Source organism: Cajanus cajan, chromosome 7 (genome assembly GCF_000230855.2).
Source record: "Cajanus cajan strain Asha chromosome 7, NIPB_CcT2T_4, whole genome shotgun sequence".
NCBI classification, from domain to species: Eukaryota; Viridiplantae; Streptophyta; class Magnoliopsida; order Fabales; family Fabaceae; genus Cajanus; species Cajanus cajan.
This window is the reverse complement of record NC_138523.1, coordinates 36,595,770-36,739,948: the sequence shown is the minus strand read 5'-3', so window position 1 is coordinate 36,739,948 and position 144,179 is coordinate 36,595,770. Positions and strand designations below refer to the sequence as shown.

General features: G+C 34.0%; 6 protein-coding genes across 9 annotated transcripts; 5 read left to right on the top strand and 1 right to left on the bottom strand.

Annotated features, from left to right (window-relative positions):
* Positions 1-49,359: 49,359 nt before the first annotated feature.
* LOC109817302 (putative LRR receptor-like serine/threonine-protein kinase At1g67720) lies at positions 49,360-56,965 on the top strand. Of its 2 annotated transcripts, none has more exons than XM_083059562.1 (15): positions 49,360-49,613; positions 50,483-51,017; positions 51,670-52,175; positions 52,460-52,592; positions 52,813-52,884; positions 52,969-53,037; positions 53,120-53,191; positions 53,396-53,464; positions 54,196-54,330; positions 54,420-54,654; positions 54,839-54,965; positions 55,037-55,105; positions 55,243-55,429; positions 55,521-55,656; positions 56,324-56,965. In XM_083059562.1, the coding sequence occupies exons 1-15, from the start codon at positions 49,514-49,516 to the stop codon at positions 56,645-56,647; spliced, it is 2,769 nt and encodes a 922-aa protein (XP_082915688.1). In that variant the 5' UTR covers positions 49,360-49,513; the 3' UTR covers positions 56,648-56,965. The 2 variants fall into 2 exon arrangements, with proteins under 2 accessions (XP_082915688.1, XP_082915689.1); XM_083059563.1 differs by having other exon boundaries at positions 49,361-49,613; positions 50,486-51,017.
* Positions 56,966-57,678: 713 nt separating this feature from the next.
* On the top strand, positions 57,679-61,365 carry LOC109817315 (nuclear transcription factor Y subunit B-1). Of its 2 annotated transcripts, none has more exons than XM_083059565.1 (7): positions 57,679-57,839; positions 57,975-58,208; positions 58,298-58,427; positions 58,835-58,840; positions 58,959-59,033; positions 59,141-59,191; positions 61,025-61,365. In XM_083059565.1, the coding sequence occupies exons 2-7, from the start codon at positions 57,988-57,990 to the stop codon at positions 61,067-61,069; spliced, it is 528 nt and encodes a 175-aa protein (XP_082915691.1). In that variant the 5' UTR covers positions 57,679-57,839; positions 57,975-57,987; the 3' UTR covers positions 61,070-61,365. The 2 variants fall into 2 exon arrangements, with proteins under 2 accessions (XP_082915691.1, XP_082915690.1); XM_083059564.1 differs by having other exon boundaries at positions 58,959-59,042.
* A 14,659-nt stretch (positions 61,366-76,024) lies between these two features.
* On the top strand, positions 76,025-85,584 carry UPL4 (ubiquitin-protein ligase 4). Its single transcript, XM_020382525.3, has 19 exons — positions 76,025-76,139; positions 76,224-76,377; positions 76,961-77,617; positions 77,704-77,814; positions 77,967-78,083; positions 78,196-78,354; positions 78,454-78,615; positions 79,253-79,405; positions 79,496-79,617; positions 79,716-80,865; positions 81,014-81,097; positions 81,438-82,664; positions 82,787-83,017; positions 83,109-83,213; positions 84,381-84,461; positions 84,560-84,628; positions 84,733-84,861; positions 84,958-85,041; positions 85,150-85,584. Exons 3-19 carry the CDS (start codon positions 76,994-76,996, stop codon positions 85,213-85,215), a joined length of 4,674 nt encoding a protein of 1,557 aa, XP_020238114.1. The 5' UTR covers positions 76,025-76,139; positions 76,224-76,377; positions 76,961-76,993; the 3' UTR covers positions 85,216-85,584.
* A 9,666-nt stretch (positions 85,585-95,250) lies between these two features.
* HCF152 (Tetratricopeptide repeat (TPR)-like superfamily protein) lies at positions 95,251-98,553 on the top strand. 2 transcript variants are annotated; one of them, XM_020382534.3, is made up of 2 exons: positions 95,251-97,587; positions 97,999-98,553. In XM_020382534.3, the coding sequence occupies exon 1, from the start codon at positions 95,364-95,366 to the stop codon at positions 97,458-97,460; it is 2,097 nt and encodes a 698-aa protein (XP_020238123.1). In that variant the 5' UTR covers positions 95,251-95,363; the 3' UTR covers positions 97,461-97,587; positions 97,999-98,553. The 2 variants fall into 2 exon arrangements, with proteins under 2 accessions (XP_020238123.1, XP_020238122.1); XM_020382533.3 differs by having other exon boundaries at positions 97,993-98,553.
* Positions 98,554-133,655: 35,102 nt separating this feature from the next.
* On the top strand, positions 133,656-137,622 carry LOC109817314 (Tudor/PWWP/MBT superfamily protein). The gene is made up of 2 exons (XM_020382537.3): positions 133,656-134,405; positions 134,509-137,622. Exon 2 carries the CDS (start codon positions 134,522-134,524, stop codon positions 137,093-137,095), a length of 2,574 nt encoding a protein of 857 aa, XP_020238126.1. The 5' UTR covers positions 133,656-134,405; positions 134,509-134,521; the 3' UTR covers positions 137,096-137,622.
* A 3,857-nt stretch (positions 137,623-141,479) lies between these two features.
* On the bottom strand, positions 141,480-143,072 carry LOC109817313 (Ribosomal protein S12/S23 family protein). Its single transcript, XM_020382536.3, has 4 exons — positions 142,927-143,072; positions 142,125-142,280; positions 141,900-142,026; positions 141,480-141,784 (listed from the first exon to the last, which is right to left on the bottom strand). The coding sequence occupies exons 1-4, from the start codon at positions 142,929-142,931 to the stop codon at positions 141,644-141,646; spliced, it is 429 nt and encodes a 142-aa protein (XP_020238125.1). The 5' UTR covers positions 142,932-143,072; the 3' UTR covers positions 141,480-141,643.
* Between the last annotated feature and the right edge of the window lie 1,107 nt (positions 143,073-144,179).

Below are 144,179 nucleotides of genomic sequence, written 5' to 3'. Positions count from 1 at the left end.
AACCTTTCCAACCTTCTATCAAATTTATGTTTTCTTATTGTGTACCCTATCAAGTAAAAAAGTTAATGTAATACTATTTATCAAAGTTAACTTAACATTACACACTATCAAAAAGAATAACATCCTTTAGTACCTATGTGGATGAGCTATTCTTTAAGTTTAGTATTCTTGAAATGGTGGTTAAAGTTGCTCGCGATGTGGCAAATGCAATATACATGGTATGCATGAGGTGGTTGCCACCCTTGGGTTGCATATGCCACTGCTGACTTTATGATTTGGTGTCGATCACTTATTAAACAAATACCTTGTATTCTCGTGACATAACGATGATTGTTATACAAAAATCATGACCAATTGCTTAATGTTTCTCCTTCTACTATTGCAAATGCAAGTGGTAAGACGCGAGCATTTCCATCTTGTGTCGTAGCGATTAGTAGTGTGTCTCAGTACTTCCCATGCAAAAATGTCTCATCTATTTGTATAATGGGTTTTGTGTAGTTGAAGGCATCATATGCTGGTTTAAATGTCCAAAAAACTCAACAAAATTGACGAAAATTTGGATCCACTATATTGTTTGACACGTACTCAGTGGTTTCAAATTTATACACAGACCTATGACAACATTCAACCATCCTGTCCAACCACTTTGGCAAAAGATCATAAGAGTCACTCTAGTCATCGCAAACCCTCTCAACTGCCTTTTGTTTGGCTTTCCATGTCTTCCGGTACGATACCTTATAGTTGAATTGTTCACTAATTCTTTCTTGAATGAGAGAAATCGATACGGAAGAATCTTCCCTAACCATACCTACAAATAAATGTTAAGCATCTTATAATAAGTGATATGATAACTTTAAAGTGCAAAGTTATATATTGACTAACCTAATATACAACAACATATGAACTCAAAGTCCAATTTTTTGTGATCTTGGGATAGCATCGGGTTAATGCATGTGTGTCTCCCGCCCCATTTCTTGATGACTCATTTATTGTTCATTTTACTTGACATAATTGCTCTTAGTTTCCAATGACAACTTTCATTACTGTTAGGGCATCTGACAGACAAAACTCTTGGGCCAGACTCAACAACAACAAAACTTTAATTTGCATTCATAGAATAATGTTTAACATCCATTTGCACATCATTTTTTGTGTGAAAACAAAGCCCAATATACAACTCGTCGCCAACTCTCCAAGAATTAGGGATATCTAAACCAGGATACCAAGTCTCTTGATCAGGATGACTCCAGTCAATATAACTGTAATGTGGAGTTTCTGTCCAAAATAGAGTATTTGAGGGGCCTACATGAAAATAAAAACAATGTTAACTAAGTACTTAAATAAATTGTCACAATACTGCAACTTGAAATTAACCTGTTTCAATTGGCTAGGGAGGTTCAACTTCATATGGTGAATGCACCATAACATTGTTGTTTGCATTGACATCTTCTTCATCATCTGTATTAGATGAACTCGAATCGTCAACTTCATCAGCTTGACACGGATTGATATCATCGACACTCAAGTTTGTCTCAAAATCAATGTTTGAGTCAGGATGATTTCTTGGTGGTGAGAATGGAACATTTGTGGGTTGTAAATTAGGGATGTTAGATGCTGGTGGAGATATTGTTTGTTCGAAGTCATACAACTAGTGATTGCCTGAGATTCAACCTTTGACCAACATTGTCGTAGGTTAATTCTGTTGCTTCTACTGTAGCATTTAAATAAGGACAATAAAAAGAAGATGGTGCAACCACATCTACATGAGCATACAATTCAATCATATTCATTTGATATTGTCTCTCAAAGCTATCAAACATACACTCAAGATCTTCATCATCACATATATCACCACTTTCATACGATACAAGATTCAAACAATGCAAATATCTACACTCTATCTTCGAGATAACTTGATTAGCATTAAGATTTAACTTTGCATGAATTTTATTCTTTAAATATTCAACATCAATACCACGATTAATACGTATTGTTTTTTTTTACCCGTGAATGAACAACCCTCAATAGTTTGGTTAACTGTACCATTGTAATGCACTAGACAAATGAAAGACATTATTTAAACGAAATTTAACAGAAACTAAATGACAAACACACCAGCTATGCAACAAATCACATAACAAAACATAAACACGTAGGATAATGAATTATTTTTAATGGCATTGGTATATTTATAGACTCATGAACAATGTAGCTTTCTATATCGAGAGAATCTACACCATTAATTTGATCGGTGCGATCTAGGCCGTTCATTTCCGTTGTTACTACCAGACAAAACTCCTGACCCATGAACAATATTCGTTACAATATCAAGATGATCTACACCATTGATTTCGTTGGTGCGATTAAGGTCGTTCTTTTCCCCTGTTACTAGGGGACAAAACTTCTGACCCATGAATAATATTCCTTACAAAATTGAGACGTTCTATACCATTGATTTCGTCAGTGCGATTAAGGCCGTTCTTTTCCCTTGTTACTAGGAGACATAACTCTTGACCCATGAATAATGTTCCTTACAAAATCGAGACGATCTACACTGTTGATTCGTCGGTGGGATCAAGGCCGTTCTTTTTCCCTGTTACTAGGAGACATAACTTCTTACCCATGAAAAATCTTCCTTACAAAATTGATACAATCTACACCGTTGATTTTGTCAGTGCGATCAAGGCTGTTCTTTTTCCCTATTACTAGGAGACATAACTCCTGACCCATGACCAATCCTCCTTAAAAAATCGAGACAATCTATACCATTGATTTCGTCAGTGTGATCAAGGCCATTCTTTTCCCCTTTTACTAGGAGACATAACTCCTGACCCGTGAGCACTCCTGCTTACAAAATCCACACGATCTACACTGTTGATTTTGTCGGTGCGATCAAAGCCGTTATTTTTACCTACTTGATGGTTTACATTTTCAATTGTTAATTTTCATTATAACGAAAAAATTATCACAGTTCTTAATCACACACTTCAATATTATTCATACTTTAACACTTTAGTACATGTAAATTAAGACAATAACTTTAAACTTTAACAATCACTTAAGTATTGTTAAACAATACTATATTACAAACTACCTTTTAACAACAACAACGAAAGCAAACAACACAATCCTCTTTTAACTAAACATTCTCACTTAACAAACTAAACACTGATAGTTAACATATAGGGTAAGCTATGTGACACCCTTACTACCCCAACACATATATTGTAATAATGAAAACTTAACAAAAACAATTTCTCTATTTCGGTAAAAGGGTTCACATGAGAATCTTCAAAATTATTCTTCAATAACCACAACGATAAAAATGAAACGTGAGAGTTTACAAATGATTTTCAAAAATAATATTTACAATTCTAATTCCATATAACAATCTATGTCCTAAAGAAAATCCTCTGCCCCGATGTCACAATATCAGAGCATAACCACAACTCAACCGTTAGCATTCTAGATGTCACTCGTAGTCGGATCTTCCTCACCTAAAATATCCACAAATTGCACGGTGAGAAAAGAAAACATCTATATATATAGCACATAAGAAAACACAACATATTATCTCATTATAACTTAATATTCATAAATATTTCAACATATCGTATTTCAATCAATCATACATCGTCATCACGTCATAATTCTCAATCACACCAATCATCACAAATCTTGCACTTCACACTATGCCAAGGTCACGCTACCCATTTAACAATCTCAGGCCGTGCTCACCCCTGATATAACACTGTGCCAAGGTCACGTTATCCCTATCCCAGGGCCGTGCTCACCCTTGACATGTTAACCAAGGTCACGATACCCACGAAACAATCCAGAGCCGTGCTCACCCCTGATATAACACTGTGCCAAGGTCACGTTATCCCTATTCCAGGGCCGTGCTCACCCCTGACATGTTAACCAAGGTCACGATACTCATGTAACAATCCAGAGCCGTGCTCACCCCTGATATAACATTGTGCCAAGGTCACGTTATCCCTAACCTAGGGCCGTGCTCACCCCTGACATGTTAACCAAGGTCACGATACTCATGTAACAATCTCGGGCCGTGCTCACCCCTGGTCATAGGTGTGAAGAACCACAATCACATCTCATTCACATCCACATTCACATTCACATCCACATCCACATCCACATCCACATCCACATCCACATCCACATCCACATCCACATCTCAATTCCATAATACATACACAATCCACACAAAATGGTGATTCACATACCCCTCAAGTAATTCATCATCTAGATCATCAAATAATATAACAATAACATTCATAAACTAATATAACAAACAACAAAACTATCAATTTAATATAATTTTAACGTAAACAGTAAAATCCCCAATTGTTCCAAAACCTAACTCACAGACACTTTTCTACAATTTCGTTCTCCCTCTCAGATCACCATTCTTACAAATTATTAGCATATCTATAATCCTCAACACGTACAGAATCTAATGGGATCCTCAATTTCTCAAACAAAAATCATCCAATTTTTCACAACCTAACTTACAGGCACTTTTCTATAATTTCGTTCTCTCTCCCAGAGCATCATTTTTACAAGTTAAACATATATTCGTAATCCTAAATATATATAGAATCACATAAGATAATTAATTCTCCAAACATAAATAATTATAAAATTATTCATAACCCTAAGGGCTCTTCCTCTACCCAATTTCCTCATGTAACTCTACATATAAATAATCTCCTTTCCCCCGTACCTGGATAAATAGGAACTCGGGCAGAACCTCCTCCTCTTTTTCCTTAAATAAGGATTAGAACTAAAACTGGAGCAGAACCTCATCCTCTGAGTTCCCCTTGGTCTTCAGAGAGAAGAAGAGGAACGAAAGAGAGAACAGAAGAGAAGAGAGAGTGAGAATGAGAGGTGTGTAGAAATGAGAGGATTTGAGGCCTATTTATAGGATTTTTCGCCCACCTACCACTACGGCCCGTTCCAAAATCGGAACGGCCTGTTCTGGGCCCTTCAAACCTACGTAAAATTTTCAACTGGAACGGCCCGTTCCCAAACCAGAACGGCCCGTTCTCAAACCCAGCAGAACGACCCGTTCTAATTCCAGAACGACACGTTCTCCAAACCAGAACGACCCGTTCTCCAAACCAGAACGACCCGTTCTCCAAACCAGAACGGCCCGTTCTGCTTCTACAATTTTGGCCATACTCACTATTCCAGAACGGCCCGTTTCAAAATTGAAATGGCCCGTTCTGGGCCACGAATTGGGCCTTTGGCCCACGAAAAATGGGCTGTTACAATACTCCCCTCCTTTAAGAAATTTCGTCCCCGAAATTTTTGTAATGTTAGACTTCTCTCTTCTTACTTTCTATTCCTTATGCAACCTCACTACGTTACTGATATACAACTCTATCAATTTTATCAAAGGATTTCTAAGGGTAAGACATATAAACTTGGCGAGTCTATCCACTGAAACACAAATAAAATTAATCTCTTAAGCGTCTTAGACAAACCTACCACTAAGGTCTATCCACTCACCATCTCACTTCCAAAATGGAGCGTCTAAGTGCTACAAAATTCTTAAAGATTTCTAGTATGCTAACCACAAGTATACAATTGCTTTACTCCTCTCTTCATCTTAGGTCACTACACTTCCGCTGCGCTACTCTGATACATCGTAGTAGCTCTTAAATGAATGCTAAGAGTACTCTTACGTTCTTTTTCTAAGATCATCCATTAATTCACTAGTCACTTTCAACATAATCAATTCAATGCTCCTAAGGATAATCTCACACACCAAGCATAAGTCTTTAAATTCTTCAATCAAATCTAATCCTTAAATCATCAAGAATAACATATTAGAGGTTATCATAATCAAGGCATCTGCCACAATATTAGTTTTACTTCTATGATCATTTCTAAAGATCAAGCACCTAAGCGTAAGTTCACTAGGTATACATATCAGATCTCTAATTTCACCACTCCATCTACACCCAAGTCAAATTCTTATCCATCACCTTATCCTATAGCGTCATATCTTGTCCACAAAGTTATGCCTCTCCAATTTCCTTCAACAATCCATTCATTACTCAAGTCATACTTAGTCTCACACTACTAAGGGTAACCTTATAAGCCAAACTTAAATCTCTAATTTGAGCCAAAAGGATTCATCTCTCTAATCATAAGGAAAGATAAATATAAAGGTTTCCTACACAAAACATCGGTCACCACAATGACTTTACTCAAATAACAACTAAGTTTGAAATATTAGTCCTCTAGAAAGTTAAACTATCTCTTTTGTCTAATAATTAACTCCTTCAGTCAACCAATAATTAAGGCTCTAATTATCAATAAATACCTCAAGCTTAGATTCATATAGGCAGTATCTCTAAATATTACAACTGCTAACTTAAAAAATCATAGGTAAGGTAATTCCGCTAATGAGTTTTCAATTGCCTAGAATCACAAGCTACTACCTTTCCTTCTTGCATCAACACTCCACCCAAACCTATCTTAGAAACATCAACCCATACCACAAAAGGCTTACTAAGATTGGCCAATGCTCACACTAGTGCACTAGTCAATCTTTCCTTAAGAATTTGGAAACTACTTTCACACTTACTATCTCACACAAAAATAACACTCTTCTTACTCAATCTGCTCAAAGGTAGTGCTATCTTAGAAAGTTACTCAATCAATATCCAACAACAATGAGCTAATCCAAGACACTCATAACCTCGCTAATAGACTCAAGTATCTCTCACTTAAGCACAACTTCTATCTTAGATAGATCTACGTTTTACCTCCACAAGAAATTACATGGCTTAGAAAACTCTTCTTATACAACCAAAATTCATACTTAGATAACTTAGCCTAAGCTATCTTGGATAAATCCTCACTCTTAATTCCAATTTGATGATAGCACACCTTAAGGTCAACCTTACTGAACACCCACTAATTGATCCATAAGGTCATCTATCCTCATATCAACATACATGCATATCAAATCATATTAGAATACCTATTTAAACCTTTATATATATCATTCCCAATCATATATATGAATCTATCACTATTTTACACCATATAACATGTGCATGAACTTAACTTTACCACATAGCATCATACAACCTTTAACAACCTTACAATCCACATGACAACACCTAAGAACATCATAACAAAATCATTTTTATCCTTGCATTGCCTAGTAACTCAAAAACATCATGATAACATATACCTCCCTAAGCATGTATGAATTGATCATCTTTTACACCATGAACCAATCATATCATTTTAATCAACCTTTCAATGACCAAACCTCAAAACATCACCAAATCCATTTTTAACCTTGTTATGCCTAAAATCTCAAAAACATTCATAACAGCATATATCTACCTGACACATAGAGTGTCGCCACCGGCCCGAAAACGGGCTTTTGGCATTCGCGAATGATGGTTGGACTCTTTGTTTTCAAAAATATGGATTGCTTAGAATGACTTATTCTCAAACTGAGACCTCGTCAAACGAGCAATTTTATTAAAAGGCTCACCAATCCATGTTAATCCCAAGCGGGACCCTCTATGGATTAGCGGTTTCATAAAAGGAAGGGTTCATGGAGTCGCCACCAATGTTTTACTCAAAACATTAGAAAAAGAAGTTTAAGGCAATCGATTCAAAAATCGACTTCGGTCATTACAACCAGAGTCGGGTAAGGGAGTCGGTTACGCGTGAGGAAGGTGTTAGCACCCCACAGCGCCCCTTTCGGGTTCCCTATGACAGATTATTTCTAAAATAATAGCGTAAAATTACTAAATTACCCCTATTTATTCTAAGCAATTATAAATTAACTATCTACATGATGACAGTTTAAATATGCACACAGAAAGCAGTAAAAGGAAGGATTTAAGAAGAAACCTTTGAAGCGTGCTTTTATATATTTCGTAAAACTGGGAAGCTTTTTGGCGTTCCCTCGCTCTACAAGCCCGCTCGCTCCCTCCTATAAAACTTTAACTATGGAAACCCGGAGGATTTCCCTTCGACTAGGTTCGATCCTCAAGCAAAATGGCTCGGGGCTCAAGAACTTCGTCGGATCAACTCTCCGAGTGATTTCTAGGCAGAGCACTGCTCAAAAAAACCAAGAATACTCAAGAAGAGGGTTACAACTGAGTGTAAAAAGTGTGAAATGACGTCCTATTTATAGGGAACAGGCGCAATACGGCCTCTGACACCAATACGGCCCGTACCGAAATTTTGAACTACGGTACGGCCGTATTAAATTTGGTACGGCCGTACTGAAGTTCAAAAACTTCAATACGGCCGTATTAAATTTGGTACGGCCGTACTGAAGTTCAAAAACTTCAATACGGCCGTATTGAGTTCGGTACGGCCGTATTGTAGTTCAAAATGTTCAGTACGGCCGTACTGAACCTTTAGGAGGCCGTATTGAGCTTCAATTCCCCCACATTCTTATTTTATGCTACTCTAAGACCTCTAAACCTACAGATTGTCATCCTAGGGTCTTCCAGGGTCTTCCAGGAGTCCTTCCGGGTGACTTTCCTTTGATCTTCGAGAGTCTTCGAGTCTTATTTCCGACCCGGACAATTTTAGGGGTCTACATAGAGTTATATTCATCCAAATGATTTCAAACCTATCTCAAAAGAAAGCTAAAAAAAATAAGCTACAACTTTTATGAAAACATAAGATTCCCAAAAGATCATTTTCTTAGCTAAAAGTTCAAAAAAAATCACCACAAATGTATTCCGCTCTTACAACTAAACTTTTGATCACCAAAGCAATTATAACTAAAGTTCTAGACCTCTGTTTTATGTTATTCCAGTTTCATTGGAAAGATAATATCCAAAGCCACAACTTTCATGAAGACCACAACATCTAATTCTATCAATACGATACCCATACTGGCACAACAAAACTATAGTGAAAATATCTTCTACACCAAACAACAATAGTGTATGCCACAAACTACCTCGACTCTTTCCAAACTCACACCTCAATTTCTCATTCAAGTCTCTCACTACTATCCTCAATGAAAACAACTCACATGCTACCTAAACCATAAATAGTTAACATGCCAGTACTAACACTCAAGGGAATTACCGTCATTTCAATCTCTCACCAAGGAGACAATCACCTTAGATTCAACCGCTACAACTATAGATGTCAGAAACTCCACCAATCGCAAATTCTTAGTACACTCGACAAATCAATGTATCACTTACATCTAAAGTTCTAGTTGGCTAGCACAAGGCTTCGTTCACTATTAATGGCACATGTGTTCGCAACACGAGCGATACTATTTAACCATTACTTCTTACATAAGTAAGAAGTATCAAAACCAATGAGTAATCATCAACTAAGCTATATCATGTCTTCCAAATAAATCCTAAGAACACAATGCACACAAATAAACAAACAAAATCAATCATCACATTAGCACATCAATAAGTTACAATCAAATCATCACATTACTCATCTACCAAACAAGCATAGTAGACTCATAACTCACGGCCGATTGGATCGACCTGCTCTGATACCACTAAATGTGACACCCATACTACCCCAAGACATATATTGTAATAATGAAAACTTAACAAAAATAATTTCTCTATTTCGGTAAAAGGGTTCACATGAGAATCTTCAAAATTATTCTTCAATAACCACAACGATAAAAATGAAACGTGAGAGTTTACAAATGATTTTCAAAAATAATATTTACAATTCTAATTCCATATAACAATCTATGTCCTAAAGAAAATCTTCTGCCCCGATGTCACAATATCAGAGCATAACCACAACTCAACCGTTAGCATTCTAGATGTCACTCGTAGTCGGATCTTCCTCACCTAAAATATCCACAAATCACACGGTGAGAAAAGAAAACATCTATATATATAGCACATAAGAAAACACAACATATTATCTCATTATAACTTAATATTCATAAATATTTCAACATATCGTATTTCAATCAATCATACATCGTCATCACGTCATAATTCTCAATCACACCAATCATCACAAATCTTGCACTTCACACTATGCCAAGGTCACGCTACCCATTTAACAATCTCAGGCCGTGCTCACCCCTGATATAACACTGTGCCAAGGTCACGTTATCCCTATCCCAAGGCCGTGCTCACCCTTGACATGTTAACCAAGGTCACGATACCCATGTAACAATCCAGAGCCGTGCTCACCCCTGATATAACACTGTGCCAAGGTCACGTTATCCCTATTCCAAGGCCGTGCTCACCCCTGACATGTTAACCAAGGTCACGATACTCATGTAACAATCCAGAGCCGTGCTCACCCCTGATATAACACTGTGCCAAGGTCACGTTATCCCTAACCTAGGGTCGTGCTCACCCCTGACATGTTAACCAAGGTCACGATACTCATGTAACAATCTCGGGCTGTGCTCACCCCTGGTCATAGGTGTGAAGAACCACAACCACATCTCATTCACATCCACATTCACATCCACATCCACATCCACATCCACATCCACATCCACATCCACATCCACATCCACATCCACATCCACATCCACATCCACATCCACATCCACATCTCAATTCCACAATACATACACAATCCACACAAAATGGTGATTCACATACCCCTCAAGTAATTCATCATCTAGATCATCAAATAATATAACAATAACATTCATAAACTAATATAACAAACAACAAAACTATCAATTTAATATAATTTTAACGTAAACAGTAAAATCCCCAATTGTTCCAAAACCTAACTCACAGACACTTTTCTACAATTTCGTTCTCCCTCTCAGATCACCATTCTTACAAATTATTAGCATATCTATAATCCTCAACACGTACAGAATCTAATGGGATCCTCAATTTCTCAAACAGAAATCATCCAATTTTTCACAACCTAACTTACAGGCACTTTTCTATAATTTCGTTCTCTCTCCCAGAGCATCATTTTTACAAGTTAAACATATATTCGTAATCCTAAATATATATAGAATCACATAAGATAATTAATTCTCCAAACATAAATAATTATAAAATTATTCATAACCCTAAGGGCTCTTCCTCTACCTAATTTCCTCATGTAACTCTACATATAAATAATCTCATTTCCCCCGTACCTGGATAAATAGGAACTCGGGCAGAACCTCCTCCTCTTTTTCCTTAAATAAGGATCGGAACTAAAACTGGAGCAGAACCTCATCCTCTGAGTTCCCCTTGGTCTTCAGAGAGAAGAAGAGGAACGAAAGAGAGAACAGAAGAGAAGAGAGAGTGAGAATGAGAGGTGTGTAGAAATGAGAGGATTTGAGGCCTATTTATAGGATTTTTCGCCCACCTACCACTACGGCCCGTTCCAAAATCGGAACGACCCGTTCTGGGCCTTTCAAACCTACGTAAAATTTTCAACTGGAACGGCCCGTTCCTAAACCAGAACGGCCCGTTCTCAAACCCAGCAGAACGACCCGTTCTAATTCCAGAACGGCCCGTTCTCCAAACCAGAACGGCCCGTTCTGCTTCTACAATTTTGGCCATACTCACTATTCCAGAACGGCCCGTTTCAAAATTGAAACAGCCCGTTCTGGGCCACAAATTGGGCCTTTGGCCCACGAAAAATGGGCTGTTACAAGCTACATGAAGTTTAGTTGTCTTTCAAATGAACTGGTCATGTTCCATATCTGGAATTGTTGAGGCTCCACATCTTCAAAAGTAACAAACAAATTCAGTAGTAATTCATTCAGGTCTTATACAAATATGTGAAACATGAATGCCACATATTCATCACAAGTTAAAGTACATGGACTATATTGCTTTCGTCCTTCCTCACATTTAATTGGACAACGATAATGAAGTTGACTGATGCATTTACTATCCCCTTTGATCAGCCTCCTATGTACCTCATTCAACAAATCAAAAAGTGTCATGTCTTCGTGTAGTTTAATAAGCCTTCCACTTGATGGCATTTGTATCACATAATCAAGATCGTACTGAGTTCCAAATATCTGAACATCTTGAAACACAAGAGCAAATACTGTTGATGAAGCCATACTTCAAATTCAATACTACAATATTTGTATCTTAAGTTGAAGATGAACTTGGAAGGTTATTATTTCTCAACTGTCTGAATATAAAACACACACATACTCTTATATTTATAGGCAGATGTGGAACACTAAAATAATAAAATAATAAAATAATATGAAGTTTATGGTTTAGACATTGACCTCTATCAATTGTTAAAAATTAACTACAAGGACCATATATTAATTAAATTTTTAACATTGATTTATTACAGTTTTTATTATTCATTACGCAATTAAAAAACAATAACAACAACAACAACAACAAATACATGTAATTAAATGAAGTGCAAAATTTTACCAATATTAATAATAATGTTCTCCAAATTTAAATTTTACAATCCAAATAAATCATTAAATTACAATCATCCAAATTAGAAAAAAACCTAAAACTGAAATACAAACATTATTTTCTCATTAAATCAAATTCCTGGAATAACCTAAAAAAAATGTAACATACAATTGTTACAGAATAATAATTTCTTAATAAATAATATTAATTACACAAGAAATTAAATTTGATTGCTTATACCCACCTGTTATACATTATTTTTGGTTTCAAGAAGTAAGGACCACATATATGGGTGGTGCCCAGAGAGGGATTCCCAGAGGGGTGGTGCCCAGAGAGGCGATGCTTAGAGGGGTGACAGACCTACTACAGCTGGAAGAGTATTCGCTTTGACTAGGGCTGAAGCTTCTACTTCTTCAAATCTTGTGAAGGGGAAGGGTAGAGCTGCTGGTAAGGATGTGATGATTCTTTTCGACTCTGGTGCTTCACATTCCTTTATATCTTATGCTTGTGTTGCTATGCTGGGTGTGCCTGTGTGTGATTTGGGGTTGAGACTGCTAGTATCGACGTCCGCTTCTGCTTCGGTAGTTGCTTCTGAGCTGTGTGTTGGTTGTCCGATTGTTGTGAATGAGAAGAGGTATAAGGTGAACTTGATCTGTTTACCTTTGGTGGACATTGACATAATCTTAGGGATGGATTGGTTGTCTGCCAATCGCATCCTTATAGATTGTGCCAATAGGAGGCTGATTTTTCCTCAAATGGAGGAGGAGCTGTTGATTTCACTTGGCCAAGCTGAATCATTGCTGAGAGATGGAGCAGAGTGCTGTCTTCTGCTTGCTGCCATGAGTGTGGAGACTAAGATAGTTATAGCTGATATTGATGTGGTGAGGGATTTTGCTGAGGTGTTCCCTGATGAGGTGCCTAGGTTTCCTCCTGTTAGGGAGATGGAGTTCAGCATTGACTTGGTTCCAGGTGCGGGGCCAGTGTCGGTGGCTCCCTATAGGATGACTCCTGCTGAATTGGTTGAGCTGAAGGGTCAGTTGGAGGACTTGTTAGAAAAGCAGTTAGTGCAGCCGAGTGTATCACCGTGGGGTGCTCCTGTGTTGTTGGTAAAGAAGAAGGATGGAGGTAGTCGACTTTGTGTTGATTACCGGCATTTAAACAAGTTGACCATTAAGAACAAATATCCACTTCCCCGAATAGATGACTTAATGGATCAACTGAGGGAAGCATATGTATTTTCCAAGATTGACTTGAGGTCAGGATATCACCAAATCAGGGTGAAGGAGGGTGACATATCGAAGACTGCTTTCAGGACTAGGTATGGTCACTATGAGTATGTTGTGATGCCGTTTGGTGTGACCAACGCCCCTGTAGTGTTCAAGGATTACATGAACAGGACCTTCCGACCCTTCTTGGATAAATTCGTGGTGGTGTTCATTGCTGACATCTTGATTTATCCAAGGACCCCGGAGGAGCATGGAGAACACTTGAAGTTGGTGCTGGAGATTTTGAAGGCGAAGCAGTTGTATGCTAAGCTTTCAAAATGTGAGTTCTGGTTAGATGAAGTGAAGTTCTTAGGACATGTGATCTCAGTTGAGGGGATTGCTATTGATCCGGCTAAGGTGGAGTCGGTATTGCAGTGGGAGCGTCCAAGAACTGTCACTGATATTCGAAGTTTTGTGGGTTTGGCGGGTTACTATCGAAGGTTCATTGAGGGATTCTCCAAGATAGTAGCGCCTCTAACCTAGTTGACAAGGAAGGAGCAGCCATTCATTTGGACAGATGCCTGTGAGTGGAGTTTTGATGAGCTGAAGAGGAGGTTGACTACTTCTCCTGTGCTGGTGTTACCGGATTCTGGTGAACCTTTTGATGTGTATTGTGATGCTTCTCACCAGGGTCTGGGGTGTGTGCTGATGCAGAACAGGAAAGTGGTGGCATATGCTTCAAGGCAACTGAAGAATCATGAGAGGAATTATCCCACTCATGACTTGGAGTTAGCAGCTGTGGTGTTTGCCTTGAAAATATGGAGACATTATCTGTATGGTGCTCGGTTCAGTGTCTTCAGTGATCACAAGAGTCTGAAGTACCTGTTTGATCAGAAGAAGCTGAACATGAGACAGAGGCGATGGATGGAGTTTCTGAAGGATTATGACTTCCAGTTGATGTATCATCCTGGAAAAGCCAATGTTGTGGCAGATGTGCTGAGTAGGAAATCCATCCACATGTCTAGTATGATGGTAAAAGAGCTGGAGCTGGTTGAGGAGTTCAGAGATCTGAATCTCTGTGTGGAGTTAGCTCAGGATCACATTAGTTGTGAGATGATTACCATAACTAGTGAGTTCTTGAGGCAGGTTGGATAGAAGCAGTTGCAAGATGTTGAGCTGGTGAAACTTCTTGGTTTGCTGGGAACCGAGAAGGCGGTTGGTTTTGAGTTGGGCGGAGATGGAATCTTGAGGTTCAAGGGCAGAATTTTCCTACCTTAGGATGCTAAGCTGAAGAAAACTGTGTTGGAGGAAGGCCACAAGAGCAGACTTAGCATACATCCTGGTATGACTGAGATGTACCAAGACCTCAAGAAGACTTTCTGGTGGTCTGGTATGAAGAGAGAGATAGCTGAATATGTGGTGGCCTGTCTGACCTGTCAGAAGGCGAAGGTGGAGCATCAGAAGCCGAGTGGGTTGATGCAGCAGATGGAGATTCCGGAATGGAAATGGGATAGTGTCACTATGGATTTTGTCGTGGGGTTGCTTAGGTCAGTTAAGAATAGTGATGTTATCTGAGTGATAGTTGATCGGTTGACCAAGTGTGCGCACTTCTTGCCTGTCAACATCAAGTGGCCTTTGGAGAAGCTGACATAGTTGTATGTGAGGGAAATAGTACGGTTGCACGGGGTGCCTTCCAGTATTATTTCAAACAGAGATCCGAGGTTCCCTTCCAGATTTTGGCAGAGTCTACACCAAGCCTTAGGCACGAAGCTGAAGCTGAATTCTTCCTATCATCCGTAAACAAATGGTCAGTCAAAAAGGACAATCTAGTCCTTGGAAGATTTGCTGAGGGCTTGTGTGTTAGACCACTTGGGAAGTTGGGAGGAGGTTCTACCGCTGGTGGAGTTCACTTACAATAATAGCTTTCATGCTAGTATTGGGATGGCACCATTTGAAGCCTTGTATGGCAAAAGATGTAGGACTCTGATGGAAGAGCATGGGCTAAAGGCCCAACCACTAGAGCTATGGCCAGGAGACTACTTGAGGATTTGACTGCTTCAGAGATTAGTGGGCCCAATGGGCTTGGTGGGCCTAGGGTGCTTTTCATATGGACCTTACTTGAATAACCACCATGATTTGTTGTATCTTATTAGTATAGGAATTTACTTTGATTTTGGTCTTGTATTTTGACCATAAACTAGGTTTAATGCTCTTGGGCTTATATTTGGGCTTCTTAGGCTTTGGGCTTTTGATACCCAATATTAGGCTCATTCTTCTTCTTGTATTATTTACTTTTCATTGTATTCCTTAGACCATTGTATTTTGGTCATTAGATTAGGGTTTAAGGAGGATTAGTAGTTCATTTGAATTAGGACAAATTAGGTTAAATTTAGGATGGATTTAAGTTGCATTTAGGTCACACTTTTGGCACCACCTTGGCTGCACAAGTGTGACACCGAAATGCAACCCTAAATACATACTAAATTCAATCTAATTTGCATTTAGCTCCACATGACCGGTTATGCACATGTGACACAAGGTTTGAATTCAAATTTGAATTTGAATTCAAATCTTGGCGCCAACATGTGACCTCTCATGTGGCGCCAAGTGTCTCCTCATTTTCGGTGACCTATATGTTTCCTCCTAACACATTTTGTACTCACTTTGAATCATTTATGAAATTTGTGAGCCATAGTGCCGAGTTTCTCTCTCAAAGTCTCTTAGAGTTCATCTTCAAAAACCTTAGGAATTCACCTAGATTCCTTCTCTTTGAAGTGTGCTCTCCATTGATGCTTGAGCTCGGATGCTTCCATCCTAGTTTTAGGTTGAGTTCATCCGTGAGTTCTCTAGTTTGCAAGTGTTCTTGAGTTGAAGAATCAAGTCTCCATTGAAGAAGATCCGGCCTAAGCAAAACCGTGGAGAAGAACCTCCATTCACTTCTCCTAGTTTTGCTATCAGACTCCTTTGTGCTGGTATCAAGATGGTGAGTTAGTGGTTGTGGGACCAGAGTTGATCCTATAGACTATTGAGAAAGTGAAGATGATTCAGGAGAGGATGAAGACTGCTCAGAGTAGGCAAAAGTCATATGCTGATAAAAGGCGTAAGCCTTTGGAGTTTGCTGAAGGGAAACATGTGTTTCTGAAGGTGACCCCGACTTCTGGTGTGGGTAGAGCGCTAAAGGTAAGGAAGTTGACACCGAGGTTTGTTGGTCCCTATCAGATCATATAGCGTGTGGGTCCGGTTGCTTATAGGTTGGCTTTGCCACCGTCCCTCTCAAACCTACACGATGTATTTCATGTATCCCAATTGAGGAAGTATGTTCATGACCCTGGTCATGTGGTGGAGCTGGATGATGTGCGGGTGAAGGAGAATCTGACATTTGAGAAATTGCCAGTAGTTGTAGTTGATCATAAGCTGAAGGAGCTGAGGGGCAAGTCTATTGCTCTGGTAAAGGTGTTGTGGGATGCAGCTACTGGTGAGGCTACTTGGGAGGTGGAGCAGCAGTGCAGGGAGCGGTATCCATTTCTTTTTCCAATTAAGTCTATTTTCGGGGACGAAAATTCCTGTTGCTGGGGAGGTTGTGAGACCCTCATCTCTCATATCTCCCTTCCAACTCTCTTTCACTCTCAACTCCCTCTCATTTCTCTAGCTGATTTCTTCTCCTTTGTGGTGGCTGAGGTGATTCTTAGGTGTTGAGTAGGTTTTGATAAAGCTTGCGGACGCACGAATTTCCTTCTTTATTTTCTGTTCACCATCCTTTCCAAGCTTCTTCTTCTTTGTCTCTTCCCGGAGCTCGGAGCCATTTAACCGAGGTAAGGGAAGCTAGGATTCATGCTGGTTGTACGAAAATGAGTTTAGAACTCATTGATGTTTTGATGGTTTGATGATTTCGGGCTAAGATTGAAGAAATTCGTTTTCGGGTTTTTCGGGGTTTGGGTGAAAATTTGGGGTTTTGCTTGTTTGATGGTTGCATGCTGAAAATGAGGTGTTTTTCGTGATGTTTGATGAAAATGTGGGCTTTTGGATGGATTGCATGTTGGTTTTCTGGTTGATTTTGCAGGATTTGGTGAAGTTTTTTGAAAGTTGTGGGTTGCTGCTGAGCGCCATTCTTCGCGCCGGGCGCGTGACCACCTGGAGGCTCCATTTAGGCAAGCCCGCCGGGCGCAAAGATGTGTGCGCCGGGCGAGTTTGGGAATGTGAGCCTCTAGATGGCCCATGCCGAGCGCGGCTTGGACTGCACCGGGCGCGATACTAGTAGGTGACAAGATTTTGGGTTTCTGGCATGGCACCGGGTGCGACCATTGTCGCGCTGGGCGTGGGGACTCTTTGGGAGTCTCTTCCATGGGGGCGTTGGGTGCAATTTGATTTGCGTTGGGCGCGAGACCTTGGGAGGTCTCTGCCTTCCCTGCGCTGGGCGGGGGTTTGGGCACGCCGGGCGTGTAAGACTTCTTAGAGTCTCTGCCTGGGTTTGCGCTGGGCGAAATTTGTATTGCACCAGGTGTGAGGGAGCCTTGGGCTCTCTAGATGGGTCACGCCGGGCGCGAGCACTCTTGCGCCGGGCGCGCTGGCCCCTGGTGCTCTTTGGTTTAGCCGCGCTGGGCGCGACCATGAGTGCGCCGGGCGCGGAGGTGATGTTTAGCCATATGCTGTTAGATGTTGTGAAATGCTGAGAAAGGTTATTTTATGCTGAGCTGAGCCGTGAATGATGAATGTTGATAGTGTTGAATTATAATATTGTTGTGCTGTTAGCTGTGTTAGCTGAGCTGTGAGTTATTTAGTTGTGTTGTGCTGGGCTGTGAGTTGTTTGGTTGTGCTGTTAAATGCTAAGTTGTATGTTGTTATAGCCACTAGTATGGTGCTGTTATTGTCGCTACGCGGTGCTGTTATAGCCACTAGTGTGGTGCTGTTATTGCCGCTACACGGTGCTGTTATAGCAAAACTAGTGATATCAAATGCTTTAAGTGTCTTGGGAGAGGACACATAGCCTCTCAATGCCCAACTAAAAAGGTGATGATTTTGAAGGGGCAAGACATTTATAGTAGTGTTGATGAATCTAGTTCCACTACTTCAAGTGATAGTGATTCAAGTGAGGAAGACCATTCCATTGAAAGTGCATATCCTTGTGATGGTCAACTTCTCATGATTAGAAGGCTTCTAGGAAGCCAACCTCATGAGTCCCATCTTTCACAAAGGGAGAACATTTTTCACACAAGGTGTAAAGTTTTAAACAATGCTTGTTCTCTCATTGTGGATAGTGGGTCTTGTTGCAACTGTTGTAGCACAAGGTTGGTGGAGAAGCTTGGTCTTACTATTATTCCTCATCCGAAACCATATCAACTTCATTGGATTAATGAAGATGGGGATATTAATGTTAATCAACAAGTGAAAGTCAAGTTCTCTATAGGTAACTATGAAGACCAAGTGGTTTGTGACATAGTTCCAATGGAAGCTTGCCATATTTTGTTGGGAAGGCCATGGCAATTTGACAAGAAAACCATGCACAATGGCCTTACCAATGAAATTACTTTCACTCATAAAGAAAAGAAATTTGTACTTCATCCTTTGTCTCCTTCACAAGTGATAGAGGATCAAGTACAAATGAAAAAGAAAAGAGAAGAAGAAAAAAAAAACTTGAATAAAAAAAAAGAAAAGAAGGAAAAGAAGCATAAGTTTTCAAAGAAGGATGAAGAGAAATCTTTTCCAAAAGAAGGAATTCAACAAGAACTTTTAAAAGAAACTTTGATTGTTGAAAAACCTTCTTACATTCTTCTTTGTAAAGGTATGCTTCAGTGTCATAATTTAAGCATTGAACTTAGTTCTTTATCTCCTCAAGTTTCTCATTTATTAAAAGAATTTGATGATATATTCCCTAGTGAAGGTCCACAAGGCCTTCCTCCTTTTAGGGGTATAGAACATCAAATTGATTTTGTGCCTGGGGCTAGTCTACCCAATAGACCAGCCTATAGGACAAATCCTCAAGAAACTAAGGAGATCGAGAATCAAGTCCATGAATTATTGAATAAGGGTTGGGTACAAAAGAGTTTGAGTCCCTGTGCTGTACCTGTATTGTTAGTGCCCAAGAAAGATGGAAAATGGAGAATGTGTTGTGATTGTAGGGCCATTAACAATATCACAATCAAGTACAGGCACCCAATCCCTAGACTTGATGATATGCTTGATGAGTTACATGGTGCTTCCATATTTTCTAAAATTGATCTTAAAAGTGGTTATCACCAAATAAGAATTAAAAAGGGTGATGAGTGGAAAACTACTTTTAAGACCAAATTTGGATTATATGAGTGGTTAGTTATGCCTTTTGGTTTAACTAATGCACCAAGTACATTCATGAGGCTTATGAATCATGTCTTGAGAGAATGTATAGGAAAATTTGTTGTTGTTTATTTTGATGACATATTAATCTATAGTAGGTCTCAAGATGATCATTTAGGACATCTTAGAGAAGTTATGATGATCCTTAGGGAAAACCAATTATTTGCAAATCTTGAAAAATGTACTTTTTGTGTGGATCATGTGGTTTTCCTAGGGTTCATTGTAAGCAAAAATGGGGTTCAAGTAGATCCCGAGAAAATTAAAGCCATTCAAGAGTGGCCAAAGCCTAAAAATGTTAGTGAAGTTAGGAGTTTTCATGGATTAGCAAGTTTTTATAGAAGATTTGTACCTAACTTCTCTAGCATTGCTTCACCCTTGAATGAGCTTGTCAAAAAAGATATTTTATTTGAATGGACTTCAAATCATGACCAAGCATTTCAATTACTTAAAGATCAACTTACTAATGCACCCATTTTAGCTCTTCCTAATTTTGAAAAGACTTTTGAGCTAGAATGTGATGCATCAGGAGTTGGTATAGGAGCTGTGTTATTGCAAGGAGGACACCCCATTGCATATTTTAGTGAAAAACTAAAAGGTGCCTCCCTCAATTACCCTACCTATGATAAAGAGTTGTATGCATTGGTTAGAGCTTTACAAACTTGGGAGCACTATCTTGTGTCCAAAGAGTTTGTCATCCATAGTGACCATGAGTCACTTAAATATTTAAGAGGTCAAGGTAAATTAAATAAGAGACATGCCAAATGGTTAGAGTTTCTTGAACAATTTCCATATATTATTAAATTCAAGAAAGGAAAATCCAATGTTGTAGCTGATGCTTTATCTAGGAGACATACCTTGCTTGTGTCCCTAGGAACTCAAATTCTTGGATTTGATAATATTAGGGAATTGTATGAAGAAGATCTTGAATTCGGTGCTAATTATAAAAAATGTCAACAAAAAGCTTTTGATGATTTCTATATGGCTGAGGGGTATTTATACAAAGAAGGAAGATTGTGTATACCCCAAGGATCCATTAGGAAACTATTAATTAAAGAGAGTCATGAAGGTGGGCTTATGGGGCACTTTGGTGTTGATAAAACCCTTAGTTTGCTAAAAGAAAAATTTTATTGGCCCCATATGCGAAAGGATGTCCAAAGGCATTGTTTTAGATGTTTAGCTTGTTTACAAGCTAAGTCTAAAGTAATGCCTCATGGCACATACACACCTTTGCCTGTTGCTTCTTCTCCTTGGGTGGATATTAGCATGGATTTTGTGCTAGGTTTACCTAGAACCCAAAGGGGAATGGATTCTATTTTTGTGGTAGTGGACCGTTTCAGTAAAATGGCTCATTTTATTCCATGCCACAAAGTAGATGATGCAAGCAATATTGCAAAACTTTTCTTTAGAGATGTGGTTAAACTTCATGGGCTTCCTAAAACTATAGTTTCAGATAAAGATACAAAGTTTCTAAGCCACTTTTGGCGTGTCTTATGGTCAAGACTAGGAACTAAACTCCTCTTTTCAACTACTTGTCATCCTCAAACAGATGGCCAAACTGAGGTAGTGAATAGTTCTCTGTCTACTATGCTTAGGGCAGTCCTAAAGGGTAATCACAAATCTTGGGATGAGTTTTTACCTCATATTGAATTTGCCTACAATAGGGTAGTTCATAAAACTACCAATATTTCTCCTTTTGAGGCTGTGTATGGGTTTAATCCTTTAACTCCTTTGGACTTGATACCTCTTCCTAATGTTGAACATTTCATTCATAAGGAAGGGGCTTCAAGGGCTGATTTTGTTAAGAAACTTCATGAAAGGATTAAAATTCATATTCAAAATCAAAATGAGAAATATGCAAAACAAGGAAGTAAAGGCAAGAAGTCTATGATCTTTGAGGAAGGTGATTGGGTTTGGCTTCATTTAAGAAAAGAACGTTTTCCAAATCAAAGGAAGTCTAAACTCAGTCCTAGAGGAGATGGTCCCTTTCAGGTCTTACAGCGTATCAATGATAACGCTTATAGACTTGATTTACCCTCTGACTATGGAGTCAGCACCACTTTTAATGTTAGTGATCTTAAACCTTTTGTAGGTGCTAGTGATGATGAGGAAGAGTCTTCAGATTCGAGGACGAATCCTTCTCAAGAGGGAGGGAATGATGGAAGAGCATGGGCTAAAGGCCCAACCACTAGAGCTATGGCCAGGAGGTTACTTGAAGATTTGACTGCTTCAGAGCTTAGTGGGCCCAATGGGCTTGGTGGGCCTAGGGTGCTTTTCACTTGGGCTTGATTGATTATACACCATGTCTAATTGTACTTTCTTAGTATAGGAATCTATTTTCATGTTGGTCTTGTATTTTGACCATAGATTAGGGTTTAGGTGTTTTGGGCTTAATTTTGGGCTTCTTGGGCTTTGGGCTTTTGATACCCAATATTGGGCTCATTCTTCTTCTTATATTTTTTTCTATTCATTGTATTCATTAGACCAATGTATTTCGGTCATTAGAATAGGATTATATGAAGAAAACATTAATAGGAAAATTAGGTTTCATTTAGACATCATTTAGAAGTAATTTGAATTGAATTTGAGTCACATGGTTTGCATGGGATGGGTCCGGCCATGTGAGCTCCAAATTCACCTCAAATCACTTCCAAATGACACCTAAATGGAGGTAGCATCCGTGTGATTAAGTGAGGTGGCCAAAGTTTGAATTTCAAATTCAAATTTGAAATTCAAACTTGGCGCCACTTTTGTTCACTCAAGGTGCCGCCAAGTAGCTCTAGTTTTCTCCTATATATGCAACTTCCTACAACTTGTAATACACTTTTGAATATATGAGAATTTTCTGAACTTGTCTTCAGCCAAATTCCCTCAAGAGTCACCGAAATCCTCCAAGAGAGAAAGCCTTAAGAGAGTGCCTTCAATTCCCTTAGGAAACCTAGCTTCCTACTCTTTGAAGTGTGCAATCCCTTGAGAATTGTGCTTGGATGCTTCCGTCAATGGATTAGAGCTTCTAATCCTCACGTATTCCTCTTCTAAAGGTGTTCAAGTTCTCGGTCCTAGCTCCTTGATTGAAGATCCGTGCATAAGGAGAGCTAAGGAGAAGCTACATCTTCCACTTCTCCTAATCTCTTCCATCATGTTGTCTTAGCTACCTAGTGTAGTAGTGATGGACGTATTTTTGTACACTCTGACTCTAGCCAGATTTGGGCCTTGTATATATATATATATATATTCTAGACACTATATGTATACACTTGTTCCTTTTTGAGTGGTGTTCTGGTGTGCTATGCTGTGTGTAGTGACTAGTCGGGTCGTTACAATTTATTCAAAAGAAAATTAAATCAATAAATTATATCAACAAATAAAAATAACCTTACTTACCAGAACAAGAATCAAAGATTCAGTGAGTAGGAGATGAATGAGATCTTTGGTGAGAAGGAAATGAATCAAATGTTTACCGAGTAGGAGAAGAGTGAAAAATTTAAACAAAGGTTCAAACTTTATACAAATTGAATGAGTGAGTGAATGAAGAAAAGAGGAGAAGAGAGACGTTGCCCTGCAAAATTCTTTGGTCAAAGGCTAAAAATGTTTTTAGTCAAAGGCTAAAAATGTTTTTAGTCAAAGGCTGACACATGGTAGTGATGAACAGATGGTGCCTCCATCCCATGTGCCAGCTGCACCAACTCATGCATTAAGGATGGCGCCTCCACCTCCATGCGCCATCCTCTTCCCTCCCTCAAACATGACCAAATGTGACCTCAGATGTGACTAGACAGACTTTATTCAGATGGAACATCCCCTATACACCATGTGACCTCAGATGTGACTAGACAGACTTTGTTCAGATGGAACATCTCTTATACACCATCCGAACAATTGTTTTGTCTTATTTTAAGACTCCTATCTCTTGCGCTTTGTGCATAAGTTACTAGGTGACCAAAATTACCTAAAGTAGTAATTTGATTTTTTTTTTAATTTATTACATGTATTTTTCTTTATTATATATTAATTTAATTACGTGAAAAAGCATGTCTTGCAAGGCCCACTACTGGTGTACGGAATGGAAGGCGCGAACTGTGGAGAAACTAAACCTTCTGAAGCTCGCTCTTGGGGAACACATGGGAAGGTTTATTATCTGGACCAAGTTTGCTTTTCAGAAACTGAACACTATTTCTGGGTCGTTTGGAAAGGGGAAGAAGCTTGACAAGAAGAGAAAGAGGAAGGTTTGTGTCGTAGGATCATCAACATTGTTACTTGTAATTCTCTCATTTAATTACTTGTCTAATTGAACTTTTTTTCCTTGTTCTTTTCAGCAAATAAAATAATATATCTCTGGTTTTGTGTGAAAATTTTGTTTGTCAGAATTTACTGCAAATTCTGGTCGGGTGTTTCACAGAAATTATGTGGTTTTGTTGCATGCTCAATGCATATTTGTTGAGTTTTCTATTACAGTTTTAGTTTTGTGGTTTTGTTGCAACTTTATTCTACTATTTTTTCAACAAAGTTTACTTTAATTTTGACATTACCCTTTTTTTCTTTTAAATCTAATTTACTATGTAAAACTTAATTTAGTTATATTTTAAAAAATTAATATCTTAAACCACTTTACCCAACCGATAATTCATTCTAATTTAAAAATAATATCATTTTTACGAACACTCTAAAAAGAAAAACCTCAATGCAAATGGCGCAAATTTTAAAAAAAATATGGATGTCTCTAAAAACAAATTGAAATTTAATACAAGTCTTTGAGAGAATAAATGTACATTTTATTTTTATTTTTTATTTTTTAAAATAATCATTACTATGGTATACTTGAACCTTCCATTTAATAATTGGAGGGATTTGAACTTAATCAAATGTGAATGGATGTCAAATTGGAAATAGAATCTTACAAGACCCTTTTATCACAGAAATTATCAATGTGAAGATGTTTCTCACTCTTTTTAGAGAGAAAAAAAGTTATTAGGTGATTCAGGCCGTTCCATATTTATATATCACATGCAACCTCTACAACTTATGGACTGACTAGACCAAAATGTTGAATTCAAACCTCTCAATAAGAAGATTATAATAATATAAAAATGAAAAATTCAAATCATGGTGTGTATCTAAAAAAATTGGAAATGTAAATCAACTTTTTAACTCATATAATGGCTCTATGCTTCTGGAACTCGAATTCCCTTATCTCCCATCTTTTCTGCATGCACTAGAAAAGCTAAATGAGAAGAAAAGAAAAAGTAAAGCTCTAAATGATATTTTTTAATACAATGTCTAAAATATTGGAGGAATTTGTAGAGAAAATATTTAAAAATATTTTAATATAATGTCTAATATTAAATTTAAGGATATAAAGAAAAATTAGTTTTTAAAACTTCTCTCATCACTAAATAATAAGAAACTATTTACTCTCCTCTTCTCTCAATCAAATAAAATTCCTGATTTCTTTTCTCTTAGTACTTATAAGTAATATTTGAATTCATTCTAACATTGACAAAAAAATATATGATTTGACTGAATACAAATATGAGTAATACCTAATTTATTAAATCGAGAACGAGGATAAATATACACTTAATCATTTCATACCTACTTTAAATTTTTAGAAACTTAATTTATTTTTTAAAATTTACTTGATATTTATATGATTCTTATTTTATTTTAAATTTAAGTCAAATAAAATTTAATTTGTATAATTTTGGAATTTCTACTATGATGAAATCCTTGTTTTTTTTAAATATTTTAAAAAAAATTAATTAATTTTTTAGTAAGTACCGAATAGGCATAGATATGTTCGATATTTGATAGTGACAAAAATGAGAACATAAATCTTATACCAAAATATAAAAAATGAGAATGGGACAAGATAGTGAAACCTATACCGTTTTCCTCCATATTTCCTCTCCTCCCCTCTTTTGAAGTAGATAGACCCTAAGGGGGGCTTAGGGTATGTTTGCTTTGCCGTTTAGGCACCCAAATGGACGTTTAGTTTGCATTGAATGTTGTACCCGTTTGTTTGGTAATTTTTTTACGTTACGTTAAATTTCATTATCTTCAAAACGTACGTTACATCCAAAGCAACATCTATGTTGCTTTTCCGTTGAACGAGAAGTTTCCGTTTCTTAATTCTCTTTTCACCCGTAGCATTTAAATTTCTTCAACTACTGGCAACAGTCACCATTACTCTCACCTACCAACTTGAAGAAGTAATAAATCTAGTATATTACTTGGATTCGAAACATTTTTTGCTTGGGCATATAGAATTCCTCCTCCTCCTCCTCTGCTTGTTCCAGATCCATCTACATGTGAGCTCTCTGATTTTGAATTTCTTAATTTTTTTTTTGGATTCATCTGCATGTTGGCTCTCTGATTTTAGATTTCTATCTTGGTAAGATTTTGTTATTTCCCCTTCTTGTGCATAAAAGATTTCTTAACTTTTTAAATTCATTATTGTTATTATCTCTTTTGAATCGTTGATTTTTTTTCCAGATTCATCTATTTTTGATTTTATCTTCAAATGTGCACACTATTGTGATGATTTTTTTATTTATAATTTATTATACTAAGTTGAATGAGGCTATAAATGAATTGTGATTTTTTTATATAATAGATTAATGAGTAACGACAAGAGAAAAGGTCTTGTAAATACTTCTCTTGTTGATAATGAAGGTGTTAAGGCAAAAGCTGCATGGGATGTGAAAGCCACCAAGATGTTTGTTAAATTATGCTTGGATCAAGTTTATAAAGGAGAACGAAATGGTACTAACCTTACAAAAAAAGGTGGAAAGTTGTTGAATCTGAATTCAACATGAAAAGTGGAAGAAAATATGGCAAGAGTCAATGTAGAAACAAATGGGATAATCTTAAGAAGGAATGGTCAATATGGTACACGTTGTTTGGCAAAGAGACAGGTTTAGGATAGGATAATGTAAGAAATACAGTAGATGCTTCAGACGAGTGGTGGGATAAAAAGCAAATGGTATGAAGTCTTTTAATGTGAAGTTAGAATTTTTAAATTCCTTTATGTAATACAATATGTTGATTAGTTGTAACATGCAGGAAAATCCACTTTATGGAAAATTCAGATATAAAGGACTTTCTTTTGCCAATGATTTAACTACATTAAAATAATAACAATAAAATTTTTTCATCAATTCAAATATACTAAATAACAAAATAAACAATATTAATATCATTATAAAATATATACTCATTTTAATAATCATACATGTGAAAGTACTTTTCATTAATATTATCCAAACAACTTTTATTTCAACAAAGTACTTCTAGAATAAAAGTACCCAAACATAAATCAAGTTATTCTAAACTTACTTTTAACTAAACTTAAGTTCACAAAATTAAGCTCAACTAAACTTAACTTTTTTAACTGAAATCCAAACACACACTTAGAAGTTGGTACGGACTCCTCTTTTCTCTTCACTAGGCCCATCTTATTTGGTGAGAGGGAGGAGGTCCATCTCTTAAAGCTTGGTACAAATGTGGTAGGAAGGAGAGTTTATTTGGTTAGAACTTTGCTTTGAATTAAAAACATGTTGTTTCAGATCTATATACTGTTTTTGTTGCTTCATTTCATGTTGTTGTCTTGCTAGTTTACAACATTTTGATCTCACTTTACATGAGTATTATGATGTGATTTTGGTCTCAGGTTATCATGTTACTCTACTTGTTGGAGGTGATGAAGGAGCAAGAATCCTTTGTTATCGGTGATAAGTGTACTAATTTTGCTGCATAAGTACAATTGTTGCTCTGTCTCATTTTACAGACCTTAAATATGATTTTAATGAGCTTTAGGTGATGATTCAATTTTCCTTAGGTTATTATATAACTATACAAGGTGTTCGTCATGAAACAAAACTAAAATTTCGTGTTGATGTGATGATGATTAATTCATTAATCTTGCTACATAATTGTAGTTGTAGTCCTGTCACATTTTTCAGCCATTAAATACATTCTAAAAAGAACTAAGATTATTTAGGCTTCCTCAAGTATATAAGTTATATGCCATTAATCAAAGTCAAAATCTCTTGATTTAAAGCATTATAGCTCATAGATTAAGGGAGCAAAGAGCCAAAATTTGTTGTCGTCTTTGTATTGTTTATGCAGTCTCTATACTAAAACAAAGATAAAATTGAAATATCAAAAAAAGAATATTTAAAATAAAACAATAAACATTTTTTTTTAAATTATGCAACTTTGATTCTATTTATCCCGCAATCAATTTGTTTTTTTTAAAGTATATAAAACAAACATTTATCTTATATATTATATATGTTAATGCGAAAGTTATTTTAATAAAAATACAAATTTATTTTAAGTAGACAAATTTGATATTGATATCAGAATTATCTATTAATTATGATCTAACTTATTTAAACTTTCTAATTTTAAACATATATATGCAAGTATGTTCATATAGTTTTAAGGTCAACTGTATCTTATTAGTCATTTAGATTCAACTTACTTAAATTTTTTAATTTAAGAAAATAAAAAAATAATAAAAACAGAATTGGCCTTAATTTCGGGAATTTTTTTCTCGATTAATTTAAAAAAAAAATACCAAAAAAATCTATTACACATTATTTACCCAAATAGACCTCTTTATTGTTCACACTCAGAATTCGATTCTCTGGAGAAACCGAATTCTGAGCACTCTTATTTATTTATTTTTTTGCATTTTAATTTCTGAGGAAGAGAAAAACTGAATTCAGAACGGGTCGTTCTACAATCAAAACGGCCCGTTCCACATAAAAAAATATACACATGACGAATGATCAGAACGGACCGTTCCAAGAAGAACGTGTCGTTCTCCAAGTAGAACGACACGTTCCAGTTACAAAATTAACACATTTCTGAGCCCAAAATGAAAAAAAAAATTTAAACACTACTCAGAATTCGGTTCCCCGGAAACCAAATTCTGAGTGTGAACAGTAAACAGGTCTATTTGGGTAAATAATGTGTAATAGATATTTTTTTGGTAACTTTTTTTAAAAAAATATTATTTGAGAAAAAAAAATCCAATTTCCGTTGTATCAACAAACAGGAATATGGAGTATAATTTTGGTTAAATAAAGGCAAAACGTGGATGGGCTTGAATGGATCGGCCCCGGAAGGTACTTTGGTTTATCACTCTTGGACCACACCATATAATAGAGTTATTAGTGAAGGTGGACAATTTTTGTTTCTTTTAATACCTAATGCGACCTTTTGTTTATTTATTTTTTAATGCATGTGACCCACCTTTTAAAAATATACGAGGAAACAATAACATAATTAATTTATTAATTTATTAATAGACTAAATACTAATTTGAAATAAATGTGTGCTTAATTGAGAGCAAAGGGATTGATTAGTGAAGAAACAATTGAAACTAATTGGTTATACACAGTGGTTGTGTATTAGGTACATAAAACAATTAATTGATTGATATACCTCCTCTCCTTCTTATATACTTAGACCTTAAGATAGTTCGTTAATTTTTAAAATAATGCTCAGTATTTGAAGGTAAAGGCAAGGCAGTGGTAGAAAAATTAAAAAGCTTACCAATGTTTCTGATTCCATCCAAAGTCCTAAAGCCAAAGCGAAAAAAAGGGGAAGGCAATAAAAAAACTGCCATAATTCTGTCATCTTTTTGAAAGTTAAAGGCCATGCTCAGCTCCTATCAAGTTGTTGTTCTTGTTTTTATTTTATTTTATTTTATTTATTATTATTAATATTTTGTCAATGAAAGAAAAGGTTATTGGTCATGCTTTTCAGAAAGGATTGTATTGATACTTTTGTTTCATTTTCCATACCAATCTTCTAAGATGCAGGCATCAACGAATAACACTGGTATTGAGTTTTCTTAACTAATCATTGTTAAATTTTGTTGGGATAAAATTATTATTGTTTCTTTGTGGCGAGTAAGTTCTATTTATTTTGAAATTGTCTAAAGACACAAAACAAAACAATCTTTACATAAAATAAAATAAAATAAAAAATATCGTAAGTTTTAATTATGTGTTATTCATTATTTTATTCATGGTATGTGGTTCATTTGGTGACAACCGTGACATGGACTCGTTTTTGGATCCGTAGTGACAGAGACCATACCAAGTTCGAATTGGGTCTCATGCTAGCTGTTATAAGTTTTACAATCCAAATATTATATCGAATTAAATTTTCATACAGGTAAGTTACCAGAGTTTACATCAAACCATCAATTAGTTAAAAGACTACAATTAATTGATAATACGACATTTATAAAATATGAAATAGTAGTTCATACGACATTTAGAGGAGAGAAAAATGGAGGAATTGTGTTTAGGAATTATTGTAGAGTGTTTTTAGACGCATTTATTCGATGAAGAGATTTTTAAAGATTTTTAAAGATTTTTATTTTTTTATTTAAATTTTAATATTTTAAAAATAAATCATTAACTCTAAAAATAATTTCATGTTACAATATATATTATTTATCATAAATAAAAAATATAATTTATATATTTAAAATATTTATTTATATAAATTTTAAATATAACTTATATATTCAAATATAACTTTTATTTAGATATATAATTATCATAAATTTTATATATGATAAACATTTAACTTGAACAATGTATAGACTAAAATATTAATTTATATTGTGACATAATATTATTTTAATTATTCATAATTTATTTCAAAATTATTAAATTTAATTTAGAAATACATGTGATAGAAAAAATCAAAGCACAAAAAAATTTAAAAAAAAAACTATTTTATTGAATAAAAGTATCTAAAAACGTTTTATTTAAAGAGAGATTTGTAAAAATACTTTAACGTAATATAACTATTTATATTTAATATATAAGAGTGAGTAATTCTTCTTATATATATATATATTAGAATAATTTTTTGCATCGCAATAAATAGGTAAATTTTACCAAGAAAGTCAAACAAACTAAATATCAGCCAATAGTCAATTCAGAGTTGAGATGAATGAAAAATCTAATTGCACAGTGATACGTTAAGAGAAGTTTTGCAAAATAATGATGGCAATTTCATAAAATAGATAATAACTGATCATATGATATGCACAACTAACCATTACAGGTTCCAAGAACCCAAAAATCTTCAATTATGCAGAACTCCTTATGATTACTGACGGTAAATCACATTTGGCATTTAATCACTGTTAATTAAGCTCAATATGCACTCTTGCAATAGTGTGTAACTTGAGTGAGAAAGCCATCATTTCCAATATCAATCGCGTCTTGAATGCTCAATGATTAATTACACACCCAATAGTCTTGAATCTTGATGACCATTAGGTCTTGGCTTATTCTAGAGATCGGCATTGGCAAGGCATAGTCTCCGTATGATATACGTTGCTTCACATTAACATATTCACCCGGTCAATGAATTAATAATAATGTCTTTTTGTAATATTGTATTGTAGACACCTAATTTCGTATGGGGCCACACAAACAAGGAAATGGACCTCTGTTATGAAGGGAAGAAGCTCCTGAAGCAGGCAAACAACAAGACATGATATCAGAAGCCTAAAGGCCAAATAAGGTGGTTTTAGTAGCCCGGAACGGGCTGTTCCATAATCGGAACGGGCCGTTCTGAACCCCGGAACGGGCCGTTCTGAACCCCGGAACGGGCCGTTCTGAACCCCGGAACGGGCTGTTCCAAAATCAGAACGGGCCGTTCCGAATCCCGGAACGGGCCGTTCCAACGTGACTAAAACACCTAAAGATCCTAGGCTGGAACGGGTCGTTCGAATACCAGAACGGACCGTTCCAAACAAGTCAAATTTGGAACGGGCCATTCTTTGCAAATTTGTGTTAATTTCCACTCTGGAACGGGCCATTTTGTTTTCAGAACGGGCCGTTCCAGGGTGCGTAATTTGCACATAACGACTGGCCCAGAACGGGCCGTTCCGAATCCGGAACGGGCAGTTCTGGCCCCTTCTGATTCCTATAAATAGAAGTCTCGGGCACAGTCCTCATAGGTGGCCAAAGAAATTTCGAATAAGACTCCTTTGAGCACGAAAATTCTCTATATCTCTTCCCTCTATTGTATTTCTTGAGATTTGTGTCGCATCTCTATCTTCTCTCTCCCTCCTATTGTATTTCTTGAGATTGCGAGGCATACTATAGTGTGAAAGGTCGCCACAAAGCACCTTCTCCATATTTGAAGATTCAATAAAGCTCGTTCAAGAGGTATTTCAATCAATCTTCTTCTATATCTTTTATTTCTCATCTTTATCTCTATCTTTTATTTATAACAAACGCAATCATGTAGATATTTTAGGGTTAGTCGTATAATTCAAATTTTAAATATGTAAATAAATATTAATAAAGGGATTCAATATTTAATTTATTAATTCTTATCATGTTAACTTCATCATAGGGTACCGATTGAGGGCGCTGTAGGGGTGCTTAATACCTTCCCTACACGTAACCGACCCCGAACCCAATTCTGGTTATCAAGGCCATTGTTGGATCTTTAAAAACCTTTTCTTTTTCCAATGTTTTTTAGTAAAATATTGGTAGCGACTCCATGAACCTATTTTCAAAACCATTAATTAAGAATTAGTCTGGTGTCCAGACATTCCTTAATTAATGAGACTTTTAAAAGGATGTCTAAACCATAGGTCGTGAGATCGAAAATTTTTGGGTTGCGACAGATGGCGACTCCACTAGGGACGTTTTAAGAGGGTCAGGCCCAAATAAATGATGAAGTTAATAAAATAAGAATAATAATTTAAATATTTTTTCCCTTTACTTTGTTTGTTTTATTTGCTTGGCTTTAATATTTGTTTGTCTGTTTAAATTTTGCACTTGTTGGAATACAAATTATACACAAAACCTTTGCACACAACAGTTCCCCCTACACCCGGGGGAATGAAGATATTAAACATAGGGAGTGGTTGACGTACGACCGGCCCAAGTTTGGCCTTGGAGCCTGCGAGGCTTGTTAGAAATAACACTCAAGGTGATAACCGGTTACTCTAGCTCGAAATACTGCGACAGACCTTAGAGTTTGTCAGGTGACGGCGATAGAGATACTGGGTCCCTATAATGGGGGCACCTCGGGAGCCATGAGAACCAGTGAGATTAAAACCTTCATATACAATGCACTTTTCTTACAGGGACCACAAACCAAGGATTTGAATACGATCGTTCGTGGGTGTATTCTGACTGAGCATGTGTGTGTACATTTGTTTGTATTATTTCTTCTAATAAGATGGATTGGAATTGTAAAATAAGCAAACAGAAAATTAAAAAAAATAATAAGAATAAAAATTTTATACCCCTTGGTACATTCTTAGGTCATCATTCCGTTAACATCATATAGGTAGTTTTCTTTTTGTAAAAAAAAATGAATAAAAGAAATCTCATCTTTACCATGCATCATTCCCCTTCAGATAATAGAAACATGATAAGGATTAGGCAAAAAAAAATGACATTGATTCTAGATTAGCTCATTAATTTCATTCATTAGCTAAGGAGGATTAGGTTGCGATATGTATAGAAAGTTAAGAAAAGTGAATGCTCTAATATACAACAGTATCTGCACTTTAAAGAAAAACCCAAATCATCTTTAAAATATTATGGTTTGACCTTGCTTTGATATGTTTGTTAAAGTAAGTCTTCTTAGACTCTAATATAGATTCTCGCTTAATACTGTCAAAATCTATTTGAGCATTCACAAATAAACAAATCAATGAGACTGGTATTTATTATTCTCAACTTTCTCTACATTTTGCATTACATTCATTTAGAACATATCCCTCCTTGTAAAAGAATAAATGAGAATAAAAAGGGAAATCAACCTATGTGCATTAGTCGAAAGTAATGGAAAGTAAGTCGCCAGTAGCCAAGCCCACACGATGGAACGCGACACGTTCAATGGTGAAACTAGTTATTATCCAAGGGGGCAAAGGGAAAAGAATGACAAAATTAACTATCAAGACATCGGGCCTTTCCCCATACAACAAGGATGAAGCCGTGTCGGGGGTCCACGAGAATCCAAGCATTATTATCAAAGGAACCATTCAACATTACTAAGGAGGAGACAAATCTCAAACGTGTAGGGCAAGTGGATAGAATTTTCTTATCAAGATAATTTCAATATGGAAAGGGAGTATCATGTTTGAAGACATTGTTTGTCGAAAGCCCGCTAGGACGAAAACCCGCAAAGGGCGTCCTAGGCAAAAATTAGGGGAAAAAAAAAAAAAAAATCAAAAGTCCCGATAGGATACGTCCTATGCAAAAGTTAGGGATACAAAAAAGGTAATGTCTTCCAGAGTTGAAAGTCGAAAGTTAGTATTCCTTTCAAGAAAAAAAGAGAAACAAGACTCCATGAAAATTCTATGCCAAAACTCTATTGTCGCTCCTACCTACAGTCACCTTCTATGAAAGGCCATAGATACATCAAGCAAGTGGAGGACTAGCTCTATAGTCAAATCACCTAGGCCTCTCTAAGGGGAAACCTCCTTCTTTTTCTTTGTGTACGAATCACGAACTTGGGGCATGCCCGGGCCCTCAAGCTACATTAAATGGGCACGTGTAAATTGAAAATTCTATTTTAATGCCATACACTTTTCTACTTCAATTCTTTTCCTCCTTCAACATTCTAAGCCTTGTCAACAAATCTTAAATGAACAAGCACATTTGAAATAGGGATGTCATTAAAAACAACGGCTTAATACCCGATAAAGAACACATAAAGATCAATCAATTTTGGCATAACTTGTGGATAGAGGTCCAAACGAAATCAGTGCAAGGGGCATCCCCCTTTAATGAAAGAATGAAAAATGATCACAAATGTTGCAAAAAAATAAAAAGCCTGGCAGGAAACCCACTAAGGGGGCTGCGCAAAAATTAAGGCAAAGTCCGCTAGGAAACTCACAAACAAAAAGGATAACCTAGGCAAAAGCGAGGATAAAAAAAATAAAAAATAAAAAATAAAAAATAAATAAAATAAAATAAATGTCTACTAGGAAACATATCTCAAGTTACCTAGGAAAAAGTTAGGACAAAGCAATATCCCGAACTGAAAACTGAGAGGCAATTCGGGAAGATCATTTCATCAATACGCAATCTCAAGTCATCCTTTAACTTTGAAAGAATACTAAGCTAACGCGGAAAATGGTTTCCTTACCTTAAATGTGCTTGTTCATCAGCCTAAACACTAGCCAACCTCAGCCAGCAGTTCTTCTAAAATCAACAACAAAAAAATCCTTTTAAAAACAAATCCTCTGAAAAATAAAAAATACCCCTTTCTTTCTCTTTTCTTGACCGACATGGCATTAAGATAGTATTGAGAGATACACAAAATATGCACAGTGAACACTCACAGGGAAAAGTTGGAGGTGTCCTAGAACAAAGTCTAGGTACACCTGATCTAAGAGCTAAAATATCATATCCAGCACAGGCTAGAGGGTCGAACTACACAAACCTCAAGAAGCAACACTTGAAATGAATTCGACAAGGCTAAAGGTGGACAATCCACACCATCGATTAATGCGCATAGATCAATTTCTTGAAAGTAAAAAAAAAATTTGCATTTTAAGCATTAGCATAGGGACATCATTGCATAGCATGCATATGGCACAAGGATGCACAAAAAGGGTATATATATAAAATCAGAAAATTCAATCCATTCCTGCCTTGCATTTTTATGTGCATCCATGCATCCATGCTTTATACTTGCGATGGGGCATCCACAACCATCCATCGACAATCAATCGATCATCAACAAACTGAAAATACTCTGCATCACACCTGGAGAGGCATCACAATACTTACACGATAGGGGCAGCACCAGAATTCCCATCACCCATCGACTTTACCCACCAACATAGGGGCACATCAAACATCTCCTGCCCATCCACCTAAGGGTAGTCTTTCATCCCACAACACCAACAAGAAAAGCCAAAAAGGAAACACAAATTCCAATTGATGACAACATTTGAACAAAATACAAAAGCAGCCCAAATTAGAGGCATCACGACACACCTCCTGCCCAACATCCTTAGGGAAATATCTACCACAAGTCAAGCAAACCAATGAGGGCACCGATAGTTTCCTCAAAATACAACAAAGGTCTGGAGAGACTATACTCACATCTCAATCCGATATACGACAAAGCCGTGAGGGAAAGGTCAGGAGAGACTGTACTCGCATCCCAATCTAGTATACAACAAAGCTGTGAGGGAAAAGTCTGGAGAGATTGTACTCGCATCCCAATCCGGTAAACGAAAAAGCCGTGAGGGAAAGGTCTGGAGAGACTGTACTCGCATCCCAATTCGGTATACGACAAAGCCCTGAGGGAAAGGTCTGGAGAGACTGTACTCACCTCCCAATCCGGTATACAACAAAGTCGTGAGGGAAGCTGAGCTACGAAAATACTCCCTCTTCAACAAGCTACAAATAAAAGAACGCATTATCACAAGAGAAACAATAGAGCATTTACTTGAAGATCGAAGATCAGGTGTACAGTTCGTCAGCCTTGTTACCCAATAGAGTATGCAACCAACACTTAACTGCTCTAAAGGGCGAGGACACGAGCAAATACACCTATCCAAGAGAAGGAACATAGAAGCGCCAACACCAAAGAGACAAGGAGGAGACCCGGACGAAATGTCTATGTCTTTACTTGCCTTTAGAAAAGCAACACATAGCTACTCCAAAGGCCTAGAGAGGGGCAGCTGTAGACACCCAATTTTGTCCGGGGGCACACAAACAAGGAAATGGACCTCCGTTATGAAGGGAAGGAGTTCTCAAAGCAGGCAAACAACAAGACAGGACATCAGAAGGCCTAAAGGCCAAATAAGGTGGTTTTAGTATCCCAGAATGGGCTGTTCCAAAATCAGAACGGGTCGTTTCGACCCCGGAACGGGCCGTTCCAATATCAGAACGGGTCGTTCCAACGTGACTAAAACACCTAAAGATCCTAGGCTGGAACGGGTCGTTCTAATACCAGAACGGGTCGTTCCAAACAAGTCAAATTTGAAATGGGTCGTTCTGGAAAGGGCAAATTTGTGTTAATTTCTACTCTGGAATGGGTCGTTCCATTTTCATAATGGGCTGTTCGAGGGTGCATAATTTGCACATAACGACTAGCCTAGAATTGGCCGTTCTGAATCCGGAACGGGCCGTTCTGACCCCTTTCTGATTCCTATAAATAGAAGTCTCGGGCACAGTCCTCATGGGCGGCCAAAGAAATTTCGAATAAGACTCCTTTGAGCACGAAGATTCTCTATATCTCTCCCCTCTATTGTATTTCTTGAGATTTGTGTCGCATCTCTATCTTCTCTTTCCCTCCTATTGTATTTCTTGAGATTGCGAGGCATACTGTAGTGTGAAAGGTCGCTACAAAGCACCTTCTCCATATTTGAAGATTCAATAAAGCTCGTTCAAGAGGTATTTCAATCAATCTTCTTCTATATCTTTTATTTCTCGTCTTTATCTCTATCTTTTATTTATAACAAACGCAATCATGTAGATATTTTAGGGTTAGTCGTATAATTCAAATTTTAAATATGTAAATAAATATTAATAAAGGGGATTCAATATTTAATTTATTAATTCTTATCATGTTAACTTCATCATAGGGTACCGATTGAGGGCGCTGTAGGGGTGCTTAATACCTTCCCTACACGTAACCGACCCCCGAACCCAATTCTGGTTATCAAGGCCATTGTTGGATCTTTAAAAACCTTTTCTTTTTCCAATGTTTTTGAGTAAAATATTGGTAGCGACTCCATGAACCTATTTTCAAAACCATTAATTAAGAATTAGTCTAGTGTCCAGGCATTCCTTAATTAATGAGACTTTTAAAAGAATGTCTAAACCATAGGTCGCAAGATCGTAAATTTTCGGGTTGCGACATGTATATTTGCTAATTATTGGTTAATTACTATTTTTAATAATAATTATTTATCATGTGTTTAAGATATGTAGAGTAATCTTAAGGGTTGATGAATTCTTAGGAGTTTAGTTAATTTTGAGAGCCTCTGACCAAAAGTTTAATTGATCATGAAGGGAAAAGATATATAAGATTTATGTTAAGAATTGAATCTCATAAGTTCAGTTCTCCAGATTTTAGAGAGATAAACTAAAGATTAAAAAGTACTATAAGTCCATGAGTTTTCTTTTCTCCTTAAACTTTCTCTTGGTCAGAGAATCCTTTCCTCGGGATTGTTAATGCATTCATGTGTTGTGATTCAGGTCTTGAGAATCTTGAATCGTAGCTGAGAATCAAAGTGGTGTGTGGAGCTTGAAAGCTTGGAGTTTTCTTCTTTCCCTTACTCTTTTCCTGATTGATTTTGAGGTAAAGGAAGCTAAAACTGGAATCTTGATTGATGGTTGAAAGTATTGTGAATGGGTTGAATGCATGATCACATGTATGATTTTGAGATGAAATTCATGACTTGATGAACCTTGGTGTCGTGAGTTCATAGAAGTGGATTTTTGGGTGAACGACCCATATTGTTGTTGCATGTTGTTCACGAGGTTGGAATTGAGTTACTTATGTTGTATTTACATGATATGTTGCATTGCATGGCTGGTTTGGGTTGATTTTCAAGTCTTGGAGTGCAAGTTTGTGATCTGCATTTGCAAAAATCTGATGTCATGTCAGGCATGCCTTCATGATGCTAGATGTGCCTTCAACAAAGGACTTTTGTTCTTCTCACATCGAGCGCGGGATGGGTGACGCCGAATGCAAGGAAAGAGAATTGCCTTAGGTTGAAGAAGCACTAAGCGTAGTTTGAATGGTGTCAAGCACAAGGTGAGAGAATTGTCTTTACCTGAATTGATGTCAAGCACCAAAAAGAGTGACCTCGAGCGTGAGAAAAGGTTTCCCACCTCAACCACATCGAGTGCGATTTGAGTGGCACCAGGTGAGAATGAGACATAGAGCTCTTTATCTCAATGGCATCGAGCGCAAGGTAAGTTGCATCAAGTACAAGTTGTGTTATGATTTGTATGTTTCTTGTTGTAACCGGGATCACGACGGGATGACGCAAACATTATTTTTCAATGGAGCTGCTACCAATATTTTATTTTAAGGGAAAAAACATTGGAAAACCCTTTAAAAATAATCTTTAAAATCAAAATTAGGTTCGAAAGTCAATTACGTGTAAGGAAGATATTAGCACCCTACGACGCTTGTAAAAATAATACCTTTAATTAATTGCGCAAAATTATATAAATTCATAAATATTTATTTTACCCTAAAAATATATGATTTACATGATATTAAAGGTAGAAACGCTACTCAATTAACATCATAAATCGTTGCATACGAGAAGGTAATTTATATGTGAAATAAACCTCTTTTATTCTTCTTTTTCTTTAAAAAAAAAGGGAAACTTGTATAAGAATTTAAGTTAACAAATGGTTAATCATTAAACCCTCAAAATCAAATAACGTCAAAGTTAAAAATGTTATTTAATTGACATTGTTATTTGTTGTATATTAAATAATTTCTAATTAACAATGATCTTGAAGACAACAAATCATATTCACTTTGTACATACAATTATTTTCAACAAAAAAAGGTTGAGAAAAGAATATGATACCAAAGGTGAGGCGGATGAATTGTTGAACTTGTTATCATGTTGAATCTTCAAATATGATGATCTATTAGGTATTTTTTGGCTACCTTTCACACTACACAGATGTCTCACAGAACTCAAGAATTACAAAGAGAGAGAAAGAGAGAGGATTTTCGAGCTATAAGGATGCTTAGACCAATTTTTTTCTCGCCGTTTTTTCCACACTTTTTTTCCATTCCGAGAACAGTGCCCGAGTCTGCTATTTATAGATGTCAGACCTTACCAGAACGACCCGTTCCAGATTAGGGTTTTAGGTCATTTTAGTAACTTGGAATGGACTATTCTCAATTAGGATTTTAGGTCTTTTTTAGTAACTTGGAACGACCCGTTTCGACTTGGGAACGATCCATTCTGGTTTTGGAACAGCCCGTTCTAGGCTACTAAAACCAATTTGTTTGGGTTTCAAGCTTCCTTGTTGTCATATGGTGTTGCCTTCATACTTTGGGAGCTCTTTCTCTTCATAGTAGACGTTCATTTCATTACTTTTGTGGGTCCGGATAAAATTGGTTATTCACATTTCTTTATGAATGATTTGGTGAACGTGAATAGAATATGCGAGTCTATGACATATTTTATGATGTATGATGATGATGAACATTGGTATGCTATAATTGTGTAATTGAAATTGGTGATGAATATTGATATGTTATGTATGATTGATATACTATAGTTTCATGGTTGGAGTGTTGAATATGCATTGAAATGCTATACTGATTGAGTGTTGAGCATTGGTATGCTATTCTTGAATAGGTTGATAGGCATTAGCGTGCTATACTAGAATGGTGTGATTTGATATCTATATGCATTGACTTGGGATAATGTATATAGATGATATATGTTGAGGTGATGATATTAAGAATATTGTGGACATTAAAGCGTGTTGATTGGCTTAGGACTAGAGGAGAAATGTTATTTTGAAAGTTGAAGATCCCATGTTGGGAATCTTGCTGTGGTGCTCTAGGAGCCCAGATGTTGAAAATCCACCTTGAGTAGATGTGAAACTCTTGGAGTGGATTTTGTTAGTCTATTCTAGGTCCTTAGTCAATGTGGAGTAAAGTATGAAGTTGATGGCTATCAACACTTAATTGATTACTGGAAAGGTTGTATGGTTCTTTGAGGATAATTAGTAGGCTAATTTCATGAGTAACTTGATAATGCATGTTAAGATCATGGTACACCTATATCCAACTATAGTAGTCCTAATAGTGGAACTAGACTTTCATAGTGTAAGTGGACTTTCATAGTCTAAGTGGTGACTCTCGAGAAATCATAAAATATCGATTGGTATCCCAACTTAGCTATCAATCTAATGGGCACATGAGACGTGAAAATGATCAGGTTGATTTAATAGGGTCGAGCCACTTATACTACTCAAGGGTGTTAATTAGGAGATCTTTGTAAGTTAATGCATAATGACACATTAGTTGTGGTGTATGCATATATGATGTGGTGTGAGTTCATGTTGTTCATATGCAGGTGCGAATACCTTGTTGTATGACATGGTTGTGGTGAATGTTTGAATTTCTTGTGTGTTTAGCTTTCAAACATGTTGGTGTGTTTGTTGATTGTTGTGTGATGTGAACCATGAGTTGTTGATTAGATGTTTTACATGTTGGTAAGCATATATGTTTCATTCCTATACTTATTTTCCTTTTGAAATCTAACTTATCATTGCTTGTTTTCATGTAGTTAGATTATGATGATCATATTTGTTACAATAGTAAAGTAGAGATAGGTATGCAAAGGATTGCAATAGAGACCATCAGGCTAATGCTAGTTTTTTGGTAGTATTTTGATGCTATGTTTGAGTAGCTTTGTATAGATAAATTTTGCTTGACCAACATTTAGATTGTATATTTGACATATATTAGTTTACTCTGTGTGTATATAATATATATATATATATATATATATATATATATATATATATATATTATTATGTGAATGCATAATTATGACTAGTAGTAGTTTTTACTACTAGTTGGTAATTCTACTAAATATAGTGACCAAGCTAGGTCATTACATCTTTTAATTAGTTTCTTTAATATTTGGAAATTAATTATATGATTTTGTAGAAGCTTCAACTATTTCTCAATGATACAACAAAAAAGAAAGAAAGACTTAGGTGAAACCCATTTCGCGTGAATCTTACTACTCATTACTTATATATATATATATATATATATATATATATATATATATATATATATATATATATATATATATATACTTATTTATTTTCTATTTCACTTTTGATTTGCAAAATTGTGATTGTTTTATTAAATTTTTTTAAAAAAATATTTGTATATAACTAATTATAAGTGAAAGAAATAACTTTTTTATTTTATTTTTTGTACAAATCTTAAGCACGTAAGCAGCGACGAACTAAAAAAATTTAGATAGTAAAAATAATATTTATACAAAAATTTATAGTATAAAAAAATATTACGTATAACTTCCAAAAAAATATAAATATATATCATAAATATATCTTTATTAAAAATATATAATTTAAGTCTAATTTATTTGCTTGTCATGCATTTTTATTAAGGGCTTAATCCAACTTTTATAAAAATATGATCTAACCTATATACCTATTTAAATGCCTACTTTGTGTAGTTAACATTAATACTAAAATTAAATGTTAAATTTTATAAAATTAAATCTAATTTGTGTCTATAATATCAATATATTTTTAATGTCTAATATAAAATTTATGATGATAACTTTTTTAATTTTGAAATGACTAAATAAAACATCAATTTAATAGTATCTTTACGCTAAGTCCTATTATTTAAGCAATTTTTAAGTTTATTTGTTTCAAAATTTAAATTTTCACCTTTAAAACATTATATTAGCTATAATATATGTATATTATGCAAAAGAATGTAAAATATTAGTGGACATAACTACTCTCAGAATCATACACATAGATCCATCGCTAGGTTAAATCTCAAGGTATATTTTTGTATTCTCAAGAATAAGATGTCCGAAAATATTAAAAGTAGGAATGTTATTTTTAATTATTTTTAAAAAATTTCATTTTAGTATTTCTAAAAATATTTTCTAAAATTTAAAGTAATTTAAATAAAAATATCACTTTCCTACCTCTTTATCATGCAAATAAAATTTTCCTAACCATGAGAATGAAACTTTTCTGATAATGAAAGATATTTAAAAAATTTATTGTATGACTTTCTAACAAAATAAAAATAAATATTTTTATCTTCATATTTGTAGAATTAAAAAAAATCACGTGAAACAAACGTCTCCTTAAAAGAAAAAATAAAGTAGTGATGTAAATGAAAAGTAAAAAAATAAAATAAAATAAAATATGCAAGCTCATATATATACTTTTCTCTTTTTCTATTGTATCATGTAGGAATTAGAGAACTCTCTCTGCATAAGATGTACTAATTGATAGAGGTGTCTGTGGAGTGAAAAGAGGGTAAAAAAATATCATTTAATTATATATAAATGGTTAGAATTATATGCATTTAACAACCATATATATGACCACTTTAAAAGGCCACATATAACTTTGTGATTAATCTTAACTTTCTACGAACCATGGTTAGAATTATACATGTGTGTGGGTTTTTTTTATTAGGGATATATATATAAAGAGAGTGTGTTATAATTATAATTACATCCGTGTAACTTTTACTAAGTATTACACCGTTTAATAATTTTATATTAATTATGAATTTTGTAAATTCAACCGTTAAATTGAAAGTTCATATCATTTTATACGTGTATATTAAATTTTGTTAAAATTGAACAACAACTTAAAGGTACAAAATATTTATATTTTAGTGTATTTTAAAATGAATATATTACGTCAATTTTGTTCTATAAGAATGAAGTATCAAATCATCTTGAATTAATATAAAATTTTATATATATGATCTAAAAGATATGAACTTTCAGTCTAACAGTTAGATTTACAAAATTTATATTTAATATAAAATTATTAAGCGGCGTAATACTTAGTAAAAGTTACACTGATATAATTATAACCCTTATATATATATATATATATATATATATATACAAGGACGGAGCCAAGGGGGGACCTACGGGTGCCACGGCCCCCCCAACAATTTTAATTTTTTTTTATATACATATATATTACTATATGGCACCCCCTATTTTTAATATAAACTCATATGTATAATTAAATGAATAACCCAAATTTATTTTTTTATTCAACTTTTGGACTTCTGGTACGGCCTGCTATGTGGTATCACTTTGGAATTTTTTTTTTTTTAAAAAAATGTAGCGCCTCATTTGATCATTCCAATTCTCGGCCCCCCAGTATTGAAATCCTGGCTCCGTCCCTGTAATATATATATATATATATATATATATATATTATTACGAGACGTGGTGTGATATTGTCTCCCTCGAACTATCCATTGTCGTGTACTTGAAGCTGAGTTAAAAAAAAATATTTTAATTCCATATGAACACAGCACATTTTAGATCACACATTGACACTTCCACTTTATCTCTTACTCAATATATGGTGCTCATCACTTCCTTAACGCTCTGGCATATTAGTGAAAACGGTATATATTTATCATGAACTAACGTTTTCTATTTGTCTTGTTGAGTCACCTTGTTCCTAGCCGATAATGTATTGTTCAATTGAGTCATAATTGAAAATGTGACCTTATTCGTGTTGTGATGGCAAAGTGAGAACTAATTGCAACTAACATGCTTAACATATAGCTGACTAGTAGTTATAAATGTGGTGGCTGCGTGATATAGATATATTTTTTTTCTTTCTGTAATGAGTATTTTCAATCCACTTGATCATATACTAATTATGCTTTATGGTTTGAAGGGTTTTCAGACATGATAAAAATTGAATATGAATTTTTTTTTTTTAAATAAATCGTTCCACAACTACAATTAAATGTTTTGAGAAATTAAACTTGTTTAAGAGACTCTATCATTTGGTAATCTGATTCTTTGAATGCTACTTGAATAGTCAAATGTGAAGGAAAAGTTGAATACACATGCATAGTGTGCTTTTACCTTTGATATTTTTTCAGTTCCAAATGGTGCAATGGTTATTGAAATTAATCCAGGGTTGTGCAAAGGCAATGCCAAGCTGGGAGCCTCTTGTTCAATTCTGGCTCTTTATGGATACACCTTTAGCATCCTTGTAAGTGGATGCAATCCAAAATGCTTTCTCATTCAAATAATATTTTTAATATGGCAGGCACAGTCACGAGTCACGACACTGATCTATGCGAATTTTGAAAGGCTGCGTTGATTGATAAATTTCACAACCAAATTGTAATAAAATACATGTATATATATATATATATATATATATATATATATATATATATATAATAATAATAAAGTTATATATTAAATTTTGTTTAATTAATTTTTAAGACCCACAATTATGCATTCTTTATCCTAGATGAGCTAAATTCTTTCTTCGTACGAAGGATTCGGGGAATTACTCATTTACACACTGTTTAATATCATTTTTTAATTATTAGATAAAATCTGTATGAATCTTATTAAATGATTTAATTAGTGTACTCTTTATTAATTAATGAGAATTATGTGAAATTTATCCGATAATAAAAAAATATATTACCTAAAAAGAATATATTAAAATGTGACAAAATTTATCACTACGGGTTGTCTTTACCTTAAACATATTGGAGACCAATCATTGATAAGATTTTGGACTATCTCATATTCCATTTAATTAGTTTGACATTAATTTTATCATTTTCTTTCCTTGCTCAAAACTTAGATACTATTCTTACTAAAGAAAAACAAAAGTTTAATATTATTTATTGAGCATCTCGCAATATTTTTTTTTTTGAAGTATGCAGAGAAAAAAAAATAGATTTCATGTTAAAATGATAGGACCTTCGATTCAAGCTTATGATTTATTAATTTTGTAATGAAACATGTATATGTATAAAAAAAAAAAATTGTCAGGTTAGTTGGCTGGCATATATTGTCAGATATGTCTGAACTTGTATTTTTTTTATGACATAGATTCAATATCTTCAAAATCATTAAAATCTTATTTGATGAACATATTTTTTCAAAGTTGGTGTTAAAGATAAAAACTAAGTCTTTTGATGAGCTTTGGATTTTTTTCAACTCTTAGTTAGACGTCGGTCAAACTAAATATTTATTGTAATAGCTACACACAAAAAAAAGAAGAATAATAGTATTTAGTTTGAGAATTCTAACATACTCACTAGTACAAACGAGATAATTTACGTCGGTTATTTTAAGTTTTTTATGTTTAAAAAAAGTGATATTAAAGCGGAAGACGTAAATTTACGTCGGTTGTGAAATCCGACGTAAATTTACGTCAGACATTACCAAGATCCGACGTAAAAAAGTTGTAAACCCAAAAAAAACATAACGAGTTCAAGCAGAACGAGTCGTTCTGATTAGAGAACGAGCTGTTCTGCTTGATAGAACAACTCAGAAGAAAAGGTCAACAACCCAAACAAATAGAACAACATGAAGACCAAATAGAACAAATAGCCACAATAGTAATGTGAAACAAAAAGGTGTTAACGATTCATACCTGAGCTGCAACAATGTGCAAACGAGTAACGAAGAGTTCACCCCACTCTGCAAAAGATAGAAAAAACGATTTAACAACAAAGGAGAGGGAGAGGGTTTATACAGAGAAGAATCTAGAAAAGTGATGAGATCCGAGTGAGTGTGTTCGTGCGTGTGCCTCCCATGCACTCTTTTTATTCACTTTCGCTACTTTTTTTTACGTCGAACCTGGTAGGATCTAACGTAAAATGTAAAATCTACGTCAGTTGTATGTTGTGTTCGACGTAGATTTTACATTTTACGTCGGACCCTACCTGATCCGACGTAAAAAAGTTTGCAAAAATTACAAAAATGTCACCGCATCTTTTTCACGTCGATTTTTGTTAAGTCTGATGGGAAAGAAGTGAGGTAAAAGCCTAATTTTCCACTAGTGACTTTATGTGAAATCCTGTAGGATCAAAATTTTAGTATTTCAAAACATGAATTCTTTGGACAATTTTTACAATAAAATAAAGAAATTAAAATGAAAAAATATGGATTGAAGTAAGAAATGAAAGAACAATGTCACAATTCCTAAAGATTAATAAGTTGAGGAAGATTCGTTGCTTTCAATTAAAAAATTCAAAGATAAGAATCAATAGTAATTTTTAAGAACCTAGAGAGAGAAATTCTCTCAATTGGAACAATATCCAAATTTTGATTAATTTATTCTCTACTAAAATCTTTACAAAAAATTCTTATTTATAAACTTAGATGAGCAACAAAACATAAATTCTCACTAAGACTCCACTTAGAAATAAATTTCCACTAATACTTAATTTATACTAGAATTGACTTCCCACTGTCTTACTAATTATCATTATGATATAGGAAGTCTAAAAGCATTAAAAAATGACCTAAATAATATAAAGAACATATGAATTATTTGAATAAAAAGAAATACAAAAATTACATTAATAATTAACTACATGAGTTTAAGCAGTACTATTTAGCCCAAAACTAATTAAACTTCAATGTATCAATGCTTCTTCTAGATCATGTGCAATTGGACTTGCCATGTTATCTTAAAATTAAACTCAAGTCTTCGTCAAGATGTAGAAAATAACATTAGATGATATATTTCCATGAGCCTTGTTAAGCAAATCAGTTTATCTTTATTTCTCAAATTCTTCCAAGGGCGAATGACAAACAACTAACCATCTACCTGAGCAAAAGATGCACAATTATCAAGAAGGGCCACCATTGACTCTTCACAATTTAGCCGGTTCTCATACCAATCCACCTCACTCTTAACCCATTCATAACCCTCCCTCTCTAGCGGACCTTTCCCTTTGTCATCATTTAAATCTCTTGACGCCAAATCCTAACAAAAATGGGCTTTGCTGCCACTAGTTGAGCCACACCACCACTAGTTGCCCTCGTCACACACACTCCTTCCTAAATATTGTTGGTTGTACTCGACTTAGGTAGCCTCATCACATTCTCAAACAAATCATTATCATCATACTCCAATCTCAAATGCCTCCACCCCATCCACGCACCCATGCAAAGACAAACAAACCAAAATGCTAAAAGATCAATGAAAAAAAGGAGATACTTGAAAACAACATAGCAAGAAACAATTATATATACGATTTCACTAACATAACCACACCCATATATTAAATATGAATAACTATCTTGTACGAGAATGTGTTTAGATGCTTCTCTTCAATAATAAGAATATTTTTAAATACATGAATTTTTAGGAACTTTTAACTTTTTATCTATTTTAATTTTGTAGTTATCATATATTTGTAAATTAAATTTTATAATTTTAAAACAAATTGTTAATTAATAAAAATAATCTTATGTGACAATATAAATTATTTTTATAATCATTAAGTGTAATTTATACGATCAAAAAGATTATTAAGAGTCTCCTGTCAGCAGAAAAAGGCTATCTAGGAGGTGATGAACTTTCGATTCACGAAGAGGATGGATAAATATATATGTTTTAGGTGTATGAAGGGTACGTCAGTAGGAGGGACTTCATTACTCTTTTTGAAAGAATCAGTAAGGTGAAAGGGTAGGCTTCTCAATAAGCCAGCCAAAGTCTCTTTAACAAATGATGTTATTATTACTTCTTTATCATCATATGATATGCAAGTTCAATGGTACCCGAGTTACGTTTGTGAGCATGTGGACAAGAGTGTTCATTCGTTTGTTTAGAAGAGGAGTAGCAATAAGGGTTTCCATATGGTAGGATGGAAGAGGATTGCAAGGCCTTGAAAGTATGGCAGGTTGGAATCAAAACTGCCCGAGAATAGAACATGGTTTTACTTGGAAAGCTTATTTAGGATCTACTTCATCTATTTGGTTAGCTATGGGTGACTTTGCTGTTAAACAAATATCTAACAATAGGCCATATCTTTAGACAGAGGGCCAGCAAGGGCTCCTTGGTTTTTGGACCTCCATTCTTAAGGCTTTCGATGGTTTCAAAATCAAATTTGGTAATGGTGCTACTAACTTTTGGGAGGAGCCTTGGCTGTTAAACATGCATTGGCTAATATTTTAATTTGTACAATTTACAGATATAATTATTATATATAATATAATTAAAATTTATAATAAATTATACATAAAAATATTATATTTTAAATATATAGATTATATTTAAAATAAATACACATAAATATTTTTAAATATATAAATTATATTTTAGATCTATGATAGATAATTTATATTATAAAATTTATTTATTAATAGTTTATTTTAAATATTAATATTTAATTAATAAATAATTATAATAAATAAAAATTAAATTAAATAAGAAGTTAAAATATCTTTATAAATTTTCTCATTCAAAAAAGTTTCTAAAAATATTCTCGGGTAAAATAAATATTGGTGTTTAATATGTTAAAATTGATCATTTTCATTTCTCTTGTAATTTTTATTTTTAATTATTAACTTTAATAAGTTAAATATATTTCATAATTTTAAGATATTAAATATATATTTTTTATGTTCAATACTTGTTCCATAAAATGTATTAAAAATTGGTACTAGTGCAAAGTGCACACTTTATGTGGGTCCTCACAAGACCTTATGTCGTCTAATTACGGGTCCCACACTCCGTAGGTCCTGTAACCTCTGTCTGTCATAGCATGCTATCTCATCGCACATGCAGAATCTGAACAGAACTTTTTTCACTTTACCACTACAATATATTTATTTACTTACACTTGAATTCAATGTTAACAGATTTTATCTAATCATTTTTTAAAAAAAGATTAGGCAGGTATATATTTGTAGTTTCAACTAACAAATACACTCTTCTATTTCAGTACCCTCTCAAGTCGCTTTCTCTGTTGAGTTCACTTAGCCATTTTTTTTTATGTTGTGGTATTCTCTGTAAAAGAAACCTTCTTGGAGAAGAAATGGAGAATAGGGTACCCTCCTCCTCCTCCTTCTTCTTCTTGTTCTCTTTCTCACTCATGCTGCAACTTCTCTTGCACCTTTCTTCTGCCCAGATGACAGGTACTCTCTTCTCAAGTTTCTTTTCCACCTTTGAATTGGTTTCCATAAAAGATAGGGTCTCTTTATGCTCTAGCACCGGTTTCTGCATTCAAAATAAAAAGGGTGTCTTGTTTTAGTGTTTGCCCTTGTGCTCTGTTGCCTCTGTTCTCTGGCATTGGTTCTTGGTTTGTTCATTTTGTTTATTTTTTCCCGGTTCTTTATCTTTGGCATTCTTGGATGTTCTTTTCTAGGGGTGGCAACCTCAATTTTCAAGAACTGTTTTGGCAATTCACTTGTCTTTTGGTTCTGAAGATTAAGTCGTTTTGTGTGGCCTTCAAAATCCTGAGATGAGTTGAGTGTAATGATTTAGTTTGTATGTCATGTTGCATAATCAAATGCATAAACTAAATCAAGGAATAGAATGATCCAGCTCTAATGGTTTTGATTCATGTGTTTTTTCAGTTTTACTTGGATAGCTCTTGCTGCCACTTATTTAAGAGTCATATAAGACACTTTAGATTTTCAATCTCGCATGTGTTGTTCTTTAATCCTTTGTTTTTGGTGCAAGAGTGCATATTGAGCTTCATAAATCATGTTTCTAGCGGAATTACAATAGTAGCTAGCAAGATACACGTAGCTTAAGTTACAGTGATCAAATGCCAAATGTGATTTACCACCAGTAATCATAAGCAATTCTGCATGATTGAATACTTTTGGGTTCTTGGAACCTGTAATGGTTGTGCAGATCATATGATCAGTTATTATCTATTTTTATAAAATGAATCTTTATATAATTGCCATCATTATTTTGCCTATTAGATCTAAAATTGATGTGCAATTAATTCACTTCATCTATGATGTTATATGGTGACAAGAGATGCTGTGTTTAGCAGGTTTTGTAAGTTTGGACTGTGGTGGTAAAGAAAATTTCACTGATGATATTGGTATTGAATGGACTCCTGATGATAAACATAGGTTTGGAGAAATAAGCAATATATCGGTTGCCAATGAGACACGGAAGCAATACACAACACTACGATACTTTCCTGCCGATTCCAGAAAATACTGCTACACAATTGATGTTGTCAGTAGGACGAGGTACCTACTACGAGTTTCATTCTTGTACGGGAACTTTGATGCAAACAATGTCTATCCAAAATTTGACATTTCTGTTGGTGCTACTCATTGGTCGTCTATTGTTATATCCGATGCTAACACTATAGAAGCGAGAGAGCTTATATTTTTGGCATCAAGTTCTACAGTTAGTTTATGTTTATCAAATGCAACAACTGGGAAGCCATTCATATCTACACTTGAACTCCGTCAATTCAATGGTTCAGTTTATTACACATATGTTGAGGAGCAGGCTTACCTCAGTGTCTCTGCAAGGATAAATTTTGGTGCCGAAAGTGATGCCCCAATCAGGTATTAGGTCAACTCTGTCTGTTCATCACCTACTTAGTCGCAAATTAATCTGTATTCTCAAGTATATCACATGTACTATCATGAAGTCAGTGATTGAAGGTTTTGTTTGGATGAACTTATCCAAAAGCATTTCTAGAGGAAAAATTAAGAAAGAAAATCTAAATAAACTAAAACTAATTATAAGTTAAAAATAAGATTTTGGAGAAGTTATAGAAGATAATTTTTATGAATTAGTTTATGCGGAAACTTATTTCATTTTTTTTCTTCATAAATTTCTCTCCTAGAAGTGCTTCCGAAGAAGTTTATTCAAACAGACCTGATATCAGATAATGTTACCAAGTCCTAAATCCTGATGCCAGGAGTTCATTTCATTTGGCAAATTAGGATACTTCGGTGTGTGTGCACGTGTTTGTGTTAGCATACAAACAAGCACATGCATTTAGATTTGAGACATCTTTTTACAATTTATGATGTTGTTGTTTCACTAGATAAGTGACAAATATCAGACTTTTGTAACCGCCTTTGTAGAAAAGAACTACTACACACTGATTTTATCTCTTATGATAAACACGTTTACTGCACAGTTAGTGTTAGCTCTTGTGGTTTTGAAGAAGTTTTGTTTCACTCATTAAGTGTATTTCTGCCATATCAGGTATCCTGACGACCCATTTGATAGAATTTGGGAGTCAGATTCTGTCAAGAAAGCGAATTATCTTGTTGATGTTGCTGCCGGAACTAGGAAAATTTCCACAAACCAATCAATTGAAGTTAATAGTGATGAAATGCCACCCATGAAAGTAATGCAGACAGCTGTGGTGGGCACAAATGGATCTCTAACTTATAGGTTGAACTTGGATGGTTTTCCTGGTATTGCATGGGCATTCACCTATTTTGCTGAGATTGAAGATTTGGCTGAAAATGAGTCCAGAAAATTCAGGCTAGTACTTCCAGGTCATCCAGATATTAGTAAGGCCGTGGTAAATATTGAAGAAAATGCCCCAGGAAAATATCGTCTCTATGAACCAGGATTTACTAATTTATCTCTGCCCTTTGTTTTGAACTTTAAATTTGGCAAAACATCTGATTCTACCAGGGGCCCTCTTATAAATGCCATGGAGATTAACAAGTATTTGGAGAAAAATGATGGCTCTCCTGATGGTAAGTCCTTACCTCATGATCATGATATGTTGTTTGGTTAACTTGCGACTGTACTTTATTTATATATTAGTATGTAGATTGCAATACTAAGCATTATCAGTTAAGAGCAAGTTTGAATAGAAGCCTAAAATGGTTTTTAACTTTTAAGAGCTTTTCTACTAAAAGGTACCTTTTATTTTTAGTAGAGAAGCTCTTGGAAACCTTTTTAAATTGTATCCAAACAGACTTTAAATATTTTTTGAAGCATTCTAGATTATTTATTACTTGGATTGGATGGTTTGCAGGAGAAGTTATATCTAGTGTACTTTCACACTACTCCTCAGCAGATTGGGCACAAGAAGGGGGTGACCCATGTCTACCTGTTCCATGGTCATGGGTCCGTTGTAGCTCAGATCAACAGCCAAAAATAGTTTCAATGTAATGGTCCATATTTTTTTATGGTTTTTATTCTGTCTATACATGCATCCATATTCCTCCCCAGATCCCTAGCTTAGTCTCATTGCACCCCCACCCCCAAAAAACAAGAAAATAAAAAAAGGAAATGAGAAACCATCTAGCTTCTAATAAAGAATGTTTAATTACTGTAACTAAAGAGAAGTTCAAGTTAACAGTTACTTTGTTTTGCTGGTGATGGCAGTTTGTTGTCAAATAAAAACTTGACGGGTAATATTCCTTTGGACATCACCAAATTGACTGGTTTGGTTGAACTGTAAGTCTTATATTGCTTTCTTATTTTGCTTCAAATCTATCAAACTTATGGCTGGTGGCATAATGATTTGGTTCATGGATGCAGATGGCTTAATGGAAATGAATTGACTGGCCAAATACCAGATTTCACTGGATGTATGGACTTAAAGATCATGTAATGGCTGATAAGTTTTTCCTTTATTTATTTATTTATTTATTGTTTAGTTTTCAGTAACTAGAACCTTTTCCTCTTTCAGTCATCTCGAGAACAATCAGTTGACAGGTGCACTCCCAACCTCTTTGGTGAACCTCCCAAATTTGAGGGAACTGTAAGCTATCTGGAACTTATATTCAGTTGTTTGATGAAATTGGATATTGGTATACTTTTGATAAATCTAAATATAACCTTATGAGCTTAGCAATTGTTACTGCAATAAATACCTTTCTGTTAATAACTTGAGCCATGTTTAAATAATGCTCAAGCTATTATGCTAAATGCTCTGTTTATTTTAACCACATTGTAATGGTTGTAGGCATGTCCAAAATAATATGCTATCTGGAACTGTACCGTCGGGTCTTCTGAGCAAAGATTTGGTTTTGAAGTGAGTACCTTTTTTACTTGGACTTAAATATAATGCAGCATTAGACATGCATAAGTGGAAGAAATTATTGGCGTGTTGCATCGTAGGATAACTAATGAATATATGCACAAGATATGGTGATGCTTTTGCAATGTTCTGCCCTGTTCAATTCAATTGTTCTTCTTTTCTAGATTTCAATCTCTGAAAATGGCTTGTGTATTGTATAAATATATGTTACACCATGAAATTAAATGGTTTGCTTTATAACAAGAGAAATCAACAATCCTGGTTTAATCAGTTAAGTGGAAAGCTAATTTTGTTCTGTGCAGAATTGTCAGATACTCTGATATTCATACACTGGTGCTTCTTTTTGTTTGAATTTTGTATATATTAATTGTACCTTCTAGTATGGCATCGACCAACATCCCTGTTTCATTGTTCCCCTTCTCTGTCTTTGTTTTTTTGTTTTTTTTCATGTTTATCCTCACCTCTCTCAGGTGTTTTTGCTTAATCTTTTGGTTTCTGAATTCTGGTCATGTTGCTTTGATTGCTTAAATAAATGTAGCATATGTCAGATAATTTGATAGTCCTTCTGTATAATTTGTCATTCTGGATTTTTTCCTTGAAATGGTAATGCTAAGGGATCAATATGTTTATTCTAGGTTCATTCTTATCCCATTTTTCCAAAATTTCTAATACCCTCATCATCATGTTCACACGATGACCACTGCTTTTATTTTGCTCCTCAACAGCTACTCTGGAAACATTAATCTTCATAAAGGAAGCAGCAAAAAGAATCACTTGTATGTGATTATTGGGTCAGCAGTTGGGGCTTTCGTTCTACTTTTGGCCACTATTATATCTTGCTTGTTTATGCATAAAGGCAAGTAGGATTCTGAATCAAAGTTATATATTATTTCTTTCTCAGATTTGAGATGGCAGAATCTGATAATTTGTTTACACTCTTTATAGGCAGCCTTGCTTCTCACCCTTCTCGAAGTATGGATTCTTCTAAGAACATTGGTCCTGCAGAAGTTGCTCACTGCTTCAGCCTTTCTGAAATCGAAAATTCTACAAACAATTTTCAGAAACAAATTGGTTCTGGAGGTTTTGGAGTTGTTTACTATGGGAAGCTGAAAGATGGAAATGAGATAGCAGTTAAAGTTTTAACCAGTAATTCCTATCAGGGCAAACGAGAGTTCTCCAATGAGGTAATCCAACATTGTAGCTATCCCAGCTTAATTTGCTTAGTGCATTTTCATATCGTGAACTATGATATATTTCTTTTTATCAAGTTGTTTGCTTTTTTCTCCATTCAGTTTCGAAATACAGCAAACAAGAGAGGACACTAGTTTCAAGATATTCATGTCATAGTTATATTTTTGTTTGATTCAGGTGACTCTTCTCTCAAGAATACATCACAGAAACTTGGTAAAGCTTCTTGGGTATTGTAGAGAAGAAGGAAAAAGCATGCTTATATATGAGTTCATGCGTAATGGAACTCTCAAGGAACATCTTTATGGTATGTAAGCCAACATGATTTAAAGCAAGGATCTGAAATCCAAATGCTCAACTATGCCTAACTTCTTGCAGGCCCATTAACACATGGACGGAGTATTGATTGGATGAAGCGTCTTGAGATTGCAGAAGATGCTGCAAAAGGTTTTCTATAATATTACTTACTCATGTCATGTATTTTTTAAGATGATAGCATTAGTACTTTTTTCCTCCAGTTTTTCTGATGGAATGACCCTTCCCCTAACTACAGTGTTAATAGTGTTATTCTCATGCTTGTTCAGGGATTGAATATCTTCACGCAGGTTGTGTTCCTGCAGTCATCCATCGAGACTTAAAAAGCAGCAACATTCTTCTTGACAAAGACATGAGAGCCAAGGTTTCAGATTTTGGCCTCTCAAAACTTGCTGTGGATGGTGCTTCCCATGTTTCTAGCATAGTTCGAGGGACAGTAGGATATTTGGATCCTGAGTAAGGCCTTCACTTTTGCATGTTATACTCTGATTTCTTGGGTGCGTATACTCTGATTAACCACAAAGCATATCATTGAAACTTTTAACAGGTACTATATGTCCCAGCAGCTTACTGACAAGAGTGATATTTATAGTTTTGGCGTAATTCTTCTTGAACTCATGTCTGGTCAAGAAGCAATATCTAATGACAAATTTGGTGCTAATTGCCGAAACATAGTCCAATGGGTGAGTTTTAAATTTTTAATTTCCCTGCAAACATAGAAGTTTGAAGCATAAATGTAGCATATAACTCCAAAATCCTTTGTAAGTTTTAAGCATAAATGTAGCCCATATAATTCCAAAAACATTTGCAAGTTTTAAGGGTTTTTTTTTTGTGTACATTATTCAATTTTACAATGTAGGGGGAAAATAGTTATAATTACATGCACTATAATGCATGTGTAAAATTTATGAAATTTCAAAAGATGATATACGTTTTTTTTTTTTACAATGGTCACACTGAGGCTAAAACTTAAAACCTGATGCAATTGAATACTACCCCAACTCCCCACAACTAGGGGTATAGTGTTCTTTTGATATATCTATTATATTCCAATTATGCTTATTAAAGAAAATAAAATTCCTGCATAGTATATAGATTTGAAGAAAACAATGTGGACATCATATATAATGGGTAGATAATCTTATTCTTTAAGCATGTGGTCATGGATTTGATCCCTAGTTCATGTATATGGAAAAACATTTGTTGAGAAAGAATAATTTCTTGAATAAATTTCAGTACATTAGGAAATTAGTCCTTAGCTTTTGGTTAGAGGATACCTTGATTTCCATAAGAAAAAAAAAATTCCACATTGTACTGAATGACATTTATCTAAACTACATTGTTTGACAGGCAAAATTACACATTGAGAATGGAGATATACAAGGTATTATTGATCCCGTGCTACAAAACAACTACGACCTTCAATCAATGTGGAAAATAGCAGAAAAAGCATTAATGTGTGTTCAACCACATGGACATATGCGACCACCAATTTCAGAAGTTCTGAAGGAGATACAAGATGCAATTGCAATTGAGAGAGAGGCCAAAGGCAATTCAGATGAGCCAAGAGATTCATTTCATTCTTCAATCAACATGGGTTCTATGGATTTGGCTGTAAATGATCACTACCACCTCTCAATTGATGAATCCATTGAACAGCCTACTGCACGGTAGTGCAAATATACATGCACATATTTTTCCCATTTTGATTTTTTGTTAAAATATTGGCAAGCCCTATGGTGTCTAAAGTTTGATGCCCCTCCCAATTTTCACTTGTTATCGGATGCTGTGATATATGTAGGTTTTGCTTTGCATATAACTCGTAGTTGTAGGTTTCAAATTTTGGTTTTTGCCCAGATGAATGTGGCAACATTAATATGGCAAATCTATAGTGTGCTTGGACCTGCACAGTCGGCGAATGTGTGTATTAATGTGTTCATGAATTTGATTTTTTTAATGGTGATTTAGCTTGCATAAAATTAAATATATTAATTATCAAGTGAGTTTTGAATTTGTTAAGGAGTTATCTTTAAAAAAATTGTTGAAGGAGTTCAATGTAAAAATTGAGAGAAAAAATTAGTATCTCTGTTCTTATTTATAATACTTAATCGAAAATAATTGGTTATTCTTCTATATAAAATTTAATTCAATTATATAATACAATTAAAAAATGAGAAGAAAATAAACTTTAATGCAAATCTGAATAGTGAATATCATGTTGGTAGTAATTGCAAAGCAGGGTTGTCGTGATTCAATTACATCTAGGACGTGTTTGATTAATTTAATAAATAGTTTAAGTAATGAGTTATGAGCTTATGAGAATTTATATCATACATTTGATCATAAAATATATCACAATAAATTGAAATGAACCTTTCTATAATAAATTTTGTCTGAGAAACTTGTTAAAATAAGCTGAAACTTAAAATGAACTTAGAAAATTCACAAGTCATTTCTATGAGTTCAAGTGAACTCCTGGTAGGCAAGGAAGGAAAGATATTGCATCTTCAATTTGTAGAAATCCATATGGTTCAATCCAGCAAGCTCTCGGTGTGGCAGGGCGTCTTGTTATAATTTATTTGAAAATTAATCTAGTATATTTTAATTTTCTAATTAATACATTAAATATATTATTTAATATGAGATATAAATAAATAATAATAATAATAATAATAATTTTGTGGGTATAAAAAAAGGTAAGTAACCAATGGGAGAAGAGGAAGGGAAGGGAAAGGTTAAGGAACGTGAAAGAAAAACGGACGGTGGCGATAGAACCGACACTCTGATCTCCATCGTCTCCTCACTCGTCTCTTCTCCAGCGTTCATTTCTCCCGCCAATTACAAATCACATCACATCAAACATCAGGTACTCTACCAACATAACAACACATAACCACCAATTTTCCCTTTTCTTTTTCTTTTTTTTATTTTCCCCTCTTTCTCTCTCTAGGGTTTCCCCCTCCCCCCAATTTCACCATGTTTTTCCACCTCCTCCGCCTAGGGTTCCGCCCACCATGTCCGATGCTCCGGCTAGTCCATGCGGCGGCGGCGGCAGCCACGAGAGCGGCGACCACAGTCCGCGCTCCAATTTCCGCGAGCAGGACCGCTTCCTCCCCATCGCCAACATCAGCCGCATCATGAAGAAAGCGCTTCCTCCCAATGGTAAAATCGCCAAGGACGCCAAGGAAACCGTGCAGGAATGCGTCTCCGAGTTCATTAGCTTCATCACCAGCGAGTGCGCTTCTTCGTGTTTCTCCTTCGCGCTTTCGGTTTTTGTTATTCTGTAAATTGAATGAATGAATGAATCGTGTTAATGTTTTGCAGAGCCAGCGATAAGTGCCAGAGAGAGAAGAGAAAGACCATTAACGGCGACGATTTGCTTTGGGCAATGGCCACTTTAGGTTTCGAGGACTATATTGATCCGCTCAAGATTTACCTCAAAACTTATAGAGATGTAATTTTAATTTACATTTTTTTTTATGAATTATGTGTAGTTTGTTCTTGCATAGTAAGTATACGATTGATGTTTAATTAAAACATGTTCAGATAAAGATTTCTAGGAGCAATTCGGGGAGAAAAATAAAATGAGTTTCTTCATGAACTAAAACTAGTGTTTTAGTTCATTTGGAGAAGTTGTATGAATGAGCTTTTACAGATTAGCTTACCAAGAAGCTTATTTCATTCCTTTTTATTTTTCTCCTAGATGTGCTTTCTAAAAAAGTTTATCCAAACATGTCCTTAGTTGTAATACGGTATGTTGTTTTGGTTTCCTGGAGTTAAACTCTGCTTTTCACTGATTTCTTTTTTTTGTTGTTGTATTTTTTTTATGAATTTCTCGTGGGCCGATTGGGAATATTGCAGATTGAGGTAATTTTAGTTTTAGATAAATGGCTATTAGCTTTGTGGTTTTTGGTGTTTGGTTACACTTATTCTATTGTATTTGTACCCGTTATGGTTATGGGGTTATCAAATTTTGATGTGCCAGGGTGATTCCAAGGGTTCGGCCAAGGGTGGAGATGTTTCTGGTAGGAAGGAGGTTTATCCGAGTACTAATGCTCAGGTGGATAATGTACATACATGCATCATTGCTTGTTGTGTTGCTGGAATTAGTTTAGAATACAATGATATTGGCATCTGATCTGGATTATTTTGTTGTGGAACTGGCAGCTTGCTCATCAAGGTTCTTTCTCACAAGGTGTTAATTATACGAATTCTCAGGTAATTGGGCCCTCTAATGCAATATAATAATGTCTCTTTCCTCCCGTGGTTTTGGTGTAGGGCGTAGCATTGGTAAATGAAGATGCTGAGATTTCTGTTTAATCTGACATCACTGCCATGTAGTATGAGACTTTGATGCTTCATTCGCATGAGTTCCTAGTTTTTATCCCTTTTCCTCTGAATCCTTTATTATTATTATTTGGAGCTCAAATAATTAAAAAAGTTTATCATTATGTTGGCTCTAATGCCATTTTTATTTGTTATTTTAAGTTTTGAAGACATATAGATTAAAAGGGGTGCCTCTTAGAATGAATGCTGATAACTTGATTATGAATTTGTTACACTTGGTTGGTAGCGCATATCTACACTCATTGAAGTCCCTGATGAAATATTGTATGACTGACGGGTTGGTTTTAGGTTCAATGAATTTATCTATCTCTCCTTTCTAGAATCTGCAAGCTTTTTGATTTATTAAGGGTTATTAAATATATGGCCTATCTATCTTAGAATGACATTTCTTTTCTTGTTGGGCACGTGAAAATGTTAAATTAGGCCATTGGAAACTACTAAGTGTGTATTTGGATTATAGTTAGAAAGTTAAGTTGAACTTAACTTTTCAAACCAACTTCCAAATAAAAGCAACACCCCTCTAACTTTTGTTTGAACTGAGGTTTGCTTGTAATCTACATGCAACGGAAAGGAAAAAAAAAATTTTTGCCAAACATATAGGCATTGTGTTTGAAGCCAGCTAACTAAGGTTATATATTTCAAACGTGTAACCAAACATAGTCTTATATAGTCTATTAGTCTTATTAGGATTTTCCAATCTTTAATAAATTGTCCAACTGCAAACTATAGAATTGAAGTTGCTACGGAACTTGCACTCTTTGAATATTCTTTTTAGATTATTCATGTAATGGTGGTAGGTTTCTTTAGTAATATCAGACCCCCAGTGTGATAACTGATAGATTTCAGACCCCAAGGTTGGTAGTCTCACATGGCTTTCTTTGAGAAAACATGTAAAATTCTTTTCCGAGGTTGTGCTGAAACATTATGCAGTTTACTTATAAGATAGAAAGTTTATTTGTAATACATACTAAAATTATGCCTTAATTTCAAAACATATCTTGTGGAGAATCATGGGTTTAGATAAACTGTCTCAACTAAGCTACAATGTTACCTAATCCCCAAGACGGCATACATACCTGATTGGCTACTTTGTAGTAATGACTTAAAATTTAAAGTATATTTGATTTGGTAAAGTAAATGACCCTTGTCTTTAGAGATTCATAAGGAAGTATCATTGTTATGCTGGCAATTACAATTTGCACTGGCCTTTTTCTTTTCCATCATTCTTTCCTAAAGTACTCTAACCTCTAGGAACATTTTGTCATTTGGCTTTTTTAAGGGGTTTAATAATTAATCTTTAATGTCAAAGCCGGAATTTTCAGTTCTTAAAATAAAAGACAGATGAAAGCAAGTTTTACCCAATTAATAAAGTGGCAACCGAGACATTATTTCAGAAGAAACTTGTATTAGGAATTGGTTTTCCTTGAAGAGAAATGTTAGTCACTCTCTCTAAGACTCTGGTTAATCCTTTCTCTACTGTTAGTTGAAAATCACAAATTTTGGTAGGTTTTATCACTATGGAGAGTCTGATTAACAGAGAATTTATAATTTTCAATAAATTTTAGTCATTAATAAAGAAAGTGTTAAGAGCATATCTTCTCTCTGGTTTGTAAGTTATTTCTTAGTTTGTGGAATGTTAGATGAAGCAACAAAATGTTTATAAATGATGAATTTATGATATTAACTTTCTCTTTAAATTTTCAGCCACAGGCTCAACATATGATAGTTCCCATGCAAGGCCAAGAGTAGATATTGATCCTCCTTCTGTGTTTGACATGTGTAATCTTAATGCCGGTGGAGCATATTATTCAATGAATTTTATGTTATGTGAATACTGACATTAGGGGATGTTGGTTCTTGTGACCAGATATTATTTTTATTAAGACTTGCATTTATCTTTGTTAAAGAATCATTATTCATAAGTTATGTTGTAAATTCTGGAACAATTATTGTCCGATTCCATCAAGCGTCCTGGCTAAGACTAAAGATTTTATGTAACTGATTGGAAGCATAAATTGGTATATTCTTTCCCTTCTTTTCTGTTATACATTGGATGAAGATGGTACTAAATTTAAAAGCCTTTCGTTGTGTCGTGATGGGATCGTGCTTTGGCTGAGATATAGTTTCTTCTATCTATTTAAACCTGATACGTATGTTTTTACTGTTTTTTGCCAATGACTACGATTTTTTTTTTTATTTTTCACGAGTCAAAGTTACATTAATAAAAAGTAAGTAAATGTGTTTTGATAAAATCCCAAGTTTTCCTGAGGCGATTAGGTCAAGGTGTTGGGTTGTTCGAGTTTAACTTGATTTTTTTTCTATATTCCTATTTATTTTGATATCTTCCATATTATTAACTCTTTAGCGAGGCTCCCATTTGCGTTATCCCTCGCATAACATTGGAGAGATTTAGTTTTCTTTCTCTCTCACTTTTGGGGGGGGTGGGGGATGCAGAGTTTAATGCGTCTAACCAACTTTATTTATTGTTTTTATATGCCCAACTGTATTTCCAATAAAACGTTAATTCAGGATTTTCTATTTTCTTGTATACCGTTTCATCAATCACATGGTGTGCAATAGGAGGGTTCGCTTATTAATTAATTAAGGCATGCGCCATGAGAGTTGATTACTTGTGCTTGTGAAACAATGAGATGGAGCCTAGCTGAATAATTGTATTGGATGTGTAATATTTTTGCCTTTCAAGAGAATGGAATTTTTTTTATGGACCGAAAAAATATAGAATTTTCTTCATCACGTGGTTAGCGTAGGTTTTAGACTTTTAGTCATGCTATAAACAAACACTCCTCACAATCACGTACCATAAAGCTAAGAGCTACTTTGTGCAGTTTTAGTTTGTGGTCGGCATTACAATTGGCATTTCATTTGATTCTAAAGCCGCTGTGCATAATTTTTAACACGTTATTCCGTAGTTTGTGATGGGTCGGTAGTAGTGGTAGTCTTAAGTACTGTGGTACAACCATTAAGCACTTTGTTATCGGATGGACATAAAAAAATGTTGTTTAATTTATATAATATAAAAAATTACATAATTAAATTATATAAAAAGTTATTAGAAAAAATAAATTAATTGTGAGAAATTTACCCAAACAAAAAAAACTACTTGCCAATAATTAATTGGTAGTTATTTTTTCACTTATCAACAAAAATCTATTCATAATTTTAGGAAAATAAGTCATAAGATTAATGCAAAGAGAAAAATTTCATGTATTATTGACTTTTTTTTTCTCTCAATGAGAACTTTCATAAATGTTAATATAAAATCACAAATAATGGTTGTCTTTAACTTTGTCTCTTCCCCTTTATCTTTAATTTCTTTAAATTATTTTTCTATTTTTCGAATCATGGCCTATTTATTTTACTAAAATCTCGAAATCAAATCATAAATCTCCATCCCTCCACCGTAAATTTCTTTGTGATGTGTCACAATTATTTATTTATTTTTAATTTGTAGTGATTCTAAGAATAACTCATAGTATGTTATAAATATATTATATATTTAGTTTTTTTTTTAACAATTGTGTATTTAGTTGTTGTATGTTTTACAATTTTAAATTTGAGAATTGGGATCATAAGTAATATTCAAATAATTATAAGGATATATATTTTCATTTTGCTTAAGAGATAAAAAATTCAAAGTAGACCTTGATAAGTAGAAATAACACTTTTGTTGGCCTGCAAACTCATTTTAGATAGGTGTGCAAAAAATTCTCGAGACCTTAATGTTGTAAAGTAGTTGAATTTATTTTAATTTACTTTCCTTTTGAATTTGATGTAACATGCCATTTGGATATTCATCTTTTCAATCGTGGCTTAGTAAGTCAAATACTGAAATGAATATTTGTTAGTGTGGGAATGGTGTTAACTTGAATGTTGGTAATGCTAATCTGCAAAGTCCACGTCAAGTTTGTATTAATGTGCACTAGTGAGGCTCTTTTTCTTCTCCTAGACGTTGGTGGATGACTAGGCTACTGTTATTGTATCTTCTTTACATGACCACCCTTAAATCTTTGCCAATATATAATGTCACTGGTGTTGCCATATTGGTTGCTTAATTGTTTTCTTTTGCACTGGAAGGTAAGCTCACTGAGCCATTTATCCCATAGTTCCTCATGCTACTAAATACGTCTTCTATTTTCCTATTAAAAGAAACAAAAACCATTTAATAAAAAAAAGCATGACAATCATGTTCTTAAGGATTTTTTACTCGGTATCAGAGTTTACAATAACTCATTTAATAAAAACAAATGTTTTTAAGAGTTTATTGTTTGTGCACATGATTCAAGTTTGACCATAAGAGACAAGGTATATAGCATGTTTGGTCTCGTGTCGCATAAGAAAATACTCGATCTAGTACCCACATCTAAAAATAAATTATATAAAATTTATAATTTCCATGTTATAAGATATTGGCACATAACTAAACACAATAATATTCTCTTTTTCCTAAGGAAGTATATATGGGGCTAAAGTAAAATAACTAAACACATTCTAATTATTAAATGATGAAATCATTAATAGTACTGCATTGATTTGGGTGTGAAGCATAAATTACGGGGCTTAAACCTTTTAAAATATTTATTCAAAGACATTATAGTTAATTATTTTAATTTCATAATGTTGATATTGCAATATAAATGCATTTAAGCAATTGTATCAGAACCGTATCGGTCAGTGAAGAAAATGGTTTTTAAGAGATACTAACAACTAGAACATACATATGAACATTCTATTAAAGAAAATCAATGACCAAAATGTAAATAGAAAGTTATGAAACATTTATTTGTTTAATACGTATCATTTTAGGTTGTGTTTTAATGACTCACAAAACAAAACTTTTAATTTCATCTTAAATGCTTTCACTTCAAATGCCCCTTAACAACATGCCTAGGTTTATCTGAATTTCTTAGGGTAGATTCCTTAGTCAGAAAGAGTAGTTGTCCAGTCAACTATTGGTGGAAAGAAGTAAATATCGATTGATTGAGATAATGGCTAAGTCTACAAAATAAGTTATAAGGCCTATTACCATTATAATTTTTCTATTATGGAAAGAAGTTGAGATAGAAGCACAACGTCCAAATCTGATAATTTTTTTTATAAGAAAAATAGGGGGCAAAATTCACTTACTATTGATCAAGTATTAATGTGTATTTGGAAATTATTTTTCTATGCAATCACGTCAAATAACTAAAAGGATGCTGAAGCTAAAAATTACATAACATGAAAAATTATATCGGTTGTAAAAGATGAATTGACTTTAGGATTTACATTCTTACAATTCTACCAATTAAAAGCAAAATATTCCTTAATATTATTGTTTAAAAAAAAAAAGTATGAGATTCATTCATGATAATGATAACATGTGTTTACCACCGTGGAGAGAGAGACCATTCATTTTAGTGGCATGATTATGATCTTTATTACTTCACAAGTTGATTTCTAATGTTGTTTGGTATACAAGGTGTTCTTTTTCTACGAAAGGTTTCACAAGACAATGGGAAGAAATTTCTGCCAAAATTTTCAACCATCATTTCTTATGGAGAATTTAATCTTAGATTTGTTCCTATTTTCTCCTCTTCTAAGAAAACAAAAGATGAATAGAATTACGCTGCTTTCCCTTTCCTTAAGGAAAAATAAGAGAAAAGATACTCCTTTCTCTCTCTTTTTTCTTCTTTTGTTGGCTTAATGAAAGAGAATAAAGTACGTAAGTGTTAAGTATTCGGTTCGGTATATTATTATTGTTATTGGTAACCCAATTGAGAAGGGAATAATTAAAGATCAACGCAAAAAAATAATATATAAATAACAACCAAATCAATCTTTTTCTTCCCTTTTTCCTCTCTCTCTATTTGCTAATTACTCTCTCTCTCTCTCAATTTTTATTACCAAAGTAATCTTTTTAGTTTTATCTGTAAAATAAGTATAAACTCTATTTTTTACTCTTCATCCTAGGTCTGTCAACCTTTGCACAATTTTTCTCTCTTTTCTATATTAGAGATAAAAAAAAAATCAATTTTATTCCATTACAATTTTATATTTAATTCAGTTATATAAATTTTTTTTTGTCGAATTCTTTATTATTGAGGTCAGATCGATTTCTGCTGTTGTTGCTCCAACACAGTTAAGAAAATTACTTTTGGAAATGTTATGAAAATTACTTTTTTCAAATATTTCTAAAAAGTAATATTTAGAGTTGTCTTGACAGTACTTTTCGAAATTCTTCTAAAATGTATTTCATAATTTTTGTATGGTCTATTTTGTCTGGATTTGATTAAAAAGTTTCAACAATAAAAAATAAAAAAAAAAGATTACACCAAACTCTTTAATAAGAGTAACTGAGTGGTTGAATTAATACAATTTTTTTTTTTTAAGTTGGCATATATGTATTTGTTACTAGAGATGGGTTATGTAATTGCCTAAAAATATACCGTAATCTTTTTATTTTTCCAGGAAGTGTGACATTTTTCTCTCTTAGAGGTCAACCGCCATTATATAAGTCAAGTCACTAACTTATCATTTATGCAGCAAAATTGTCACTTTGTACATGAATGATATGATAAATTTCAATTTAAATTAGATATTTGATTTATTTTTTAATTATGATACGTCTTTAATGATATAAATATATTTTTAATCTCTTAAATATGTGATAATTTTTTTGTTTTTAAATTTAAAATTTGATTATTTTAGTCTTAAATTGAAAAAAAAATTTCTCTTTTAATCTTTTCTACTCAAATGTCATTGTACATTTATCAAATAAAACATACTTGTTATTAAATTTATTGTACAAAATTTACTTAATGATGTCTTTGTTAATATATTACATTAAACAATTAATATTATATATAATTATCTCAATTTGTCACAATCAATTATGTTATTGGTGATCCTAAGACCAAGAGACTAAATAGATTCAACAAGTATACAACAACCAAAAAGAGAATAATATATATATATATATATATATATATATATATAGGGTTGGAATTCTACCTCTAATTTCAGTCTTAAAACCTTTTAGAAATATCAAAGTCAACCAACTTAACTCACATGAATTGGTTACTGGTTAATACTTTAATTAGACTAGTTTAACTCAACTTACTGAGTCAAAAAAATACCTGACTCAATCCACCATTGAGACTTTAGAAATTAGGTAAGGTAGCTCACAAGATTTAAAAAAAAAATATAAAAAACAAAAAATTAATTACAAGTTATTGTTTTTAATAAATAAAATAAGTTATTTTTTAATTAAAAAATTAAGTTTATCATTAATCAAAAACAAATACAAAAGAAAATATCAAATAAAATTTAAATAACACCTGCATAAAACATAAATATATTTTTTTAATTATAGTGAATTTAAAGAATTAACTCGACTCTCTTACATTTAAGTCTATTTGACTTACAAGTTAAGTAATTCAGATTAAAATTTAGTTAAAATCAATACATTTTATTATTATTATTTAAACTCGATCTACATCCATGGTGAACCGATTGACACACCTGACAAGGTGATCATCAAGGAACAAGATGCTTATCCTTGGGGGGTGGAAATACTACAACGCGTCAATTTTTAGCCCTATCTAGCAAGTTTAGAATAATGTTAATCACAAAAAGAAAAGGGTTTAGAATCATGATACCAACAACGAATTGGGTTTATCTATCACAAAATGCTTGTAATCACGTTCTCAATTTCTGTTAAGAGAGCCAATTACATTTAATACCTAATAAGTATATTTCCATAAAATTACTTTTAATAAAAGATACTTAAAAAAAAAAAAAAAAAAAAAAGGTAGAATCATGCTTGATCTTATTAATCCATTTTTTTTTAAAAGAGTAAGATCAATCAAGGGAAACTTATTCTCGAGTCAATAGAGCATAGATTACTTTTTCATAAAAGATGCCTATAAAAAAAAATAATACTAGAATCATATTTGCTCTCATTTATCGACTTTTAAAGAAGGGCAACATCAACGAGGACTTAATTTTGTTACTGATTTCACCATGGGCAGCATTGATTTCATACGAATGAATTTGCGATAAAGTTTCCTCGAAATTGTATTAAGAAATTATTTCACGATCTAAATCAAGGCTTTATATCAGTACATCTTAATAATATTCATAAACATTTATTTATATAAGAGGTTATTTGTTATTTATCTGAGAAATGCGTGGTTGGTGAACCTTATAAAAAATGAATTTAAGTATTTTTAATAAAATATATATCAATAACAGTTATTGAAATTTAATATTATTAATATAAAATATTTATCTATTTTATTGATGATTGATATCTATTAAGAAAATGTAATGAATCTCACTAAGAACTTGTTGATTCAAATATACCTATTTTAAAGATGAGAGTTTGTTAGTTGGAATTAAAAAGAAAAAAAAAAGATAGATAATGTTATTTGCTTTCCTCTATAATTTGATAAGATGTATACAACAAAAGAATCATTAAGATTGAGTTAATAATTAGACGTTGAAATAAAATACACCAGATTTTAAGTTTAAATTTTGAGATTGTTATTATAATTTTGATAATTTTTAAAAATATATATATAACAACAAAAGCTATTATTTGATAAGTTATTTATTAACTTATTTTATTTTTTTAAAATAATAAATTTTATAAAATAAATTATTATTCTTCCTATTTTTTTTATTATTATCCAATATTTCACATTTAATATCTTTTTTCACAATTAACTCTTCTTATTGACCTATTAGTTTTTTAGCATGTGAATTTTACATGCTAAATGTTTATCGGTCAAATTTCACTTTTGTTTTTATTTTTGTTGATTTACAATTTTGATGATCTATTTTAAAATAAAGATATTTAGTCTCTCTATTTTATAAAATAAAGAATTTTGGTCTTCCCATCAAATTTGTTCCAGTATGCCTAAAAGTCCTATATCGCTTAGGAGTCGAGGCTAAGGGTAGTTTATAAACACTCTTCCTCCTTAATCAACCGAGACTCCTTTTCAAGGACAAAACTGTGACGGCTCAACGAGCGTCAAAGCGGACAATATCTCGGATGCGATGACCCTAACGATGATAGCGGACTTATGGTAGGAACATTGGCGCTAGAAGGAGGGCCCAGGCCACTCTTGCCCCTTAGCATCGACTGGGGGGCTTGTTCCGGTATGCCTAAAAGTTCCACATCGCTTAGGAGTCGAGGCTAAGGGTAATTTATAAACACTCTTCCTCCTTAACCCACCGAGGCGCCTTTTCAAGGACAAAACCGTGAGGCTCAACCAGTGCCAAAGCGGACAATACCTCGGATGCGGGTAGGAAAAATTTGATGTTCGTTGATCATTAAATTTTGATACTATTTGATAATTTGTCACTATTTATTAACTTGATGTACAGGGATAAAAATTAAAAATAACATATAAAAATCTTTATTTATATTTATTTTTATGAATGATTGATATTTATTTTATTAATGAAAATCTTATTTGTATATTTTTTCTTCTTCATTTTTTTATATCTAAATGTCATGTTATTAAATATCATATCACTTAAGTATAAATAAATATTAAAACATGATTAGTATATGTTAATTTGATGAAAGAACCAAAATTCTGTATTTTTAAAATTAAAGGGATTAAATATCTTTACTTTAAAATAACGAGGCTAAAATGGTGGATTGATAAAATTGAAGAGGGCAAAAGTGCAATTTGATCATATTTATTATATATAACTAAATTTTATAAAAAAAAACTATACACATAAATAAATATTATATTTAAATATATAAATTATTATCTAAAATTTGTATGAAAATTTGTATGAATAGATATTGTTAAACATAAATTATACTTTTGATTTAAGATAAATAATCTATATTGTAGTAAAAGATTATTTTTAATTATTGATAATTTATTTTAAAAATATTAAATTTTAATTCATAAATAAATGATTGAATTATATAAGAAGTTAAAAAAATTCTAAAAATACTTTCATTGAATAATAATTCCTAAAAATGCTATTTCACAAGATAATTATTTATGTTTAATATATAAAAATTAAATGTTACCATCATTTATATAGTAAAAATACCACAATATTTCACAATGGTATTTTTTTATATATTAAGTTCATAATGTCCTGTTGTAATTGGTTAAGTTAAAACAAAATTGTCTTCAAATAAAAACACATATAAAAAAATATCACTTAAGATACATTATAAAACTTATTTACAACTTATTTGATTTATCTTAAGATGCAAACACTTCTTAAGTGTTTAGTTAAACAAATAAATTAAATAGCTTATGATTTGTTTATATCCTACTTTTAACCTATTTCAATTAACCCTTATGTATAAACATAAATTATTATTTTGTGAGAGAATATTTTTAGGGACTATTTTTTGGTGGAAACATTTTTAGTAGGGCTTGCCACGAATTTATATCGATTTGAAAATTCGATAAATCCAAATTGAAAACTTCATAATGGTTTAGATCAGATTGAAGAAAAAAAAATGCAAATCCAATAAGTTTGGATCAGATTATGAATTTTGATGTTGAAAATTTAATTCAATCTAATTCAACTAATCAACTATTATATATTATTGTCTTTTTTAATATTTTAATAAAATTTTAGAGTTTATGCTTAAATATATTTTTAGTCCTTATAAAATGAGAAAGTTTTGATTTTGGTTACTCTAATTTTTTTTTGTTTTTCGTCCCTCTAAAAATTGAAATTATGTTTTTAGTCATTTGTTAAGTAAAAAGTGTTGAATCCTTTCTCAATGCATGTTTTAATAATGATAAACTCCTAGTTTCAAGTTTTAGTTATGAATACTAAAAATATGTTTAAGTATTTTAGATTTATTTTTTTTAGTACTTAGAAGCTTTGGTAGAAAGCATCCAAGCTACTTGAGTTGTCATGTAGCACAATTGCTCTTAACTAGCTGATGAGCACACAATGACTCTTGATCAAGGATTTCATGTTGAACATTTTCCCTTAGGGAAAATGCCTCGAAGACTCACTTTGGGAGTTCACTTCTTTGAATCACTCATCAGAAAGTTTCAGTTAAAACTCAACTCCTCAAAGGACTAATATTGAAGACTATGCTTAGAAGATTTGAAGAGAATGTTGCTTAGAAGGTAACTCAAAAGATAACAATTTCTAAAGAAATTGTTGTAACACCCCGTTTTTCATAAAATATAATATAAATATTTTATTAATAATTTTAGTATTTTTATTTTTATTAATGAGAGCTGATTAATATTTATTTATTATTTTTTTATAAGCAAAATATAATTAACAAAAGTACAAAGAGTACACTAACCTTTATACACAAAGTATTTAAAAAAAACAAAGAAAGTTAATACAATCTACGTCAACCCCAAAAACCCCAAAATAGGCGACTTAATCAGCCTATATGCAACAAGGTTTTCATACCCTAGAAAGTTAACAACCAATGTGCAATATTAAGAAAGACAGACATCGGGAGAATTGGACCAAGAAAAGAAATTATAATTGAAAGAAGGAAATTTGGCCCTTAACCATCTCCATGAGCTTAACTGCACCAGATTTAGCATTTCAGAAATAAATTATTTTAGAGTTGAATATGAGATCATTTCTAGCCAGCCAGATTGTCCAGATAACAGATAACCAAATAAGAATCCAATAGTTATGATATTTTGTAGAACAATAATGAAGTCCATAAAACTGTTCCAAGTTTTATACACAACAATTGTGCATAACAAAATTTAATCCTAACCAATTAAACTATGCCATCCATAGCTGAAAAGAAACCTCACACTCAAAGAACAAGTGAGAAGTAGTTTCTCAATTTTTTGAACACTTAGAAGGTTCACCTTATGAAGGACAAATTTTCATAAAGAAATTATTTTTAAGGAATGCAACAATTTAACCCCCTTCTTGTTATCTAACATCCACTTCATTTGGCATCAAAGCTTAACTCCTAGAGTTGAGCACATTTAACAATGTAGGAGAAAAAATCTCGAGGAAGTGATGGTTGTTCAACATCCAACAATGTTTATTCCAAAAGGTGCTTCAACAAATAAAACTCTAGGATTTGATGGAAAGGACTATTATTATTGGAAAGATAGAATGATGTTGTTCTCGGATTCACAAGATATAAATCTATTAGAAATAGTAGAATAAGGGCCATATACACCAAAGAAAACTCTAGATACGAGGGTTATGGTAGCAAAGCCAAAACAATAATGGAATACTGATGAGAAGTCCAAATACTTGCTTAATGTAAAAGAAAAGTTCTACCTCATGTGTGCCCTTAGCAAATTTGAGTTTGAAAAAGTGAGAGAACACACCATAATAAAGGAAATCTTGGAGAAGCTCAAAGTTGTACATGAAGGAACAAATAAAGTAAAAGATTCCAAAGTAAATATTTTGACTCACCAATTTGAAATATTTAAATGTAGAAACATAAATCTATAGACAACATGTATAACAAATTTACTATTATAATGAATGAGTTGAGTGATTTGGGAGAAAAATACACAACACATCAAAAGATAAAATTTTTTCTGAGAAGCCTACCAAAGATATGGAGATCAAAGATCATAACAATCCGGGAAGCAAAAGATTTGAAGATGTTCCATATGGATGAGTTGATTAGATTACTCAAAGTGAATGAGCAAGAGTTGCAAGAAGAACTCTAGCCTAGAGGCAAAACTGTAGCTTTATAAGCTAGTCAAAAATTTAAAGGCATTAAAGCCTGTAGAAGAATCATAATCAGATGAGTCTAAGGAAAATAACTTAGAAGATGACGAGTTAGCCTTGCTTACTAGAAGAGTGCGAAGGTTTCTTAGAAGGAGAAAAATAATGAAAAGATTTCCTTCAGAAAGGATTCACTAGTTGGAGAGACATTCAAAAGTCAAGTTAAGTGTTATGTATGCAACAATATGGGACACTATAAATCAAAATGTCCACAACTTAAGAAATATGACAAAAAAAAAGGGAAAGAAGAAAGTCATGATGGTCAGCTAGGATGACTCATAAGGTTCTTTTTCTAATGAAGAAGAAGAAGAAGAATAAACAACAAACTTATCTGTAATGGTAGATTCAAACAAAGAATAGGTATGTAAATTTGAACTTGGGTTATTTGAAAATGATAGGGATTTAGTATTTGCCTTTGATAATCTTCTAAATGATTAAAATCTACTAGCTCAAAAGTGTCTTTTTAAAAGAGTAACTTTTAATTGCTCATAAGAAAAATGAGAAGCTCTTTTTAGACAATGAAATTTTGAACAAAAGAAATCTCTATCTAAGACATATTGACTTTAATATGTATGAAAAATTAAAAAAGATCACCAAAGAAATGAAATATTTAGAAAATGAAAATAGATTTCCTCAAAAACAAAGTTGAAACCCTAACTAATGATCTATCAAATTTTGTAAATGGAAAAAAAAAATCTTAACAAATTAATTGGCAATCAAAGAAATTTCTAAGAAAGAACAAACTTTGGTTTTAGAGAAAGTCAAAGAAAAGTTACAAACAACTAGCATGAGATTAGAAAAGCCAAAAAAATAAGTCAAATGGAATATAATATAAGGGTATAATTGACTTTTAAGAAATAAACATTAAATGAGTGTATTCCTTTAATATATTGCTATATAAGGATGACAAAACGAGTCAGTTCATCTTGTTGCCAAAAAAAAAATTGAACTAGGTTGGCTTGCCAAGTAAAAATAGGTTACACGCCTTGACCCATTTCACCTAAGGGTGAGTTAGTGGGCCGATAGGTCAACCCACCAAGAAAATTTATAAAAAAGAGGAAAAAATTAATATTTATTTTGCTACCTCTTTCAATACATTTATTTCTCAATATTCAAATGACTCACATAAATTAGTGTACCCAAATAATACAATAAATATTAAATTATAATAGATTTTATTTAATTCATTATACAATAAATATCAAATTTGCTACATAATAAAATAGATAGGTAATTCCTCTAAAAAAATAGATATGTAATTATAATAATAATAATTCTTCAACAAATTTGTTGCACAAAAAATCTTAAATTACATATAATAAAATAAATTAAGTGCATAACATATTTGTTTTGCAAAAAATCACAAATACTCACATAATAATCTAATGTGACTTATTTAAACTTAACATAAAAAATATATATAAAAAAATAGGCGAGCTAACAAGTCAATTTGCCTTGGTCAATCCTTTGACCTAGTGGGTTATGCAGGACAGGTCAGGCAAGCTAAAATACCTAACCCAACTTGCCAATTTTTGATGGGCTAGTGAACTAGATTCCGTTTTACTATCCCTATTATTATATATGATAAAAATATATATAGAGTCTTTTTACAAATATATGGAATAATTTTTTTGCAAACATATGTGGATTTTCCCACAATATATGTGACATCTTTATTTTATATAAACTAATAACAAGCATTTTCCTTTGTTAATTAACCTAAAGTTTAACCTTTAACAACTTTACCCTTGAGTATGTTACAATTATCCAAGTTTTTCAGTTTTTTAATTTTTCAAATATTATTTTTAAATGATAAATTTAATGATGTGATACAAACTAATCCAATTATAGTCAAAATTGGTTCAATTTGGATTGTATAAAAAAATAAATAAACCTAATTCCATTAAATTCAATTGGAACAAATAAAAATATAGTACAAATCAAATTGAGTTGTGTTTGGCTTTAATTTTTACGGATTCTTTTAACTCCTTATTTAATTCAAATTTTTATTTATTATATTTATTAATGAATTAAAATGTAATATTTTTAAATAAATTATGAATAATTAAAAATAATCTTGTACTGTAATATAAAACCTCTCGATCCTTATATATTAAATGTAAATGAATATCTTGCAAGAATATTTTTAGGACTATTCTTTGACAAATATTTTTAGAGATTATTTTAATTTTTTATCTAACTCATTTTTATTTATTTATCATATTTATTTATGAATTAAAATTTTATATTTTAACATAAATTATTAATAATTAAAAATAAACTTGTAATACAATATAAATTATTTATACAATATTTTAGCAAAATAATTAAAAATAGTATTATAATGCAATAAATCTTGTAATGCAAAATATTTTTGTTTTCAAATTTTAATTTTTGATTGAGTTGATGATTTAAAATATTCTTGTTTAGATTTTATTCTCTGTAGTCTATACTCTATAGCTATAACAATATATAAAAATTATATTATGATTTGATGTGCACAATATTTTATATTATTTTATTTTTAAAATTACTTCCAAATCATTCTATCTCATTCTCCTTTTTTTTTTTTACTATCTTTTTAATTAATTAATTTTTTATATTTCCTTAAATCTTCAACTAATATTTTTTTTTTAAATAATAGACTCTCTCTCACTAGTCACTGACCTATTTATAAAGACATTTTTATTTTTATTTTCATGTACACAATATTTTTTTTTAAATTTCAACCGTGAAGCAAAGAAAATCAGTGAAATAAATAAATAATAACTACTTATCAATAAGATGGACGAGCTTCTAATTTAGAAAATATTTTACATAAGCTATATTATATTTATCTTGATGAACTTGACAGTCTAAAGATAACATATTACACAATAATAATTAATAAAAGTTTTAAAAAATTATTCTTAAAAAATTGTGACCAAATGAAAATATTTATATATTATTTCACTAATATATATGAATTCAAATATTGACACGATATTTATTTATTTATATTTATTATTCATTATTATCCTATTTTAAATTTAATGTAGGATTTATTACACGATAATATTTTTTTTAATTTCTCAAGAAGTTAGTAAATATTATTTAGTGTGAAATTTTTTCATATAAATTTCTCATAAAACTATTTTCATGGTAGATGAAGACATTTAACTTATCTAAATCAATTAATATCTTATCATATATAATACACATGTTAAAAGTTTATATAACTAAAAATTATAATAAATTATACATAAATAATATTATATTCAAATATATAAATTATATTTAAATTTTTTTATAAATAAATATTTTTAAATATATAAATTATATTTTAAAGTTATAAAATAATTTATATTATAATACAAAATTATTTTTATTTATTAATAATTTAATTTAAAATATTAAAAATTATTTAATAAATAATTATGATAAATAAAATATAAATTAAATAAGAGTTAAAAGAATCTAAAAAATCTCTAAAAGTGTTCTTGCAATTAGATTGTAGTTTATATTTAATATATAAGGGTAAGTTTTTACTTAATAAACATATCACATTAACTTTATTTACTAATTTAATATAATAAAAGTATTTAATTTTAAATAACACATACAAACATCTATAACAATATTCATTCAAATGAATTTTATTTATTTTTAAAAATCATGATTTTCTTAAATTATTTCCAAAATTATAATTTCTTAACATTAAAAAACTTTACTTTTGATGAGGGATAATATGTGGGAAATCCTAAATTGAAACTCCATGGAGGTGTGAATGAATAAAAAAGAAATTAAAAACCTAGTTTTATCCTCGGTTAAAAGCCCAAACCCAAGAAGGTGTGTATATATACATTATACATACATGAGGCAGAGGCAATGGTAAACGATTGAGGCGTGCATCAAGTTTCATGCACCTCATCAGCAGAGTATTGATTCTCAGATCATGAGAAAGTGTGAAGAAACTAATAGGTAAAGTATTATTATTTTTAATATTAATTAACAGCGATAATCACCCACATAAATATTTACACTATCATCACCCTATGTTTTCTTCCAACTTGCAAGCGTTCGTGTGCAATCACCCCTTCTCCTGGTTTTCTTCAATTTTATTTTTCTCTTTTCTATTTTTCAATCAATTTTCGAAATCGATTATCAATTCATCATTTTATTCTTTCAGAAAAAACAATTCGGCGAAGAAGTAAGAGGAATAGAGACAGAAGAAGAAGAATAGCGTTGTTGCCTTAAAATTCACCATAACATCGTCCTTTATTTTGTTGATACAAAAACTGGGTCTTCGACTTTATCGAAGACCGATTAACAACTACGACTAGGTAGATAACCATTGAAACTGTTGTTGTTTTGAGTCTTCAACTTGCCGTGATTGTTTCGTCACTGATCGTGTTCTTTTTGCTGTCATTGTGTGTTTGTTTCTTCATTATGATTGCTTTGTCTTTTTCTTTCCTTTTATTTTTTTAAAATTTTAAATTTTTAATCTTTTATTCGTGATGCAACCAGGACGTGTGTGTGTGTTTGCATATTATTTATTGTGGGAATTGGGGTGTTTGATGTTTCTGTTGTTGGTTTTTCAATTGATGTTATAAGAATGTATCGTGGACACCACAGCAGCGCTGCCACTTTGTTTCTTTTTTGGGAATAAGGTTCTGATGAGTAATTAACTGGGATGAGGTTGAAAATTAAGAATAATGACTGCTTGTGCTGTTTATATTTGAGAAAAAGTTTTGAATAAGGGAAGAGCTTGTTGTTTGTTTTGGATTGGAGTTATGAACTTACCTTTTAATATTCAGAACAACTAGCAAAATGTCAGTTTTTTGGCTAAGAATCCAGAGTTGTTTGGCTTATATTTGGTTCATGGATGGTAATGAATGAAAATTGATGAGGTTTTGAACTGCGCAGGGTTCTGTTTCCATTGGGGTTTAGAGACAGTTAATGGAAAGTCGAGGCCAAAAGCGTCCAGAGATGGTGGATGAACTGCCTGCTGATAAGCGGGCATGCAGTTCATTGGATTTTAGACCAAGTTCTTCAAACTCATCAGTTCAAACCCACATGAATTCAGCAGTGGAGGTGCATGATCATGACATGGATACTTCCTCATCTGCTTCAGCTTCAAGCCAATCAGAGGGAGAGCCTGAGAAGGATTCAGCTTATGGGTCATGTGATTCGGATGACATGGAGCATCATCATAGCTCTCTCCATGAATATCATGGGCGGAGACTGTCCAGTGATCATGGGAAATTTAAAAATATTATATCTAGCTTGAGTGGACAGACTGAACCCTCTTATCAATTAGCTGCACTTACTAAACTTTGTGAAGTTCTGTCTTTTTGTACAGAGGGTTCACTCTCCAGCATGACTTCAGACTTGTTATCACCACTACTTGTAAAGCTGGCAAAGCATGAAAGTGACCCGGCTATAATGTTGTTTTCTATAAGGGCCATCACCTATATATGTGATCTATATCCTAGGTCAGCTGGTTTTCTTGTTCGTCACGATGCTGTGCCTACTTTATGTCAAAGATTATTAGCTATTGAGTATCAAGATGTAGCTGAACAGGTAATTGTTGCTTGTTTGTTTTTTATCCATAATATTTGCTTTGTTGAAAGAAAGGGATATGACTTATTGGTGTTGAAATTATGAAGTGTCTCCAAGCTTTGGAAAAGATTTCGCGGGAGCAACCACTTGCTTGCTTACAGGCTGGGGCAATTATGGCTGTTCTAAAATATATTGATTTCTTCTCAACAAGCATACAGGTAAGGCTCTAACATAGTAGGCCATCATCTTCATGTGAAATTATCATTTTTTCTTGTCATTCTTTAAAACCAATATTTTGTCACTCTGTTTTAGAGGAGTGAAGTATTGTTTTAACGGTTTACGTATTCTCCCCTTCTCCCCCCTTCACCAGAGAGTGGCTCTTTCTACCGTGGTGAACATATGTAAGAAGCTTCCTTCTGAAAGCCCTTCACCTTTCATGGAGGCTGTGCCTATATTATGCAATCTTCTTCAGTATGAAGATCGGCAGGTACCAATGAATGGATTTAAGTTGATTGTAATGCATATTTGTATCTTTAATTCTCTTGTGGTTTCATCTTCCCTTTTGTAATATTTATTGAGCTGCAAATGTGCTTCTGCAGCTTGTTGAAAATGTTGCTACCTGCTTAATCAAAATTGTGGAGCGAGTTGCACAGTCCTCTGAAATGCTGGATGAGCTTTGTAAGCATGAATTGATTCAACAGGTTACACATCTTTTAAGTTTAAATGGTCGAACAGCCCTATCTCAATTAATTTACAATGTAAGTAATTTTTTATATACCATATCCATATCCTTAAATTTTATCTTTTTTTCCTTATGAACTTTAAAGTTGAAATAAATATATTATTTTGCTCGGCAGGGGTTGATAGGATTACTTGTCAAACTTTCATCTGGATCACTTGTAGCCTTCAGGACTTTATATGAACTCAATATAAGCAGCATATTGAGAGATATATTATCTACATTTGATCTCTCACATGGGGTATCAACATCACAGCTTGTTGGTGGACATTGTAATCGGGTATGTTGCTTATGTTTGACTATTTTTGTGTTTGACTGACATGCAGCAGCATAGTTTGATTAATTTCCAATATTCGAAGTGGAAAATATAGTTATCTTCATTAAGTTGATATGAATTTGTTGATTGGTAATGTTTTCATATTAATAATTGGCCCATTTAATTTAAGCTTAGTGGTCATGTGATGCAACTTTTTTAGAATCTATTTTGTTTCTTTAAAGAAAAAAAAACCATTTTTTTCTTCCAAAAACTTAAATAATTATTATAATTTTTAAAATATATCTTTGATAGGAGGCTCCAAATCTTTCAATTAAAAAAAAGGTGAAGCAATCATTTCCTTTCTGAGAAGTATATATGATTATCTAAGATAATATTGCTATTTAGTCCCTAAATGTATCCTTTCTCTACACTCAATTTAATTGAATGCTATGAGCTATAATGTCCCTATGCATTAAAAGTATTCTTAGTTAAATTTGCTGCTCTTGTTATGCTTGTTTAAATTCAATATTCATTTTTATTTAGTAATGTCCTTCAGAAGTACATGGAAAGATTTTCCCTTCATTTAGGAATGTGTGATTTGAGATATTTCTTATAAAAAAGCTGTGTGAAAGATGTTTAATATATTTTGCTGACTTGCTAGGTATATGAAGTACTCAAATTACTAAATGAGCTTCTCCCTGGCCGAGCTAAAGATTCAAATGATCAACTGGTGGTAGACAAAGAATCCTTTTTAGATAATCACTCAGATCACTTGCAAAGGCTTGGAATGAATGTGTTTCCCATGTTAATCCAGGTTGGTTAATATTCTTGTAGTTAGCTAAATGCTCTTCCTTTAGTTTTTTTTTCCCCATTACATTGCAATAACTACTTCATCCTTGTACAGGTGTTTAATTCTGGTGCGAGTTTACATGTTTGCCATGGATGTCTATCGGTTATGTACAAGTTAGTTAGTTTGAGCAAACCTGATATGCTTGTTGAATTGCTTAAGAACACCAATATTTCAAGGTGAAGCAAGCATCCTAATCCTTAGTGTTGCATTATTAAATTCATTTTGTTAAATATATTTATATATTGATTTTGATTTTATCTGGTTAACATGGCAGTTTTTTGGCTGGAGTATTCACTAGAAAGGACCACCACATGCTAATGTTAGCATTACAAATTGCTGAGATAATCCTTCAAAACTTTTCAGATAATTTCCTAAAGTTGTTTGTAAAAGAAGGTGTTTTTTTTGCCATTGATGCACTATTAACACCAGAAAGATCCTCAAAATTGATGTACCCGGTATTTAGTGGCATTCAGCTATCGTTGGACTCTAGTCAAAAGTCTGCTTCAAGAGAGGCCCTCAAGTGCTTGTGTTATGCATTTTCAACTGTCCAATCTCCAATGTCATCAGAAGCCAGAAGTTGCAAACTTGACAAAGACTCTGTTTATAATCTTGCAGAGCACATAAAAGCAAAATACTTGGCACCAGAATTATTTGATTCTGAGAAAGGATTGACTGATGTTTTGCAGAACCTCAGAGCACTTTCTAATGATTTGTTGAGTATGTCCACTGACAATGGTGCTCTTGCTGTGCATGAAGAGAAGATCAATAATATATTGTATCAAATTATTGACAAGCTTACTGGCAAGGAACAAGTTTCTACTTTTGAATTTATTGAAAGTGGAGTCGTGAAGTCACTTGTTAATTATTTATCTCATGGTCAGTATATGATGGAAAACAAGGGAGTCCAGGGTGTTTGTAATTATAATGCTGCTATAGAAAAACGATTTGAGGCTTTGGCTAGTGTATGCATATGTGCTTCTCAGCCAATCTCCGGTGAAACACCCCTTTCTATATTAATCAAGAACTTGCAGACTGCACTGACTTCATTGGAAGCTTTCCCTATTATTCTGAGCAATGGGCCAAAACTGAGAAATTCATTTGCTACTGTTCCTAATGGATGTTCCATCCCTTACCCTTCCCTGAAAGTCCGTTTTGTCGATGGGGAGGGAGAGGCTTTACTGAATGAATCCCCTGATGATTTTCATACTGTTGACCCTTTTTCTTCTATGCATTCCATTGAAGGATATCTATGGCCAAAGCTCAGTGCAAAAAGCACAGAGCATGCTAGATCGTCATCCATCCAAGTAGTTTTGCAACCTGAAAGTTCTCCCCTTCAGTCACCATCAAATGCAAGTTCAGGCCCAGTTGATATTCCCGTAATTTTGGGGACTTCTGACATGTTGACAGATCTCCATGAAACACAGGTGATGTTTGTAAGCCAGGCTATTGATGTACTGAAGTATATGTCTATTTCTGTGTGACTTTTTTATTCCTTGTTAATTTACCTAATTTTTGGTGAATAGGGATATTTTTCCTGATTTAGATTTTTTTCTCAACTATATTGTTTTGCAGAAGGGAGAGCCAAAATTGTCACAGCCTAGACTTGATCAGGCAGTCAATGTGAATGTTGGGGAATCTTCCTCATCTGGAACTCAGGTTGTAAAGATAATGCATAACATTCTTGCTTGTTATTTGTGTCAACCTAAGTTTTTAATTCTACATAATAATTCTAAATTGTGTCATTTCACAGTTTTGAACTTTTTAATAAACCAAGATTATATATTTTCTGATTACTCCAGTGTAATTTTCCATTGGTTTATTGAGATATTACTTTTCCGTTTGTGGTATTCTCTCACTTGCTACTTGTGTTCTCATTCTTGTTTCTTTTTTACAAAAAAAAACTTTTACTAATTTTATAATTTCTATGTTACCATGATAACAAATATTTGGTTTCCCTTCCGAGTGTATTTTAACCTTTTGTGCCCTTTTCTATCAGTGTTATGCTGACCAAGAACAGCAGATGAATGCCCAACCAAACTCAAAACCAGAAAAACAGCATCCTGCATCTTGTAGCAATGAAGCTGCTCAAAAGCTTGTTTTTTATCATGAAGGACAACGTCTGGATCATAAATTGACACTATATCATGCAATTCTTCGCCATATAATAAAGCAAAATGATTCTTTTTCTAGTGCAAAACTGTGGAATCAAATGCATACAATAACCTATAGAAGGGCTGTAGAATCTGAGGACATAATACCTCCAGAATGTCATTCTTCACCTCGGGATTTCTCTGATGATAAAGTTTTAGCTTATTATCAGCATACTCCTTTTTTCTCAGACATGTTCTCCTGTGAACTTGTTTCTGATTTAGAGGATTCAAGTCCAACATATGATATTTTGTTTCTTCTTAAAAGCTTGGAAAGCATGAATAGAATTATATTTCACCTTATGTCTCGTGAAAGAATTTGTGCTTTTGCCAAAGGGGATGTTGATAACCTGGATAGTCTAAAATTAGCAGTTCCTTCTGTCCCTCAAAATGAGTTTGTAAACAGTAAGTTGACAGAGAAGCTAGAGCAACAGATGAGGGACTCTTTGGCTGTCTCCATTGGTGGTATGCCATTGTGGTGTAATCAATTGATGGCTTCATGTCCCTTCTTATTTAGTTTTGAGGCAAGATGCAAGTACTTCAAATTGAAAGCATTTGGTCAGCCACAAGTCCAACCTCACATGTCTCACAGTGGCTCAGGAACAGTAAGTGACAGGCGGCAGGGTCCTGTTGGAATGCCTCGAAAGAAATTTTTAGTTTATCGCAACCGGATTTTGGAATCTGCTGCTCAAATGATGGACCTGCATGCCAGTCATAAAGTGGTTCTTGAAGTGGAATATGATGAAGAGGTGGGCACTGGTCTTGGACCAACTTTGGAGTTTTATACTTTGGTATGCCAGGAGTTCCAGAAATCTGGCTTGGGCATGTGGAGAAAAGATGCTTCTTCCTTTACTCCAAAGACAAACTTGCAGGCTGATGAAATTGGAACCCATTCTTTTTATGGACTTTTTCCTCGTCCATGGTCATCAATGCAAGATACATCTGCTGGCATACAGTTCTCTGAAGTAACAAAGAAATTTAACCTTCTAGGCCAAGTTGTTGCGAAAGCACTTCAAGATGGAAGGATCTTAGATCTCCACTTCTCAAAAGCTTTCTATAAACTTATTCTTGGAAAGGTAATAAATTTGGTGCTATTAGTGAACTTAAAGAGCTTGCGACCTAGCAAAATACTGTAAGATTTACTATGGTGGTCATTATAACTGACTGAATCTCTCTGCTTACTACCATGTGTCTTTAGGAACTTTCTCTCTACGACATACAATCCCTTGATCCTGGGCTTGGTAGGGTGCTGCAAGAGTTTCAAGCACTAGTTATCAGAAAAAAAATTATGGAATCTGACAGTGGAGGGAATCCTGAGTTGCTAAATGGACTAACCTTTCGAGGTACAAGAATTGAAGATCTTTGTCTTGATTTTACTCTTCCTGGGTATCCTGATATTGTTCTTGCTTCTGGGACCGATCATTCCATGGTAAGGCATTGCTTGGTATTTTTGCAATTCAATCTTCACTTTAATTCTTTCAATGGAAGAATATAAAATTTACATATTCATGTTTTTTTAGGTAAATATGGGAAACCTGGAGGATTATGTTTCACTTATTGTCGATGCAACTGTGAGGTCTGGAATTTCAAGACAAGTGGATGCTTTTAAATCTGGCTTTAACCAGGTCTCTCACTTTGTCTTAATAATAGTTAAAATAGATTTTAGCTGCTTTTATTATTTTTTTTAAAGTGACTTTAAAAAGAAGGAATTTTTGCCCTTGTGGTTGTACTAAAGTCAATGTCACTATAAAAGTTGGCAGAGAATTACATATCAAGGATAAAGGAAGGCCCAAAAAGAACTGGTGTTTGAATAACATGATGAATAAAATGAATTGTGCTTTAGGATAACCTCTATAAACAAGAAGAGTATGGATGTCATTGCCTTTCGTTTGGTTTGAAGGTCGTCTTACCTCTAGATGAGACTGGGTTCAATTTATGAACTAATTTTAGGAGTCTCGATAATTTTCAGAGCTGAAAGGACAGGACAGAGAGAAAATAGATGTGTTAGAGAAAATTTAAGCCATGCAATATAATAATTAAGCCATACTAAACGATGCAAACATATCATTTTCTTTTGTGTCTTATATTTTAGTTTGATCATAAGATTGACCATTTTCAGTAGCCTATTTTTGACATTTTACTCCATTTTCAGAAAGCTTCTGCTGAAAACTCTAGTTAAGGCTTATCATATACATTTTCTCTTATTTTCTGTTAAGTACCTCCGGTTGTCCGGTGCTTCTAATTATTAAATTTTTCTAAATCAATTTATATGATCAGGTATCTAAGCTTTCCAATATTCTTAAATGAATCTTAATTTGACCCTATACAGGTTTAGCATTTGTTGCACTTCGTTTAGTGCCCTCATTTTCATTAGGTTTTCAATGATAAAATGTCTGTCAAATTGGAACCGGGATTCACCTCGGTACATCAAAAATCTCAATGTTGTTACATTCTTGGTAATTTTAGCTGCATTGGAACTTAAGGGAAAATGGGGGGAGAAATGGGGTTTGGGTCTGGTGCTCAAGACTCCCGAATCTAGCTAATGAGCTAATGAAAATATGTGAACTATTTCACTGCTAATGAGCTAATCAGAAGTAGGTTTTGTGTCTGAACCATCTTCTAAGTCATTTCTTATTTGTGTCTTCATGGTAGGCCATCAAGATCAGTAACTATATAGTGAATATAAAGTTATCTTTCAGATTTTCCATTTACAATACTGTTCATGAATTTCTACTACATCTTCATTGTAGTGATCAATTCTTTTAATTTCCATAATTGTTTTCTACTTTCAGGTTTTCCCCATCGAACATCTTCGGATTTTCAATGAAGAAGAACTTGAGCGAATGCTTTGCGGAGAGTACGACTCTTGGGCTGTACGTGCAAATTTCATTCTTTTAATCAATTATATATAAGTCCTTTACTTTTCAGGTGGTGAGGAAAAACAATTAAAAATTATAATGCCTTTTAACAGATTAACGAGCTTGGAGACCACATTAAGTTTGATCATGGATACACTGCTAGCAGCCCTCCCATTGTTAATGTAAGCATTCATGTACTATTAGATGTTTTTGATCTTACTGAAACATTTTTTTTCCTTAACCTGAACCTCGTAATTTTATGGACCATCTACTGCTGTCGACTCAGTTGTTGGAGATTGTCCAAGAGTTTGATCATGAACAGCGACGAGCATTTCTGCAGTTTGTGACTGGTGCACCTCGGCTTCCTCCTGGAGGATTGGCATCTCTCAATCCGAAGTTAACTATTGTCCGAAAGGTATGCATTATATAATTTATATTTTGTGTGGTTTTTTATACTTAAGAATACCATATTTTTTCTGTGTTATCTACTTATACTAGTGTGTTTTAACAGCATTGTAGCAACCGAGCAGACACAGACCTACCTAGCGTGATGACTTGTGCAAATTATCTTAAGCTACCTCCGTACTCATCAAAAGTACCTTACCAATTTATACTATTTAAACTTGGATTAGTAAAAACAAAAAAGTTTTAGGAAGTGATTATTTTTACTTTTGAGCCTAAATATTCGTTTATTCAATTTCAGGAAAGGATGAAAGAGAAGCTGTTGTATGCCATAACAGAGGGTCAAGGATCTTTCCACCTTTCGTAGTTTCACTCTCTTGACTGGATTCGTATTTGAATTATGAAGATGAAGATGTAATTATTAGGGTAATTGTTAGTAATGTAGATAAAGGTGCTAGTGAGTTGCTGGCAGTGGTCTCAATGAGTTTCTTGCAGTGGTGGTCACGAGTTACTTGGGGATGAAGCTACTTTCTTCACTGACAACAATTGTTGGGGGTGTGTACATAGCACGCTGATAGTTTAGTTGATTGACTGGTATCAGCTGTACAGAAACGGAGGGCACTTTCAAGGGTCACGCTTTGATTTTCATGTACAGTATTGTGTACAGGAACCTGATCATTAATATTTTAGTCGTTTACATGAAAAATGATATTAGTTCCTATCTCTGCTTCTGTTACCTCTTCAATGGTTCTAAATTATATTTGATTTTCCTTAAAGTATCGTACCACTTTCTTCTTTTAATTTTTTAACTTCCATTTACAAGTTAAAAGCTTCTTTAATCTTTGCTATGTTAAATCTATACCGTTTGGTGGCCGACTTGTCCGAATACTCGAGACCGTTGCTTATGTCGAGTACCTGAACCCGCCGATCACCCCCAGATGGGGCGAAACGTGTCGGCGGAGTCGGCCGAGTATGTCGGCATCATCAAGATGGTTACGGAGAGATTAATTAACATAATGCATAGGATTAGACCCCTAATTTTCCGGGGCCCAGTCCCTAATTGCGGTCCAATAAGAACTACTATAAATAGGACCCCAACGAGGTATGTAATTAATTCTGAACTACCGCATTTATTACGCCGAGCACTAACTTGAGCGTCGGAGTGTCTTTGCAGGCACACCCACCCCCGACTTTGGACTACCCGGATAGGAATGAGAAGACCGAGACCCAGGATCAGACCCGCTACAACAAGGATAATTGAGTGTGTATCCTAACACAGGAACATTTGGCGCCCACCGTGGGGCCAAAGAGGCGCTTCAGCCCTGTTGAATTTTACGACTGAGACCGAGATATGGTAGTAACGCGAAAAGGACAATCAACAACAACTCAACCGATACCTAACCCCGAAAGTAACCCCGTTATGACCAATCAAGAGCGTTACCCGTATGGAATGCCTCAAACCGAGCCAGAACCGGTGATACAAGAGGTCCGGCCAAACACTAACCGAGACCAACCTGATCTCCATGATGACTTGCGTGCATTGCGCGAGGAAATGGCCGCTATCCGAAGGCAAAGAGAGGCCGATGCAAGGGAGTTGGCCGAACTGCGCCGACAAAACGCCGAACTCCAAAGCCTTAACCAAACATATGTGTCGTCAACCCCTACTCTTCAAGAGGAGTCGACATATCATGCCCCGACCGACTATGTGACCCGAACCCTGGTCACCTCATTGATAGCTAACAAGGCCGATACCACCACTCACTCTCTAAGACATCCTTTTTCCCGAAGAATAATGGAGGCAACCCTGCTAGACCATTGGAAAAGCATGCCGATTGAGAAGTACGACGGGTCATCCGACCCCGAGGAACATTTGAATGTTTTCTTGACGCAAGCGACCCTCTCCACTCAGGACGACTCGGCTTTGTGCCGAATATTTCCCACGTCACTGAAGGGAAGAGCTTTGAGTTGGTTCACGAGGTTGCCGAGCGCCTCCATTGACTCGTTTAGCAAGTTGTCGTCCCAGTTTACCCTACAGTTCGCAACGAGCAAGCCGTACAAGACGACCTCTTTAGCCTTGGCGGGGTCCGTCAGGAGAAGAAGGAAAGCTTGAGAAGCTTCATGGACAGATTCAATAAGATTGCAATGGAGATTGGAGATCTCAATCCCGCCGTGGCATTGGACCGGCTAAGTACAGCCCTCCGGCCGGGACCATTTGTAAACAACTTGTGTAAGAAGCCCCCAGTTGATATGAACAACCTCCGGCGCCGAGCCGAGAAGTACATGCAAATGGAAGAGCTTGCGGAGACTCGGAACCAGGCCAGGGTCGAAGAAAACTATAGCCGGAAAGAATCTGGCCGAGAGCAGGTGAAAAGGGTGAATGCCGAGCCCTCGAATACTCGCCCCCCAAGAGGACCTCGCTACGCAGCCTACACTCCTCTTAATGCGAGTAGAGCCAAAGTGATGGAGCAGGCCCTCGCATCAGAGATACTTGCGATGCCGAAAAGGGCGAACACACCCCCCAGGGCCGACAAAGCCAAGGCGTGCCGATTCCACCGAAACAGGGGGCACTCCATTGAAGAATGCTCCGCGCTGAAGGACAAGCTCGAGGACCTTATCAAACAGGGTCACCTTAGAAGCTTTATCACCACTCAGGACCATCATCCAAGGGAAAGAGACCACCATTCACGTGAAACTCGTCCGTCGAGAGACCGACGTCGCCGATCACGTTCGACCGAAAGACAAGATCGATCACAACGCCCCAAGGGAGACAATGACCAACCACGGAAGGTGATCAACACGATAGCCGGAGGTTTCGCCGGAGGCGGGTCCACCTCGTCGGCGCAAAAGCGACACCTCCGTTCCGTCCGATTAGTAAACAGTGTGAACCAACTGAAGATGCCCAGAATGCCACCTATAACCTTTTCCGACCGAGACTTCCGTGGCATTGACCCCATATAGGACGACCCCATGGTGATTTCGGTCGAAATGCACAACTGCATTGTAAAGAAAACGTTGGTCGACCAGGGGAGCTCGGCCGACATCTTATACTGGAATACTTTTGTACAACTCGAAATCCCGGAGGAAAGCTTAGAGCCATACCACGAACCACTGGTCGGCTTCTCAGGTGAAAGAGTGATGACAAGGGGATGCATCGACCTATATACCCGCTTTGGGTTCGACCAAAAATCTTTCCGGGAGGTCAAAATCCGTTACATTGTGGTGCACGCAAATACATCGTACAACATTCTTCTAGGCCGACCATCAATTAATGCTTTAGGGGCGATTGTCTCGACCCCTCACCTATGCATGAAGTTTCCGTCGAGAGATGGACAAGTGATAACCGTGCATGCCGATCAAAAAATAGCAAGAGAATGCTATCTCTCCAGCCTAAAAGTACAGTCACTGGGCGATCCCCCGAAGATGAAGGGTGTGAACGTAGTAAGGCAACAGACAACGGAGGACATCGACCTTGATCCCCGGCTGGGTGAAAAAGAACGAATCGAGCCAACCGAGGGCCTCATGCCTTTTCAACTGGGCAAAACACCCGAACAAATAACAAACAAGGGATCTCAGTTGAGCGAGACCGACTCAAACCGAGTCGAGCGTGTAGTTAGGGACAACCGAGACCTATTCGCGTGGACGGCATCAAACATGCCAGGATTAGACCCCAAGTTTCTCTGCCGAGACGCACGACCAGTCGCGCAAAAGAAAAGAAAGATGGGAGATGAGAAGCAAAGTGCCGCGAATGCCGAGGTGAAAAAATTGTTACAGGCTAATTTCATAAGGGAAGTCACCTACACGACGTGGCTAGCAAACGTAGTTCTGGTCAAAAAGTCGAACGGAAAGTGGAGAATGTGTACCGACTACACCGACCTCAACAAAGCCTGCCCCAAGGACGCCTATCCACTCCCTTGCTTCGACCGACTTGTCGACGGAGCGTCCGGACATTCTATATTCAGCTTTCTTGACGCCTATTCCGGCTACAATCAAATAAGGATGCACCCGTCCGACGAGGAGAAGACGGCGTTCATCACCGAGAACGCCAACTTTTGTTACCGAGTCATGCCATTTGGACTGAAGAACGCCGGGGCGACCTATCAGAGGTTAATGGATAAAGTGTTCCAGAAGCAAATCGGCCGAAACATCGAGATTTATGTAGACGATATGGTGGTCAAGTCCAATTCTATCGCCGAGCACATATCAGACCTAGCCGAAATCTTCGGCGCACTTCGCAAGCACAACATGAGGCTCAACCCCGAGAAGTGCACCTTAGGGGTAAAAGGAGGCAAATTCCTAGGTTTCATGCTATCAGTAAGAGGCATAGAAGCAAACCGAGACAAATGCCAGGCCGTGATAGACATGCGAAGCCCGAGCAATCTCAAGGAATTGCAACGTCTTTCGGGAAGATTAGTCGCCTTATCCCGATTCGTCCCGCGCCTAGGTGACAAGATTATCCCAATGACGAAACTCTTGCGGAAGGCCTCGGCCTTCTCGTGGAACGAACCATGCGAAGAGGCCTTCGAGGCGCTGAAAGCAACCTTGGCTACGCTGCCGATCCTAACAAGACCTGATCCCTCGAGCCCACTCTTAGTGTATTTGGCCGTATCTGTCGAGGCGATCAGCTCGGTCCTAGTGCAAGAAAAGGAAGGCACCCAAACTCCCATATATTTTGTCAGCCGACTTCTACAAGATCCTGAGACCCGATACCAGCTGATAGAAAAGGTTGCGCTCGGATTTGTGCACACATCACGATGCTTGCGGCACTATTTCCAAAGCCACCGGGTAGTGGTACACACCGACTGCCCGATCTCGAAGGTCCTGGGCAAGCCCGAGCTCGCCAGGCGAATGATGGCTTGGTCGGTGGAGCTCTCGCAATTCGACATAACCTTCAAACCGAGAGGACCGATCAAAGCTCAGTGCCTGGTCGATTTTGTGAACGAGCTCCACCCCCACGGTTATTTCGAGGAGCAATGGTGGACCCTCCATGTGGATGGTTCGTCAAATTGCCGAGGAAGCGGAGCGGGTGTAATTCTGGAAGGACCCAAGGGGATAGTTTTGGAACAATCCCTCCGCTTTCAGTTCAAGGCTTCCAACAATCAAGCCGAGTATGAAGCATTACTGGCCGACTGAGACTAGCCGAAGACATGGGAGCCTCGAGAGTAAAATGTTTGACCGACTCCAAAGTTGTGGCCGAGCAGGTCGGCGACAATTTCCAAGTGAAAGACTACAACATGATGAAGTACTATCATGCCTATCAAAAGTTGAAGACGAACTTTAAGGAGGTGTCGGTCGAGCACATCCCACGCGAAGACAACACTCGAGCTGATCAGCTGGCTAGGTTGGCCGCGACTAAAAAGCCAGGCCATCTGAGAACGATAATTCAGCAAGAGATCGACCACCCTAGTGTCGATGGAGAAATGGTCGCAAATGTCAATGCCGGCCGTGCCGAGCCGGACGACTCCCAAGATTGGCGAGCCAAAATCAGAGCGTTTCTCATAAATGGAACCGCACCGACCGATCCGATCGAGGCCAAACAGCTAAGAACCCAAGCCAGTAGATACGTTGTTATCGCCGGCCAGTTGTACAAACGCAGTTTTTCTACCCCGTTACTCAAATGCCTAAACTCTGCCGAGGCTGACTACGTGACGAGAGAATTACACGAGGGTATATGCAGAATGCATTCGGGAGCGAGAACGACCATCTCCAAACTCTTACGAGCCGGGTACTATTGGCCGACCATGGTCACCGACTGCGTAACGTTCGTAAAAAGATGCCAACCATGTCAGAAACATGGCAACTTGATTCATCAACCGGTCGAGCAGCTACATTGCATCCCTCCGGCATGGCCATTCGCCACTTGGGGGGCCGACATACTCGGACCCTTCCCAGTTGCTAAGGGACAGTGCAAGTTCCTCATCGTCGCCGTGGATCTATTCACCAAATGGATCGAAGCCGAGCCCCTGGCATGTATCTCGGCTCATCAAGTCCAGAAATTTCTATGGAGGAATATCATCACCCAATTTGGTGTCCCACACACCTTGGTGACCGACAACGGCCTTCAATTCACCGACCGGAAACTCAACGAGTTCCTAAACGGCCTGGGAGTACAACACAAGGTCACATCGGTCGAACACCCACAGACGAATGGTCAGGCCGAGTCGGCCAATAAAGTCATCTTAGCTGAGTTGAAGAAACGCCTCGGAGAAGCAAAGGGGGCTTGGGCCGAGCAGTTACTCGAGGTACTATGGGCATACCGATGCATGCCCCAGTCGACTACACAAGAAACTCCTTTTCGCCTAGTCTACGGGACTGACGCCATGATCCCAGTGGAAATCGGGGAACCCTCGTTCCGCCGAACCCACTACGACGAGTCAAACATGGGATCACCAACACTCGAGCAAATCTCGACTAATTGCTCAAAACACGTAATTTCAACCGAACACTCACCAAAACCGTACACTTGGTTAAACAAACGAAACACGCACCAATCATCAACATAAATCGTGAAATGCGTCCACTCGGTCATCCATACAGGTCGGATCGTGTCTACATTACTAAGCGCTATAAACATGCGAAAAATTAGTAGTATCATTTATAAAAAAGTATGGCCGACCAAAACGGCTACTTACAAAAAATTTAAAGTCTACCGGCACCAATGGCCAAAAATGACAAAAGGCACTTACGGCCCGGTTACAAAAAATAGTTAAACCTAAACCATCAACGGGCCGATCCCTTAAGTAGCTGCCGAGCTTCCAGGATTACCTCCCACCCTCGCCAACCACGTCAATGATCGGATCTTCATCCTCGGCTGGTTGCACAGGAGCTTGGGTGGAAATATAGTGAAGAGGGGCCTCGGCATCGGGCTGAGCCCCTTGGGGGAACTCAGAATAGCTCATAAACTTGCCGCCTAAAAAGTCTCGGCTAACATCGAACTGAAAGTCAGCCGGAACCTCACAAAAATGATAAGCCTGCCTGACCGCATGCCGGAAGCTGACATCATGTTGATCAAGTTTCTGCTTGGTAGCTTCGGCTTCAAACTTTGTGGCCGCTTCTTTCAACCGAGCAATCTCGTTCGTTGACGCGACAACATCGACCTTCATTCTTTGTACGACCAACTTCAAGTCGTCGGCCTCCCTTCGGTGGGCGTCGGCAAGCCTCTTCAATTCTTCAGCCGATTCAGTTAACTTGGCGTTCGCAGCCAACGCCTCTTTCACTGTGGCCTCGGCCTCCTTGAGTCGGCCATGGATCCTTGGACACGGCATGCCTGTTCATGACATGTTTTGCAACAAGGGAGGTGCGAGTATCGAGTTCGCAAAACAACTTATATGCGGCCTCGGCAGACATGCCCTCCAAGTATTGCAGACCACCCCCAGTAGCAAGATCCAAACCGACCAAATTTTCGGTCTGCACGTTCGGGGCAAGGAAATTGGAGCCGGCGACAACAGCTGGGAATAACGAAGTTGCCGCAACCCGATTGCTCCAAAGACAGCTGCTTGGCCCGCTTGGTCGAAGAACTCGGCCGCTCCGGCTCTATATTTTGCTCTGCCGCCCTCACTCGGGAGGTGCTTCCTTTCTTCTTGGGGTCGGCGGCGGGAATCAACACATGGGACGGCTTATCCCGAGCCATCTTCAGAGTCGACCGTGCCGGGGGAACCTGCCCACTAGCCCTTGCATCCTTCGCCCTTTTCGCGAGCATAGCGGTCACGTCTAGCTTACCTTCGGCCATTAAACCTGCAACGAAATAAATCTTAACATCAATTTAAAAACTGATTAAGTAACCGAATCCTAGAACGCATACCTAGCAAGGCCATCTCAAAATGAGACGTTTCAAAAATTTCCAAAAGGCCTCGGACAGGCAAGCCTTTCGGTAGCTGATCTAACAGGTCCACAATCTCCTTGTCCTCGGCAGGGAGTTTAGACGCGGCCATCGCTTCGTAACGCGTCGGGCGCTTCGTCCAATAAAAGGGAAATAGCGGGTCGCCTTCTCGGTCATAGAAGCAATTCTTCATCTCTGACCCCCAGCGAGCCTTGAAGAACCCATTCTTAAACCCTTTGTAGGAAGAGGTGAAGGCTTGGAGAAATCCTCGCTTCGGTACCCGAGACAATGACACCCACTTCACCGGTTTGCTCGGACGACTGGTATAGTAATAAAGGAAAGCCAAGGGTCGGGGAGTCAGACCCAAACACAGGCATAGATTCCGAAATGCCTGCATCGCGACCCAGGCATTCGGGTGCAACTGAGTCGGCGCCACGTTGAGCACTCGGAGGACCCCCATTTGAAAATCGTCGAAGGGTAGTTGAACACCGAGGTCTACGAACCAGCACATGTAGGCGTAGAAGTAATCGTCCTCATCTTCCCCCGACTCCAAAAACACGAAGTCAGTCTCCGGCCCGTCATCCATGCATGCCTCGGCAAGTAGGGGAAACTGATCCTCCCCACTCCCGAAACAGTTCTCCAAAGAGACAAATGTGTCTAACAACCCTTGGTCAGACAACTTCGAAAGATAAATGCCGACCTCCCCGTCGACCCACTCGTAGCCAGGCATCTCCACAGTTCCATAGTCGATCCGTGCCCTTACCCGAGTACTCGGTCCGACAGCTCTCTTGCCTCGTGCATCGCCAACCACCTCCAGTTCGTCCCCGCTTATATCAACTTGCAACGGTTGCGGGTCCGGCTGACTGACTCGACCTAGACCTCGGTCATCCACCTCAGTTTCCCGCGCCAAGGCCACAGCCAATGTCGTCGGAGGCGATACCTCGACCACCTCATCCCCGCTGTCCTCTTGTTCGGGGTGATCGGAAGGGAAGACAACTTCGCACTGCAGCGGTGGCAGCCTTGATATTTCACTTGAAGCCGATCCCTCTTTATCTGATGAAGCGCCCGATGCTTCCGAAGACGTCCAACTCCTCGCCGAAACGTAGCCTTTATCCATTTATTGCTAAAATTAAAGAATACAAAATTTTACCTTGCTCGGGTTGTTCGGAAGAATATAATCTCGGGAGAGCTCGAAAAATTTACAGCGCGTAAATTTTCACGTCCAACACCCCTATTTGTAGGCAAGGTAAATGGGGGAGGTGAAAAGACGCCCCCGGGCCACAACCGTTCGATCTACATCATCCAACGGCCCAGATTTAGTAACCGTTGGGCCTGTAACCACTAGGGCCAACGTGGCAAGCCACACCTGCCGAGGCCTCGGTCTAAGTCACCAGTATTCGAAGCCCTAGTGCAGGATCTCACGTCCAAAGCCCTCAGCTTGACCTCACATGGTTAAGATCTCGGGCTAGACCGCCTGCAAAAGGCCTCGGCTCGACCTCACATGGTTAAGGTCTCGGCCTAGACCGCCTGCAAAAGGCCTCGGCTTGACCTCACATGGCTAAGGTCTCGGCCTAGACCACCTGCAAAAGGCCTCGGCTTGACCTCACATGACTAAGGTCTCGGCCCAGACCGCCTGCAAAAGGCCTCGGCTTGACCTCACATGGCTAAGGTCTCGGCCTAGACCACCTGCAAAAGGCCTCGGCTTGACCTCACATGACTAAGGTCTCGGCCTAGACCGCCTGCAAAAGGCCTCGGCTTGACCTCACATGGCTACGGTCTCGGCCTAGACATCGCCTACAAAAGGCCTCGGCTTGAGCTCATGGTTAAGGCTGACCCAAGCATCATCAAGACGAGGCATCAAAACACATCTATACCGACCCTTATTCTTCAATACCGAATACCACGTCAACATCTTTTTTGTACCGTCTTCGTCTTTTCTCATCCTTGACGCTGCGGGGGTTGTATACCGTATGGTGGCCGACTTGCCCGAATACCCGAGACCGTTGCTTATGCCGAGTACCCGAACCCGCCGATCACCCCAAGATGGGGCGAAACGTGTTGGCGGAGTCGGCCGAGTATGTCGGCATCATCAAGATGGTTACAGAGAGATTAATTAACATAATGCATAGGATTAGACCCCTAATTTTCCGGGGCCCAGTCCCTAATTGCGGCCCAATAAGAACTACTATAAATAGGATCCCAACGAGGTATGTGATTAATTCTGAACTACCGCATTTAATACGCCGAGCACTAACTTGAGCGTCAGAGTGTCTTTGCAAGCACACCCACCCCCGACTTCGGACTACCCGGATATGAACGAGAAGACCGAGACCCAGGATCAGACCCGCTACAACAAGAATAATTAGAGTGTGTATCCTAACACAGGAACAAAATCTATTTGAAACCAGAGTGTGAATGAAAGTAGGATTCTCGTTCAATGCACATATGGAAGTGGGAAGTTCATAAACTAAAGATAATTTTAAATAAATGAGAAAATGAGATATCTCCTTTAAAAGATAATTTTATTCTTAAAATATTTAGTATATATAGGATAGCGTGGCGGGGCCGGGGAATCGAAATGTATATGATATATGTTTGTTATGTCTCCACGTCTGTGAAGGGAAGACGAAAGTAGGGTGTTAATAGAAAGTGTGTAACCTTATCCAGATTCCAGAGGGTGAGATGGAGGAGGAGCAGCCATGAACGCCACTCTCTTACAAACCCCACTCTCTCCCTTCCAACGTGCCACCACCTCCGCTGACCACAAGCTTCTCTCTCTCCTACGCGACCGGAAAACCGAAGAAGCCTGGAACACCTACACCAACTCCACGCACCTCCCCAACCCCACCTGCCTCAGCCGCTTGGTCTCCCAGCTCTCATACCAGAACACCCTCTCCTCCCTCACGCGCGCCCAGTCCATCGTCACGCGCCTCCGCAATGAGCGCCAGCTCCACCGCCTCGACGCCAACTGCCTCGGCCTCCTCGCCGTCGCCGCCTCCAAGGCCGGCCACACCCTCTACGCCGCCTCCCTCCTCCGCTCCATGCTCCGCTCCGGCTACCTCCCCCATGTCAAGGCCTGGACCGCTGTCGTCGCCCGCCTCGCCTCCTCTCCCGACGGTGACGGCCCCGCCGAGGCTCTCAGGCTCTTCCGCTCCGTCACCCGCCGCCTCCGGAGGCTCCCCGATCCCGGCATGGCTGCCGCCTCGCAACCCGACACCGCCGCCGTCAACGCCGCGCTTAACGCCTGCGCGAATCTCGGCGACGCCGCGGCCTTCTTGCAGGTGCTCGATGAAATGCCGCAGTTCAATGTTGAGCCTGATGCGTTGAGTTATAACACTATGATGAAATTGTGTGTTAGAGTTGGTAGAAAGGACTTGCTTGTGTTTGTTTTGGAGAGGGTTCTTCAGTTGGGGATTCCTCTGTGTGTCACCACTTTGCAGTCCCTTGTTTCTGCTTATGTTGAGTTTGGTGATTTGGAAACCGCTGAGAAATTGGTTCAGGCAATGAGGGAACAGAGGAGGGATATTTGTAGGGTGCTTAGGGATTGTAATTTAGATGAGGAAGATAATGATAATGATAATGATGATGAAGATTGTGTTTTTGAGAAGTTGCTTCCGAATTTGGTGGGTCAGAGTGTCAATGAGACTGAGCCACCCTTGTTGCCAAAAGTATATGCTCCAAACACTAGGACTTACACCACTCTAATGAAGGGTTATATGAATGCAGGGCGTGTGAGTGATACAGTGAGGATGCTTGAGGCGATGCGGCGTCAGGATGATAAGGCTAGTCACCCTGATCATGTTTCCTACACCACTGTGGTTTCGGCTCTTGTGAAGATTGGTTCTATGGAACGTGCTCGTCAGGTTCTTGCTGAGATGACAAGGATTGGTGTGCCTGCGAATTTGATAACTTACAATGTTCTCCTCAAGGGCTATTGCCAACAGCTGCAGATTGATAAGGCTAGGGAATTGCTTAAGGAGATGGTTGATGATGCAGGGATTCAGCCTGATGTGGTGTCCTATAATATACTCATTGATGGGTGTATATTGGTGGATGACAGTGCTGGGGCTCTTTCCTTCTTCAATGAGATGAGGGCAAGAGGAATAGCTCCCACCAAGATTAGTTACACTACTTTGATGAAGGCTTTTGCGTACTCGGGTCAGCCCAAGCTGGCTCACAGGGTGTTTAGTGAGATGGACAATGACCCTCGGGTGAAGGTGGATTTGATCGCTTGGAACATGTTGGTGGAAGGATATTGTAGGTTGGGGTTTGTGGAAGAGGCAAAGAAAGTGATTCAGAAGATGAAGGAGAGTGGATTACACCCTGATGTGGGCACTTATGGCAGTTTAGCCAATGGAATTGCATTAGCAAGGAAACCCGGAGAGGCTCTTTTGCTATGGAATGAAGTGAAGGAGAGGTGTGAGGTGGGAAAGCAAGAGGGGAAATGTGATTCCTCTGTTCCCCCATTGAAACCTGATGAAGGGCTTTTGGATACTCTTGCTGATATCTGTGTGAGGGCTGCTTTCTTTAGAAAGGCATTGGAGATCGTGGCTTGCATGGAGGAGAATGGGATACCTCCCAACAAGACCAAGTTTACTAGAATCTATGTGGAGATGCATTCAAGAATGTTCACTAGTAAGCATGCTTCGAGGGCTAGACAAGACAGAAGAGTAGAGAGGAAAAGGGCTGCTGAGGCGTTTAAGTTTTGGCTGGGTTTGCCTAATTCCTATTATGATGGAAGTGAGTGGCGGTTAGAACCTTTGGAAGGGTATGGCACTGCCTCTGATTCCGTTTAGTTGCTCCCCTCCTACTTCATTGCGTGCCATAACTTACTGAAGTACGAGAGAGAACACGTCTACACTACAATGTAGAAATCAATGTAACTTGACAATGGCATGTGTCATTAAAACACGGTTCTCCCAGGTATGAAATCAATGAAGAATTTCATAGATCTTTTTAAGTTTTACCACATTAGTCTCCATTCATTTTTGAATTTAAATATAGTATATTGGTTTAAATATACTTTTGATCTGTTAAACTTTGCTTTTTAGTACTAGTAGTTAAAAATTTTAATATCTATACATTTTATTTTTGTTTTTTTAGTTGTCTTGAAAAAAAACATAATGCATGAGTTAAAATAAAATATTTTTAATTATAGAAATTAAAAGATAAAGTTTATATATCTGTGAGGACCAAATCGGTATTTAAACATAGTATATTTCAGTAAAAATATCTCTATCAATATTACTAATGTTTTCATTCAATATTGTACGGATTATCTTCAAATGTAAAGTTACATTATCTTATATGATTAAATATTTGTTCTAGCAACAGTGAAGCCACGGTGAAGGGTCCTGCAGGCAGCAATGTATTCTGAATATCATAAGTGGAGACTAACCGGCGATCATGGAAAATTTAAAAATATTATCTAGCTTGAGAAGACAGACAGAACCTTGTTGTCAATTAGTTGTACTTTGTGAAGTTTTGTCATTTTGGACTCCGAGGGTTCACTCTCTGATGTGAATCCAGCAGGGTAAAATTGAAAACTAACAAGTTTAAAGTCATATGATAAAGAAGAAGGATTAATGGGCTGAAATTTAAGTAGTTTGGGGCTGAATAATTAAATAAGTCCATTATCTTATTTTTAATGTAATTTTCGTTTTATTTTATTTTATTAAATAAATATGATGGGTTTCCTTGTCTTAGGTTGCTAAGGGGAAATAAATGCTAGTGAGAATTTATTGCTTAGTTAGTGGGCTAGTGAAGAGTCAATATTAAGTGTTAGTGGGAATTTATGTCATCTTGCCCATCTAAGTTTATAAATATGAACCATTTGTAAAAGTTTGGGGAAGAGAGAATGAATTATTCAGAATTTGGATATTTTTCAAATTGAGAGGATTTTCTCTCTTTAGGTTCTTAGGAACTACTTTTGATTCTTATCCTTGAATTTCTTAATTCAAAGTGGCGAATCTTCCTCAACTTATCAATATTTAGGGATTGTGGCGTTGTTCTTCCATTTCTTACCTTAATCCATATTTTTTTATTTTAATTTCTTAATTACGAGTTTTCCAACCTAGATAGATCCGTAAAATGAATCCATCCCTCTAGGTTTCACAGGCTAAACGACCATTATAATGCAGTTTTACAAACAAAATACCAAAATGGGGCTGTTTTGAAACATATTACACCTTTGGGGCTCTTTTATTGGGTGTTGCTATGGGCCATAGTGACACTCATGACACGTGACTTTTTTTTTTTGGCTTGGTTGGGCTGGATCAGTGTCGTTATAGGCTGACCCATCACAGCTGATGGACTTAAAAAAATTATGTAGCTCATAGCGACACTGACTAAAGAAAAAAAAAAGGATAATAATAATAATGTAAAATAAATATAATAAAGTGAAACTATTTATTATATAATTATAAAAATAAAATTGAGTTTTATAAAAACGTAATTTTAAAATAAATAAAATTATTTTTTTGAAAGGCACTGTGGCTCAGAACGCCCCAGTGTAGCTATGAGCCACAGCGCCCCAATTTTTTTTTTTTTTTTCGTTTTGTAAATTCTTTTTTTACATTATATTACTTATTTTATAAAATTTACATTTTTTCATATTTCAATCCTTTTTTTTCCTTTTATCAGTTATTTTTTTATAAATTTCTAAACAATTTTTATATTTAAAAAATAATACATATATTTTTTTAAGAGGCGCTGTGACTCAGAACGCCCTAGTGGAACTATGAGCAAACAGTGCTCCAATTTTTATTTTATTTTTTCGTTTTGTAAATTCTTTTTTTACATTATATTACTTATTTTATAAAATTTACATTTTTTCTTATTTCAATCCTTTTTTTCCCTTTTATCCGTTATTATTTTTATAAATTTCTAAATAATTTTTATATTTAAAAAATAATACATATATTTTTTTAAGAGGCGCTGTGGCCCAGAACGCCCTAGTGGAGCTTTGAGCCACAGCGCCCCAATTTTATTTTATTTTTTTTCGTTTTGTAAATTCTTTTTTTACATTATATTACTTATTTTATAAAATTTACATTTTTTCTTATTTCAATCCTTTTTTTCCTTTTATCCGTTATTTTTTTTTTATAAATTTTTAAACAATTTTTATATTTAAAAAATAATACATATATTTTTTAAGAGGCGTTGTGGCCCAGAACGCCCCAATGGAGCTATGAGCCACAGCGCCCCAATTATTTTATTTTTCGTTTTGTAAATTCTTTTTTTACATTATATTACTTATTTTATAAAATTTACATTTTTTCTTATTTCAATCCTTTTTTTTCCCTTTTATCCGTGATTTTTTTTTATAAATTTCTAAAAAAAATTTATATTTAAAAAATAATACATATAACTTTTTAAGAGGCGCTGTGGCCCAGAATGCCCTAGTGGAGCTTTGAGCCACATCGCCCTAATTTTATTTTATTTTTTTTCGTTTTGTAAATTCTTTTTGTACATTATATTACTTATTTTATAAAATTTACATTTTTTCTTATTTCAATCCTTTTTTTCCCCTTTTATCCGTTATTTTTTTTATAAATTTTTAAACAATTTTTATATTTAAAAAATAATACATATATTTTTTTAAGAGGCGTTGTGGCCCAGAACGCCCCAGTGGAGCTATGAGCCACAGCGCCCCAATTTTTTTTTTTTTTCGTTTTGTAAATTCTTTTTTTACATTATATTACTTATTTTATAAAATTTACATTTTTTCTTATTTCAATCCTTTTTTTCCCTTTTATCCGTTATTTTTTTATAAATTTATAAACAATTTTTATATTTAAAAAATAATACATATATTTTTTTAAGAGGCGCTGTGGCCCAGAACGCCCCAGTGGAGCTTTGAGCCACAGCGCCCCAATTTTTTTTTTTTTTTTGTAAATTCTTTTTTTACATTATATTACTTATTTTATAAAATTTACATTTTTTCTTATTTCAATCCTTTTTTTCCCTTTTATCCGTTATTTTTTTATAAATTTCTAAACAATTTTTATATTTAAAAAATAATACATATATTTTTTTAAGAGGCGCTGTGGCCCAGAACGCCCTAGTGGAGCTATGAGCCACAGCGCCCCAATTTTTTTTTTTTTCGTTTTATAAATTATTTTTTACTTTATATTACTTATTTTATAAAATTTACATTTTTTCTTATTTCAATCATTTTTTTCCCTTTTATCCGTTATTTTTTTATAAATTTCTAAACAAATTTTATATTTAAAAAATAATACATATATTTTTTTAAGAGGAGCTGTGGTCCAGAACGCCCTAGTGGAGCTATGAGCCACAGCGCCCCAATTTTTTTTTTTTAGTTTTGTAAATTATTTTTTACTTTATATTACTTATTTTATAAAATTTACATTTTTTCTTATTTCAATCCTTTTTTTCCCTTTTATCCGTTATTTTTTTATAAATTTCTAAACAATTTTTATATTTAAAAAATAATACATATATTTTTTTAAGAGGTGCTGTGGCCCAGAACGCCCCAGTGGAGCTTTGAGCTACAACGCCCCAATTTTTTTTTTTTCGTTTTGTAAATTCTTTTTTTACATTATATTACTTATTTTATAAAATTTACATTTTTTCTTATTTCAATCCTTTTTTTCCTTTTTATCCGTTATTTTTTTATAAATTTCTAAACAATTTTTATATTTAAAAAATAATACATATATTTTTTTAAGAGGCGTTGTGGCCCAGAACGCCCCAGTGGAGCTATGAGCCACAACGCCCCAATTTTTTTTTTTTTTCGTTTTGTAAATTATTTTTTACTTTATATTACTTATTTTATAAAATTTACATTTTTTCTTATTTCAATCCTTTTTTTTTTCCTTTTATCCGTTATTTTTTTATAAATTTCTAAGCAATTTTTATATTTAAAAAATAATACATATATATTTAAAACTGGAGCTATGGTCCATAGCGACTTGAATTTTTTTTAATTTTTATTAAATAATTTATGTAGTCGCTATAGGTGATGTAAACTCTACCAGTATATATACCCCCCCATTCTGGTAAATCACGTCGATATCTCTACTTCATATATTTTTTTTGTTACTGTATTTGTTATTTATTCACTAAATCAGTCAGGTTGGTTCTTTACTCCTGTTAAGTTGAGTTTTAAATTGTTATTTATGATTGAAATTTTTTGTAGTTTAAATTGTATGTCTTTGTACTAATAATTGAATTTTTTTGCAGATATTATGGATCAAATTATAGCTTATATTTACACTAGAAGGATGTATGAAAGTCCAGAAGGTGTAACATTTGAGGGACCAAAAAAAGGGATGTATATTAAACGAGGTTTAACTTTGGATATATTAAAGAGAAGGATTCACAACAAATTTAATCTTAAGTCAAATCAAGTTATATTATCTGTAACTTACAGATTTGTTGTTTCACAGCATGATGAGAACATATATTCTTCATTGGAATTGAGTGACGATGATGATGTACAATGCATGATAGAAGCTTTTATGAGTCAGAATGTAATGGCAATAATGGAATTACATGCTGAAATAGGTAACTTAGAATCTTCAACAATTTCGTTAGAAAATTTGTCAATTGAACGATCACCGGTGATGACAAGAGACGAAGATGAAGATGACGAAGATGACGAAGATGATGAAGACTATCATATTTCATTGTCATATGAAAGCAATGATGAATCAAATAAAGATGAAATCGATAATTGTGAAGTATCTGATAGTGACGTGGAGTCAAATGCTATTGTTGAAAGTCTAATGGTTGAACCAATTTCAATGTATCCATCTATTGAGGTGCATAAATTCCGATACAAATATCCAAGCACAGCTGCACCCCATGCATAAGTCCTAATAATATCAAAATCGCGCAAAAACAGCAACCATCGTAAGGACACATACGCTGAAGATCTATCGGGAACAAGCACTCCTCCTAAATAACACAGAATCCAAATAAATAATTTATATATTAAATAAGGTATATTTAAATATTTAGGGAATGAATTAAAATAAAACTTCAAATATATTGTTAAATTAAAAAATGACATTCAAATATTTGTTGATATTAAATAAGGTATATTTGAATATTTGTTAATTATCTAGTTTTAGTTTAAAAAACGTATCTTCATAAATGTTCTCAAACCAATTTAAAATATAAATATAAATAAATATATTTTTTAAATAAAAAAATAATACAGAATTAAATTAAAAAATAAAAAATTTAAATAAACTTATTTTGTAATTAAATGAAAATAACACAGAATTAAATTAAATAAATTTAATTATTAAATAAATATAAATCACACAGAAATAAATTAAATCATTTTAAAATTTAAAATTAACTTTCTTTTTAATAAATATAAATTACACAGAAATAAATTATACCAATTTATATTTTAAATAAAATTATTTACGAAAAAAATTTAAATTAAACAGAAATAAATTAAAGCAAATTCAAATATAAATAAAATATTTTTTTAATTAACGTAAATAACACAGAATTAAATTAAATCAATTTAAAAATTAAATATATTTAATTATTTAATAAATATAAATTACATAGAAACGAATTAAATCAATTTAAGATTTAAATATAATTATGTTTTAAATAAATATAAATTACACACAAATAAATTAAATCAATTTAAAAGTTAAATATACTTATTTTTAAATAAATATAAATTACACAGAAATTAATTATATCATTTTATAATTTAATTATAATTATGTTTTAAATAAATAAAAATTACACAGAAATCATTTTATCAATTTAAAATTTAAATATATTTTTTATTTTAATTATTATCAATTATACTGCAATAAATTAAATAAATTAACAATTTAAATATAATTAATTTTCATATATATATAATTGACACAGAATTAAATTTACAATTACAGTAAAAAATTGACTTACAACTAAAATTCTAAAAAACACATATTTAAAACCAAATAAATTGCAGAAAATTAAAAAATTTAAAACATAATAAATCATAAATACCTCGTATGATATAATATCCCCAAAAAAACACCAACAACCTGAAATAACAAAAATGTATTATTACATAAAAATTTTAAATTAAATATAAATCAAAATAAATAATTTTAAATAACAGTTATAACACTTATAAATATCCTATAGCGACTTTTAAATCAATTATAATCAGAAAAAATTAATTAAATATTTAGGGTTTAATAAGAAAAATAAATATAAAATATTTAATAAAATAAAATTATGAAAACGAAAAAATTAAGAGGAGAGAAACTTACCCGAAGAAGAAGGAAGGTGAAAGTGAAAGTGGGGGAGGGGACCATCTGTTTCATTTTATAAGTGTAAAATTAAATTTTTTTACCCAAACTGACACACGTGTCACCTTCCTATTGGCCACGCCTGCGGTTAATTTGAAAAGGATGGGCCATGTGTCACGTTGTCATTGGTGGCGCCTGCGGTTACTTTAAAGGAGGCGCTATCAGCCACTGCGCCTATAAGGCGCTACAAGCCCCAGCGCCCCGTTTTTATATTTTTTTTTGTTTTTATTATTTTTTTCCACATTACATTATTTTTTTTTAAATGTTATTTTTTCTTATTTTAGTTCTTTTTTCCGCTTTTTTATCCGAAATTTTTTTTAATTAATTTATCAATTCTTATTTTTATAAAATATTTTAAATAATTTCAAACAGGCGCTGGGGTCTACAGCGCTTCATTTTCTCTATGGGCCATAGCGCCCCAGTTTGTATATTTTTTTTTCGTTTTTAAAATCTTTTTTAACATTATATTACTTATTTTTAAAAATTTACATTTTTCTTATTTCAGCTCTTTTTTCCGTTTTTTTTGTAAAATTTTTTATAATTCATTTATCAATTTTTATATTTAACAATTATTATAAATAATTTAAAACAGGCGCTCTGACTCATAGCGCCTTTGTTCCGCTAGGAGCCACAGCGCCTCAAGTTTTGGTTTTTTATTTCGTTTTTTAATTTTTTTTTAAGCCAAGTTAATTCGCTGTAGCCTATAGCGACTTTTTAAGGGTCTCTACGAGCTACAGCGCCTCCTTTAATATGGCGTTCATGGCTTAGAAGCAGACCCAAAATTGCCACGTGTCATGGGTGTCGCTATGGCCCATAGCGACACCCAGTAAAATAGCCCCAAAGGTGTAATATGTTTCAAAACAGCCCCATTTTGGTATTTTGTTTGTAAAACTACATTATAATGTTCGTTTAGCCAGGTTTCACATCATTTGGTATCAGAGCTTCGGCTCTGGGTTTGGAATGGAAATGGAAATTTACTATACAAGATGTTTGGTTGACGAATCTCTGTTCTTGGTTGCAGTAGATGAATTCAATTTCAAAAATGTCGTGAGCAGCAGGGCAGTTGAGAAATTATGTCTGCCCACTACAAATGGACAAACAATGATTAAATTCTCTATTGGAAAATATGAAGATGAAGTTCTTTGTGATATTGCCCCCATGGAGACATGCCATATGTTATTAGGGAGGCCATGGATGTACAATAAAATTATAAATCCTGAACGACCTTCTATTTCTTTTGTGCATGGTGGACGAAGGATTAAGTTGATATGTCTATCATCCGACGTTGTACATGAGGATCAACTGAAATTGAAAATAAAGATAGAAAAAGAAAGAGAAGAGAAGATGAGAGCAAAAGGTGAGAAACATAAAGAGGAAGATGACAACTCTAACATTACATTTTCTTCTTTTGATGTGTCAAATTTACAGGAACAGGAGGACAAGTTTTCTTGTTTCAAGAAGCATGTCAACACCATTCCTAATGCACCTTTATACATCTAGCCCATGTTTCATAATAAAATTCAAGAGACCCTCTACTTGGAAATTGGAGTTGATTTGTTGTTTTAAGTTACTGTTTTCCAAAGTTACCACTTGAATGGGATTCAATTCTTATTCATTGAGTACGTTTGTAGTTATGAGTTTGAAGAGATTTTATTTGTTTCGTTGATGATTAATAACTTACCAACAGGTGAAGCTAGAGATGGATACAAGCGAGATGTCTTCGACCCAGGAGGAAGCATTTGCGTTTCGGCAGTAGTTAGTGAATTAAATAAATTAAGAAATAAATAAAGCCTTAAGATTCGGGACGAATCTTCTCAAAGAAGGAGGGTATGATGTGAATCTAGCAGGGTAAAATTGAAGACTAACAAGCTCAAAGTCATATGATAAAGAAGAAGGATTAATGGGCTGAAATTTAAGTAGTTTGGGGCTGAATAATTAAATAAGTCCATTATCTTATTTTTAATGTAATTTTCGTTTTATTTTATTTTATTAAATAAATATGATGGGTTTCCTTGCCTTTTAGGTTGCTAAGGAAAATTAAATGCTAGTGGGAATTTATTGCTTAGTTAGTGGGCTAGTGAAGAGTCAATATTAAGTGTTAGTGGGAATTTATGTCATCTTGCTCATCTAAGTTTATAAATAGGAACCATTTGTAAAAGTTTGGGGAAGAGAGAATGAATTATTCAGAATTTGGATATTTTTCAAATTGAGAGGATTTTCTCTCTCTAGGTTCTTAGGAACTACTTTTGATTTTTATCCTTGAATTTCCTAATTCAAAGTGGCGAATCTTCCTCAACTTATCAATCTTTAGGGATTGTGGCATTGTTCTTCCATTTCTTACCTTAATTCATATTTTTTTATTTTAATTTCTTAATTACGAGCTTTCCAACCTAGATAGATCTGTAAAATGAATCCATCCCTCTAGGTTTCTTAATTACCTCTGTTTCCCTTCAGCCTCAAATGTTAAAGGCAAATAGGTTTGCTGATAGTGGGTCTTGAGTTGAGATCCATTCCAAGCAAAAGAGACTGAAGTTATAGGCTTAATATTACGTAATTTTCTTTATCCCTAATTTTGGATGCACTCACGTCGACGGTCTAAGTTTTTTGACCGCTCGCATCACAGTTTATTTAAGTATTCTCATCGAAAGAAGAGGAGGTTCTAAATTTTATATCATTAGTCGTATCGCTATAATTTTACTGTTTTAAAAATATTATTGAATATATAAGTCAACTAATTTGAAATTGTTCAAGTGTAATTAATAATCTCAAATTTGAATTTTTGTGTATACAGTTATATTAAGTATTCAGAGAATTTATTTATTCTTTTTGCTATTCTTAATGACTACCATAATCGAACAAAGTTGTAACTAATGAAAGATACATGAAGTCTCTTTAAAAAAACATCTTGTTTACAAAACACTCGAAGTTACGTCTGAAAGAGTATTTTTAAAATTTTAAATAATTTAAAATTAAAAAACGTGGAGTATTAATTAAAGGATAATTCTTTTCCCTACAATACTCAATTTGTATAGTTAAAAACCGAACCCTAACTGAGTCCCACTTTTTCTATACAACACCGATAGGGCATAGCCTCCGGCTCATTCATGCGTGTTTATTTATCTTGAGAAAAACTTAATTCGCATTAACATATGTCACATGACACAACTCACAACAAATATTTTTTTCTTTAGTATTTGATTGCTATGCTTAGTTTTGCGGCTATGAAATCATTAGGTTGGGTAGGGGATTGTGCTACTGCCGGTGTGTGTGACTTATCCTAGATCATACTCGAGACAATTATGATAGTTATCTGCATAATATGGTAAAAACAAACCATAGCTCAGAGTAATAACCAATAACTACTCAAACACATAAGCTATAATTGTATTTTATGTGAAAAACTATTCTTAGCAACTTTCAAATACCTTATTTTTTTTAAGTATACTTTTAGTTTTTATTTTATTTTATTTAGGCTAGATTATGCTTTAGGTGCTTTATTTTATATTTTAGATTTATTTTAATTTTTTATCTATTAAAATGTTTATTTTGATATTTTATTTTTTATATTTCGATCAATTTGTTTCTTTTAAAACAATCATAATTTTTAATTTTACAACATAATTTTAATCAATTTTTAACTTATTGAAAACGTAAAACTTATATATTAGATTCAATTATATAAAAACTGTGGAATTCAATTGATGTTCAAATTCAAAAGAGTTATAAACATAGTGACAATTATATTAAAAATATCTCTTATAAGTAACTAAAAAATAGTATGAAATTATATTTTTAAAATTTTTCAATTGTTTTTTGAATTTATTTTTATGCAATTTTCACTTTGTTTATAATACTTAATTGCACTAGTTTTTATATGTGTTTGTAATACTTAGTTGCATTAGTTTTTGTTCCTACCGTAAGTCCGCTGTCATCATTAGGGTCACCGCATTCGAGGTATTGTCCGCTCTAGCGCTCGTTGGGCCGTCACGGTTTTATCCTTGAAAAGGTGCCTCGGTGGGTTAAGGAGGAATGATGTTTATAAACTACCCTTAGCATCGACTCCTAAGCGATGGGGGACTTTTAGGCATACCGGAACAAGCCCCATAGTCGATGCTAAGGGGCAAGAGTGGCCTGGGCCCTCCTTCTAGCACCAATGTTCCTACCGTAAGTCCACTGTCATCGTTAGGGTCACCGCATCCAAGATATTGTCCGCTTTGGCGCTCGTTGGGCCGTTACGATTTTGTCATTGAAAAGGCGCCTCGGTGGGTTAAGGAGTGATGAGATTCCACTTGGAATTCTCAAGAACACTTCAAGCTCCTCGGAAATCCTTGGAAGAACTTCAAGGACAAGACTCCAAAGAAGCTTCAATGTGACCTAGGCTTGCAGATAGCCAAGTCCGGAGAAGAATTAAGATGTCCTAGCTCTACAAGGAGAAGCTCTCAAGTATGTTGGAATCTAGAAGAATGGTGACTTCGGAGAAGGAGAATTCTATATAAGAAATGCTCATTCAATAATCCAAAGTGTTACAATACTCGGCCATAGGAAGATTTATAGGAGAAATTAGGTTAAGGGTTTAAGTTGGGTTTACCTAGAGTTAAGTAGATCCATGGTATGGTTTACTTAACTCTAGGCGCCAAAATTTGAATTCTAAAATTCAAATTTTGGTGCCAACCGGCCACCCCCTCCATGTGCACTCATTTGGATGTAATTTAGGATCCATTTGAGTGGAATTTCGGTCACACCATGTGCATGTGTGCACATGGCCGAAATGCACCTTCAAATGAAAGACTAATGACATTCAAATGAAAGTGTACATGTTAACCTAAATTAACCCTAAATCTAAATGACCTCCAAATGAAAAACCTAAGCTAAATGGCTGTGAATACAAGGCCCAAAGAAATACAAGGCACTAAGGCCCAATCCTACACTAACCCTAATCTACTTGGGCTTGAGTCAAAGCCCAACACAACAAAGAGATGGGCTTTCCTTGGGCTTGGGCCCACTCCTCATGTATCCTTCTTGCCATAGCCCTAGTAGTTGGGCCCTTGGCCCATGGGCTTCCTCCATCATCCCCTCCCTCTTGAAGAGGATTTGTCCTCAAATCCAAAGAATCCTCCTCATGGGTAGCTAGTCCTGTAAAGAGAGATAAATCAGAAACATTAAAACTAGGACTAACACCATATTCAGAAGGGAGATCTAGGACATAGACATTATTATTTATTTTCCTAAGGACTTGAAAGGGTCCATCTCCTCTAGGACTAAGCTTTGACTTTCTTTTGGAAGGAAACCTTTCCTTCCTAAGGTGGAGCCAAACCCAGTCACCTTCCTTGAAGACAACTTCCTTTCTACCCTTATTATTATATTTTTGGTATTTTTCTATTTGGGATTGAATATGATCTCTAACCTTCTCATGTAATTTCTTGACAAACTCAGCCCTAGATGTGCCTTCTTTATGAATAAAGGAAGCAACATCGGGTAAAGGTAATAAATCCAAAGGGGTAAGAGGATTGAAACCATAGACAATCTCAAAAGGAGACATGTTAGTGGTCTTGTGAACCACTATTATAGGCAAACTCCACATGAGGGAGATAGTCATCCCATGACTTTTTATTGCCTTTGAGGATTGCCCTCAACATAGTCCCTAGAGACCTATTCACTACCTCAGTTTTCCCATCAGTTTGAGGATGATATGTGGTAGAAAATAGAAGTTTAGTTCCTAGCCTTGCCCAAAGTGTTTTCCAAAAATGGCTAAGGAACTTAACATCTCTGTCAGAGACTATAGTTTTGGGTAACCCATGTAGTCTCACAATCTCCTGAAAGAATAATTTAGCAATTTTACTTGCATCATCCACTTTGTGGCATGGAATAAAGTGTGCCATTTTGCTAAAACGGTCCACAACCACAAAAATGGAATCCTTTCCTCTTTGGGTTCTAGGCAATCCAAGGATAAAATCCATGGAAATGTCTACCCAAGGAGAATTGGATATTGGCAATGAGGTGTATAATCCATGAGGTTTAGTGGTAGACTTTGCTTGTAAACAAGCAATGCAACTACTACAAAACCTTTGGACATCTCTTTTCATATGAGGCCAAAAGAGTTTCTCTCTCAAAAGTGAAAGAGTTTTCTCAACTCCAAAATGCCCCATGAGCCCACCCTCATGGCTCTCCTTGACCAAGAGTTTCCTAATAGATCCTTGGGGTATACAAAGTTTATTTTCTTTAAAAAGATACCCCTCAGAAATATAGTACCCTTGATAAGGTTTTTGAATACATAAAGAATAAAAATTAGCAAAATCAAGGTCTTTCTCATACAAGTCCTTGATGTCATCAAACCCTAGTATTTGAGAACCTAGGATGTTTAGCAAAACATGTCGCCTTGACAAAGCATCAGCTACTACATTTGTAGAGCCCTTTTTATATTTGATGACATAAGGAAATTGCTCAAGATATTCAACCCATTTTGCATGCCTTTTATTTAATTTATGTTGACCCTTCAAGTATTTAAGTGATTCATGATCACTATGGATAACAAATTCCTTGGTAACAAGGTAATGTTCCCAAGTTTGAAGGGCACGAACCAAAGCATATAACTCCTTGTCATAGGTAGGGTAGTTCAAGGCAGCTCCATGAAGTTTTTCACTGAACTATGCTATGGGGTGGCCACCTTGTAACAACACAGCTCCTATGCTAAGACCAGAAGCATCACATTCTAACTCAAAAGTTTTGCTAAAATCAGGTAGAGCTAGAATAGGTGCTTGAGTAAGTTTATGCTTAAGTTCTTGAAAAACTAAGTTATGTTTTTCTTGCCACTCAAAGACCACATCCTTTTTCACCAACTCATTGAGGGGTGAAGCTAATGTGGAGAAGTTAGGAACAAATCTTCTATAAAAGCTTGCCAAACCATGGAAGCTCCTAACTTCACTAACATTAGTAGGAATAGGCTATTCTTGGATGGCTTTGATTTTCTCGGGGTCCACATGAACCCCCTTTTTGCTTACCACAAACCCTAGAAAAATAACATTATCCACACAAAAAGTGCACTTGTCTACATTGGCAAACAAATGATTGTCTCTAAGAACAAGTAGAACTTGTCTTAGGTGATCCACATGATCACTTAGACTTTGGCTATAGATTAAGATATCATCAAAATAAACAACTACAAACCTACCAATACAATCCCTAAGGGCATGATTCATCAATCTCATGAATGTGCTAGGTGCATTAGTAAGCCCAAAAGGCATTACTAACCATTCATATAGTTCAAATTTAATCTTAAAAGCGGTTTTCCACTCATCACCTTCCTTGATTCTAATTTGGTGATATCCACTTTTAAAATCAATTTTGGAAAATATGGATGACCCATGCAATTCATCAAGCATGTCATCAAGCCTAGGAATTGGGTGCCTATATTTTATGGTGATGTTGTTGATGGCTCTACAGTCACAACACATCCTCCATTTTCCATCTTTTTTTGGCACCAAGATGACAGGCACAACACAAGGACTTAGACTCTTTTGAATCCAACCCTTATCCAACAAATCTTGTACTTGCTTCTTTATCTCTTTAGTTTCTTGGGGGTTGGTCCTATAAGCTGGTCTATTGGGAAGACTAGCCCCAGGCACAAGATCTATTAGATGCTCTATTCCCCTAAAAGGTGGAAGTCCCACTGGGCCTTCACTAGGGAGTACATCACCAAATTCTTTCAAAAGATTTTTCACCTCAAGAGGTAGAGAAGTTTCCAAAAGAACTTGTGGCAGTGCATGTGAGTGTTCCTCTACACATGAGGATACGAGAAGATGGTTCAAGGAAGAGAGATGTTTTGTGTAAAGGTTTTGAATCAACAATCTCTTCTTGAACTATCTCTAGAGAGGGAACACTATTCTTTCTAGAATCCTCTTTTTCACTACATTTTAGAACCTTTTTTTTTCAATTTTTTTTTGTTTTCCTTTTTCTTGCTCACGTTTGGTCTTCATTTGTACTTGATCTTCCATCACTTGTGAAGGTGATAGAGGATGAAGTACAAACTTCTTACCCTTATGAGTGAAAGTTATTTTATTAGTTAGGCCATCATGATGAGTTTGTTTGTCAAATTGCCATGGCCTACCTAATAGAATATGACAAGCTTCCATGGGAACTACATCACATTTAACTTTATCTTGATAGTTCCCAATAAAAAACTCTACTTCCACTTGTTGGTTGACCACCATATCCCCATCATCATTAAGCCAATGAAGTTGATAAGGTTTGGGATGGGGTGTGGTAGTTAAGCCCAACTTTTCAACCATCCTAGTGCTACAACAATTGCACCAAGATCCACTATCCACTATGAGAGAACAAGCCTTGTTTGAAATATTACATCTTGTATGAAAGATGTTCTCTATTTGGGATTGTGTATCACTAGGTTGGTTGTTGAGGACCCTTCTCATCATAAGAAGTTCCCCATTGTAAGGATAAGTGACCTCACATGATTCCTCCTCACTTGCTTCTTCTTCATCCTCATTTGAAGATGGAGAAGTAGTAGCTTCATCTTGGCTACTATAAATGTATTGGCCCCTTAGAATCATCACCTTTTTGTTAGGGCATTGAGAAGCAATATGGCCTCTCCCAAGACACTTAAAGCATTTGATATCACTAGACTTGGTGCTAGTGTGTGAGGTGTTTGTTTTTTTGTCTTTTTCTTTTTCTTTATCCTTGTCTAGATTTTTGGAAGGAAAAATATTTTTCTTTTCAAAATCATTTTTCTTGCCCTCCCTCTTGTAGTCAACCTTAGAGTAAGAAGATGAGTATGAGCTTGTTTTGAAACCTTTTCTCAAATTTTGTTGTTCAACCTTGATACAAAGTTGAACCAAATCATTCAAATCCCTATAAGGAAGAAGCTCAACCTTATCTCTTATCTCAAAAGTTAAACCACTCAAAAATCTAGCAATGGTAATGTTTTCTTCCTCCCTAATACCAGCCCTCATCAAGTATAACTCCATCGTTTGTCTATACTCTTCCACAATCATATTTTTTTGATGGAGTCTTTGGAGCTTGTTGATAAGCTCCCTAGTGTAATAAGAGGGAATATGCCTCCTTCTTAAGGCACTCCTTAACTCATTCCAATATTGAATTGGAGGGTCATTATGGAGACGCCTATCCCTAACAAGGGAAGTCCACCAATACATGGCATGACCTTGGAAGCTCAAAGTAGCTAGGGGTACTTTTCTTTCTTCACTCACTTGATGGCAAGTGAAGATTTGTTCAACCTTCATCTCCCAATCAAGGTACCCCTCTACATCATCTTTTCCATGAAAATAAGGGAGATCTACCCTAGATTCCCTTGGCTTGGGGTTCCTATGAACTCTTCTAGGAGGTTGTTGATAATGATCTCCTAAGGCTAGGCTATCATCATGCATTGACTCTCCTAGGGTTGAACTATGAGTTTGGGAGCTATGTCTACTACGGTGCTTGTGGTGAAATTTTTCTTCTTTCTCTTTTAATAAACGAATTTCCTCCTCCTAAAGAGCAATTTGAGCTTCTCTTTCAAGTTTTTCCTTAAGTCTTTGTTTAGACTCTTTCTCTTTCCACATTTTGAGTGATCTTAATTCATGTGAGACTTTTGAAATATCATTGTAGTCACTTGAATTAGTATCACTATGAGGAGTAGAAAATTCTTCCATTATTGGAGAAAGATTTCTTTTGATGAAAGAAATTTGAAAATCAATTTTTATGCAAGGTTAAGACTAACTACTAGGAGGATTAAGTATACAAATTGAACTTTGGAGGGAGGTGAGCTACTAAGAGCCACTTAAAAACCAACCCTCTTCAAGTAAAAATTACTAATCCCCTTTATAGTTAATCTCTACCAAATTCTTTTCAATGAAAATTATTTTTGATGATTGGTGATCTATAATATGCTAGACGTATGAAAGCAAATAAAACAAGTATTAAGCAAGAATTAAACTACCTAAACGTGTCCTAGGGTGAGAGCTTGAGAGATACCAAAGATCAATCAAGGACCACTCTCACCAAGTACTAATGAAAATGAACACCTAAGGAGAGATGGATGTGTACCAAAGACACTCCCAAGACACTCCTTTAAATGGCCAATTACAAGGTATTTACAAAGCTAAACAACAAAGGAAACAAGTGGCTTAAGAAGAAATTAAAACAGCCACCAAGAATTAGTGAGAGATTAGTGACCAATTTGCAACAAAATTTCAAGTTAGTAAGGAAAATTTGGTTTCTAAATCCGTCACTAATACTTCTAATTTTTTTTTAAAATTTCAATTACAAAAATCAATTTGAATCTCCAAAGGTCTTCACGGCTGAGCAAGTCCAGCAACCAACAATTTTCCAGCCACAAGTGTTTAGGTGTTTGTTTTTGAGTATCCAAATCCGAGAGCCACCAACGTTCCTTCCTCCTCCTTTTCTTAGTCTTCTTTTGATGACCCTTGTAGAACTAGCTTCTAAGGAGATAAACTAGGTCAAACCATAGGTCACACTTGAGTCCAACAATGATAGTGAACAGCAAAGACAATTTGGAAATAAGAAAGACAAGAATAGAATAAGAGATGACAACTTAGATGACACAAAACAAGTGTTGGCTAGAACAAGAAAGAAATGACCTAAGATAGGTTCTAGAATGGATTCACAAAACCAAAACACTCAAAGATTTTAAGCTGAAAATAATATGATGTAAGAATAAGCAATATGAATACGAGAAGAAATCTTGTAACAAAGAACTCCTTAATTGGCTTTTTCTTTTTGAAAACTAGATTTAGCACTTTTTTTTTTAATCACTTTGTTTTGAGTTTTCTTTTGATCTTTCTTCTATATTTTTTTTTTAATCTTAGGAGTTGCCTTTTTCTTTCAAAGATTATGTAACATATAGGTCTCGGTCACACTTAAAAAGCACTAAAAACTGGATTCAAGTTTAGATGCCAAATGACAACCAAATTAGGTTAAAATTCAATGAACATGTGACATGCTTTTTATGCTTGCTAATTTGAATGGCACATGCACGATTTTAGGCTCCAAATTCACATTCAAAATTGAGCTACAAACACAATTTTCAGCACACCTTCAATCAAACAAGATCAAACACTCACAGAATTAGAAATTTTTTTTAAAGACATTTTCTAGCATAGGAAACCTAAAATTTCTAAGAAAACTACTAATGATCTAGTAGTAGTTTATGAACTCAAAGTGAAACAAAATTATGAGCATATACCAAAGCTATGGATCTCGGCCAAATCCAGAAAAATGTTTTCAAGATGCAATTCAAAATTCAAAACGGATCAACAAGCATTGCTAGGAAAGATGAACATAAAAAGAACTACACAAACCTACTAGACATGGATTCAAAATAAAACAAAAAGACTCAAGCATACAATGACCAAATAAGATTTTCAAATATGACTCAAAGAAAGCAAAAGTTCATAGGCAGAAAATTTCCTAATAGGCAAAAGAATGGAGCATGGTTCATGGAAGCATATTATCATAAAAGCATAAATGAATCATTCAAACATATGAAACTAGATCCATCAAATTTTGAGACAAAATTAGATCTAGGAAATAGTAAACTCTCGGTGACAAAGACTCAAAAAACAAGATGAACACAAGATGAAGAGAATTAACCACGGATCACAACTTCAAAAGACAAGAACAAGAACTTATCTCTTGAAGAAACCGGATGCTCTTGATACCAATTGATGAGATTCCACTTGGAATTCTCAAGAACACTTCAAGCTCCTCGGAAATCCTTGGAAGAACTTCAAGGACAAGACTCCAAAGAAGCTTCAATGTGACCTAGGCTTGCGGATAGCCAAGTCCGGAGAAGAATTAAGATGTCCTAGCTCTATAAGGAGAAGCTCTCAAGTAGGTTGGAATCTAGAAGAATGGTGACTTCGGAGAAGGAGAATTCTATATAAGAAATGCTCATTCAATAATCCAAAGTGTTACAATACTCGGCCATAGGAAGATTTATAGGAGAAATTAGGTTAAGGGTTTAAGTTGGGTTTACCTAGAGTTAAGTAGAACCATGGTATGGTTTACTTAACTCTAGGCGCCAAAATTTGAATTCTAAAATTCAAATTTTGGTGCCAACCGGCCACCCCCTCCATGTGCACTCGTTTTGATGTAATTTAGGATCCATTTGAGTGGCATTTCGGTCACACCATGTGCATGTGTGCACATGGCCGAAATGCACCTTCAAATGAAAGACTAATGACATTCAAATGAAAGTGTACATGTTAACCTAAATTAACCCTAAATCTAAATGACCTCCAAATGAAAAACCTAAGCTAAATGGTTGTGAATACAAGGCCCAAAGAAATACAAGGCACTAAGGCCCAATCATACACTAACCCTAATCTACTTGGGCTTGAGTCAAAGCCCAACAAAACAAAGAGATGGGCTTTCCTTGGGCTTGGGCCCACTCCTCATGTATCCTTCTTGCCATAGCCCTAGTAGTTGGGCCCTTGGCCCATGGGCTTCCTCCATCAAGGAGGAAAGGTGTTTATAAACTACCTTTAGCATCGACTCTTAAGCGATGTGAGATTTTTAGGCATACCGGAACACTTGATAATTTTTTTACAAAAAAAATTTTAATTAAATGAAAAGGATAAAATAAAAAAGATAATCACTTAAGAAATTAAAATATATAAGAGTGATAACAACTCCTAAAAAAACTAAAATACTATTCTGTTTAAGAAAAATACTTCAAAATATTTTCTAAAATTATTCTTATTGAATAATAGTCTATTTATAAAAAAAGTGTTAAAATATACCTATGATCCTTTATTTATTTTTTTATTCATTTTGGTTGTTTGTTTATTAATATGTTCATTTTAGTCTTTTATCTTTATATTTAGATTGATTTAGTCATTTAAAAATAATAATAATTTTCATTTTTGTGACACTATATTGAATCGACCAAAAATTGATTCAAAACATAAAACTTGAACATTAGATCCACCTTTATAATTGATGTTCGAATTCAAGAGTTATTAATTAATGAAAATCTTAAGAAAAATATATCTCACAAACTACTTAAAAAATAGTATGAAATTACATTTTTTTTTTGAATTTTTGATTGTTTTATAGAATTTTTTTTTTAGAGATTTTTACCATGTTGATAATACTTTTATTTGAACTTCAATTGCATTCAATAATTTTTATGTAAGTAAATATAATGAAACAAGTTTTAAATCTTGAATCAATCACGAAGGATTCAAATCATGTCTCAAAATTAAAAATGATTATTATTTTAAAATGACTAAATCGATTCAAATCTAGAAAATAAAAGAATCAAATAAATATTTTAAAAATAAATGACTAAAATAAATATAATAAATAAAATATTAAACTATACTTTTGATCATTTATATAATTTGTCAGATTTAGTTTGATCTTTTATTTTTTAAAGTATTCATTTTGATCATTTATCTCTTAAACTAAAATCAATTTGGTTATTTTGAAACAATTGTTTTCAATTTTGAGACATGGTTTTAGATCATTTTTTGATTGATTTAAGACTTGAAACTTATCTTATTAAATTTAATTATATAAAAACTGTTCCGGTATGCCTAAAAGTCCCACATCGCTTAGGAGTCGATGCTAAGGGTAGTTTATAAACACCCTTCCTCCTTAACCCACCGAGGCGCCTTTTCAAGGATAAAACCGTGACGGCCTAACGAGCGCCAAAGCGTACAATACCTTGGATGCGGTGACTCTAACGATGACAGTGGACTTACAGTAGGAACATTGGCGCTAGAAGGAGGGCCCAGGCCACTCTTGCCCCTTAGCATCGATTAGGGGGCTTGTTCCGGTATGCCTAAAAGTCTCACATCGCTTAAGAGTCGATGCTAAGGGTAGTTTATAAACACCTTTCCTCCTTAACCCACCGAGGCGCCTTTTCAAGGACAAAACCATAACGGCCCAACGAGCGCCAAAGCGGACAATACCTCGGATGCGGTGACCCTAACGATGATAGCGGACTTACGGTAGGAACATCAAGTAATTAAAATAACTTTTTACTAAAATATAAATTATTTATTGTAAATTCTTATCACAAATACCGGAAGTTGTTCAACAAACTTCATGTTGAATTCAACTTTAATGACGAATCTTTGTTGGACTAGTGTTGCTCTATTCAAATTTTTTTGCTTAATTTTGGCCATTTTTGATGCCAAAAGGGAAAGTTAAAAAGTTACTTTAGAAACTCTATTGCTTCATCTTAGGGGAGTTTATGATAAATTCATATTTTCACTCAAAATATTTATAAGTCTTGATATTTATGCATGATATGTTTTGATATATAGGTTGACTGTATTCATTCATTCATACATACATACATACACTCTCACGCACACACATATATATATGCCCTAATAACATGCTTGAACATATAATTTGACTGAACACACATATATATAAGCTTTGTTAGACATAAACTTTGATTGTTTGATTGACTACATTAAAAGGATATACAACTTGTTTGAACATATCAAGAAAACTTGTTATGAATGTTTAAAATTGTGTGGATAAGGAATATTTTGAACATTATTTATTCATCTAATATTTGAAATCAACTAGCTATGTTGCATGTAAAATTTTCTCTTTTCAAAAACATATTTGTCACCATAAAAAGGAGAGATTGTTAGATCAAAAGACGATCTTAGATCACTTAAGGTATAAGTATTAATGATAACAAGCTAAGACCTTTTTTTAGAGAAATTTTTTTCAAATCATACTATAAGATGAATCAATATAGATGATTGGTTATGATGACATGTAATTTCTCAAATGAACCACTTCGTTTGTAAGACAAATTCTATTAATGTATATCATTTATGATATTTGATAACCAAATCATACTTGTATATGATATTCCTTAAAAAAATGAAAGGAATTAAAATCTACTTTAGTACTTGCACTTCAAAAAGGAACAAAGACATGTTTTGCATCAGAGAAAGGACAAGCAAATCTCTCAAAGGATGTGATATCTTAGACAAAGTTATTTCTAACTGACACACTATTAGTTCCTTCCGTTTGGTACCATAAAGGTGATAAGTAGCCTCCTTGATCAGATAAAAATGGATAATTTAGTAAAATACATTTAATGCTCACAATTAATACACCAACGGATACCTCTTCTCATAAGGAAGGAAGACAAAGACAAACAAAGCTAACTTGTAAAAGATGTTCGAAGATTTGCAATAATCATCTTGATGAAACACCTATATAAATAAGCTTGAAGATTTAGAAAGATATATTTTTGTAAAAATTCATATTCATTCTTTATATAAAAAGCTATGTACTTAATTTTGTTGTATCACGTATTGATAGTAAAACGAAACAAGAAGTAATTTCTTAGTTTTAACTTTATGTTATTGCTTGATGCCTAGAGAGACTTTGTTGTTAAAGAATACTTGATTATTGAAACTTGGAGAGACTTTATTGTTAAAAAATAATTGGTTGTTAAAGCCTGAACATACTTTATTGTTCAAATAATACTTGGGTAATTGTTTAAAGAGACAAGTTGAGGAATAATTAGATCAAACTTGTAACGACCCGCCATGACTGTTACACTACGGAACAATACAACACACTACTAGAATATATACTAAAATAGTATAATAAGAATATTTACAACACAAGTTGCTAAGCAAGCAACCAAAAACATCCAACTATATGCAACAAAATATGTTACTATAAGGTAGCCTATAAAAGAAACATCCACTCTAAGCACCTCTTGTGGCCTCTAACAGTTATCTCCCAGCCTATCCTTGCCTGTTCCCATACATCGTATGATCATTGCAGTCCAAACCACATGGAAACATACAAGGGTAAGCTAGTGAAAATAAACAACACATATATAGGAAAGCAACTTACAACACTAGAAACTTAACATCACTATCATCATCAACTAGTTCAACATACAACACACAACACGTAAACAACACACATCTCAACAACACCTTCACAACACATCAACACATACAACTCATATCATCATAGTGTCAACTCACTAACACATATGCATCGTCACGCATTTCAACTTGGAGATCTCTGACAACACATAACCTTTTTGGGCTTGCTATAGAAAATTTGGATAAAAATCCATAACACAATAAACGATTTCTCAGACTTTACCACTTAAACAAGGAAGTATAATACTATGTCAAGATAAGACAATTGGGTTTAGGCCCACCACGACATTAGCTAGCTCAACTAAGCCACCTATGAGATTAGCCTATGATTATCATCCAAATACTATGATCCTCCGATACTTGGTTAAGAACTAAGTTCCTGACTTCGTACTTTACTCGAATTGGCCGCTTATAATCGATATAGCTCGACCTAACCCCTATATCGTGGTCGCTTTATACACGTGTGTCTCGATCTTACCTACACACGGGATCAACTAAGTCCTAAAGGAAAACAACACATCATCCACTCCAAGGGACAACTTCCCAATGAGAGTTTTCAATAAATTGGGCTCTCAAAGCGCCACATTTATCTCAATCCACACAATGGGATGAACAACTTTGAAAATATCTCCTCTAGTCCTAGTAATCAGCAACTCATCATTATAGCACAACAACACATTTATCATCTCATCAGTTCAACTATTAACTTATTTCAACTTTAAACAACATAGTAACTCAACAGTTCAAATCACAACTTACAGCTCAAACATCACAAAGTAACATCTTTTTAACACGTATTACAACATACAACTCTCATCTAACAATTTAGCAACACAGAGTACCAATAACTTTTGCATCATCTCAACACATCTAGACACTTCATATCATGCTTCTCACCACTCACAGCATTATCATCATGCACTCCACAACACTCAACTAGGTCATTTCATCATATTTCACAACATATAAATAGTCAAAACACAACATATAACAACTTTAACAACTTAATTTCAACATGCTTCAACAATATCATCTTTTGCAACATATAATTGATCAACACACAACTCGTAAACATTTTCAACAACATACAACATATTCAACACATAATACAACTCATCAATAATGTTTACAACTCATCTATCATGCCAACTTACACAACATAAACAACATGAATTAACTTAAGCACCCAAAATAACTTTCAACTTAACCAAATCATTTATTGTGAAATGGCAACCTTCACATAAAACATCATATATGGAGTTATACTATTTCTATCATTATCATCCTTATCTCATATGAAATATAAGAAGATTTCCTACAACTCTCATGAAGACATCAAGTCCTAATTCTATCATCTACCTTGTTAAAAAATGTAAAAACTGCAACAACTTGCCTAAATCCTGACAGCTTGACCTTTGCTCACTAAAAACGTCATAACTGTAGTTTTATACTTCCTTTTTGGGTGATTCCAGTGCCATTAGAAATATAACATTCAAGGCTACAACTTTTATGGAGACCCTAAGACCAAAATCGATTATATACCCTTGGCTCTGCAGCGCTCAATTTAGTGCTCCAGCTTTGGCTTTTTGCCAGTTTCGTTTTCTCCCGAAGCTACAATGCCAGATCTTTATCAGATTAGTTTCTCCCGAGGCTGCAGCGCCCAACCTGGAGCTGCAACGTTGGATCTCGGCCTCCTTGTTTTCTCTTACAACTATAACACTAGTTCAGAGCTCCAGTGCTGAGTGCAGAGCTTTCTGCACTTTCATGGCTTCCCACCTTTATTTTCCCCTATAATCCATCAATCTTACCCCTAAGCATGATCTACCTTCATAATCTCCACTCATTTTGTTCATACAACCTAGAAACCCCAAGAAATACCACATGCATGCATTAAAATTTCAAAGAGATCATCAAGAACAAGGTTTCAGCTTTCACATGCAACCAACTACATATCTACCCCCAAAGCTCAAATTTTTAGAAACCCAACAAATTGTAAGTTTTAATTCAATCAACAACCCAAGATTCTAGCTTCCCTTATCCTAGAGGGAGAAGAATTTCGATTATAAGTACGAGAAGGGAGAAGGAGAATAAGAATAGAGACGAGATTCCAGCTACGACTTAGAGCTTCCTTACTCTCCTATCTTCAGCAATCTTCAAGAATCACAATGAAGTGAATGGATTCAGCACAGTTGGGGTTCAAAAGGAAGAGTGAATGAGAAAGAAAGGAAAATGAGAGGGGAAAGGAGCAACAAGGGGGAGAAAGCTGTGGGGTCTTATAAAACTAATATAAAAATATCGTATTCTTTTTGCTTGACTCTTCATTTGCATTAGTAAGGTTTTTGATACTACTTCACTTTTTTAAAAAGTGTTGAGTTTTTAATTAACATTATTTAATCTCCTTCCAGTGTCTCTCTTTTCTCTACAATATTCATTATCTTAAAAGGTAAATTATACAAGATAGAGTGAGTATATATATTTTTCAAAGAATGACATATTCAATTTTAAATATCATTACTGAGCCTCAAATTCGTTCTTGTATATTAAATATGAACAACTATTTTATGCGAGATGATTTTAAGGATTTTTTTAACGAAAAAGTTTGTAGGGACTTTTCTTCAATGAAAGAATGTTTAGAGATTTATTTAGTTACTTATTTAGTTTAGTTTTTATTTATCATATTTAATTTTAAATTAAATTTAATAATTTTAAAAAAAATTATCAATAATTAAAAATAATCTTGTATCATAATATAAATTATTTATTATAAATATAAACTATAATTATATGTTTAAAAATATATATTTATAAATATTTTAAATATAATTTATATATTTAAATATTGTATTTATTTGTGTATATAAATTATAGTATAAGAAAAATCTCATATGCAGGGACTAAAATAATAAAATTTAAGTAAATTTATCTTATTTAATAATATTTTTTTCAAAATATTATTTATTTAACTGAAAATCTATTTTCAAGACCCCCTCTTTTTATATAAGTTTCAATGAAGGTGGTTTTTTTTAAATTATTTTTTTAAAATAAAACTAGTATAATTAAATTAATGATTTAATTTTTATAATTAATGTGTAAATTATTTTTTTTTCTTTTTTAAATGTATTCTCATTAAAACTTAGTATAAAAAAAGTAATTGAAATTTAAATCTCAATTAAATAAAAGATATTTTCAAATTATTAAATAGAATAAAATTAAATAAAATTTATTTATATTTTAATCTATTATATATCAGATTTGTTTATATATGCTAATTTACTATTAAGTATGAAAAAATACCATAAATCTGATTAAGTTTTAATAACTTTTGTTGGAATCTAAAAAATCTAACGTGTAATACATTTAAAACATTCAGACTACGTACAATTTCCTCCACGGCTTCATGCATTTTCTCATCTCTGTGAAAACCGTCTGGAAAACATGCAAATCAAGTTAAAACATGCTCATGCCTCTTAGTATTTATAATCTTTGTTTGTATTCCAAACCTTAATTGAAAGATACTGATGCAATATTGCATATCATACAAACTAGTACGCAGTATATATATATATATATATATATATATATATATATATATATATATATATATATTTGGTACCAGATATTCATAAAAGAGGAGCGGAATATTAATATTAATAAAAGAAAGAGGAGCTGAATTTTAAAAGAAAATAAATTCGTTTATTAAGGGTTCTATATTTTCAGTAAGAGTCCTTAATGTTTCAAAATTATGGATAATATTCTCATATTCTTCATCAGAGCGCCAATCTTCAATATAAATTAATATGGGAATAAAATAAGAAATTCGATGTAAAAAGAATTTTACAAAAACACGATAATCATGTCTAAGATAATCTTCATACAAATATATCCAAACATAACCATCTTCAAAATATATTATCATTTATACAATAAAACTTACAGAGAATTTTACAGACTCGGAGCCAGGGTTCTTAGCTAGGAAGGAGACTCAAAGAGAGGTAGAAATTTAAGGCTCGGAAGAGCTGTGTCTTTCTCCTCTAGATGAGAGGCCTTTTATAGACAAAGAACCAGACTTTATCTTTCTGATAACACATCTTATACATACACGTGTTATCATCTAAACAAAAGTAGTTACAACTGGCAAACCTTTACTATTTAGGCTGCTGACACAAAAGACAAATACAACTGGCGAATCTTTACTTTAGACCGCCGACGCAAAAGACAAAATACAAAAGCATCTTTTGGGCAACGTGGGAAACAAGGGACCCACGACTTCTTACTCAGATGCCATAATTTTCACAAGTCTTCAGAAATATTCCATCTTTGGTCTTCATCTACAACTGTTGTTAACTTTTCCAAAATAGCACTTATACGATTTTCAATTTGATTTTTTACCTGCAAAATATCTTCGGTGATTTTCTGCTTGATTTGAACAACCTTTTCATTTGATTGCTACAAATTAGCAAAATCAATATCTTCATTTACTGGAGCTTGAGCCATCTGTATGGTATAGCAATCTTCAATTTCTTCTTCGTCAGATTCTGTTCCTAAAGAGGACAAAGCATCTATCAATTGTTTTTTCAATAGAGCCTTTTCTTCTTTAGAGGAAGGGAGGTTTTCCAAGATATTCTTTGTAAGGGGCTTTTCAATCTTCGGAATGGGCTGGGCCTTAACTGGTGATTGAAGACCCAAAGTTTTCCATTTCTGAAACCTATCTTCAACATATTTGACTTCGAACTTTTTCCACCAAAAAACTTTGGTTTTTCGACAAATAGATTTTGGATAAGTATCTTCTTTATGCTGGTGGATTTCAAGAAGATGGGCCAAGAGCCAGCTTATGCCCATAGTAGAACAAAATTTTATGAGACGTAGGTGGGGTGGTTGATTTGGGGTGAGGATCTTATATTTTCGGTATATATTCAAGACATTGTCAGGGATTATAGACTGGACTAGGCTTATTTGAAAGAACCAATCTACAAACCAGTTTGGTATTGGAAGGGGTAATTCATTTTTAAAACTGATATACCAAGAGTGTTTAGGGTTTTCTTCTAATAAAATATAGGTCCAGGCCTTTTGATAATCAAAATATGAATATGAAGGAGGATCAAAAGGTCTAGAAAAATTCTTTTCGGTGAAAGGGTGTTGCTTCCAATCATGGTAAGACAACATTTTTGCTATTTTTAATTTAGAATAATTTATTATAGATGGGGTCTTTGAATCTGCTACTGGGGTAATTTCTACGGATCCTGTATCTATTAAAATAAATTGATAAAAAATTTTGTTTTTCTTCAAATTTTCATTTTTTGGTATCCAACTCCAATGAGGAGGAGCTAGACTTTGTACTATTTTCCAGGGATCTTCCTCTTGCCAATGGTCTTCAAGAGTTACCACATGTTGACACTGTTCAAGGATATGAAATTCTTTTGGGATAATTTTAGAGATAGAAGAGGTGGCTTGTTCAGGGGTATTTGGGCTATGAGCCAATACTGTGAATTTGTTTTCAAGGGGATTTTTCAAGGTATTGGGTAGTTTTCGGGTTTGGGAGGCTTTTGAGTATGATGGAGAGAAGTCATCTATTGAAAGACTAGATGGCCCAGGTTTTTCAGAGGGATTGGGCTGAGAGCCCATTTTCTTTATTGGGGTGGACATGGGTGAAGCCCTGCAAAAATTATCTTGTTAAAAAATCTGGAATTGAATTATTCTTTCCTTTTATGAACTCAATTTCAAAATCAAAACAAGATATTAAACTTTGCCATCTGGCGAAAATTTGTTTTGAAACCAAATTTTTAACGTCTTTTTCTAAAACTTCTTTTGCTGATTTACAATCTATTCTCAAAAGAAATTTCTTGTTTATTAAATCATGCTGAAATTTTTGCATACACAACACAATGCTTAAAATTTCTTTTTTAATAGTACTATATTTGGTTTGAGCTGAATTCCATATTCCTGAATGATATTTTACTATTTGTTCAGGATGGGTTCCTATTTTTTGTTTAAGTATCCCTCCATATCCTTGTTCTGAAGCATCGGTTTCTACTATTAATTGAGCCTCGGGATTTGGGATTCCTAGACAAGGCAATGATTTTACTTGGACTTTTACTTCTTGAACTATTTTGGTTAGCTCAGGAGTCCAAGGTTTTGGATTTTTTCTAAGCCTATTATAGAGGGGTTTACATAATATTCTAATGTTTGGGATGAAATCTGCTATATAATTTACACAACCCAAAAATCTTTGTAATTGATTTTTATCTTTTATTTCATCGGGAAATTTTTTTGAAAATTCTATACTTCTTTTTATAGGGGTAATGGTTCCTTGATAAATATCATGTCCCAAAAATCTAATTTTTGTTTGTGCTAATTTAATTTTTTTTTTGTGAAATAACCATCCCATTTCTTTTAATTAGATTTTTAAATATTTTCAAATGTTTTAGATGTTGTTCAATTGATTCTGAAAATATTAACACATCATCTATATAAACTAGTGCAAATTTTGAATATGGGTTTAATATTGTATTCATTATATTTTGGAATTCGGAGGGGGCATTTTTTAGTCCCATTGGCATTACATTCCATTCATATTGGCCAAATGGTACTATAAATGCTGTTTTGTATTTATCTTCTTCTTTTACTTTTATTTGATAATAACCACTTTTCATATCAAACTTTGAAAATATGGTAGCATTATAAATTCTACTTATTAGTTCTGACTTATTAGGAAGAGGGTATCTTATCCATTTTAATACTTTATTTAATGGTTTATAATTAATGACCATTCTAGGTTCTCCCCTTTCTATTTCTGAAGCATTTTGTACATAAAATGCTGCACAACTCCAGGGAGATTTACTAGGTCTTATTAACTTTTTATCTAAAATTTTTTGAATTTCTTTTCTACAGTATTCTAGAGTTTCTTTATTCAATTGTACTGGTTTAGCTTTCGTAGGGATATTCTTTTCCACAAATCCTTCTTCATATGGTAATTCTATTTCAAAATAATTTCGTTCCCAAAATGCATTAGGAACATCTGAACATATTTCTCTTACTATTTCTTTTTCAATATTTTCGAACTCTTTTTTAATCTTTGAATCTTGCAATTTTTCTTCAATTTGTTTATATTTTATTTCATTTTTTAAATATTTTATTTGTTCTGTTTTTGCTTGTATTCTTGTTATAAAATTTTCTTCATTTATATCTTTTACATTATGTATTGCTTTTGTTGTTGGTGGTTTTATAAATTCAAATAACAATTCTTTAAATTGTATTCCTTCTGAAGTTACTGTAAAAGGATATATTTGAGTTAAAAAAGGTGTTCCTAAAATCATTTCTTCACTTATATCTGGAGTTAAAATAAACGTATTTTTAAAACAAGTTCCCTTATTACAAATATATGCTTTCGAAAGTTTATATTTTACCTTTAATCTATTAGAATTTGCTGCTCTTAAGATTTGAACAGTTTTTTCATAATATTGGGTTGGTATTAAACCTTCTCTTATACAATTTAAATCTGCTCCCGAATCTACTAAAGCTGTAAAAGTTTTATGATATGTTTTTCCAATTTTTAATGTAGCTTTTATTAACCATTTTTGCTGTATTATTTTTATCTGTCTTATAACTATATTTTCTTCTGAATTTATTGACGTGGATGGTTTATCTTGTTCAAGGATTTCTTTTATTTATTCATTTTGTTGATAAGTTGTTTGTTTTATTTCTATTAATTGGGTTTTTATTATATTAATTTCTTCTTTTAATTCATTTATTTCTCTTTGCAAGTCTTTAATATTTACAGGTTTCTCTTTTATGGAAGCTTTCTTTAATATTTGTGAAAAATCATATCCACTAAATTCAAGAGTGGTAGATTCTTCATGGGTTTTGTCTTCTAATATTAAATCTTTTAATTTACTTAGATATTCTAGTTTTTCTTCTTCATTTGGAAGTTTTTCTACTATTTCTAATATTAATTTTGCTTCGGACGTAATTACATTTATGCTAAATGAACATGAACAAGGATTTTCCTCACATTCACATTCACTTTCTTCTTCACTACTTGTGCCTATATTATCTATATATTCTTCACTACTATTTTCTTCTTCTTCACTTTCTGACTCATAAAGTAAAAGTTTTGCAATTTGCTCTTTTAATTCTTCAGACATATTTAAATTATTTATCTTTTCTTTAACTCTACAATCTTTTTTCATATGACCATATCTTCCACATTTAAAACAAACTATTCCTTTATTTTTATTATAAAAGGTTTGTTTTTTAAAATTTTTATTATTATTAGAAAATTTTTTCTTCTTAAAAGGCACATTACTTTTTCTAAAAGATTGACTTCTTTTAAAAGGCTTTCTAATATTCTTTTTATTTTTTCTTGATGGGGGTGTTATTCCTTCGTACCCATATTGAGCACAAAAATTTCCTAATTCCTTTATTCCACTTTCTTTTTGTCTTTTAATTTGTTTTTCTAATTTCATATTATTACAAATTTCTAAAGCAGTAGTTTTTATTACCGCAATTATCCTTCCATAGGTTTTGTAAGTTTTCATCATAGGTTTGACTTAATTTTTCTCTAACTTTCGTAGCAAAAACTGGGGGCAATCCTGCAATAAATTTTTCTTTCCAAAAATTTTCTTTACAATCAGCCCTAGTCATTACCATTATAATAAAATTGTCTACATACCATCTAAAATCTCCTAAAGTGGGACATCTTAAATTATGCAAGAGGGTATTTGTTTTATTATCAAAAATATTCGAATCTCCCATAAAACTTTGAATTATAGATATTATTAAAGTTTCTACCATTAATGGGATAGTTATTCCTTCTTCAACTTTTACTATATTTAAAATATAATTTCTTTGTTCTTGGGTAAGATAATTATCCCACCATCCTTTTAATGATCCAGTAAATCCAGCTATTAAAAGTTTTACAGTTTGGGCCTCATTATGCTTTGCTCTATATGCAGAGGCAGCCATAGACATTTCATGGGTTTTTCTTAATATTTGATGTTCGGTTAATCCATCTATATTCCATTCAGTTATTCCTTCACCATTGAAGGCAGAAGGACTTTCTAAATTCCATTCTTCAAATTGTATGTCTGGCAGTGTAGGTCTTCTATAATAATTTCTAGTAGTGGGCATATTGTTTGTGTTGGGATTTTGATTAAATTTTCTTTGTATTCTAAATATATCATTTTCTAAATCTTCTGGGTTTATACTTCCTATTTCTTCTTGAGGAATTTCTAATATATTAATGTTTTTTATATTTAATTTTTCTAATTTTTTATTAATTTCTGTTAATAAATTTTTTGTATTACTTCCTAGTTTAAATTCTTTATATTCCTTATCCATAAATCTTGTAGGAGTTATTAATGATCTTTCTAAAGGTTTTATTCCTAAAGGATTTACATTTTTTATTTCAGATTTTTCTTCAAAATTTTTTATTGCCACTTGATGTAATAATTGATTTGTATAATTTAATTGACTATGAACATTTTGTATATCTAGGACTGATATATTTTCATCTAAATTTCTTTTTCCTATCATCTTAAAGGGTGACGCTATTACCTCTTTATTTTCTATATTTGGAAATCTTACTTCTTCTAAAGGAGGTATTTCGCTTATTCTTTCTCCTGATTTTGTTTTCCAAATCTTTTCAGCATGTTTTAAAACATTTATACTTAAAGTTTTTAAACAATTTTCTTCAAACCAATTAAAATAAGGAATATTTTCTTGAATTTCTTCTAAGTATTTATAATAAGATTCTCTGAAATTTTTTAATTCTTGTTGGGAGAATGTTTCAAAAAAACCATTTTCGTTTGTCTTGGTTTTCTTTTGCTAAAAATTCTTGCTTTATCATATCTTTATTTATTTCAAATTTTTTAATTACATTTATAGAGGTATCTATATGTTCTTCTCCTTCTAGTTCAGTATTTGATGGCGAATTATGAGTTTTAGCTTCTTCCCAATTATATTCTGGTGTGGGTACTGTATGATCTGGTCTAATTCCTCTTAAATTCATAGTTTTATGATATGTAAAACTAGATTTATCTAAGGATCTTCGTGCTGTATGAAAAGTTTGAGGGGATGCTTTTGAACTTTCTCCTATTCTTAAAGACTCTAGTCTTCTTAATGGGGTAAATGAAACTTCTACTGTTCCTGATTTATATTCAATTATTTCTTCTACTTCTACTGGGTCTGGTTTTAAAATATCTTCTATTTTCCATTGTAATCCCATGGTTATTTCATTATGCTTTAAAGTTTTAGGAACTACTGCACTTATTTTTTCAGGGTTTATTAAAAGCATAGTGGTTTCATCTTTAGGAGACATTAATAAAGCTCTAGGAGCTAAATGGGTTTTCATGACTTTATAATATATTCTATATATTATTGCTACTGGATATGAATTTTTATTCCATTTATTTTCAAGTATTTTAACATCCAATATTAAATTATTATCAGTATTATGAAGACTTTTAAGGGCTACTGAATAGTTCGGATAGTTATTAATGTACACTGGTCCTTGATGTAAATTTGTTTCAAACATAGCCAAAATTTGACTTTCTAGTTCAGTTGGCCTATTATCTCTTAAGGCTACAAACATAGGCGTGTCCATGCCTAATCTAAATAAGGGTTTTATTGCTATTTGTATTGATCCTATATGCATGTATTTATAATTTTTTATATGTTCAGCTATTAATGTTTTGGTTATTAGTGGAATTTGTTCATGACTTGTTTTAAGTTCAATTTCTTTATCTACTGTTTTTATTATGTATTCAGTTGTAAATTTATCTGTCCATTCTTTTTCATAAATATTTGAAATTTTTAACTTTGGAAGGGTCCACTTATTTAAAGGATTTATATGCACCTAACTTGGAGGCTCTGCCACCATTACTGGGAAGTATAAGTTCTGAGAATATTAATTCTGTTGAATAATTGAATCATATTTTATTCTTCATATCGTTTGGAATATCATCTACAAACTTAGACTTTCCTGAAAATAAATTTATTAGCCCAACCTTGCCTAGTTCATTGTGGGTAGTCTTAGCGTTGGTAAGCCAGTGAGTGGTAGTAAGTCCTGAGGAAAGGCAGTAAAACCCGTAGGTGTTCCCGTGAAAGAATTACTTGTGTGAAAGGATGGAAAGGTTAATAAAAATATTTAAAGGAAAAGAAAAGTTTGAAGAAGATATGAAAAATGATGAAGAAAATAATATGAATCAGTTGATGCAACACGAATTAATAATTCCAGAAATAGAAAATCAGGATATGAAATTCTTTTGGGATAATTTTAGAGATAGAAGAGGTGGCTTGTTCAGGGGTATTTGGGCTATGAGCCAATACTGTGAATTTGTTTTCAAGGGGATTTTTCAAGGTATTGGGTAGTTTTCGGGTTTGGGAGGCTTTTGAGTATGATGGAGAGAAGTCATCTATTGAAAGACTAGATGGCCAAGGCAATGATTTTACTTGGGCTTTTACTTCTTGAACTATTTTGGTTAGCTCAGGAGTCCAAGGTTTTGGATTTTTTCTAAGCCTATTATAGAGGGGTTTACATAATATTCTAATGTTTGGGATGAAATCTGCTATATAATTTACACAACCCAAAAATCTTTGTAATTGATTTTTATCTTTTATTTCATCGGGAATTTTTTTTGAAAATTCTATACTTCTTTTTATAGGGGTAATGGTTCCTTGATAAATATCATGTCCCAAAAATCTAATTTTTGTTTGTGCTAATTTAATTTTCTTTTGTGAAATAACCATCCCATTTCTTTTAATTAGATTTTTAAATATTTTCAAATATTTTAGATGTTGTTCAATTGATTCTGAAAATATTAACACATCATCTATATAAACTAGTGCAAATTTTGAATAGAATTGTTATTTGAATTTATAAAACCAGCAACAACAAAAGCAATACATAATGTAAAAGATATAAATGAAGAAAATTTTATAACAAGAATACAAGCAAAAACAGAACAAATAAAATATTTAAAAAATGAAATAAAATATAAATAAATTGAAGAAAAATTGCATATATATATATATATATATATAATCTTTATTGTAGTAATATAACGATGGGAAATATGTTTCACTCCTGTAAAAATCCATCTGAATTATAATTTTATCAAACTAAAAAAAATATATTGCTACATTTATCTTTATAAAAAAATTACAACATTTATTTATTATGTCATGTGCCGTGCCAACTATAGTGGGGGGTTTTCATTCTTCAAAACCTTTGGAAACTGAACTCGTGTGCACGTTTGTTTAATTGTTTGGTCCCGCGTGCGGCTCAAGTTATTAGGACTTTGAATGCAGTAAATGAGGACTGTTACAGTATCATGCCATTGCCAGTGTCATGTATTCGTGCTCCTTCTTAACACCTCTGATCCATAATTAAATAGTCTCCATCACAACCATTCTTAATATTGATTTTTTATAAATATTGATTGGCTACAAATATGTTATATTAAAATATAAGAATCTTGTTAATTAATTAGTGACTTGAAGATATTGGTTAAAAAAAATTAAGAACATTCTTGTTCCTACCGTAAGTCCTCCCAGTCAATGCTAAGGGGCAAGAGTGGTTTGGGCCTTCCTTCCTTCTAGCGCCAGTCTACTCTTATCGTTAAGGTCACCGCATCTGAGGTATTATCCGCTTTGGCACTCGTTAGTTCGTCACTGTTTTGTCCTTGAAAAGGCGTCTTGATGGGTTAAGGAGGAAAGATGTTTATAAACTACCCTTAACCTCGACTCCTAAGCGATATGGGACTCTTAGGCATACCAGAACAATTCTCATTAAAAAATATAGGCTAAATATTTACAAACTTTGTTATGATGAAGAAAATCTGATTACTGAAATTCATTTAAAACATATTTATGATAATATATATATATATATATATATATATATATATATATATATATTTTCGAGTGTGCATTTCAATTTTTTTTAAGAAAAAAACTTCTTTAAAATAAAGAAATAATATTCTACATATTTCTTGGTTTTACAAGAGAAAAGGGACTATATTAGAAGAGAAAAAAGAGAAAAAGTACTAAAAAAAATTATGCTAGATTCATTAGTGAAAAGATAATTCTTTTATTATTTAATTCATTAGTAGAGATTCTGAATTTTAAAAGTAAATTTATTTTGTTGTTTATAATTTTAAATTAATAACAAATAAAAAATATTTTAAATATTATATTAAAATATTTTAAAATTTTTCATTTCTCTTTCAAATTCCTAATGTTGGAAGAAGTTAAAATTGAGTTAAAAAGAATTTTTTTTCTCTTTACTTCTTTCCTAGAAATTAAAACAAGCAAGAAATTTATATAAAGAAAGAATTTCATTTTCTCGCCTTTAACTTCCATTCTCCTTCAATTAAACCCTATATAGTAGTATATAAGACTCTTTATAACATTTTTCAAAAATAAATAAATAAATCTTTATAAGATTAAATGATAAAAAATTTAAGTATTTTTTAAAAAAGAATTATTTTCGTAAGAAAAATCAAAATGAAAGAAAGGTTAAATTACGAAAAAAGAAAAAAAAAAAAAGATATATAGATATATGTAGGAATAGGGCTGAGCAGAAAATTTCGGTCCGACCGAATCCGAAGAGTCCGCAGGTCAGTTTTTTAATTCGGACGGTTTTTCGCAGTTTTTTCGATTTTTCGGGTTATTAAAGTCGGTTTATAATGGGTTTTGTCGGTCGGGTTCGGATTAAAAAATTTGAACCGTGGATATCCATACCCGACCGACCCTTTTAAAGGTAGCACAATGAGAGAAAACTTAAATATCCTAAACGCAGCAGGCGAAACCCTCTCTTCATGTATACAAAGGTCCTGAAACTGCAATGGTTCCATTGTGCCTCGCCCTTCTCCACTTCCCTTGGTACCAGTTTGGCTCCGGAGGCATCTCCTTCACTTCTTGATGATCCCCCTTTGAAACCAGCTTGCTGAAGCACGTCCAGGCACTTCTTGATGGCCCCAAAAAGCTTGTTAGAGCTGGTTTTCGCTGCCAAGTCCTCCTTCTTCACCAGCTTGAGGATCTCTAGATTGTGCTTGGCGATGGAGATTTGTGGTTGAAGTAGGTGTGTCCTCCAACTGAAGCGCCTTACGAAGGCAAGGCCGTTTTTTTTTTTTTTTTTTTTTTTTTTTTCCAAATCCGACTAACCCGATCTAATTAACCCGAGACCTGAAAATCCGAACCCGACGAACCCGAAATACTGTTCACGGTCGAAAATAGATTTTTCTTTTTTTGGATCGGTTTGGATTGGATTTAATACTTTCAACCCAAATCCGTCCGAACCCGACCCATGCTCAGGCCTATGTAGGAATTGATAGCAACAGGAAGTCAAGTCAAGAAGTGCGTTTTTCTTGGTACGAACAAGAGAGGTTTGTGAAAGCTCCAATCAAACATTTTCTCTCTCTCCATATCTCTCAAACCATTCCATTTCTTATGACTCTTTGCTTTTCACCGACTACACTCTCTCATTCCGCTATAGTCTATGCCTTAACACAACAAACAACAACAAAAGGTTTGAACTTTGAACTCTTTTTTTTCTTGTTTCATTTGTTCTCAATTTGCAATGCACATAGAGAGGTGTGAGTACCTATACATGCTGTTAATTTTTGTTATAGGTTTTTCGTTATAATGGCCGTAAATACTGGCCAAATTGATTTAAACTCTGATGCCGTTTTGTTCGATCGAGAAAAAGAGATTGTAGGAGTTAAATCAACAGTCTCCAAAGTTGTTACTGTTGGTGTCTCTCATTCTGAAACCCTAAGTGCTGACCCTATTATTGGTGGTGAGGTTGTGATCCATGATCAGAAGGCATGTCATGTTGGTGATGATAGAGGAGTGGAGATGCATGCTATCATGAACCATGGGTGTGGTGTGATGATTAATGACGGTGGAAAAGAGGGTTTTGGTGAAAAACATGAGTTGGTGGGTGTAGAAGGTGTTAATGGGGTGTGTGATGAGAAAGCAGGGGGGTTTTCAGGCGGGCTGGTGAAGAATGAGGATGAGAAAAGTAGGATTAAATGTTCACATGGAGTTTTGTTTGCTGGTAAAGGTGCAGAATCTGATGGGGGTTTGGCTTTTGGGTTTAATGAGGGTTTTGGGAGTGAGCTTGAGTGTGAGAATGTAAGGGATGTTACTGAGAATGGTTTGCTGAGCATTGAGGTTGTGGCGAATAATGTGGCTCAAGGAGGTGATGATGAGACTGAGTGTGGGCATGAGGTTAAGAATGATGCTTTGGTGAATTTAAGTGCTGTTGTGGAGGTTGATGGTGAGAGATGTGTCAATGCCAAAGAATCTTTGCATCTGGAAGATTTTTCAAGGAATTGCGTTGGGTTAGAGCCTTCACAGCCAGCCTTTCAGGTTGACGCACAGATAGATGTGATGCAGAATCATGCCATGGTTGTTGACATTGATGAGGGACGGATGTTTGAGAATATTCAAAGTGAAGATCATGGTTTTAATCTTGTTGTAGATCTTAATTCTTATAGAAACATTCGGGAGGTTAGCGTGTGCCGGAAACCAACGAATTCAGAATTGAATTTCAGTGTATCTGATTTGGTATGGGGAAAGGTGACAGGCCATCCTTGGTGGCCAGGTCAGATCTGTGACGCTTCGGCTGCATCAGAGAAAGCAAAAAGGCATCTCAAGGAACACTGTTACCTGATAGCATATTTTGGGGATCACTCATTTGCTTGGAATGATGTGTCAATGATTAAACCATTTCAGATGCATTTTTCACAAATGGAGAAGCAAAGCAATTTGGAAGATTTTCATTTTGCTGTTGATTGTGCTTTAGATGAGGTCTCAAGACGTGTTCAGTTTAGCCTTTCATGCCCTTGCATACCACGAGATGTGTTTTCCAAGCTTGAAACACAAGTAATTAGTAATGCTGGAGTAAATAAACAATTGAGCAGAAGAAATGTTGGAGGGGACAGATTTATGAATTCTATGTCTTTTAAACCCTTGAAACTTGTCAATTTTGTTAAATCATTAGCCGAGTCGCCACTTGATGAATCTGATAGACTGGATTTTGTAACCTCACGTGCTCAATTGTTAGCCTTCTATCATTACAAGGGTTATTCTCAACTGCCTGAGTTCACATTGCTTGGTGGATTATATGATAATGATATGGAAACTCTACTCATGAGAGGACAAGAACAATGTGATTATCAAACCCATGTTGACTATTCAAAACAGGAGCACAACCACATCTCTGGAGGTAGCAAGCGCCGCGGTAGGAGACATAAACTTTTGTCAAATTTGATGTATGAGAAGAGCTTGTGTGTGTCAAATGGTGAACACACATCAGAGCAGATATCCAAGTCAGCTCCACGGCGTCGTGGTAGGAAACGGAAGGCACCATACCATACTTCGGAAGATTATTTCCATAATTCTCAAAAAAGAAGGTTCACCCTATTACAGAATGCTTCTATAGATGAAATGAGAACTCAACTTTGCTTGGCTGCCAAGGATCCAATTGAAGAAAGTTGCACTAGTGACATGGTACATTTCTTTGCAGAATTTAGAAATTCCATTAGCCTCGATTCTTCTGTTTCCCTGGATCAGGTAATGTGTTTGGAACAGATCCAAGATGCTGAAACTGGAGTAACCTCTATAGCAGCATTGGATTCTATAACAACTGTCATGGAGCCTTGCAATGATTCTTATTGGACTGATAGAATAATTCAAAGCATTCCTGAAGAGCAATCATTGGCAAAATATCATAATGACAGATCAATCATTTTTCCTGAGACTCTAACTCAGGCTAATCCTCACTCGTTTAGCACAGATTTGGGTTTTAAACAGCGAGATATTAATGTAAATTTTGGATCAGAATCTTCTAAACTTATGGAACATTTGGATGAGAGTTCTAAGGAGGACTTCTGCCCCACAGCTCTGACTCTAAAATTTACAAATTTGAATTCTGTTCCTTCAACAACAGATCTCAACAAGATTTTTGGCCGCTTTGGACCCCTGATTGAATCAAAGACTGAACTGTTGGAGAAGAGTAACCGTGCCAGGGTGGTTTTTCAAAGACGTCCTGATGCAGAAACTGCTTTTAGTAGTGCTGGAAAATATAGCGTATTTGGACCTTCACTTGTTAGTTACCGTCTCAAGATCTTGCCTCGTAAACTTCCAAAAGGAACAGGAAAGCGGGGCAGAAAAAGAAAAAATGAAAGGAGTTCTGTAGATGCAGCCCTTTGATGCCTTGGTGTTGACCTTGCGGACCTTAGATAGGATCTTAAATTAAGGTTGGTGTTTTTATGTGAATGTCATGTGAATGTCAATATTCCTAGTATATTTTGATGAGAACTAAGCTGACTAGCATTCTAATACATAGAATTCAGTAGCTGACCGGTTGATATTTAGAAATATTTGGGAATAGGATCAATTACATTTAATTTGTATGGTGACATACTTCAGAATTAATAGAAAGAAAGTTCAAGTTTCAAGGCGAAAATGATTGTGGAAAATCTATTTTTTCAATTAGTGAAGAAATTGACACAACTTATGCGTATGAACTTGTAGGAGATTTATTCTCAAGTTTGTATCATAGTTTACTGTGTTGTTGATGATTTTGGTTTGGATGAGGGCATGTCTGGAACCTGAGACAAAACGGTGGTATTTAAAACAAGCAAACCATTGCACCAGGTTATAAACATACATTTGTATCATAATTTTAATATCCAGTTATCCACAATATTCATATATACATGATTTTGTGTTTACAATTTTGATTTAAATACGTGAAGACAAAAAAATGAGGGAAATTATTCTATGTTTAGTGATTACAAGTTGTTTATGTTAAAATGTGTAATGAAATAATAGTTTTATATTCATAATAAGATTAGGAATCTCTTGTTTGACTATTAAAAGAGAGTCTAATTTATTATAGGCTGATTCACATTTTAAAAAAAACTTAAATAACAACTATTCATTATTATATTCAAATAACATAATATTTATTTTCACAAATAATAAAAATTATTTAATATTCAAAATGTTATTCCACAATAATCCAACATTCTCTCGATAATATTAGCTAAATTATTAGAGACGAAAGCTTACTATGACCAAATATATATCATTTAAAGCACATACAAATAATCTAAAAGAATACAAGTTTTAACATTATAAAAGTTTGATAAAATATATTGATAGAATCATGAAAATAGAAAATACATGATGTATTATTTAACAGTGAATTACATCAAGATCAATAAATGATAAATTAAAATAAGAAAATTTAGAGAAATTTGGATTAAAGCACTAAGGAGCATTATCTTTAAAGGAAAAATACTCCTATTACATTGGTAATTTAAATTTTATAGTGTGTTCTTCTTTTAAGATATGTGAACTTATTAGATTGTTCGTATATAACAAAAAAAAATTAAATTAAAAAATATTACTTCAAAAATATTTAATAATAAAAATGATTTTTAAGGGATATTATATATATATAGCAAATAAACATTCAAAAACAATAACAAATTGGAAATCCATTTATCCGAAGAGTTGCTGAGAGTTAGCAATACTGACGTATAGAAAACTGAAAAAATAAGCTTTTTCAAATCAAATAAAATTGAATAAGGAAACAACTTAATTTAAATTTTAAATTATAAAATAATTCTCTAACATACATACCATATAGCTATATTTCATGCATAAGATGGATAAAAAATATTAAACATATAGTATTCACCGAGATAGGTATCATATCGTTGTATTTGCTTTTAGGTAGGTTTCAAATTTTTAATAAAGTTCGATTTGATTCTTCATATAAATCTTTCATTTCGGAAATCATGTCTGACAATTAATGGAACTGGTAGTGGCATGATATGATGAGCAACATGTGCAAATAGAATTAGAAATGGTGAAATGTTAAAATTAAGATTTGAATTCTTGATCTCTAAGTCAATAAGTATTTTCTTCTAATTTTACTCATAATTATTTTTTAAATTACTCTATAGATGACTCAAACCCTTTGATTAACTAATTACTAATATATAATTAAATTAAATATATTTTTAGTCATTAAATTTAGGATAAATTTATTTTTGATCTCTCAAATTTAAATTGTTATTTTAGCTCCTCAGATCACTAATAATATATCCAAAAATGAAAAATTGAGATAATTATACGTTATTAGTTAAGTTTAATATGATATTTTAATTAACAAAGATACTAATAAATAGATTTTATATGACAATATATGACAGATTCTCTAAAAAAAATTTGAATATAAATACTAAAGTAAGAATTTTTAAAATTACAGAAGCTAAAAAGACTAATTTTAAATTTAAAAAACTAAAATTAAATTTTCTTTAAATTTAAGAGACTAAAAATTTATTTAAACTTATATAATTTTTACAATTTATTTTTAAATAAGAGAAACAATGATGAAAATGATAACATATACTTTAAATGAGAATTAAAATTTTACATGTTTCTATTATTAAATAAAATATTATATATATATATATATATATATATTGACAATAAATTACTTTTAATAACATTATTATTATATTAATATATTATTTTAAAATTATAAAATTATTGACCTATTTAAGTTTCATATATTATTTTTTATTATTTATAAAAAATATATTTCTTACTAAATTAGAAAATTTTATACATCATTACTTAACTCAATAACTTATAAAAATAAAATTATTTCACTCAATATATCAAATTAAAAATATATATATTGTGGAATAAATCTACAAAATTTTGAAAATGTACAAAATAATTTTATATTATTATGTAAATTTAAATTAATGTATATTTATATATAAAAAATTGTTAATTTAAATTTATGTAACAAATTATCTATTAATTTGTACATCTTTTAAGATATCGTGAACTTTATCCATTTAATAAAAACTTTTAACTATTTAAATTATTGAAATTCATTGTATGGATTAAATGAATTAAATTAAGTCTTTTTGGTTAAAAAAACTATTTTTCACCTTTTCATGTATATCTTTCAAAATAAAAAATAATTGTAGACTTTAATTTATCAGCGAAATACGTTATATACCAAGCATAGTTTTAAAAACCAGACCGGTCATCGAACCGGTTAAGGTACTGGGTCAGTGAGTCAAAGGTTGAACCGGTGGGTCACTAGTTGAACCGCATAACTCGATTTTTATTAAAAAATATTTATATTAAATGTATTTTATACTTATAAATTTTAATAAATTCATATCTTATTTTAAATTTCAATTTTTCTATCTTATTTAAAATTATTTTTATTTTTATTTTGTAAAAAAATACATAAAAAAATTACATGTTAAACGGTATATTAATACAAATTAAAAATATAAATAATATGTACATATATAATATGCTTGCAATTAATATCACAAAATAATATATGTAATATTTACATAGATATTGCATTATTAAATATATAATTTAAAATTAATAATATACTATAAAAGTTATTTAAGTTGTATATATTGTAAACAAATATATTAGAATAAGTAATCATTGTTATATTTAATAAGACTCCTTGCTTTTTCATTAAGAGATTCAATTTTCATTATTATTTTTGTGATTTATGGTCCCTTAAAAAAATTTAAAAATAAATAAATAAAAAAAATGGTTGAACCGGTTTGACCCACCGGTTTACCAGTTGAACCAAAAAATTGACCGGTTCAATCCGGTTTGAAACGGGTCGACCGCATAACCGATCCAACTTCATATTCGAACCGGCTGGATCACCGGTTTCCGGTCCAACCGGCCGGGTCGGTCCGAGTTTTAAAACACTGATACCAAGTATAATTACTTTGAAAAATTACAATTGAAATAACTACATTCTATTTTAATGTGATTCCTTATAAATATAAAATTGTGAAAGAATAATTAAAAATTGCCTTTAAAAATCGAACAGAATTCTAAAGATTAAATAAAATAACAAATAAAATTGTAACATTTGAATTTATTAAAGATATACGTGTATATTAGCATAAACTGCCAAATTTTAACAAAAAAATAGTGTAACTTGGAAGAGTTTATCTCGGAAAAATATTGTAATTAACTTGATCTTTATTTCACAGCACTGTTCATCTGCGGCGGACAGTGACACCACCCCGAAAGAGCCCACTTCAACCCCCCATGACTGGGGTGATACGAGTCATAACAACACTAAAAATTGCATTTACTTTATTATTATTGTTACTAAATTTTCAATTGTTTCTATATGATGTAAAGTACTATAGTCTATATTAACAATACATAAATACTATTTCATTCCATTCGTCGGCACTCACAGTTTATAACCCTCCCCCACCAAACCACAATTGATACTAAAGGGTTTTTCTAAGATAAAATTACAGCCTTACATTACATATCACTCCTGCAGAAATCGATAGATAGAGAAGGAACACATTGAAGATTGGATCAGATATAAAGATGGCATTAGCTAGCTCCTACCGCCCTTGACTTATACCATTAAAATAACAATTGCTAAGAAAAAAGTTATTAAGCCTAGCTATTAGAATGTTCAATGGCTAGATTATCCGTGAAAATTGACAGGAATTGATGCTATCAGCAAAAGCAACAGCACGGCAACCAGAGAACGGAGAAGGCAAGCTAGAATATGTTACTAAAAATGTTAAATAATGTAGTTCAGTAAAATAACTAGAAAAGATACAAAATTGTCCACAAAACCCATTCACCTCAACACAAAATTCATAATACTCGACAGAAACTACTGGAAACAAACAGAAAAGGCATTCCACAAATTTAGGACCTTGGCTTCTCCTTCTTCTCCTTGAAAAGAGCAAGAAGTGAGACACCAGAGACCTTCACAACCTTAAATCTGACACCAGGAATATCACCCACAGCATGACCTTTACGTCCAAATCCAGCTATCAACACTTCGTCCTACACAACCATGAGCCACATCCCATGTTACACAGTGGGTATAAATAACAAACTATTAAAGGCAAACAAGATGATTCCACGAGTTATGGACTAATGCAGTTCAAGCAATACTCACGTTCTCTTCAATGTAGTTCAAGCAACCATCATTTGGGACAAAAGCAGCAATCTTCTTCCCATTCTTGATAAGTTGAACCCTAGCACACTTACGGATAGCAGAGTTGGGCTGCTTAGCCTCAATACCTCTGCAAATAGAAAAACAAAAATTTCTCAACATCACATGATCTACCCTAACCAAATAAGCATTCCAGTAAAAGATAAGACCAAGTTAACCTAATCTTACATCTTTTCAAGGACAATTCCCTTTGCGTGGGAAGAACCGGCAAAAGGTTTCTTCCACTCATTCCCAAGATGGGATTTCTTGTATGCTTTGTCAGCCCACCTTTGCCTCCTGCGGTGGGACTTGAGCTTGCGAGCAGCTCCCATTCCACGTGTCTTCCTATAAATCAGCAACAAAATTTAATTTCACACATTCTTATGTTAATCAACCAATTCCTAGTTCTCTCAGCAGCAAAGACTGTCATGTCTAGAAGGACGGATAACTAAAAAAAACTTGTTAAATGTTCATTGCACTTTATAAAAAAATTGTGAGTATTAAATTAGGGTTTCAACCCCCTTCCACCCCAAAACCAAAAAAAAAATAGTAACTTAATTTCATTGATCCTAAAACTAAGAACAATAATAAATAACAGACACCTAAAGCCTTGATCACTGTATTTTAGTGAGAGCGTTAAAACAACTTAAATAACAAGTGAATAAAATGAACGCTGTCCAAAGGAAGCTTAAGATCATCGACCAAACAAGGGCCGAAGAGGAAGGAAACCACATTCAACAAAAGGGGGGGAGGAGAAATCAATTTAAAACCTAGACCGGTAAATATACAAAATCCCACTGAAGAAAAATATAAACTTTTCACACAGAAAGAAAGTCAAGGAAAGATTTGGTTTCAAACGGATCCAGCAGAAGCATATACAAATTCACGAGCTTCGACCATGTTTAATTTTATGAACAAGCAAATAAAACAGAAAAGGAGCATAAACATGCGATGAAGCACATTAAGAGAGAAATGGAGGATTATTGGTTACCCCATGGCTTCGTTCTTCGGTGCAGAGCTCGGAGGTAGCGGAGGATGAGCAGCAGCAACAGCACAAAACCCTAATCGTGATATGAAAAATTGGGGGTTTATATAGTGGACAAAATCAAAAACACTATTGGGTCTGTTAAGATCCACTGGGCCTGCGTAACAATGATTTTAAGCCCAGTGGGTTTAAGACAAAGAGAAGTCTAGTATGTATTACACAACACATCCATAAACCATAAATAACCATCGCGTATTTACAAAACTATAATTCTTAAATCTTAATTATTTAGTTATTAATAATTTAAAACAAATATAAAAGGATGAAAACATAAATAAATTTTATTGCTCGTTTATATAATTAAAAATAAACACGAGAAAGATAAATTTTCAAGTAAGTCTTGTTAATTATCTCGCTCTAATTGTCATGAAACACTTCTCACATCTTATTATTCTATAACTATCACCAGAATATAATAATTTACTTCAAAACTCTATTTAAAATATTATTGTTTATCTCAATTTTATAAAAAAATTTAAAAGATATTTCAAATTAATTTAGGTTTGCAATATTTGAAAAAGTAATTGTATACCAGTGTCACAAGGATCTTTAATTTTTGGCTAAAATACACTTTTAGTTTCTTTATTTTTTTTGTTATTAATTCACAATTTTGACATTCTATTTTAAAATAGAGATTTTAGTTCCTTATTTTATAAAATATAAAATTGTGATCCTTCTGTCAATTTGATGTTCATTGATCATTAAATTATTTTGACATTAGTTAGTGATCAATTATTACTTTAAATAATATGATATTTAATGACATAATATATATAAATAAAAATTAAAAATAATATATAAAATATATTTATTTGTATCTATTTTTATGATTGATTAATATTTATTTTATTAATAAAAAATTATTTGTATTTTTTTTCTAATTTTTTTATTTTCAATATTATATTACTAAATATCATATGAGTATAATTAAACTTTCAAATATAACAATTAATAAATCTTAATTTTATAAAAAAAATCAATTTTTAATATTTTTTTAATTATAGAAATTAAATTTCTTTAAATTTAAAATAAATAGATCAAAATTATTAATTGATAAAAATAAGAGATCAAAATACAATTTAACGTTAAATTTTCACTGGAGTGTTTGCGAACCTTTAGGGGTGTATTGGTTTAAGATTTTATAAGATTTTAAAAGACTTTTTTTAAGTAAAAAAGTTCGTTGGTATTTAATCAGGATT

What these genes read in the sequence shown, in the direction of transcription:
- LOC109817315 (XM_083059564.1), top strand. Translation starts at nt 57,988, where the DNA reads ATGTCCGATGCTCCGGCTAGTCCATGCGGCGGCGGCGGCAGCCACGAG. An exon ending in CTAATGCTCAGGTGGATAAT is followed by an intron (nt 59,043 to 59,140) that starts GTACATACATGC and finishes TGGAACTGGCAG; the next exon opens with CTTGCTCATCAAGGTTCTTT. An exon ending in TTAATTATACGAATTCTCAG is followed by an intron (nt 59,192 to 61,024) that starts GTAATTGGGCCC and finishes TTAAATTTTCAG; the next exon opens with CCACAGGCTCAACATATGAT.
- LOC109817314 (XM_020382537.3), top strand. Translation starts at nt 134,522, where the DNA reads ATGGCCGTAAATACTGGCCAAATTGATTTAAACTCTGATGCCGTTTTG.
- HCF152 (XM_020382534.3), top strand. Translation starts at nt 95,364, where the DNA reads ATGAACGCCACTCTCTTACAAACCCCACTCTCTCCCTTCCAACGTGCC.
- LOC109817302 (XM_083059562.1), top strand. Translation starts at nt 49,514, where the DNA reads ATGGAGAATAGGGTACCCTCCTCCTCCTCCTTCTTCTTCTTGTTCTCT. An exon ending in TTCTTCTGCCCAGATGACAG is followed by an intron (nt 49,614 to 50,482) that starts GTACTCTCTTCT and finishes TGCTGTGTTTAG; the next exon opens with CAGGTTTTGTAAGTTTGGAC. An exon ending in TGCAGAAGATGCTGCAAAAG is followed by an intron (nt 55,106 to 55,242) that starts GTTTTCTATAAT and finishes ATGCTTGTTCAG; the next exon opens with GGATTGAATATCTTCACGCA.
- LOC109817313 (XM_020382536.3), bottom strand. An exon ending in GGAATTGTCCTTGAAAAGAT is followed by an intron (nt 142,027 to 142,124) that starts GTAAGATTAGGT and finishes TTCTATTTGCAG; the next exon opens with AGGTATTGAGGCTAAGCAGC. An exon ending in TGAACTACATTGAAGAGAAC is followed by an intron (nt 141,785 to 141,899) that starts GTGAGTATTGCT and finishes ATGGTTGTGTAG; the next exon opens with GACGAAGTGTTGATAGCTGG.
- UPL4 (XM_020382525.3), top strand. Translation starts at nt 76,994, where the DNA reads ATGGAAAGTCGAGGCCAAAAGCGTCCAGAGATGGTGGATGAACTGCCT. An exon ending in TGTTTCCCATGTTAATCCAG is followed by an intron (nt 79,406 to 79,495) that starts GTTGGTTAATAT and finishes ATCCTTGTACAG; the next exon opens with GTGTTTAATTCTGGTGCGAG. An exon ending in CTTCCTCATCTGGAACTCAG is followed by an intron (nt 81,098 to 81,437) that starts GTTGTAAAGATA and finishes CTTTTCTATCAG; the next exon opens with TGTTATGCTGACCAAGAACA.